This window comes from Macadamia integrifolia, chromosome 8 (genome assembly GCF_013358625.1).
Source record: "Macadamia integrifolia cultivar HAES 741 chromosome 8, SCU_Mint_v3, whole genome shotgun sequence".
Lineage (NCBI taxonomy): Eukaryota > Viridiplantae > Streptophyta > Magnoliopsida > Proteales > Proteaceae > Macadamia > Macadamia integrifolia.
In genome coordinates this window covers 29,496,448-29,638,720 of record NC_056564.1, presented here as the reverse complement: position 1 = coordinate 29,638,720, position 142,273 = coordinate 29,496,448, and the positions used below count along the sequence as shown (strand labels likewise).

Below are 142,273 nucleotides of genomic sequence, written 5' to 3'. Positions count from 1 at the left end.
CCCTTTTTTTTTTTTTTTTTTCCAGTAACGGATTAAATTTGTTAAATAACAACCTCACGAGAGAGGGGAATATTACAACTATCATCGTACAAAGTTCAGCAAATGGGGTAGGGGAAGATGCGATGAGAAAATGAGGAGTGGGTTGTAGGTTAAAAACATAACGAAATCATGGGTGAAAGAAAGTGGGTAGGATACAATGGAGGGGTGAAGAAAGCTTCACATGGAGGAGGCGAACAAAGTGATGGGATTATACGATGTGCCCTGAGGAAAGGAGCAACAAGTTAAAGAAGTAGATGAATTAGGAACAGGAATATTGAATTGAGTGGAGATGCCATTTAGTGGTAGAATTGAGAGGAGGGGAGAGGCGATACAGCGAAGAAAAGAGCCAGACCACCAGAGGATGAGTTGGCAGCAAGGGTAAAATTGCATTGATCAGAGAGGACGCTGAAAACGACCTAGTGAACACCAAAATTTTGGTGAATAGTGGAAGATCAACTGAACCGCCGAAGACCTGTAGAAATTCCTGAAATGCCACCGGAGCCCCAACTTTGGAAGTTCCGCCCAATCTTTTTCCTTTCTGTCTCGACTTTCTTCTCTTCGACCCGGCCTGCGGATTTCCCAAAAAAGGTCTGAAGACCATTAGGGAAGGTATGGTTTGCTACTACAAAGAGTGGGAGAGAGAGACCGCCTCCACCCCACTCCCAATTGTCTGGGATTCAAAATTCTGCTAGCGTCTTTTCAACCAACTCTTTAGCATCCAAGATTCCAAAAATTCAGAATTTTTGAACTCCATTCTGATGATGGCATGGTTTTATAAAAACAGGTTTTGGTCATTGGCAATAAAGAAAGCTGAATTTCAAAATCCAACTTTGATGAAGTGGGGAACAGAGAAGGAGTGGACAGGACACCAAGAGTTGCAAGGGGAGGGAGTCCAAGGTGCAATCGGAATGATTGGAGTGGACTGTGTTGTAGTGATAGGAAGAACCTTCTAGTTAATAAGGGAATGTGAGGGGCAGAGAGCCGGAGCTGGAGGTGGAGGAGGGCAAGGGAGTGGAGACGAAGAAGGGAAGGAGACGGAGGATGGGAGGGAAAGGAGTTGTAAGGAGTTGCAAGAGAGTGTCATAGATACGGACATGCTATACTTAATCAATGGCATAGATATAATTTATCTAATCAAAATGCCAATAAGCCGCTAGCATTCCTAATTCCATTACATCCCGCTAACATTCATAATCTTCTCTCTTTCTCTCTCTCTCTCTCTCTCTCTCTCTCTCTCTCTCTCTCTCTCTCTCTCTATATATTATATATATATATATATATGTATATACTAGTAAATACACACGTGCAAATGCACGTGTAGCGGAATATTTTTCTTAGAGTGTGTTTATTTGGATAAACTTTACTCGTAAATTTTTGAAACGATTTCCATTGGAATGTAATCTTTTTCCCCTAGAAAATATATATGACCACCTTTGCTTTCAAAAGTTGAGTAGATCTTACTTAGCATTGTTTTATCAATAGTTTCTTCCATAGGTACTGACTTCTCTAGCGAAAATCTTTAATAGTAACGTCTAGAAAGTATAGTAGATACTTTCATTATGGATAGTGGAATCAATGATATTAGAAAGTATAGAATTCATAATTTATAGCATTATAGAAAATAAATATAATGCTATCAATATTCTACCAAAAACCAACGAAATCAATGCATAAAATCATAAGAGCTAACACCGGTGATATGATAAAAAGTATATGATAAATGCACAAAATCATAAGATCCATCCAACAATATGGCATCGGCCAAGAATTGGGATCGGAGGGGGCCGATACCAATATGGTCTGAACCGATTCCTCAAACAAGGCATCTTACCCAAGCAAGCTACAACCAAGACTGACCCCAAAAACCTCACTTGATTATGTGAGAGAGAGAGAGAACATTTTGGTTCTCTATCTTATAAAAATGGATCAAAAGATTCAAAACCAATATTGGTTCTAATATTAATGCAAAATTCATAAGGTACCTTCGTCGGTTCATGCTTTGGTTTCACTTATTGTCACATCAAAACCAAACCAAACCGATTAAAACCCTAACAATATTAGGTTATTCTCTTCTATTCATATTTCGAGGCATGCATCTCCCATAGAAAGCATACTTATTGTTTTGTTTTTGTACCAAATTTCACAGGAACGGATAATCATACTGTCAAACTGTTCTATAATGATACTAACAGAATATAGATTACCAGATTTAAAGATTTAACTTCAGAATCAGCAAGCAACTTGTCATTTACCAAATTGATATAACCATAAACAGAGAATTCGGGGGAAACAGTAAATAAGAGAGAACAAGGAGAGAGGGGATTGTGGGGGTAGAGAAAATGAGGAAACAGAATTGTGGGGAAGGGAGAGGAGAGAAAGAAGAGATCACCAAAAAAAAAAAAAAAAACCTTTTCCATTATCAAATTGTGGGGGATTGTGAGCCATTACCTTATTTAAAACTGTAAGAAAGCAAAAACTGACTGAAAGACGAAAACTCCCCCTTGGATGGCTAAGATGGGGTTTCATGGACTAACAAGGAAACTTAAAAAAAAAAAAGGCTTAAATAAATCTGAAAATTATAATTCATATTCCACTCTATCTTGACAACTTAATCCCTTCAACAGGCTCCATTACCGATCTGGAAACCAAAAATCCTATAGATGCCCCATCAGGGAACCTATAAACAAAACTTCAAACGACCGGAAAAAATAAGAATATTCTCGCCACGGTGAGCTTAACAAACAATTAGAAAAAACAAAGACATGAGAAAATCGTACAACTTTTGTATGATTTTCTTTTGTTTTTCTTTTCTTTGCTTCTCCTGTCATCCAAACACAGCCTAAATAGGGAGGATTTGTTTTGTTTTTCTCTTATTAATCACAGAGAAGAACCTTCTGCGGCAACCAAAGAAAAAAATACGAACATTAACATGACATGTTGCTTTGTATATATAACAGTGATGGGTTGGTTCATATTACAATCTGATAAGTTTAGTTAGCCGTTTAGGTTCTTCAGATATATAAGGAAGCAGAAGAAGAAGAACCAAAACCCCACGTCTTTGCTTCTTGTCGTCTTAGTTTAGGTTCTACTACTACATGTTTATTTTTTTTCCTGGCTACATGTTAAGACCAATTTCAAACCGCTATCCTGCATTCAATAGCTCTAAAGATTTCTAAAGAATGTGTATAGGTAGAAATTTGAGAAAACCCAATAGCTTTTCAAAATAAAATTATTGATACCTTTCTGCTGTATTGAAGTCCCATTGGTTTTGAATTCAATTTGCTTTGGCAAGTCCTCATCTCACTTGTGTTCAATCCAGTTCCCCACTGTATCAGATTCAATAGATGAAAATCTCATAGGAAACCTTGAAGATGCCATTAATTTGCAGATAAATTCTAGGGGAGGGGGGGAGAAAGAAGAGAGTAGTAGTTTGCAGATAAATTCTAGGGGGGGGGAGAAAGAAGAGAGTATAGAGAGGAGGGGAGATCGTGCGTGGGAGAGTTTGGGAGAGTCTAGGAAATCAACTATCTCTCTGACTCTATTATTGGAAAGAGAGGGGAGTTTGAGAGATAGAAGGAGAGTAGAAAAAAATTATTGGAATATAAAAAATATAAGGACACCAATAATATTAAATTTATAAAAGAATATAAAATAAAAGAAAAGGGTAAAGTAGTCCAGTGAAAGATTTGCCACTTCGTGCTTTTATATAATAGTATGATATATATTTTCAGAGCATCTTGATTAATGTTTGGGTGGTAGTAGAATTTTAATGTAATTAAACAAAATTATCAGTTTATGATAGAACATGTTTAACTCATCTAAAAAAAATCAAGCACCTACTCACAAATTAGAGGGAATAAAATGCATTTGGTGAGCTGTGGTGAGTAAAAATCCCACATCACTAGAAGGTCTAAAGAAAAAAAAATAAAAAAATAGAGGTAATAACACAATATTCATATTATACCCCCCAAAAAGAAAAGTATTCAAAATCTACCCAAAAAAACATAGTATTCAAATCCAGTAGATAACCTAACGCCTCGCTGCATCCTAGACCTTTCCAAAAAATATACTCACTGCACTATTAGATTGGTGGAATTGCATAGGTTAGAAATTGAGTCTATAAACCAGGAATTTTTTTGAATTACTATAAGAATGAAAATTATTAAATAGATAAATGCACACCTAAAAAATAAGAAACACAAATAAGCAACCGTGTAGAAGGTTTGTGGATCAGAAAATGTTAGCAAAAAGGCTTTGTGCTTCAAGACCATCCTCCTTGCACCTTATGCGCCGCGACTCTTTGAACACCTTCTGTAGAAGACCCTATAAAAGAAGTTCCATCCATCCTGCATAAGGTATGCCTGGCATTTTAGAATGTATATAGACCTTTATGTCAATCCAAAAAGTACGTGAATTAAAATTTTCAGCACATAATGCAAAGTAAATCATTAGATAAGCGGTAGACTATTATGCAAATGCCCAAGACAAGCACACATCATGGATTAGTCTCAGCCAATACCAATCCAATCAATGATGTATTAGCCAAACTGGATTAGATTGGAAATTATTGGTAGCCTTTAAACAACAAAACTGAAATCATATTTTTGAGACTTTCTTTGGCCTTCAAGAATTCAGAACAATTTTAGATATTAGGGGAATCATATAGCTTAAATCAGCAATACAAATTCAGACAATGGATCCAATTATCCTAATCTCTGATCATCCACCATTGCTTTGGACGTTTAGGATTCATCTCATCAAGTGTAAATCACAAAATGGATCAAATTAATGACTATTTGAAACCCTAAACTCATCAAGTAATTACTTCTATCCATCATAAAGAAGAGGAAATTCTTCGTAAGGTATCAACATATCCACCAACAGATCTAAGTTGTAAAATAATCAGATCTTGGTAGATACTACACTTCATCAAGGAATCACATATCAGTCAATGATTTAGATTATTTGAGGCCAGATTACAGTATCAACATACTGCGGAAGTTTTGGACAAAAATCAACAATTTCTTCCAGCATTTCGTCAGTAACTTTTTGGAGGCATCTTGTGTTTTGATTCATTGCTACCCATTTTCCGGAGAAAAAATATTTATCACAACTTTGATCTAGATAACATAACATGTTGGACTTCTTTATAGGAAAATATATGTCTCCAGCTCCTACAATGAAGAAAGAAAACAATTTCTAATATAGAAAATAGCTGGTGGCTATCCCAATAAGCGTACCAGTTGCATCTTTGATAGTAAAGTCGCATCTTGTCCCAACTCTTCTAGCTTCTAATCATGTCTCAGTCTCAATCATGTTACCCCTATCCAGTATCAATCAAGTTTACAAAATAAGCTTTAATATTGAAGCCCAAAAATCTCAGCTCAACAGTGTGAAATAAAGGTGATAGATAACCTACCATGTTCTGAATTTGTAAACTTCAATGTGAATTCGAGAGGTCACCCATATTAGACCCAACTTTCTCATGGTGTTGGTGGTTCGCATCCCATTTGTGGAGTAACGTAAGCTCTGCACATGATTGCATGCAGTTTTCTACATTGGATAGATCAAAGCACAAATAAGAATCATTCTGAAAGAGGTAGAGGAAAGTCATATTTATATATATATATATATAGAGAGAGAGAGCTATAAGGATAATTGGGTGGTCCTCTGTAATACATTTAAACCAAATCTGACAAGACAAAGCGACACAAACCTCGTCATGGAGATCATTCATCCTTATGTAGAGAGAGAATAATGAGGAATAGAGATCGATGGAGAGAGAGACAATGAGGGGAAGGGTTCATGAACAAACAAAGAAAAATAAAAATAAACCCCGCCATGAATAGTGGTATACCTGACATCCATTGAAGAACATTGAAACAAACTTATAAACAAATAAATTCAAATAAAATAAAACCGAAGGGGAGGGGGACAACATTCACGTTACCTCAAACAAAACCCTACAACCTTGCCAAAGCCGAATAGAATAGATCTCTTTAGAGTAACTGTATCGTCTGGACTGTCATGCGTAGGAGGTTTCTCTGTTTCCTATTAGTAAGAGAAGGAGAGAAACATTGGAGATTGGGAATCTAATATAGAAAGAAGGTTTCCTATTGGAGAGAGATGAGAGAGATGTAAAGAACGGAAAGTGAGAATACGTTTCGAATTGGTAAGGGAGAGAGGTGTATTAGAGAGAGTGAATCTATTTTGAAAGAGAGAGGAGGTGGAGATAAGATAGAATGTAAGGAGTTTGATATTGGTAGGAGAGTAATGTGAGAGATGAGGGGGAGATAGGAATAATAAGATAGAATCTAAGGAGTTTTCTATTGGCAAAAGAGTTTTAATTATAAAAGAAAGAAAAGTGGAGAGAGAGAAGGGGACGTGAGAGAGTGAGAAATAACTTTTTAGAGAGTTTTAATTATTAAGAAAATTACAAGGATACCAACAATTATGGGAAAATAAAAAGGAATGAAGAGAAAAAAAAGGTAAAATAGTCAAGTGAAAGATTTGCCACTTCGTGCTTTTATATAATAGTATGATGTATATCCTCATATAAACTTTTGGCTATGAAGAATAATAGATGCTCATCCTAAGTTCCAATTTTCAGGTTCAAAGCTACCATGACATATCATGATAGGGTGATCCTACGATGATAGTTAAAGATAGTACTGACATAATAATGGAGAATCAGTGGATGGATATGTTCCAAAATATCAGAATGATACACAATATTGAGGTTAGTCATCCATCTATTAATGTTAGAGATAATGTGTAAAGGAATAGGTGGCTTCCTACTAAGTCTACAAAGGTTACGAGTATGTCATATAAAATAGAAAGTGATCATTAGAGGAAATAGAAAATTCGATGTATATTAGTACACAAAAAAAGTTGGGTCAGAAATAAAGGAACTGATCGAATAAACGTAGTAGAGAGGAATTATGGAGACCTTCGGTACTCAAACCTAGTGGCCAACAAATCATATATTTTTGGAGAATTTACAAGATAAGAATTAAGTGCCGATCCATCTCATCTGTCACATGACGAAGATCACAAGTGAGGTCAATTGGGGTAAAAAATATTAAAAAAATTTTTTTATTTATTTTTGTTCGGATTCCCCAAGACAAAAATTTTCAAAAAAATTATTTAAATTTTAGATAGGTTTTGAGTATCGAAAGAATCTTCCATACCTTACAAAATCCTAATCATATTTCTTTTCTTCTAATTTATTTAACATCGTAGAGTGTTATTACTTGTGTGGAGGCAAAGGTCACATAAGGAGTGTCACCTGGTGACACTATAAGTTTTTGCGTGATTCTTGGAAAAAATATTTAGATTTGTAGATATCAATTGAGATTCTCTCTGCCAATCTCCTCCTCAAATTATTAGGATTGATTGATAAGTTCATCGAGCCCAACATCGTCGCTTTCAATCTAGATTCTCTCTCCCTGTTTCCTTGCAAGTCAATCACACGTATTACATGTTATCCTACCTTCTTTGTTTTGTTTGTAAGTGATTTATTGCAATGGACATCCACCATAGCAGTCGATTCAATGCCATTACTGTCATCTTACCTTAACTTCCTTGTTAGGAAGTTATTGCAAGTGACATTTTGTTGAGATTATGTAATTGTATAATGTAACTTACCGATTCAAGCAGTGAAATCATAATTTTTTTCTGAGATGAAATCAAAAGTATTACATCATAACTTTTATAGTAGTGAACCGAGAAAAAAGTACTACAATTGTGTGTTGATGATAGCATGTCCATCAAGGTATCACAAGATGAGCCCACCATGTTGACTAGGTTTAAATGTGAAAGTTTAAATTTTCTCATGTCCAAAATTATAGGGACGATATCTTCTTTTTTTTTATTTAATAGTTTCCCTTTTCCTCTAGCTGTGAGTCAGCATTCCCTGACGCTGCTAGCTCTATAGGATCGGTCCTATTCCCACCCACTTTTAAGTGGTTATGTAAGACTAGTCACTAGAGAAATTGGAGCAGTTATGGTAATTGCCCACCCTTCCCTAGGGTAAGGATTTGATCTTTTTATTTTGGGGATTAAGTAGAAGTGGCTCTCGTATAAGAAGATAATACACCCTTTCTCCATCTTTGAGAAATAGCAAACCAAAAGTAGAAATCTTCTTTGGTAAGCTTGAAGAAGGGATTCTCACTCCGTAACTATGGAACTGAACGAGAGCCAATAAGTTGTTGTGGAAGGTGAGCTTTGCGCAACGAGCTTGTATTACTATGGGAACTGAACGGCAATCAATTCTTATGAATTCCCTATTCTGAAATTAATTAAAATCCTGCTCATAGGTTCTTATAGAAGAATTCCCTACTCTATCTATTCCAACTCGGGTTGTACAAAATTTCACTTGGGTAGTGAAAACCCTATGTTCCAAGTTTCACATGGATAAATCCCTAACAAATTGGGTCTTAGAGACCTTTCCAAAATTGGGGTTTTCCCTACTGGTTAGCTATACATTGCACAGGGATATCCTAACTACTTCCAAATTGGCATAACCCTAACCCTAACTACCAATTTCATGTAAAATTACCTAATTAACCCTACTACAGCAGTGAGTTCACTCACTTGGGTGTAGAGCCGATCCAGTAGCAGCCTCAGGTGAAGATCTCTTCTTACTTCTTCTTCTTCCTACTTTCTTCTCTTTTCTTCCTTCTTCTTCTTGCTGTTACATTATTCCCACGACTCATAAGGGTTGTTGTTACTGCCCTAGGCCTATTTATAACCGAACCAAATCAGACCTAAGGGTCAGTTTGGTTAAGATTCTACTACTTCATTCCTATAAGCCTACAATGTCATAAATACGTAACTTATAATCCTCTACACCATTTATTTAAATAAAATATGGGTTTTGATCCCCAAACATGGCCTTTTCTACGGGAGGAATGGAAGAAATTTTTACGGCAGGGAAATGGGCCCACAAACAAAACCTAAAAATCTGTATTCTGCCAGCCCAACCAGCTGGCCAGTTTGGACTGCCAGTTGGCAGCATTTCAGCCCCTTAGCCTGTCATCCTACCTTTCTACCTAGTCTCTTGTGAACTAGAAATTTAACTGTTTACCCATTCTTCCTGATGTATTCTCTAGTGGTACTGGCAGGTTGAACAGAAGCAGGTAGGGTCACTTCTACATTCCTGGCACTCCACAGTTGCCAACTATGCCAATATCGATTTTCATTGTTCTGTCCTCGTACATATTCACAAGTAAGAACATAAGTTAGATTAGGGTGTTACAACCTCTTCCACCAACCCCTCACTGTTCACCACCATCGAAAGGAAAAAAATCACCTCCAAAATCCTTTCCTAAAAAATAGAGCTAAGAAATTCCCTAGGGAATTCTCGTATCAGCCCTCCGTACAAGTCAATAAGGAAAATGTTCCTTTCAGACATAGAGTAACTTTATCCAAGTCTCAGTGCCCTCAAACTCTTGAGGATATTGAATTGAGGCCATGAAGAGAATTCCTTATGCTTCGATAGTAGGAAGTCCCATGTATGCCATGTTATGTATTAGACCAGATATTTGTCATGCGTTAGAAATTGTGAGTTTGTATCAGTCCAATCTAGGTCAAGAGCATTGGACTACAGTCAAATATATCCTCAAGTGCTTGAGGAGGACTAAGGATTGCTTTCTGGTCTATGGTTGTGACCAGTTGTCAGTCATGGATTATATTGACTCAGATTTTCAGACTGACAAGATGACAAAAAGTCCACCTCTGGTATGGTTTATAGTATGGGTGGTGGGGTTATAGTTTGGAAGAGCACTAAATAGAAGTCAACAGTCGACTACACAACTGAAGCTGAGTATTGGAAGCTAGTGAAGCAGCCAAAGAAGGGTTTTGGCTCAAGAAATTCTTGATTGACCTAGTGTTGGTACATGGCTCATCGAGCACCCTATTCCATTGTATTGTGACAACCAGGGAACCATAGCACAAGTAAAGGAACCAAGGGATCATCAGAAAAACATGTGGAACTGACGTATCATTTGATTAAAGACTATTCAACGTGGTGTAGCCATAGTGAAGGTTGACTTTGCTCAGATTATATTTGATCCCCTGACAAAGGGTTTGCCACCTTCCGTTTTAAAAAAAAAACATGTTGGGAACATGGTGTGAAGTTTATGGGGAATTGGCTATGATGTAAATGAGAGTTAGATATATATTTGTTAAACACTATTAACTGAATTAAATTTTTTAATTTATTATTTAACATGATATAATATTGAGCTCAAATTGTCCATGAGTTTTTCAAACCCAAAATTGTTCACAACTAGGAATAGGAATGGATATCCTACTTATGTGGTCGTCACACTATATGTACCTAGGAATGGTAATTTCAGGGCATAAGTGTGAGTGTACATATTGTGTGTATATTGAATTGAATCATACGAGAATTTCTCTTGTGGGTTACTGTTGGCTAATGGAAATGAAATTCTCGTCAGTAGCGTATGACCAGTCCTTTGACATAAAGTGTTCTTATCATTGTGATTGCGCATTGTGAGTTTCTGGTGCACCAACTGATGAGGCAAAATATGTCCCCTTCCTCAGCACGGCTGAAGCGTGTATGCAAACCTGAACAGAAGACTAACCTGCCACCTCGATCTCTCCTCAGGCCGACTTTCCATCTCGGCCTCTCCTCGTGCTGAGCAGCCACCTTGGCCTCTCCTCATGCTGAGCAGCCACCTCGGCCCCTTCTCATGCAACCAGTCACCTCGGCTCGGTACGGTCAAGTAAGGCACGTAGAAACGTGCATACATCTACTCCTACATTCAAGGGACGTGATTCCTGATCACGGGGGCAGGACTCTATCCACTACACGTCATCAGAGGCGTCCACCCCTCTCATAACTTGCACCTCCGAGATCAATGGGGAATATTCTCAGAATATTGCCTGAAACCTAGAATATTCCCAGAATCACAGTACCACTCCCCTCAAGGACTCTACGCCTAAACAAGATTCTCCATAAACGCCCTTCTTTTTCTCTCCATCAGCAGCCTTTAAATACCAAGGTAAGCCTCCTTCATGAGGGATCAATCACTTCTTTTACTGGAACAACTTTCTTGAGCATCTGCTGTGGAAAGATCTGACTTAGGCATTGGAGAGTCCCCTGTCGGGTTAGCCCGGCTCTCCCCTGTCATCTCTTCTGTGCAGGTTGGCTAAAGCACCAGGAACTGCAGGGAAGATCATCCGGTCAATTTTTACCGCATCACCAACAATTGATGTTTTCTTGATTATACATCGGTGCACTAGATTCACAGTGTTTAATGGTATACGATTAAAAGAGAGAACGTCAATAAGTGATTGGACAAATTTCGGATCCGGTGGCATTTTGATAAAATATTCAGAAAATTAATATATTTATTGTTTATTTAAAAAAAAAAAAGTAAAATAATTTCTTGGTTCAATCAAAATTATGGAATCTCTCTAATATGAGCTTTGGTGCATTGGGGACTTGACAGTAATTTTATACATGGCCTATATTGTGCCACGTGATATTGTTTAATGGAGGAGTGATGCATAATTTATCTACTTAAATTGGGAGGGTTACATTTACTTTTCATTTATGTATTGGTAAATATTACATTTAGACTATACTATTTGATACATTGCATGATGAGTTACATCCGGATGAAATCCGACCCCTTCACGCGTTAGATTCACCACATCTATGATAGTACATTCTAGTTGGTATGTATTTTTGAGAGGTTGTACGTTAGTTTGGGATCTCTACAATTAGATTTGATCTAATGTCATAAGGATATGAATCCTGATTCTATCGTCTTTGATGTACAAGTGGAAGAATGTTGGCAACGTGTCCATCAAGATATCAAGGTGGGTCCACTACATTGACTAGGTTTGAATGTGAAAGTTTAAATTTTGAATTTAAACTCCCATGTGCAAAATTGTAGAGATTTGATCCTCGCCCACTTTTAAGTGGTTATATAAACTTAGTCATTTGAGAGTTGCAATTATAGTAACTGTCCATTCCTCCCTAAGATAAGGATTTGATCTCCTTATTTTGGGATTGAGTGGCTCTCGTACAAGAAGAGAACACACACACACTCTCTCCCACTCTATGAGAAATACCACACCAAAAGTAGAAAACTTCATCTTCTCTAGTAAGCTTGAAGAAGGGATTCTCAACCAACAAGCTGTTGTAGAAGGTGAACTTCGCGCTTGATTGGCTAAGTCAACTTAGAGGTTTTGTGATAGCGAAACTAAGGTAACCATCTTCGCCCCCTTCATTAATGGTTTTTCGAATTGACCTACTGATAGGACGATCCAAATCATTTTGGCATCTACATTGTGAGGGTTTGATTGCTACCTTGGAATGCAACTGAAAGTAGTGAAAAGTCCAATTCTTGTGTAACTTTGGAAATAGATGTAGGAAAGGTTTCTTAAACCACACAAAAATCCTTACGTCTACTTTGTGTTTTCTTTTACCTCTCTCTTCACCCTAAGTGTGAGTTAAAAAACATCAACACTTTCCTATCAAGAATAAAAAGCATCAAAGCTTAAGCATATATTCTTAGTAAAGATTTCGACCTTGTTTTTCCCTTTCATTTTCAAAATCCTAATTCACCTCTCCTCTTGGGAGCTTTCTGATCCTCACACTTAGGTCATTTTGTTTATAGTTGTCATGAATCTAGAAATTTTTAAGTAATTCAAGACTTGATAGAGCGAACCATCTAACCTAGAACGTAGTATACAAATCAATAATTAGTGATGTAAATGGATAGGTGGAAATCCATATTCAATCTAGAATCTAGATTCATATCCCCATTCAAATATTTATTTGAGCAACTATTTTAATATCTATCATATATTTAGATTAATTTATAATTCCAATACTTTGAAGTAATTATGTATATTTACCCAAAAAAAATAAAAACGTAACTGTGTACTCTCTTTATTTTGTTATTTTTCTCATTACTATCTTTTATAACAATGTTAAAAGGGGGCATTGAAATTGGTGAGCAAACACCCAATAATGGATGTCTCTGGGATAACCCTTGCATGCTGTGTTATGGGATAAGAGAAAAATATCTGGTATATTTTGGTGAATTCGACCTGATTTATTGAGAATAAATAAGATTGACGAGGTTGATTGGTGGACCTAATGAACTATTTTTGTCATTTTTTTTTCTTTTTTATAAAGCTTAACAAAGCCTTAATCTTTCTCAAAAGAAAGAAAGAGGAAAAAAAAAGGATATCAATTGAAGATTTGATGTAACCTTGGGACATGACATTTCGGGCATGAAAACCATGATCTGTCTAGAGATTCTAATAGGAGTCGACGGTGAGGGTAGGATTTTACCATTTCTAATGATCATTATCACTTAACCATATTAAGGGAGTTTGGATAAAGGTTCTCCAACTATGAAGCCTATCCAAAGGCTCTAATTGCTGGTTGCAATTACCTGGGATAAGCCGTAGTTGAATTGAGGGTAAAACTTGATTGAGTTGAGTAGATGAATGGTGTACAATTGTGGTATTATTTTTCATATATATATATATATATGGAAAATAAACTCTGTCGGGGTCAATGCCTCAGTTAATGTGAGTATGTGTACGAACATCGATTAGGAGGGGCATAGTGCTCATTTTGCATCCTTTATGTTTGGACACATGAACTTGTTTCTGGACAAAAAACACATTTTCATTTATATATAATTTTTGGGAGAAGATTCCTTAAAAGATAGTGTGACCCCTGCACTAGCGCATGGGCCAATGATAACACTAATAGAAGTATCACAAATAATTTGCCCAAAAGGAAAAAAACGAAGCACCAACAAAGTTGAGATTTTGGCCTTTCATGAAGAGTGTGATAATCATTTCACCCACCCACTGCATTTAGGTGTAGAGGCATGCTGCCTTTTAGTCTTATTTTTTCTAATATATAAGAATATATGATCTTCATCTTATTCACTATCATGATTAATATTAAAAATTATTGAATAAGGTAAAAATCTTGCTGAGTAACAGGAGGGTGCAGGGCATGCCTATGATATTGCCAATAAGCCTAAATGGGAAAAATTACAGAAAGAGTTTGAAGAAGTCGAGAAACAGATAAGCCTTTATATTGACTAGGAGCCTCCTCTGATTGAGACTCAGAATAAAAGAAGCTTTCAATGAAGCATTGAGAAATAAGGACTTTCAAAAGCATGCAACGCTCTCATTTCGGCCTTACAAAAACATCCTTCTCTTGGACATATCTCCTTATCTTGGTTAATTTCATCAAGATGGGGTGGGGGTGGGAGGTAGATCCTTTAGTTCGGCTTCCAATTCCCTCCCTCCCTTCAAAATTTAGAAAAGAGAAACCTGCACCATCTAGATTATTTATTTCGAGACATCTCAGCGCCGGGGGGGGGGGAAGATCCGGATGGCGTTTTTTGTGTCTGAGTAAAAATATTTATCTTACCGTGTTAGTTACATCAGTTGTGTAGAGACCAAACCTTTGAATCTTAATATTTGTAGCTTAGATGCTTATTCCTATGATTCCACATCCTTGCAACATCACTCTCTGCATAGGTTTCAACTTCTAGGCTAGTGTGTGTCCATTGACCGTTTATAGCCCAAATTGGTCTGGCCCAATTAATAAACATGTTGGGCTATAGCTTGACATGTCTATTAATAGGATGTCCCAATGCGAAGGTGTTATCCAGGCGGGATTGATCAATTAATAACCCAAGTTGGCCTGATATGTTTAAAACCCATTTATGGTTTGTTTAGAGTTCTTTTCTAAGCTTGACACATCTAGAGATCGTTTACTACCCGTTTACCTTGATTGTTGGTAGCCCAATTAAAAACTGGTACTTGACCAACAATTTATACAACCATGCCTAGCATATGAAGACCCATTACTTTGACAAGTTGGTCACAAGGTCCTAAATGGGGAAGTACAATTAGGCCTAATCAAAACCAGCCCAGCTCAACCAATTGATGACACCACTATTCTATAGCCAATGCAGAAAGTGGAACTTATGGCTATTGTTATCGTTCTTCAAGCCACTACTCATGCAATAAGCTTATGCTCAAACTCAATTGCCAACCTAACAAGTAGAGCTTTACGAAAATATTCAAAAAAGTCAATAGTATTAGCAAACTTATCTTTATCTAAAGTCATTATTACTTTTACGTTACTAGATAAAGTTGAAACTATTTTCTTCCTAATGATGCATATCATGTTAGTGTAATGACTCATGGTCAAAGGGTTCCCCTTTGCTATGAATGAAGGAAAACTGGTTTCTAATTGATAACAATTGGACCATTGAAATTAGAATAAGAAAAGTTGATTGCATTGGAGAAGATCCCTTGGCGTGTTTGTACGCAACTTGGCCTTACATTTCTACTACAATAGACTTATAGACCCCTTACCATCTATGTACATAAACATCAAAACATGAACATGGCCTTATATTTCTTTACTACAATAACAGCCTGCTCCTTATTTGCAAGAGAAGTTTTTTTTTTTTTTTGGATGGGTGGGGTGTTGGGTTGGGGTGAAATTTGTCGGAGAAGGCTTACCCAATTGGTAAATGAAGTCATTCAAGGTCCCAAAGTTAGTACAAGATTATTCTCAACATTTTTTTTTTCAAGTTATTACTCGACCCAAAAAGATTAATTAAATTAGTGAAGTCATAAATGGTCTCAAAGTCATGGATTTGGGATTATTTCCAAAAGTGACTGAGTTGGCAAGAGACCTTCGCCTCAGGAAGCTTGTGATTCTGAGTACGATTCTTCTTACTTCCTCGGGACCACTCATACGGGGGTGTTTAGTGCTTTTCGCTGCTCGGTGAAAATTGATAGATTCTCATTCAACCCCAATATGACTCGGACCACCTGGTCCATGCATTTGAGGGGTTAGCAATAAAAAAAAAAAATATATATATATATATATATATATACTGATGAATGATGAGAACATTGATCCCGATAATAATAGGGATTGGGTTGTACCTTTCATTTTTGTAGGAAAAGAAAAGTATTTAAACATAATCTTTTTTTTCCCCAAAAAATAAAAAGAAAGTTATACATTAAATTTCTTTTAGCTTTTTTCTTTTTTTCAAATTGTTTTAACTAAAATCATGCAACTAAAAATTGAATCTAGATTAAAACTACCCGTCCAGGGGCCAGTGAAGCGCAAGGGTGGGGGGATCCAACACTGATAAGATTTTTCATTTCATGAGGGTGGGGCAGTCACTTTTCCCTTCTTGTTTTTGAAGACATCCGCCACCTAGCTTGACAACCTTCTTTTTCTCAAAAAATAAATATAAATTGGTATTATGATTTCAGGATTGTTAGGAATTGAGCAGAGAATTTGTTTCCCTGACATAACATAGAATATTGTTTAAGAATTATATAACATAGTGTGAAATAAACAAGTGATTTCAGATTCCCTCCCCTCCAAAAAAGAAAATTTAGAACTTGCATGATGTTGTATCCAATATAAAAAAGACAATGGTAGATACCATATTTCGAATACGAGTTCTATATTTATCAAAATTCTGAATTTTTTCTTGGCAAGTAAAACCAAAATAACCACCAATTGGAACAAATTTTACAATTAAGAATTGTTATATATCACTTTTTTTTTTTGATAAATATTATATATCAGTTATGAGTATGGAAATTAAGTCCTTTGTTACCATCATTACTCGTTAGTGTAGATTATATATATATATATATATATTTAAATTATATAACTTTTATGAACCTTTTGCATAAGCAAAAATGCATGGTGTTGCGGTTGCAAATCGTCTTGGGCCTCTTTCAAATCTTGGAAAAAAGAACAGGCACAAGAGAGTGAACGTCAGGCTGATCCGATGGGGAATTCTCCAATGCCTAAGACTTCTGTGCTAATAGATAGTTCCACTAAGAACGAAAAAGAATCGATCTTTTAGAAAGGGTTTCACCTGAGCTTTTATAATTGGAGATGGCAATTGCCATTGAAAAGTCCCAATTTGGAAGTTATCCATTGTAGGTAAGAATTTAAATCTAGTAAGAGTTATAGTGAGAGAGTGAACGTGGAGATCGTTTCCTTTGTGGAAGCATTTTCATATCAGCCATATCTCAGAGGATATGGCGAGATTCTCTTCCTTCGAGGGAATGGTTTGTTATCCAACAGATGTCCTTCCTGGATTCGCTTTGTGTCTTGTGATACACAGGTTAGGCTCGATTAACTTCCCTTCTTGGAGATGCTTCTTGATGGTGTTGACAAGGCCTTAGGCCGATTGACGGAGGGCATATGATGTGGTTACCTAGTTGTGCATATCAAGCGGCAGATGGTCTGCTACCCCACAGTTTGGTATTCCCTTCTTGTTATATGAGCCCTCTGCCCGTGGGGCCTCCCATGGTGGTGACCTAGCCGTTTGGCTCTTAGGGTTTGCTTGGTGCTGCTGACCGGTCAGCTCTTGTATGCCTTAGATTAGGGCGACTATGATCAATCTCACCGGGTCATTCAATTATTCCCACATCTCAGGGCCGGCCGATAGGCATTGGATCGTATTAGTTGTAGCCACTAGTTTTAGCCATTACACATGGTATGACAGTTACTTAGGTAGTACCCAACAAAAAAACAAAAGAAAAAGATAAGTTACATAGGTGGCTCAAGGCCCGGCAAGGGTTACAAAGTTGTAGATTACTTCACCAAACAAGCTCTTAAAATTGCATTCTAGTAACACCCAAACGTGTTTAAACCGTGTGATACCGAATCCAAGAACTACAAAGGAGAAATGAAGTTTTTTTTTTTTTTTTTTGGATAGTGGGGGGGAGCGTGAGGGAGTGAATTGTGAATAATTAATATATTCAACAAGTTCCCAAAATGCAAAAGCAAACCACCATTAAAGAAAGAGGAAAGGGACCCTTGGAAGAAAGGCCTGGGAAGGCCAAAAAAAAAAAGGGATTATACATGCAAAAGCAAACCACCCTTAAAGAAGAACTGATTTTTTTTGTCTCCTTTTCAAGCTTAGCCCATATTATCCTTGACATGTTCATATTCAAAAGCTGAAGATTTGTAGATCACTTTCAGTAAACAAGTTCCCAAAATGCATTCTAACAGCACCGAAACGCATTAAAACCGCGTTAAAAAACAGAATCCAATTACACCATAAAGAAGAACTGAATTATTTTCTTAATCCCCTTTTCAATCCCATATTTTCCTAAAAGGAATCCACTTAATTATTATTTTTGTCTCTATAAGTCCATTTACCAACCCATATACACATATATGGGTTGATACAGTCTTGACTCTTGGATACTCACACTCTCTTGTGTTTCATGAGTCATGAATTGATTGAACTTAGTGCCATGCATCTTTAGACTTTGAGAAATCATTGGAGGGGACAAACTTTGATTAATTATTGAAGGTGGCTAAGGTTCTCTTTTGGCTTTTTGGCTCTCTTTTGGAGCATTGGGAGTAACTTATGCCTTTTCCAGCTAACAAAATATTATCAATTCCAAGACTACTTTATATATGTCTCCAAAGAAGTCCAAATCCTAAAACAGTTTTCCCATCACCCTCACTGCACACGTGTGGAAAAGCAACTCAAAACCCTACCCCACCCCTTCCCTTCTCACTCATTTGAGTCCATTAATGTAGTTGGAAACTAGGAAATAAAGAATTCCACACTGTACTAAAACCATCAGATTAGAATCTTTCATCTTGATATTTGATGTAAAAGAATTTGATGGTATTTAGAATAGGGATTACAATCCTTAATGTTGAGCTGATATAAATGATTCTAATCCTATGGTAATCGCAATCGGGTTGCATTGTTGGATGTATTGGATGATCATACAATTATAAAAATTATTTTAAAGGGGAAAAGAATCCCATCAGTCTTGTGTAGACAACATCAGTGTGCAGGGCCAATGGAAGAGTATACAGGAGTATCTTTCGTGCATTGAATAGGGGTAGTATGATCTTTTCGTTTCTTCCTATGTCGAGGCGTACGCAACATAAGAGTGACATAATTCTTTCTCTCTTTTTTTAAATTACCCATACGTCAGTTTGAAGACCACACATGGGTATAAATAAAGATTATTTTTTGGATTTAACAGGGGTGAAATATCATTTCGCCTTCCTTTATTTCTGAGAGCAGAACCGCTTGACCAGAAGGCATCCATTTCCCCTTTAAATTATTTAGAATGAAAGGAGAGTTCCAATTATTACGGTCCGTTGGTTTGTGGGTGATGGATGAATCATACCATTGACAAATGGGCCGAAAGCATGAGGCCAACAGCGACAAGAGATAAGGAATGGTTTTCAATCCAATTTCCCCACAAGAACAGCTGTAAGCCCTACAAATTTTCCCACATTTTGAATCCAAATAGACCCATCTTTCCAAGTCTTTTCCTCAACTTCATTTCATAATCTATCTTAAGCCAATAAATCCTCCCAAAATAAATTAATACATAAAAATCTTAAGCTGTTAAACCGAATCCTAAAGTACTTTTTTTTTTTTTTTTAGTTTATTTAAATGTCAAGTCACCTTTACATCCTTTAACAGTTCACATTTCCAAAAATCCCTTTTTCTTCATTGGAAGTTGCTATTTTTAAATATTTATATAAAAAATTTAATTCTTGGCAGGGATTTTGCAATGGGATTTCTGTTCTAAATATGGGACCTTTCACATGAAGTGGTTGAACATGCTTCTTGCTAACCAGCTTGAACTTGTATAACTTTGTATCAAGCAATGGTCATTTGGTTGGAATGCCAAACTGGACCAACCAGAACCTGAGTTTTGATAACATATTAAGGCTTTGTTTGTTTAGACATTAAAAAAGAAAAAAAAAAAGAAAAAAAAGAAGAGAGGTATATATTGTTTCATCAATGCCTCTATAGTAAAAAACTATAATATAAATTATGGAAAAAGAAACCTAAAAGCGAGTGTGGCCCTATGTCTAGACACAATTGGTATTGAAAATGATTGTCCCACCCCTCATGAAAGACAGTAGGGCCTTTTAAGGAACCTTCTCCCCATAAATTATGGGGAAGTAGAAAAATTTTATTTATTTAATTTTTGAATCTATTATGTTCAAACAGACAAGCTTAAGGACCATTGTTTCAAGAATCAGAGATCACGGAAGATCCTTGCAACCATCTTTTGAATCGTCAATAATTCATATTTGATCTTCTTTTTTCCTAGTACTACTTTATTTTAGTTAGTAAAATTATAAAAAATCAATGAAACTTACCTCTTATAATAAGATCCTCAACCCTGTTAAAGAGAACTACAAGCCTAGATGAATTGAGAGAGTTGAATGAGCTGGTTCAGGCTCAGGCTGCAGTTAGCATGAATGAGAGCATCTCATTCACTTTGATTATGCAAACCCTGAGATTATTTATTTATTTATTTATTTTTTGATAGGTAAGCCCAAGGAGAATTGAGCTTGATCTCTTAATTTGAGAGTTAGTGGTGAGACCCTATAATCAAATACATAAACTAAACAGTGACAAGGGGAGGTGTGGTCTTATGGGTGGATGGGTAAATTGTTTTATCCATAATGAGGATTGTCTCTTATTCATGACCGATTACTTGATGTCAGGGAATCCTACTGAGGCAGGAATAAGGGGGTACCTTAACGGAGACAGCAAAGCACAGCTAAATGGATGGATAATTAAGGAGGTGTGATCCGATGAGGAACTATTACATAGACTTATTTTTGACCTAACAACCATCTCATGGCCTTTGAACACTATTCACCTATTATTTGATGCCTATAATATCATAATCAATATCTCCATTAAGCTCAGTCCTACAAATATGATCCGTTTTTTGACCAAAATTGCTCCTAGTGCAATGCCTAGGCGTAGTGTATTAATACTAGTCTATGTAACCCGGACAATGACACTTTAGCTCTTCTCTTTAGTATTCACTATTCTTGATAACTAATTCTCCACTTAATAAAGACAAAATATATCAATCCCCAAATGAGGATTGAATTCCCTGACCTTTTAATTGTGAGAGTAGCAAGTGAAATATATATCAAATACATAAATCAAACATGTCGACCAGAAGACTTTCGATCTATCAGTCTCTGTAATGTGGCTTACAAGATTATTTCTAAACTTACGGCTAAAAAATTACACCCATTCCTTTCATCATTTGTTTCTCCCAATAGTAAATTACATTTGTTAAAAGAGTGGAATCACTAGTCTTGATAATCTAATCCTCTTAAAGCTAATAAAGAAAATATTATCAATCCCGAAATTAGCACCAACAAGAATGTGTTAGATTTGATGAAGAAAATTGTATACTAAATAATTAGTTACAGTTAAGATCATTGACTAAAAGGGCACTGGTCATCAAAATAGGTTCAAAATCCTAAGCAATCCATTTTGTTCCTTTGAACAAATAAGAATGTCTTTTGAATGTTTCATGAAACACACCATATGGGTCCCATGAGCCAATGGCCAATGGCCAATGGAAATATGTAATTATCAAGCAATTAAAAAAAAAGTGTTTTTGTCCTACTCATGATGACGTGGGGGAGATGAACTTAATGTTAAATTTTAGAAATTGGCGGGAAGTGGGGACATAGTGTGAACTGGTTTGGGTTCAAACCACTCCTTGTGGAATTTTGGGTTCGCTCAAGAGTCAAGACAAGCAATCTCAAACTTTCGGTGTAGTTTTGGAATGCCGCGTCCCCCTCCACCTCTATTTATAACTGCCAAAACTTCCTCTGTTCTACTCTACTCCCCCTTCTTCTTCAATCTCTAAACAAAGGGTACTCCTGCCAAGACCTATCTTAAGGCCTCTACCATTCAGAATTTCACATTTCATGAGATTTTGTTTGTTTTTTGGCTTCTGGGTATTGCAAAAAACTGCAATATTTGAAGTTATAATTGGGTATCTGGGAGTGTTCTTCTCAGGTTCTCTGCTTCACAACTTCAAATTGAGGATTGTTTTAAAAAATCCTATAGGTTTTGGCTTTTGGGTCTTTTAAAGTTGGTACTAAGGTGGGGGAGATTCTATTACTAAGAACAAACTTGAATTCAGGGAGAATGGTTCTATTGCACAAGGGGTGCATCCCATGGAAGTTCCATTCAGTTATTGAGAAGAAATTCTGTGTCTGTGTTGACAAAAGCTATTATTTTTGGATCTTCCAAATCTTCAATAGGTACAACACTGGAACTTCTCTGCAAATCTCAAAATTATAGTTCTTCCAGCTGCTGCCACCTTGTTTCTACTTTTTTGGAGATTTTAATAACTTGAAGAGTTGGAAATGGGAGGAGCATCGCTTCCCCCTGGTTTTCGGTTCCACCCGACGGATGAAGAGTTAGTGGGGTATTATTTAAAGAGGAAGATTGAAGGGCTGGAGATTGAGCTTGAAGTTATTCCAGAGATTGATCTCTATAAATTTGATCCGTGGGAGTTACCAGGTACCCTACCCCTTAATACTTTTTAATAGTTCAGAAAGTAAAAAATTGTATATGGTTCTTTACAGTTTCATTTTTGGCTACCTGGTGTTAGTTTCCTTTTAAATATATAAGCATTAGGTTCTCCCACACTGGAATTTCTGTTCTATACACTATTTTTTTGATAGAAAAAGTACACAAGAATGAGTCTGTATATGCTGAATTACTCTGGGATCATCAACAATATATTAACTAGGAGCAGATTTAAAGGCTACAAGAAGCTTTACTCATGCAAGCTGGCTCTGAGATTCATCAATTCTAACACACACACACACACAGACACACATTAGACTTTCTTATAAGCTATGGCTTAAGCAATTCAGATCACAAATGTGCATGGCCAAATTGGCTGGCTTTTTGATTCATAGACCTGAGAAACAACTCCAAATAGTTGGATTCACTGAATTTCTGAAATCTTAGTGGCCTGAGTACTACTCTTTATTTAGATCCAGCATAGTCTCTCCACAAGATTCTGCACTATTTATATTCACAAGTTTCCATGACATGGGTCTGGCAAATATGTTACTGACTTAGAATATCATTCTGCTGTAATCAATAAGAGATCGAAACTGTTGGATTTCTTTGGGTGTGTTAGAAAAAGGTGCTTGTTGTGGCTTTTGTTCTTCTCTACAACTTCCACCACTCAGAATTATTTTTGTTGGGAATCATCTCACTTTTTCTTTTAAAATCCGGCTCAGTTGGGTTTCTTCTCCTTTTTACAAAAAAGAGTAGTTCCAGAGAAAGGGAAAAGAAATTACATCACATGTTCCTTTTTTGCTTTTGGTTAATTCTTGGGAAACTATTGAAATCTGCATTGTTTATTATGAATTGCAGACAAATCATTCCTCCCAAAACGGGATATGGAGTGGTTCTTCTTCTGTCCCAGGGATCGTAAATATCCAAATGGTTCACGTACAAATAGAGCCACTGGAGCTGGCTATTGGAAAGCCACTGGAAAAGACCGGAAAATAGTATGCCAGTCTGCTGTGGCCGGGTTTCGCAAGACCTTAGTGTTCTATCGTGGACGAGCACCTTCAGGAGATCGGACACACTGGGTGATGCATGAGTATCGTCTTTGTGATGATCTTTCTCAAACATCATCTGGTCTTCAGGTACATTTGAGTATGTCATATAGGGAATAGCTTCAATTGCTCAACTTTAAATTTGAGCTCTGACAGTATTTGACTATTGAAATTCTCCCCAGGGAGCTTTTGCTCTGTGTCGCGTAGTTAAGAAGAACGATCATGGACAGAAGATAGGAGATCACCAAGGAGGACACAAGGCCAAGAGGGCAGGGGTCACTTCTGCCAGAGGGAACATGATGACTTTGGAAGTCTCAACTGAGCCCTTAAGAAACCACAGAGAAAGTTCATCTCAAGCTGCTAACCTACAGAAGGGGAGCAACTATTCAAGCCCTGTTACTTCCCCATCTGAAATTGCAAGAGTGTCAGACTTTGAGCAGCCATCAAACAAGACTGATGAAGGAGGCCTCTGGGTCTCACCTAGTCTAATTCTGGACTCTTCAAAGGTACTATATTCACAGAAATTAATACTAGACTGAGAGATCTAAGTGAGATAGATTTGAGTTAGTTTATCACAAGATTTTTTATCTTTAAGATCGTTTGGGTACTGAAATAGTTTTCTTAAAACTTTTCGACAACTTGTCACAGGATTATCCACAGGGTCAAGATGTTGGATCTGAATGTTTTCACCCCCAAGAGTTTCCAAACTCGATAACTTCATGGGAATATTCTGGTTCTGTGGAAATCTCTCCTGCATCATCCTACTCTAATTTCATGGAAGAATTTGATCTAGCAGATGATCTTAGTCGAATAAGCTGTATCTCACCTTACTCAGGACCGATAAACTCCATGCTTTATGGAGATGAGGATAGATCATATCAAAGCTTCAATCCAACTGATTCACTAAGAAGCCAAGACCAGTTCATCAATGGTATAACACTATATACAACATTTTCTAATGGGTCTCCTATAAATATCATTTTCGCTCATAATTGCTTTGAATGCAGGCTTTGAAGCTTGGAACCCCCTTCCAATTTGCAGACAACGTAGTGAAGATGGGAGTCTGGGAGAGCTAAGCAGCCTATCGACAACTTGGTGATTTTGATGTAAAGGTAGCCCTGAGTATGATATGGCATAGATCATCCTAGTACCTTATTACGTGATTCCTACTGCAGTTGATCAACAGGAGTGGGATCTCTGAGACAATGCCTTTTAATGACTATTCCCTGATACTATCCTAAGTAGAAAGTAGGTGCCTATCACTTTTAACGATTGCACCTGGAGTTTGTTCAATGGCAAAGTGTGAACAGTTTGTTATCTATGCTCTAATGTAATAATGGGTTTGCCTCCTATGAATCTCGTTGGTAGGACTGATCAAGTTTGAACAATTGGAGAAGAAGTGAGATGTGATGAACTGATTTAGTGGAAGACAATGCTCAACTCTAGAAATGCGATAATGAGCAGATAAGGAAATGCTTAATATTACTGAACTTAGAGGAAAATAAACATAACCTAAAGAATGAAAATATCAATTATAAGATAAAAATACCATATAAGTTTTATATAGTTTGGGGAATTAAAATTAAAATAACATCATTTGTTATTTTAATATCCATAGGTCCAACAATATGCAGCTCTCAAAATAAAGGTTTAGCTGTGCAATGCTAGACACAGGAAATAGATTTACTCTTCATGCTGGATGAGCCTCATCCTGAATACAGCCATTATTCATTAAATTCTTGTCCATACAGAGTTCAGATGTTGGTCATTTATGTGAATCCATATTACTTCCTTGAAACTGAAAACAATGAACATTTCTTTAGTTAACTAGTTACTCAGCCTATGCCCCTAACCCCTCCCCTATCATAGTTCTCAAAAATTGTACTTTATCTGACCAGTGTTACAATGGGTCCCACACAAGCTCAATGTGAAATTTATACGTTTAACTTCAAAATAAGAGTATTAGCCGCCAGTTTGCACACACAGAAAGGCCTAGGCAAGAACTTCAATTTTCCTTCAAATATTCAAGTAAGAGGAATAAGCAAAGTGGAGCCCCTTGAAGTCACCAAAAAGGAGATGGGCCTAGAAATCAAAGACAAAAAAGCATACATTCATCTTTATTGAAGCTTCTCAGGAAAAGAAGGGCTGTCCTCTGCCTAATCACTTTTGATAATAATGTTTTTAAAGAAGCTTCACTAATGAATCCTTAAGCATTTTTCTTTAAGTTCTTCCTTACCCAAAAAGTGACACTTTGTATTGTCTAAATATATTCTCCCTCTAATATACTCATAGTACCTACAATGCTTAATTCCAAACAAATGCGCAACTGCCCTTCGCCACCCCCCCTCAATAAAGAGACGGTTCAAAAAGTGGATATGGACAATAGATTTATTTTATTTAACTAATTTTCTTTGCTAGTACTTGGTTTTAACATTTTTTCTAAAAGTGTGATGCATAAAACCATCCAACTATAATATCTTTATCCTTATCAAGAATAAAAATAAGACAAATTATCTATATCTCCTTTCATTTGAAATAGGAACATGGGAATTCCGGAAATAATTGTTTGATTGAAAAGTTATTATTTGTAATAACACGTTACTTTACCTTTACTATTACTGTTACTGGAAAATTCACAAATTTATAAACCATTCTCACATCATATGAAATTGGTTCAATAAATTTGACAAGAAATAGTAAACCCCCCAATGGAAAGGAAAAAAAAAAAAAAACCAGCAACAAAAACAAGTGATGGATTTCATTCACAGATACGTAATACATATTTAATCCATACACAGATGGTATTGTGGTTGCTAGGGTCACAAAGAGGAAAATGTATACAATTAGTTTAATAATAAGATGGTGGACAAAAAATTCTAAAGGCTCAAAGTCGGAAAATAGATATCCAATGCATAACCAATGATCTCAAGTGCACAAAAAAAAATGCTCAAACCTGCTAAGCTTTTCATTTGAGATTTGCATGTTATACATAGTGAAAATTACTCCTGGTTCATAGTTCAAGATTGAGGTTACAGAACTAAGAAAGGACAACCTTCAACGACTCCGTAACACTTGTAATTTGGACTACCATAAACATTGTGGATGGACTCAGTCAGGGCCTGGACTTGAATCGACTTCCACCAAGTCTCTAACCACCATCCCTGCCCTACTTCACCTCCTGAACACTCCCTTCTTGATTAACCTGCACCCAGAGGAAAGAGAAAAAATTGGGGCAATACAATCATAATAAAAGGTCAGATAATATCTCAAGGTTGGGAAGAAAACAAAGCCCAGTCAGAGGTATTTATGATGAATTATAAAATCATCCTCCAATTTCTAAGACAAGCTATTGTGGTTGAATTGTACGGATTTTGGAGAGACAACCTCTTAGCTTCTTTAGATATGATGTTGAACCATCTCCACTTTAAGCTCAATTGTTTACAATGGAAGAAATTAGTATCTGAAGCAAGACAAAAGAAAACGATACCTGAATAATCAATAGAGAAGAAGTGTGGAACTAGTCAAGCAATAGAGAGATACCAAGTGGGAGCTTGAGAGTAGAAATATGAATAGCATAGAGAATACCAAGTGGCTACAACCCAAGTGGATATTTAACTGTTGCAGAAATTACTTGGCTTTTTTTTTTTAATATATATATATATATATATTTCCAGGATGATTCTATTATATGCCTAAGATCCATCTTGCTTAATAGATTCTAGTTCTTTCATTATTTGTTCTGTTCTGGTCCCAATAATACAGTTTTCTAGTGAAAATTAGGAGCTACTGACCCCCTGTGGAAAAAGGAAAAAGAAGAGTTTGTGACTTTTGAGGCTTCTCCTTCCTATCAATGCTTAAACTCTCACCTAGGTCATGTTCATTTTGTTGGCTTACCAAAATATATATATATATATATATATTCACTGTGTTGACTTGAGTAGGTTTCAGAGATTGATGACATGAGTAACATAAGTGATTTAACTGTACAGTTTAAGCCCCTAACTTTTACATCTTTTGGAGTACTAAGTGTAACAGTACATATTTTTTTATCTTGTATATTTGACAAATATATAATACCTATATTGCAAACACTATGCAATTTTCCTAATAAAAGATTTATCTCTGTAATACTTGAATAAGGAAGTATTTAGGTCAGGATAGTGGACAAGTCATTCTAAATCCAGTCCTTGATAATTATTTCCTTCTACCCAAAGAATTTGAATTTGTGAGGGTACTGGATCACTGTTTGAGCTCTTGGGTGGGTTATACTCACTTGGTTCGATTGACTAGGTTTTGAGAGGGCTCTGAAATGAATTACTTAATTAACTCAATGCTCATTTTATGCCTATATACATTTTATATAGTTTGGGTATTAAAATGAAAATAACATTATTTGTTAGTAGCAATATTTTTAACATCCATAGTGCTAATTATATGCAGTTTCTGAAATAAGGCTTTAGCTGTGCAATGCTGGACACAGGAAATAGATTAAATCTTCATGTTAGATGATGCAGATTAGTTTCCTAAATAGGCTTGTTTTATTAGGAATAAGCCTAGGGTTGGGTTCTATACAAGTTGGGCCTTTGATCCCATGTGTTTTGAGTGTAATAGACCACTTTTATGGGTCTAAAAGGGGGGCTCTAAGATTGAGTACGGGATTACTAGTTAGTTTCATTTTTTCATTAGTTTCCTTTTTAGCTGGGTTTGATTTGAGTTATATTTGTTTTCCATAGGAGTCAAGTTATTAATTGAGTCAAGTCATTAGTAGTTAGTTTCATTTTTCAACTAGTTTCTAATTTCAGTTTTTAGTAATTATTGTATTAGGAGAATATTTGGTTTCCTTTTTGAGGAACCTTCTATTTTGTAATTCTCTCCCCTATTAACATTATAAATAAAGAAGAGGAGGCTCCTAAAAGCTTATAATGATTTTGATAAAAAAATAATGGCTATTGCTATTGTCTTCTTCATGAAGAGTTGTCTTGTGTTTGATCAAGGCTGAAGGAATTAGTGTATGATCCAATTGACTCCTTGCGGTGTGAAGTCCAGGAGGTCTACTTCAAGTTTTATTCTCTTAGGTTTTTATATCTCTTTCAAGACTTATTAGGGCTGCAAAACTAGGTATGTAAACTATCACTCTGCTGCCCCAGAAAATTCTGCAAAAGAGATCATCTGCCCCTGCTGGAAGGACCTGATCTGGTTATCCGATTGGGCCACTTCTTTGGTCGAAGGTTCCGCCTTATACCAGTGAGGATCGATCCAAATATTGGATGATTCTGCTCATCCATTGATGAGATATTAGAAATCTCTAGATTTTTGTCTTGTAGTGGGTTGAAATTTCTATTTTTTGGATTCTGGTTCTGCTGATCTGAATAGTATTTTCTGGACTGCTGAATAATCTTTTCTGATTATTGAAGACTGTTAGTGCTTCAACAGTTTCTGATTTAAATCTAAAACTGCTACTGGGTTGATTTATTCACCGTGTTACTGTCCTATCAGATCGATACTATTTCTGTGATTTGGGGTGACTGATTGTGACCTATTTTCTGTCCTAATTCTGTTGTTAATTGATTCTTCTTACCTGTATAATTTCTGCTAGCGATATTCCAGAATTTTGTGTTCGTTACTTCTGGTTTTCAAATTCTGTTTACTGGTTAAATTTTGGATTATTGCTGCAGTCTCCTTTTGGGTGAATTTTGGTTGTTCTTTGGTTTATAAGATCCTGCACTCTTGGGTCTGGTTTGGTTGTCAAATCCAGTCTTACATTAAGTGGTATCAGAGCATGGCTGAGAACAACACCCCACCCTTGCTTCTCTTATGGAGATGTTACGAAACATGAGGACTGAGATGAAGGCTGAACAACAATCCGTACAGACTGAATTGAAGGCTTAACTAAATACAAGGTTGTTGCTGTAGAGACCCAACCACAACAACCTACCGGTGATTCACATACAACACCCAAAGTGGAAGCCCCATTGAATGTAGCTGCTCAGTTGGCTAACAGGAGAGCTAACCCTAACATGAGAGCACCACAGAGGGTTCTTGTAGTGCAACCTACTTTTGAAGAACACATAAGGGGTTATTTTGAGACTAAACGTCCCACATATCAGAGATACTCTGGAGATTCACAGAAAGTCAAGCTTGATCTGAAGGAGTGATGGTAGACATGACCCCCAACTGTTCTATGATTGGGTAGTTGCATTGGATGACTACTTTAACTATTATGATCTGTCTGAGAAACGGAAAATTAAATTAGCTCATGGTAAGCTAATTGAGGCTGCTCGTGATTGGTGGAGGACCTATGAGCAAGAACTTGAGGACCGTGATAGAGAACTTACTACATGGGAGGAGATGAAGCAAGAATTGTTTGATAAGTACTTGCCATGTAATTTTAAAGCTCGCATACAAGACCAACTGAACCCTCTTCGTCAAGGAAATATGAATGTTGCGGAATACATGAACAAATTTGATGCACTTTATTCTCGCACAAGCATTAAGGAAAGTGAAAGGCAATTACTTTCTCAGTGAGAGATTGCTTTGACAAGACTCTTCGAGCGGAGGAACTCATAGCACAGGCTGGTAGAAGGTTTGATCATCAAGCTAGAGAGGTTAAGAAAAAATTTTCAGCCACTAAACCTAACACTTCAGCACCCCCAAGAGCTACAACTCCTCTAGGTGAAGTGAAAATACCTCTATTCAAACCAAAGAACTTGAAGTTAAGGTTCACATTGAAGAGATAGTTCTTGAAGCTTCAAATACAAAAAGTCAAGAGATAAAAGATTCCATAGAAGAGTTCTACATTGAAGAGGGCATAGTATACAAGACTGAAGTCGTGGACGATGATGTAGTGGTTGAAAGCACTCCACAACAAGTCTTTGAGACTCATGATGAGAAGATAGAGTATGTTCCTCCAATCCTTAATGAGAAGGTTACCAACGTTGATGACTCTATGCATACAACATTCATAATTGGTATCGATTCAAAGGTCGAATATAGAGAGTTTGTTATGCGATCCTAGTTCTTCGAAGAGAAAGCTCCACGCCTTGAAGACTACATTCCACAAGTTTACAAGCAACCAAAATTTTGTTTGGGAATGGTCAAAGCTACTACTCACATGTTGTTTCCCCCTCATCACTGCAAAATTCGGGGACGAATTTTTTCAAGATGGGGAGAGTTAATGTAGATTAGTTTCCTAAATAGGCTTGTTTTATTAGGAATATGCCTAGGGTTGAGTTCCATACATGTTGGGCCTTTGATCCCATGCGTTTTGAGTGTAATAGACCACTTTTATGGGTCTAAAAGGGGGGCTCTAAGATCGAGTACGGGATTACTAGTTAGTTTCCTTTTTAGTTGGGTTTGATTTGAGTTATATTTGTTTTACTTAGGAGTTAAGTTATTAATTGAGTCAAGTCATTAGTAGTTAGTTTCCTTTTTCAACTAGTTTCTAATTTCAGTTTTTAGTAACTCTTGTATTAGGAGAATATTTGGTTTCCTTTTGAGGAACCTTCTAGTTTGTAATTCTCTCCCCCATTAACATTATAAATAAAGAAGAGAAGGCTCCTAAAAGCCTAGAATGATTTTGATAAAAAAATAATGGCTGTTGCTATTGTCTTCTTCATGAAGAGTTGTCTTGTGTTTGATGAAGGCTGAAGGAATTGGTGTTTGATCCAATTGACTCCTTGCGGCGTGAAGTCTAGGAGGTCTACTTCAAGTATTATTCTCTTAGGTTTTTATATCTCTTTCAAGACTTATTAGGGCTGCAAAACCAGGTATGTAATCTATCACTCTGCTGCTCAGAAAATTCTGCAAAACAGAGCATCCGCCCCTGCTGGAAGGAGCTGATCTGGTTATCCGATTGGGCCACTTCTTTGGTTGAAAGTTCCTCCCTATACCAGTGAGGATCGATCCAAATATTGGCTGATTCTGCTCAGCCATTGATGAGATATTAGAAATCTCTAGATTTTTGTCTTGTAGTGGGTTGAAATTTCTATTTTCTGGATTCTGGTTCTGCTGATCTGAATAGTATTTTCTGGATTGCTGAATAATCTTTTCTGATTATTGAAGGCTGTTAGTGCTTCAACAGTTTCTGATTTAAATCTAAAACTGCTACTGGGTTGATTTATTCACCGTGTTATTGTCCTATCAGATCGATACTATTTTTGTGATTTAGGGTGACTGATTGTGACCTATTTTCTATCCTAATTCTGTTGTTAATTGATCCTGCTTACTGGTAGAATTTCTGCTAGTCGATATTCCAGGATTCTGTGTTCGTTACTTCTAGTTTTCAAATTCTGTTTATTGGTTAAATTCTGGATTATTGCTGCAGTCTCCCTTTGGGTGAATTTTGGTTGTTCTTTGGTTTATAAGATCCTGCAGTCTTGGGTCTGGTTTGGTTGTCAAATCTAGTCCTACATTACTAGATGAGCCTTATCCTGAATAAAGCCATACATAGTTGAAATGTTTGTCATTTTTATCTGAATTTATGTTATTTGAAACTGAAATAATGAACATTTATTTAATTATCTAGTTGCTGAGCCTAAGCCCGAAACCCCTCCGCTGTCATAGTTATTAAAATTTGTACTTTATCTGACCAGCCTGAATACAATGGGTCCCTGATGTAGATAAGTCACTTGGGCTTATTTTATTGCAAATAAGCCTTGGGTTGTGTTATGTATGTGTTGGGCCTTTGATCCTATGGGTTTTCTTTGAAATGAACCCCTTTAATGGGCCTAAAATATGGGTAGAAGGTAGGAAAACGGGATTTATATTAAGTGTTTTTATTTAAGTTGTTTTAATTCAATAAAGGCCCATGGGGCCCATCGAGTGTAAAGTCCTATATGGACTATTAGTTAGTTAATCCTACTCCATGTCGGAGTCATAAAGTCAAGTCCTAGTCCTATTTTGAATTCCTAGTTGTAGTAGGAGTGTCTAGTCCTCTTTGGAAACTAGCTCCTAGTCTTAGTATGATTGTAAACTTCCCCTCTGTAAATAGAGAGGCATATGTACCATTATTGAACAGATTTGAATGAAAATAAAGTTTGCAACTAAATGCTTAGAGCAGTTGAGATAGTTGTGGGTGAGAAGCCCAGGCTGAGATAGTCACCTCCTCTCCCACTTTCCCTTGTTTCTTCTTTGTTTAATCTATCTATTTTCATTCTTAATTGCTGCTGTTTATGTTTACTGTTGCTGTGATTATTAAAGAAGTTCATATCTGTCAAAATATTAAAAACCAGAATCGATCAGCATAGAGGTCCTATTCTTGAAGCCAATCGACCCTCATTGCTGCCCAAGTCTGAGATCTGGTTTGCAGATCCTTTTGGGGACTAGTTCTACACTTTTAGAAGATCAATTTATCCTCTCTTGAAGACCATTTGAAGTCGACCAGCTGCTGTTCTGCAGAATCCTGAAGTTTTCTTTCTCCTAGGTCAGAAAATCAAGAAAGTTTGTAACTTCACAACCAGCCGTCAGAAGCCTCTCAACTTTGGGGGTTTTTGTACCTTCCCTAGGGACTATCTATGCCCAAGAGTGCAGCTCAATCGGAATCCCACAGATCTGGCTGCACCTCTCTCTCTCCAGCTCTATGGGAGGTCTTTCTCTCTCCTATCGGGTTGGGTTTTGGGTTGGTTTTGCTCCTATATGAGTATTATATCCTTGGGGGTTTATTTGATGGTCTTATTTCTTTGTTTCCTGATTCTATTTGTATTATTTGGGGTTATAAACTGCTGGGGTAGTTTCTTATAATCTACTCCTGCATTAGTCCCACAAGCTCAATGTGAAATTTATATGTAACTTCAAAAGAAGAGTATTAGCCTGCCGGTTTGAACACAAAGAAAGGCATAGGCAAGAAGTTACAATTTGTCTTCAAATATTCAAGTAAGAGGAATAAACAATGTGGAGCCACCTTGAAGTCATTAGAAAGGTGGTGGGCCTAGAAATCAAAGAGGAAGAAGCATATATCCTTCTCTATTGAAACTTCTCAGGACAAAAAGGGTTGTCCTCTGCCTAATCACTTTCCATAAGAATATTTTTAAAGAAGTTTCACTAATGGATCCTTTAAGTTCTTACTTACCAAAAAGTGACATTTCGTATTGTCTAAATATATTCTATCTCTACTCTACTCATAGTACCTACAATGCTAAGATTCCTGCCATTCTCCACAATAAAGGGAAGGTTCATAAAGTGGATATGGATAAGATATATATATATATATATATTTAACTAATTTTCTTTGTAAGTACGGTTTTAACATTCTATCTAAAAGTGTGATGAATAAAAGCTCTAACTAAAATAGCTTTATCCTTGTCAAGAACACAAATAAGACAAATTATCCAGATCCCCTTTCCTTTCGAAATAGGAACACAGGAATTCTGGAAATAGTTGTTTCACTGAAAAGTATTTATTAGTAGTTATATATTACTTTACTTTTACTGTTACTGGAAAATTCACAAATTTATAAACCATTCTCACATCTTATGTAATTGGTTCACTAAATCTGACTAGATATAGTACCACCCCATACCCCCCCACACCCCCCCCCCCAAAAAAAAAGAAGAAAAACAGTGACAAAAAACACGTGATGGGTATTTTTATTTTTTTTTATTTTTTATTTTTTATTTTTTTTTGGGATAGGTAACAAGTCCTGGATTTTTTCATTCACAAACACGTAAAATATATGTCTTTAATCTATCTACGGAGATAATATTGTGGTAGCTAGGGTCAGAAACAGGAAAATGTATACAAGTAGTTAAATTGCATGACAGTGCATAAAAAATTCAAAAGGCTCAAAGTTGTAAAAAGATATCCAACACATAATTAATAATCTCAAGTGCACAAAAACATGCTCAAACTTGCTAAGTATTTCATTTGAGATTTGCAGATTATGTTTAGTGAAAATTACTCCTGGTTCATGCTTAAGAAATGAGGCTACAGAACTAAAAAAAAAGACAACCTTCAGACTCGGTATCACTTGTAATTTGGACTAGCACAAACATTAAGCATGGACCCAGTCATAGGCACCCAGTGATGGATTTGAATCAATTTCTACCAAGTCTCCTAATCACCATCTCTCTCCTACTACACCTCCTGAACACTCCCTTCTTGATTAACTCAACCTGCGCCCTGGGGAAAGAGAGTAAAATTGGGGCAATAAAATCATAATAGAAGGTCAGATAGCCATATCTCAAGATTAGGAAGAAAACGAAGCCCAGTTAGAGGTATATATGATAAGATTAAAAAAGCATCCTTCAATTTCTATGACACAAGCAATTGTGGTTAAATTGAACAAATTTTGGAGAGACAACCTCTTAGCTTCTTCAGCTATGGTATTGAACCAATCTCCATCTTTAGGTCAATTGTTTGCAACGGAAGAATTGAGTCTCTAAATCAAGAAAAAAGAAAACAATACTAGAATAATCAATAGAGAAGAAGTAATGAACTAGTCAAGCAATAGAGAAATAGAAGACATTAACTCTGTGAAAGCTTGAGTGGAAGATTGAGTAGCGTAGAGAATACCATGTGGCTACAACCCAAGTGGATATTTTAACTGTTGCAGAAATTACTTTTTTTTTTTTTTTTTTAATATTTCTGGATGATTCTCTTATATGCCCAAGATACATAATGCTCAATAGATTCTACTTTTCTCATTATTTGTTCTGTTCTGATCCCAATAATTCAATTTTCCGTGAAAAATAGGAGCTGCTGAATCCCCTGCGGAAAAAAGAAAAAGAATGGAGTTCATGAATTTTAAGGCTTCTTTTGTCTTCTACCAATGCTTAAACTCTCAACTGGGTCATATTCACTTTGTTGAGTTGATTAGGTTTCAGAGATTGATGACATGAGTTACATAAGGCACTAACTGCTCAGTTTAAGCCCATAACTTCCACATCTTTTGGAGTACTAAGAGTAACAGTGCACTTTTATTTTTTTTATCATGTATGCTGGACAAATATATAATACCTATAATTGCAAACACTGCAATTTTCCTAATAAAAGATTTATAACTGTAATACTGTTATAAGAAAGTATTCTGGTCGGGAGACTGGATGAGTCTCTTGCTGAATCCAGTCTTTGAATGTTTATAATTTATAAGAAAATGTTTTTCTGCTAGGCAGCATCGCCTACGGACGTCTCTGCCTCTCTTTGGGGGAGGAGAGATACCAGGTGGTGCTGGCGTAGGCCACACTCCCAGACAGAAAACTCCTCTCCATCATTTATATTACTTTCTTCAAACTGAATAGAAAGAACAGTTCTTTACTTACCTATACCTTCCCCATCACCTTTAGTAATTCTTAAAAATTGTATTTAGACAACCAATCTGAATGCAGTGGGGTCCCTCAAGCTCGACTCAAGATATAATTTATTTCTTTAAATTTAAATAAAGAGTATTAACGGCCGGTCTGAACACCCATGAAAGGTGTAACAAACACTTCAATTTTCCATCAAAGATTCTACTAAGAGGAATGTGAAGTGGAGCTGTCTGATGCCATAAAAAAGGCGTTGGAAAAGAAGAATTGAAGAGGAAGAAGGATATATCCTTCCCTAAAACTTCTCAGAAAATAAAAGTTTGTTTTGTTGTCTGCCCTCTTCCCTTTCCATAAAAACCTTCTTAAAGAAGCTGCATTTATGGATCTTTAAGCTTTTAGTTTCCCCAAAAATTTAAAAGCTTGTATTGGTTCATTTTTTGAAACAATACAAATCCAACATAGAAAATTCACATATTTAAATTACGACGCATACAAGATACATAATTGGCTTGATAAATCTTACTAGCAATATAAACATGTAGTGGATTACATTCACAAATATGAAATACATAATGTTGATATCGTCATACATAATAGATTTTGGTAGAGACAGAAGCAAGAAAACATACACAATTAGATCAGTAGCACAGTGGTACAAAAAATAGATAATAGCTCAAACTCACAAAAGCCACATCCATGAGTACTTGTTATTTCAAGTGCATAAATTCCATTCCAGATTTTCTTAAATTTTCGTTCAAGCTTCAAAGATAAGGGCAAAATACTGAGAAGGAAATACCTTCAACAAGCATAAGCATTTGTAACTCAAGGTAACACAAGCATCAAGCAAATTCTCATTCTTTGCGCATCAAGGCAACAGAGCTTGGACTCAAACCGTCTCTATCTTGAGTCTTGACTGACTCAACCTCAACCTTCGCTTATGCTCAGAGAAGAAAAATGAAAATTTGTGTATAAAATTAGAATAGAAGGTTAGAAACGCATCACTCTAATTATGATTAGATTCAAAATGGAATTAAAGCTAAGACTTATGAAGTATTAAATCCAGACCTCTGACTTTGGAAATGGGAAGGCAATTTCTGAGGCTTCTAATCCCTGTGGACTCCAACCATCTCCACCAGCAACTGTTATGCACCAGAAGAAATGGGCATCTGAAGCGAGACCCAAGAGAAGTGTATTAGTGCAAATCAAGAAAAAAAGAGAACCCAAAAGAAACTAATTACCAGAAAGCTTGAGATTGAAGATCAAAGGAGCATACCAAGTAGCTAGAAACTGAAATGGAAAAGCTCAACTGTTGGAGAATACAAGATTCTGCATAAGTAGGGGCATTTTCGTCTTTAAAAACAAAACCCTTTAGTTCTGAACGGTTGGTCCATTACTCATTCGTAATTTTGCCGCTTTAAGAGAGAAGGGAGGCAAGGTGGGAAGCTCCATTGAACTTTCATGGCGATGGACTTTGAATTTCTAGCCGTTACTCTACTCTGAACTTCTGGAGTTTTTGGAAATGGAGACTGCTGCATTGGCAAGGCGTTTGGGGGCTGCCGTCAAGAAGGCAGGAACGAACAAAAGGTCGGGGTGGTTCACTTCTCACATGGCTGCGGCCTCTCGTGCCATTATGGAGCGGGTTCCTTTGGTAGATTTTACTCTCGAAGTCAGAGATGCAAGGGTTCGCCATTCTCATTTACCTACTATTTCTCTCTGTGTTTGATTCCTAGCATGATAAGGACGAAAAAGTCCTCTTAAATATCCGTGTTAACTCACTAATGGATCAAGTATTCAATCTGCTCGGTGAAATTTCTGAGTGGTTCTTTCATAGCCCTTTGCAGTTCTGGAAGAAAATTAGTGTACAATGAGGTTGATTTGGAATTATTTGTTTCTAGTTAATTCTGCAGATGATGATACTAAGACTGTTATTTATGTTTTTAGTAACTAGGCATATTTGTCTGTTTGTTTGTTTTAAGATTCCAATTTCGTCAGCATATGAAGACCTGAGGCATTTTTCATCTTCCTCAATGCATATCATAGTGTTGAACAAGATGGACCTTGCTGATCGCTTGCAAACACAGGTATCTTCTTATTTATTTATTTATTATTTTTGATAATTAGTTCATTACTAGAGTGAATTAATTAGTTCCTTATTAAGAGTGAATTAATTGGCTTAAATGATGTTGGTTTGAGATTTATATGTAAAATACCTTAACTTAGCAAACAGTGGGAGAGCAAAATTTCGGATAAAAATGGAGAACAATTTTCTTTATCGATCTCCACTACAAATGATGTGCTAAGATGTTAGAGAATTGTTGGAATTTCTCGAGGAAAGGTGTGATGTTTATTGATTGTTTTGACTGTGAGAAGAAACAAACATGTACTACAGAGTACAGACAGATATCTTTTTGTTTGCTTAATTGCTTAATGATGTTCAACTCTTTTAATGATAAATATATTACTTCTAATACTGGTTTTTGAACCTTTATGTGAAGTTGAGTGATGCAGTTCAGAAGGACAAGAAGGCCAGCAACAAGGGTCAAACTGGGCCAAGAATGGACTAATAGGCATAATTTTGAATGCCCAATGGGTTATATGGGTCATTGACTAATTGTTTTTGGTTTTCTATTATAATATGCCAATTCTATAAGGCCAATTATTAGGTATTTAAGTCCAATATGGGATTATGTAGTTGTTTCTATTTTTCATATTAGGAAGTTTCTATCTCTAAGACTGCTTATGTAAAAAAGAAATCTCTCTCTCTCTCTCTCTCTCTCTCTCTCTCTCTAATGTAGGACTAGATTTGACAAGTCAAACTAGACCCAAACTGCAGGAACTTTCAAACCAAAGAACAACCATAATAACCAAGGTAGGACAACAATACCACAGATCAGAATAAAGGGAAAAAAAAACAGATCTGTAACTCAGAGTTTCGAATCCAGAAACTGGAAAGAATAACCCAGGTTAAAAGACTAAATCAGATATAGGAATAGGGTCATAACAGATCATAAATTGTGAGCAAACATCCACAAAAATCAGGAACAACCAGATGTATCTATCGATCTCAGAAAACAGAACGTATTAGGTCAAAATATCCAATAATACTTAGAACAGATCAGCAGTGACCAAATAGGAATGAATCAGCAGTAGTTTTAGGACGATAACAGACCCAAATCAATATTAGACCTAACAGAAAACAGAATAGGACTGTCCAAACAATCGAACCAGATTCTGTCCTGGTAAAATCACTACAGGACAAAATAGGGTGATTTTTAATAACTTGCAATTGACGGCTCAGATCTAGCCTAGGTTTGGATTGAGTTTCACTCCAGTAGGAAGGAAGACTCGATCAAAGTTTCAGCCTAATCTGAAGGCTGCAGGTAGTACAGAGATCAAGTAACCAATTGAGACTTTTAAAAGAATTTCTGGGCAGAAATTGAAAGCTAAATACCTGATCTGTGTGGCAGTAGTATAGCCTTTAAATCACCTTGAATTCTTTAGAGAAATTGAGGAAGATAGATAGAATAGTTGAAGAGACCTCTTGGACTTCAGGCCGCAAAGAGTCAATTGGATCAAACACCAATTCCTTCAGCCTTGATCAAACACAAGACCACCACTTTGATCACACACAAAGCAAACTCAGAAGAGCAACAACAACATAGCATTTTTTCATTCATCAAATCGTGGGGCTTAATGGGAGCCCTCTACTTTATTTATAACAATGATGGGCTTACAAGAAAATTGATACTAACTCTAGTTTCCAAAAACTGAAATAGGAAATTAAAGAAAATAGAAACTCTTCTAGTTACTAAAACTAGAAATAGAAACTAGGAATTACAAGTACTGAAATTAGAAGCTAACTAAGTACTGAATTTGGAAACAAAATAATGCTGAAATTAGAAACTAAATAAACCCCATCAAGCCAACCTAAAAGCATAGTTTTTAAGGCGGTAAGGCGACGGAGGTGTTTGAGGGTCTTTCGGAGCACCTTAACAACAAGGTGGGCATAAAGCGTCGCTTTATTGACTAAAGCTTTCCTGTGTAATTTTTTTTTTTTATAAAACCAATCTATTTGACTCAAATCCTAGTTGAATCCTATTACTCATATGCTAAATAAATATTAAAGGTTCATATTCATACCAATGTAAGATATTCATCAAGAAAACAAATCAATAAAGTGAATAAACTAAGTTCATCTTCATTGATCATCAATCATCAATCATCAATCTCAATCATCAATATTCAATCATCAATCATCATAACATATTAACATATAATATAAATACATAATTATGAAACAAAATTATAAATATAAAGAAAAGAAGACATAAAGATACAAGTATTTATTATACTTACCTCTATGATGCCATAATGAGTGCCTAAACCCTAAGGTCATCCACTATATTTCTACTCCTGTCAAAGAAGTAGTTAAGAACTTAGAATTAAAACACATCGAAAGTAAAAATTGAGATGCCAAATTAAATGGATGAGAAGTGACTAACCTGGGGATTCTTAATCATTCTAAAAAAATTTAAACTTCAATGAAGAAAAAACATAAAATAAACTAAAATGCTAAAAATTTAGTAAACAATGAAAGTCAAATACTTCAAAGTTCAAGGACTTAAAAAACTTTAAAGTTTAAAGACTCAAAATACTTCAAAGTTTAAAGACTCAAAGACTTTCAATCCAAATCAGTAATTAAATTAAAATCTTCTTCTTCATCTGCATTCTGTTGCTGGCTTGCATCATTTGGAGCTATACCATAATCATCCTCAATGTTTTCATCATCACGAATATCCTCTTCACTCATCTCATCCACTTCTTCATCTGAAGAATCCTCAAGCTCAACCCTCCTACCACGTCGGGTATAGCAAAAAGATTGGTTCCACTGGTAGATGCTGGAGCCCTCCTTGGTCTATTGTGACCTTGATATGATGAAGATGCTCCAAGTTCTCTATCAACATCTCTCCAAGTGAGATCATTCTCAGGATGAACGAATTCATCCTCTGATTCACCAATCATCCACTGACTACTCCAATTAAGCTCATCGAGCAACAATGGATTGTAGTTTCTGTATTGTTCTTTTCTTCCTTGGAACCTTGCTTGAAGTCGGCGATTATATTAAATGTAGGCAAGATCATTTAACCGCTGATGCTCTAACCTATTCCTCTTCTTAGTGTGAATCTAAAAAACATTAATAATGTGAGGTTATCTACTTATCTTCAATAAAACCATATTAAGTGAAGTACATGTACTCAGAACTCAATAGTCAATACTCACAAATTCAAATGTGCTCCAATTGCGCTCACAACCAAAAGATGAGCAACAAAGACCAAGTATGCGCAATGCAAGCTTTGAAAGGTCAGGAGCAGTACTTCCATGTTGAGACCACCAAGAGATTATAAATATATAATATAAAAAAATTAGGTTAAGTAAAATATCAACATATAAAGTTCTAAACTAATTAGAACTTTAAAAGGAAATATACTTACTAGGATTCAACTTGTCCCTTTGTCTAATCGCCATGTCCTTTGCAAAACTGTAAAATATCAACATATAAAGTTCTAAACTAATTAGAACTTTAAAAGGAAATATACTTACTAGGATTCAACTTGTCCCTTTGTCTAATCGCCATGTCCTTTGCAAAACTCCCTTGAACAGTGGTATACTTGTCAACCTGGACAATGATCTTATCTTGCAAGGTCTCATCAGGCACCATCCTTATAAGAACATCATTGAAGGCATCACCTACTTTTTGAGCTAAGTCCAACTCATTATCTGGATTAGCTGCTATTGCCTTAAAGAACTTGTTTGGATTGAGGAAAAATGCAGCTAAATATATTGATCCATTCATCATAGTCTCACAACGGTGATCAACAATCGCTATGATTTTCTTCCATTTCCTTTCATTGTCTCCAAATTTTTTTTTTATGTTCTTCTTTGCCACTTGTATTGCCATATATACTTCAGGCATAGCAGGCAACTCATCACCATCTACAATCCTCAAGAGTTGAAGATGAGGCTGTGATGCTCTTATACAATCCATCACACCATTCCAGAATGTTGTAGCAAACACAGTCTCAGAAGCTTTCTTCCCTGCCTCTGTAGATGCAAGCTTAGAACGAGACCATTCATCATCAACAAATAATTTTTTCAAAGATTCTTTGTGCTTATATGAGCTCTGGAGTGTCAAAAAGGAAGAGGCAAATCTAGTCACTTCAGCCCTCACTAAGTCTCCTTCTGTTTTTTGCCTCATAGCTTCAAGAAGACGAGTATGCTTGTAGATGAATGCAGTTAATTTCCTGCCCTTCGATATAACAGACATATAAGAGCATAATTTGCCTATTTCCTCCATCATAAGGTCTATGCAATAAGCTACATATGGACTCCAAAATAACCTTTTCCTTTTCTCCATTAGTAGTCGACCTGCTGCAACATAGTTAGCAGCATTATTAGAGACTACTTGAACCACATTATCTTCACCAATCTCTTCAACCTTACTATCAAGTAGCTTAAATAACTTTTCAGCCATTTGTGATTGGTTAGATGCATCCACAAAGTCCAAAAAAAAAGTCCCCTACGGACAGTTGACAAGAAAATTAATTAGGTGCCTTCCTCTCTTGTCTGTCCACCCATCAGACATGAGTGTGCACTCATATCCAATATCCTTGATACTTCACCTTTAGTTCATCAATTTTATCCTTTTCAGACTTCAATAGAGGCCCCCTATAGTCATGAATTGAAGGGGGCTTGAAACCTGGTCCATATTGACCAATAACTTCTACCAATTCCTCAAAACTCCTTAAATTTAAAGCATTAAATGGAACACCACTCTCATAAGCCCACCTTGCAAAGTAAGAACGAAGTTTATCTCTTTCTTCTTCTCCTTTTACTCGGTTCTCCATTGTTGTCTGATATGAACCATTACCCCGCCTATCTGCAACCACTTCTTCAGGAGTCCTCTTCACATGTTTATCCATGGGATCCCTTACTTGTTGTTTGGATTGTGTTTGAATGATAGCTTTATTTCTTCTGGAAGTTGTCCTGGAGCTAGGGATAGGAAATGAGACCCCCAAATTGGATACTATATTCTGTTGTGGTCCCGTTACTTTTGTAGGTCCATCACTAACATCGAAATCATCCAAACAATCAAGGTTCCTCTTCCTCTGGTTCTTCAAGATTGCATCTCTCATCTCGTTGGCAATTGCTTCCGTTGTTTTCACACACTTGGCTACATCTCCATAGCCACCAATAAGATGTTGCTTCAATCGTTTTATTCCTCCCTTGACATCCTTCCCACAAAGAGTACACTTAATCTAATTTCTGTCTAATACGTCAGGCCAATACCCATATTTCCATCCAGGATCATTTGATTTAGCTCTCCTTTTTGGATCCTTGCTTGAATCAATCATTGATTGTGCAGTAGCAGCAGTACTTGTATTTTCATCCCCACTGTTACTGCCAATTGTTTCCATAGATGAGTGGATTCAACTTGTCTCTTTGTTTAAGACTGTAATGTAAAAAGGTAATTAGAATAAGAAAAAGGTGATAAAAGGGAATATTACTACTATAAAGGGAATATTAGTCTATTAAGTAATACGGTAATAAAAGCAAATGCCTCCATTAAAGAGATATGGGAAAATAGAATAAGAAAAAGAAAAAGAAAAAGAAAAAGTACTCCAGGAAAAATAGCACAACTCCAGGAAAAATAGCACAATTAGCAATCCTAGTAGCAATAAAAATTAAGTGTGTCCTTTCACAGATTGTATTAACCCTCTAATTTAGTCATAATATTAGTAATATTTAACCAAGTGCAAAGATTAGCGCAATCTATACAAAATGGAGTCAAATGTAGAGTCAAAACTTGTGCTTCTCATTTATAAGCTCAAATTCAGATAGCCTTTCTATGAGATTTTCTTTACATAACTCAGTTTTTTCTTCTGATTTCTCCAAAATTATTTTAATAAATATGTTAAGCCCTAATGTTATTAAAAAAAAAAAAAAAAACCTACACTAGTCAACCAGCCAAACTAGACTGAACCTATCATTTACAGGTAAATTTCCAAATTGAGTTTGATAAGTTTGCACATCATTTATTCCAAATGTAATATTAGAATTAAATGCCAGTGATTTGTGAAACAAAATGATGAATTGAATAGGCAACCCAAAAAAGACCATTTACTCTTCTGAGACAGATCAGTAAACCCTTATTCCAATCAGATTACTACAGGGTTGCATACTTGCATGACAAACAACAGGTCATCTCAAGTCATTACAGTCATCATAGGAAGAAAAAAAAAATAATCACACGAAGTCTCAAGTTTCACCGACCGAGTCACCGACACACTGTATGGTGTCTGATGAAGATGAAAGAAGAAGAAAGAAGAAGAGAGAAGAAAGAAGAAGAGAGAAACAAAAACCGTATGGTGTATGATCAATATGAAAGAAGAAGAGAGAAACAAAAACTATATAGTGTATGATCAATATGAAAGAAGGGAGAAGAAAGAAGAAAAGAGAAAAAAAAGCTCACAAATCAGAAATTAGAAATATAAACTAAAACATACCTGAAGATGTGGAAGAACACTTCGCTGGAGGTCGCCGGAGGTCGTCGGATGTTGCCGAAGGCTGTCGGAGGAGAAGGAGAAGCCACCGGAGAAGAATCGAAGGAGTAGGCTCACCGTCGGTTAGTTTGGGGTTTTACGATTTGGAGCGGAGACTGAGAGAGAATGAGAGCACTTTGCCGGAGGTCGCCGGATGTCGCCGAAGGCTGTCGGAGGAGAAGGAGAAGTCGTCGGAGAAGAATCGAAGGAGGAGGCTCACCGTCGGAAGTTTGGGGTTTTGCGATTTAGAGCATAGACTGAGAGAATGAGAGAGGGCGATTTAATGATTTTGGTTTTATTTTCTTTTTTTTTTATGGTAAGGGTTAAGTTATATGGTTTTTCATCCAATGCATCACCTGTGCATCAAAACATATACACCTACCAATGAGAAAATGTAATTTGGAATCTTCATCAAGCAATTTTAAAATTTGTTTAAAAAAAAAAATTGATCCAATGCATCACATGTGCATCAGACCTTATACACCTCCCAGTGGGAAAATGTAATTTGGAATCTTCATCAAGTAATTTAATAATGTGTTTTAAAAAAAAAAAGCGATCCAATGCATCACATTTGCATCAAAACTTATACACCTGCCAATGAGATAATATAATTTGGAATCTTCATAAAGCAAGTTTAAAATATGTTTTTTTTAAAAAAAAATTTTGGTCCAATGCATCACATGTGCATCAAAACTTATACACCTGCCAATGAGAAAATGTAATTTGGATTCTTCATCAAAGCAATTTTAAATTGTACTTTAAAAAAAGTGAACACATAAGGCGACCGCCTCAGTCGTAAAGCGTCATAAGGTGTCGCCTTTTGCACCTTATAGCGCCTTAGCGTATAAGGCGGTCGCCATATTCACTTTCCATAACCCATGGACCGCATCATCGCCTAGTCGCCTTACCAGCACCTTAAAAATTATGCCTAAAAGGGAAACTAACTAGCAATCCCGTACTCAATCTTAGAGTCCCTCTTTTGAACTCATAAAAGTGGCCTAATACAATCAAAACACATGGGATCAAAAGCCCGACATGTATGGAACACAACCCTAGGCTTATTCCTAATAAAATAAGCCTATTTTGGTGACTAATCTGTGTCAACTCTCCCCATCTTAAAAAAATTCGCCCTCGAATTTTGCAGTGACAAGGGGGAAACAACATGTGAGTAGCAGCTTTAACCATTCTCAAACAAAATTCTGGTTGCTTGTGAACTTGTGGAATGTAGTCTTTAAGGCGTGGAGCATTCTCTTTGAAGAATCATGGTGGCATAACAAACTCTGTATGTTCGACCTCTGAATCGATACCAACTGTGAATGTTGTATGAATAGAGTCACCAACGTTGATAACCTTCTCATCAAGGATTGGAACAAACTCTTCCTTCTCATCATGAATCTTAAAGACTTGTTGTGGAGTGATCTCAACCACTACATCATCGTCCACGGATTTAATATTGTCTACTCTGATCTCTTCAATATAGAACTCTTTAGTGGAATCTTTTAACTCTCGACCTTCTGTTTTTGAAACTTCAAGTACTATCTCTTCTTTTGTAACCTTGACTTTGGGTTCTTTTGGTTTAAATAGAGGTATCTTCATTTCCCATAGAGGAGCTGTGGCTCTTGGGGGTGCTAAAGTGTTAGGTTTAGTGGTTGGAAATTTTTTTTGACCTCCCCAGCTTGGTAACCAAACCTTCTACTTGGCTGTGCTATAAGTTCCTTTGCTCGAAGAGCCTTGTCAAAGCAATCTCTCATTGTATACAACCGAGAAAGTAATTGCCTCTCATTCTCCCTAATGTCTATGCGAGAATAAAGTGCATCAAATTTGTTCATATACTCTACCACAGTCATATTCCCCTGAAGAAGAGAGTTTAGGTGGTCATGTATGCGAGCCTCAAAGTTACGTGGCAAGTACTTGTCAGACGGTTCTTGCTTCATCTCCTCCCATGTAGTAGGTTCTCTACCACAGTCTTCCACTTCACGCTCATAGGTTCTCCACCAATCACGAGCAGCCTCAACTAGCTTACCATGAGCTAGTTTAATTTTCCGTTCCTCAGATAGGTTATAGTAGTCAAAGTAGTTATCCAATGCAGCTATCCAATCATAAAGCAATTGGGGGTCATGTCTACCGTCAAACTCCTTCAGATCAAGTTTAACCTTCTGTGAATCTCTAGAGTACCTCTGATATGTGGGACGTTCAGTTCAAAGTAACTCCTTATGTGTTCTTCAAAAGTAGGTTTCACTACAGGAACCCTCTGTGGTGCTCTTAGATTAGGGTGTACTCTCTTGTTAGCCAGCTGAGCAGCTACATTCAATAGGGCTTCCACTTTGGGTGTTGTATGTGAATCACTGGTAGGTTGTTGTGGTGGGGTCTATATAGTCAACAACCTTGTATTCAGTTTAGCCTTCAACTCAGTCCGCAAGGCTTGCTATTCAGCCTTCATCTCAGTCCTCATATTCTGTAACATCTCCATAAGAGAAGCTAGGGTGGGGGTGTTGTTCTCAGCCATGCTCTGTTACCACTTAATGTAGGACTAGATTTGACAAGTCAAACTAGACCCAAACTGTAGGAACTTTCAAACCAAAGAACAACCATAATAACCAATGTAGGACAACAATACCACAGATCAGAATAAAGGGAAAAAAAAACAGATCTGTAACTCAGAGTTTCGAATCCAGAAACTGGAAAGAATAACCCAGGTTAAAAGACTAAATCAGATATAGGAATAGGGTCATAACAGATCATAAATTGTGAGCAAACATCCACAAAAATCAGGAACAACCAGATGTATCTATCGATCTCAGAAAACAGAACGTATTAGGTCAAAATATCCAATAATACTTAGAACAGATCAGCAGTGACCAAATAGGAATGAATCAGCAGTAGTATTTGGATGATAACAGACCCAAATCAATATTAGACCTAACAGAAAACAGAATAGGACTGTTTCGAACCAGATTCTGTCCTGGTAAAATCACTACAGGACAAAAATACGGTGATTTTTAATAACTTGCAATTGAAAGCTCAGATCTAGCCAAGGTTTGGATTGAGTTTCACACTAATAGGAAGGAAGACTCAGTCAAAGTTTCAGCCTAATCTGAAGGCTGCAGGTAGTACAGAGATCAAGTAACCAATTGAGACTTTTAGAAGAATTTCTGGGCAGAAATTGAAAGCTAAATACCTGATCTGTGTAGCAGTAGTATAGCCTTTAAATCACTTTGAATACTTTAGAGAAATTGAGGAAGATACATAGAATAGTTGAAGAGACCTCTTGGACTTCACGCCGCAAAAAGTCAATTGGATCAAACCGCAATTCCTTCAGCCTTGATCAAACACAAGACCACCACTTTGATCACACACAAAGAAAACTTAGAAGAGCAACAACAACATAGATTTTTTTCATTCATCAAATCGTGGGGCTTAATGGGAGCCCTCTCCTTTATTTATAACAATGATGGGGTTACAAGAAAATAGATACTAACTCTAGTTTCCAAAAACTGAAATAGGAAACTAAAGAAAATAGAAACTCTTCTAGTTACTAAAACTGGAAATAGAAACTAGGAATTACATGTACTGAAATTAGAAGCTAACTAAGTACTGAATTTGGAAAAAAAATAATGCTGAAATTAGAAACTTAGTAAACCCCATCAAGCCAACCTAAAAGGGAAACACTACCAATCCCGTACTCAATCTTAGAGCCCCTCTTTTGAACCCATAAAAGTAGCCCAATACAATCAAAACACATGGGATCAAAGGCCCAACATATATGGAACCCAACCCTAGGCTTATTCCTAATAAAATAAACCTATTTTGGTGATTAATCTGCATCACTCTCTCTCTCTCTCTCTCTCTCTCTCTACAATGGGAAGGTTCTTATTAGTTAGTTTCTATTTTAGTTTGTTTCTATTTTCTAGAAGTAGGCTACATTCATATATGCAAGTGTAAGGCTTCAAGCCACTAACAATTTATTGAATGAAGCTTGATGTTTGGCTATGGCCTGCAACTTCTGAGATGCAGTACAACTGGGTGAGATGCCTTTTTTCTGGTTGGTGAGATGCTGACTGAAACCTAAGGTAGGAATCCTTGGTCATATCCCCTTTCTTTCTTTCTTCTTCCACTTAACCCCTTGATCCCTATTACTCTATTCTGAATCTGTCCGAGCCTTACTTCTGAAGCTGTGTTGCTGATCTATTTGAGAACTTAATTCTTGTTACAACTAAGGTTGATTGAAGCCCAATCTCAGAGTTCCAACACCCTACGGCAGTACGGCTAGCTATTTTGGAGTTCTATTGCAGTGACTGTTTTCCCCTATTATTATTCAATCTGTCCAGCAGATCCTTTTGACATTTGAGGAGTTTCATCCACTGTTAGTACCCTTCATTTGACCAGAAGTTGAGCCTCATCCACTGTTAGAACTGTAGGAGTCAGCAAGTTCTAATTTTGATCCTATGTGCTAATTTCAGATCTGTGTCAATAATTTTTAATCTAACCATTAGATTTCAGCTACACTTTGAGGTGTTGTTCAGCTGTCCTAAAGGTTTTTTTTTTAATCTTGATTTCAACCCCATCTACTGTATTTTCAGATGACACTACGTCCAATTCTGGTTCTGCCCTAAGTACCTTGCAGTTCTACCTTGTGGCCTGTGGGTGGATTTTGTAGTTTGTTGTTTCAGAACCTAGAATCCCATTAGTGAAGCCAGACTTCTCGGAGGCTTAACATAATTGATAGAGTCACTTCTAGTGTGATAGTAGATCAAGAAAGCAGTGCCCAAAATACCAAGCATTCGAGGGTCAATAGTGTCCCGCCTGGCTGGTTAACGTCTGGCTATATCCGTTCTTGCTTAGAAGCTCACAATCCATTACGGCACAAGCTAGGTCTTATCAACAACACACTCTTATTATAGAGAAGTACGTAAGGAAAAGTTTCAGGTGAGAGGGCAGGCAAGAAGACATTCCACTCAGGGTGGTCGTAGACCAAAGCGGGGACCCTTGTTGCTTCCTGGGCCTGGTGGTGATATCCTTCGTTGTAAAAGCTTGAGATCAGTAAAAAGCTTCAGTTCTGTTGTTTATCATACCCATGTCCCACCCACAAGTTGGAGCCGATTGGCTTCCTTCCTTTCATTAAAATCATGCATGTCCTGTCGTAATGGTTAGAGGTAAAAGACTATAGCTCTTGCTAGCAAAAATGGATATATTTACTCAATTTTACATAATCAGAACAAACAGTGAACAAAGCTCTGCTTTTGTTGACAGGGGATGATTAATTTCCTCTGCTCAATGGAATTAAACTGAGGATATTTATCTAAAGAGATCCTTCCTTGGGAGTCCAAAATACATTGTACATCATCTTTTTTTATTTTTTGACCATTGCGGTCCAATTCACATCTTCACTTCAAAAAGAAAATAACGAATTATGAATAAATAAAATAAAGTGGTACAAGAAAAAGACAAAATGGTGTCACACACTGTTGTACAAGATGATATAACTTTAAAATGTGAATGGGACAATATAGTAAATGATAGCTTCTATGCCTGATAAAGTTTCATATCTCAATTCATACTGCATAATCAAAATATTTCAAAATCTTATATAGTAGACTGAAGGGAGGCATATGTAGTTGGCAGTATTTGACTATTTTATTCCTGAAAATTCATCAGTTTGTGCTTATATGCCTAATGGTGGAAAGTGAACCCTAGCAGTGTGGATAAAGATTTATTGATTGATTTGACTACTTGGATTCAAGTGTCTTTATGGTAGACACAAAACAAAAAATGATGTAGAAAAGAATGGAAATTGCAAACAAACAATCATACAATGCAACACAAAGATTTACTTGGTTCGAAAAGATTGCCTAAACAAACAATAACACAATGCAATACAAAGATTTACGTTGTTCGTTATGATTTCCTACATCCATGATGAGATGAGATTTTGCTTCACTATCAATGGCGAAGAGGGTTATAGCCACTCGTCCTCGCACCTCTCTCTTTAAAGAATTTCCTAAGAAACAAAAGTTACAAATAGACTTTATATAGGTACAATTTACTGGAAGTACTCATAACAATAACAACAAGAAACTCAACCTTATCCCAACTTAATGGGGTCGGCTACGTGCATCCTGGGAAAAGATAAAGGAGAAATGAAAGTAAAAGGAAATAAGCCCAACATTAGTCAGGAAAATCTTAGCTATCGGCTACATGGATCTTGTCCTCCAGTCAGCTCTATTTGAGGTCATACTTGGGACAAGACCTAGACTATGCATTTCATTCCAAAAGAGATTGGGTGATAGGTTCCCTTAAGCCTCCCTAGGGGCGAGTCTCAGTCGAGATTAAGAGAGATCTCTTCAGATTCTGAGGAACCAGAATCAGGAATTTCCTAAGCCACCTTGTCTGATTCTATCTGAATCAAATATTACTCAAAACATCTTCTATGGTCATTTTAGGCCAGCCCCTGGCTCTTTTAGCTCTTTTACTCGGGATCAGATCACTCCTCTATACTTGGGGCATCCTCAGGGTCTCCGTTGAACATGGTCAAATTACCTCAAACGACTCTCTTAGAGCTTTTCATTGATCTGGGAAACTTCCAAATCAGCTCTAATATGTTCATTCCTTACCTTTTACCCCCTAGTTTTTCTGCACATCCATCTTAACATCCTCCTCTCTTTGCTACACATAGTGTTAATAGCATGAATTGGGAGAAGGGTGATTTACATCAACCTCCCTTGGCGTTTGCCCAAGTTACATCATCTCCCCTAAAAATCCGTTTATTACATTTAAACCCACCCAAACTAACACAGTGAGAGAGGTGTTAGTTTTTGAAATAGAAAAGACGATTTTACCCTTCTTGTTCTTCTTCCCACTTCTTCGTTTTGGGTTTAACGACAATCAAAAACCAATCGTTTCTGCTAAGTTTCGATAATCTTGAATTTTTTAATTGCGATCGTAAATGGGTGTGATGCAGATTAATTACCAAAATAGGCTTGTTTTATTATGAATAAGCCTAGGGTTGGGTTCCATACATGTTAGGCCTTCGATCCCAGGTGTTTTGAGTGTAATAGACCACTTTTATGGGTCTAAAAGGGGGGCTCTAAGATTGAATACGGGATTACTAGTTAGTTTCCATTTTCATTAGTTTCCTTTTTAGTTGGGCTTGATTTGAGTTGTATTTGTTTCTTTAGGAGTCAAGTTATTAATTGAGTTAAGTCATTAGTAGTTAGTTTCCTTTTTCAACTAGTTTCTAATTTCAGTTAGTTTCTAATTTTAGTTTTTAGTAACTATTGTATTAGGAGAATATTTGGTTTCCTTTTTGAGGAACCTTCTATTTTGTAATTCCCTCCCCCATTAACATTATAAATAAAGAAGAGGAGGCTCCTAAAAGCCTAGAATGATTTTGATAAAAAAATAATGGCTGTTGCTATTGTCTTCTTCATGAAGAGTTGTCTTGTGTTTGATCAAGACTGAAGGAATTGGTGTTTGATCCAATTGACTCTTTGCGGCATGAAGTCCAAGAGGTCTCTTTAACTATTATTCCTTTTTTTTCAAAGTTAATTGCAAGGTTCTTCAAACCAGGTAAGGGATCTGAACTGCTTTTGATTTCTTGTTCTGGAAATCTCAAGTTTCTCTCCTGCTGCCTCTATACTGTTCTGAAGATCTAGCCATCCGATGGCTCTCTGTTTTTTATCGAGTGTTAAGATCATATAGAGGGGAACTCTACCTTAATTTGTGGCTCATCCAGTTATGGGATTTCTCCCTATTCTGGCCGATCCTAATTTTTGCCCAGATTTGCGAATCGATTTCTGTTGGGTGTTGCTAATTGGTTGCTGATACTATTCCTCACTGATTTGACTTCATTAGTTGATGATTTCAGTCCTATATTCCCTGCTGTTTATTCAGTTACAGAATTTCTGAAACTGAGATCGATTGGATTGGTTTGACTCTTGCTGTTGTGTTAGACTTTGGTTCATGGATTACAGTTGTTTGTGAATCCAATTGAACTACTTTCAGTCCCTGTTTTAGTTCTAAAAGGTTGCTGCTGGTTTGACCTCATTAGTACTGCCATATTGAAGTCGATAGCCTGCTAGACTATCTTATATTATTTTGATTTTCTGTTATATTGTTGGGTTGGTTATGGTTGTTCTTAGATTAAACGATCCTGAAGCTGAGACTTGGTTAGACCCCTATCCTAGTCTACATTAGGGTGATCGGTAGGTTCAATTCTGATTTCGTTACAAATAGGCTGTTCATGTTTACAAATTAGGGCACTCTTCAGAATCATGAGTTCTGGATGATTTCTGTGTCAATTTGGGGATTCTTGAGGTAGATTATTGGATTTTTAGACTTTTTGGTTTGGAGGCTTAGATTATATTCCATTAGGTTGATTCAAGGGGTCGTTTGTTTTAAAATTCTAATGTTTTTTTGCCTCTTGTTGGAGCGTTTGGATCTGTTTGACAATGGGGCTTACTTTGGCAAGCTGAGTCACATAAGCTGCAGCCACTGCTATCACCAAGAGCCCCAGTCCAAGTGTCAATAATTGACTGTTACCTCCAGGAAAGGATTAAAGTATCGGTATTGGTCACCGTATCGGTCAACCAAAATCGTATCGTATCAGAGATATGCTAAAGATACACACATAAATGGATAGGAAATATTTTTTTAAACACTTTTGCATAAAGAATATGTTAAAAAAGGCTATTAATAATATGTATTATGCATAAACACTAAATTGAGGATATCGCACTTAGAATTCAAGGTTTATAGTTGTCCAATAAATGTAAAATCCTTATTCCCAACCTTGATTTCCACTTTAGTTAGAGAGAAATATGGCTGGCAGCAACTTTGGAACAAAAACCCTTCAAAAAATCGTGTTTTTTTGAAAAATTACTCATCTTGGCCATTATATGATTGTAGCGCACTGTATCGGTACATACCGATACTCACCGTTACGTATTGATTGATACTTACCGATACGTATCGATACATACTGAAATGTATATTTCACCTCGATTTTATATTTTCCATAGAGTTGTATCGGTGCATATCGTATTGTATCGATGTGTATCAGTGGTGTATTGATGCATATCGGTATGTATCGTAGGATATATATCGATACGAAAGGATTTAAAAAATTTCATGTGTCGTATCGGTCGGATAAATTTAAGATACGTATTAGAGGGTATCATATCGGTATCGGAGATACTTTAAACCATGCCTCCAGGTAGTCTAACATCAGATTCTTCTTGCTGAGAAATAAAGAAAACAAGAATCTCAAGTAGGCAAAGTGAAATTTCTTTTACCCAAAGAAACAAAGAACTTAAAATGGTAAGACTGAACTAATCTCCAGATTCTCCACCAAATTTTGTTGAAGAAGCAATTAATGCATGACTACATATGAATTCCAACCAAACATAGATTCTTCACAAGGAGAGAGAGAAAGAGAGAGTCAGACGGGTCTTGGATTAAGCATGTATCAATTTACAACATAAGCTGAATTTTTTTTTCCTACTGGGGGCTTTTCTTCGCTTGGAAGAGGGTGTTAGGGTTTTGTTTTGCTCTTGCTATTGAGGTTCATGCCTCAATTCTCAGATCAGTTTGAAGGGGTAACATTTCAAACAGAAATTCTGTTTCAATTCATCACTTGATCTGCTTTTATGGTTTATTAGAGGTGTCTGAAGAGTTTGAGCTTGATTTTAGGTTTTTGTAGGATTGTTCCACGTATTTCAAATTTTTAATATGTTTCCCGATATTATATCAACCTAGCTGGTGCTTTTCGATTTTCGTCGAACTCATTCTGGATGATGGTATCTTCCGAAGTTAAACCCAAAACGAAGAAGGGTAAAATCATCTTTTCTATTTCAAAACTAACACCTCTCTCACGGTGTTAGTTTGGGTGGGTTTAAATGTAAGAAATGGATTTTTAGGGGGGATGATGTAATATGGGCAAACGCCAGGGGAGGTTGATGTAAATCACCATTGGGAGAATGCTTGAATATCTAATTGATCACATAAGCCCTTTATTTATAATAAGTAAAGAACATAAAAATTACAAGTGTACCTCTCCATCTAGAAAACCACACTAAATAGGGTTGATGGAGGGGGGAAAGGACCATTATACCCCTGCGACACTTCACATATTCTGACACTCCCCCTCAAGTTGGAGCATAGATATCACACATGCCCAACTTGACTAAAAAAGGGTGAAACACCTTCCCGACTAACTCTTTAGTGAACACACTAGCTAACTGATCACCAGACTTCACAAAGGGAATACAAATCAAACCCGCATCCAACTTTTCTTTGATGAAGTGTCTGTCAGTCTCCATATGTTTGATAGAATTATGTTGTACTAAATTATAAGCAATACTGATAGCAACCTTCTTATCACAACAGAACATCATAGGAAGACGAACATGTAAACCAATATCATTTAACAATGTGCGTAACCACAAGGACTCACAAATCCCCTATGCCATAGCACAAAAATCTGCTTTAGCACTGGACCTAGCCACCACATTTTGCTTCTTGCTGTGTCAAGTGACAAGATTCCCACCCATAAAGGTACAATAACCTAAGATGAACTTTCTGTCAAGTGAACTAGCACAATCAACATCTGTATAGGCTTCAACTCTGAAATGATCATGAGGAGATAAAAGGATCCCTTTTCTTGGAGTTGACATCAATACCTCAAGATACGTGTGACTGCATCCATGTGAGAGGAGTAGGGATTATGCATAAACTGAATTACCAAGCTAACAGCCACAACAATATCAGCCTATGTGTGGGAGAGATAGATCAACTTTCCAACTAACCGTTGATAATGGCATTTGTCCATTGGTTCACCCTCCTTTTTCTTGAGCCGAGTATTAGCCTCCACAGGAGTATAAGAAGGATGACAACCCAACAGTCCAATTTCAGATAACATATCAAGGATGTACTTCCTCGGAGAAGAAAGATGCCTTAAGAAGACTGAGCAACTTCAACCCCAAGAAAGTACCTTAGTTTTCCGAAATCTTTTATCTCAAATTCTTGACCAAGAAAGCTTTTGGGATGTCCAATCTCAAAACTGTCATTTTCTATTACGACAATGTCATCCTCATCGACAATAAGCATAGTAACTATCGTCGGACCTTTTTATGAACAATGTGTGGCCAGCATTGCTTTGCCTGTACCCCACAAAGATCGTTGCTCTGTGAAACCTTCCAAAACCATGCTCGAGGTAATTGTTTCTACCCGTAGAGAGCACGCTTCAATTTTTTAGATTTTGCCCTGAATTCCCTTACTAGAGAATCCTGGTGGAATATCCATGTACACTTTCTCATCGAGCTCTTCATAAAGGAAAGCATTCTTAACGTCAAGTTGTTGGAGATCCCTTTCAATAACACATGAGAGTAAAACTCCCACAAGAGTTAGCTTAGCAACCGGTGCAATTGTCTCTTTATAGTCGATTCCATATGTCTTGGTGAACCCTTTAGCCACAGCCTAGTTTTGTACTTGTCCACTGAGCCATCCAATTTTTGCATTTACCATAAACACCTATTTACACCCAATTGGTCTCTTTTTAGGAGGAAGAGACAAGTTTCCATGTATCATTCTTTTTTAAGGCTCCCATTTCTTCCATCTGCAAACACTTCCTACCAATTCTAGGGAACACGAATAGAAAAAAGAGATGACACAAATGCACGATAGGAGGGAGAAAGGGAATCATAGGAGACAACATGGGATATAGGGTGTTAGGTACAAGTCCTAATACCTTTCCTAAGAGCAATAGTTTAGTCAGAAGGAGTTGTACCTGATGACGTGTTAGGCCTAATAGGCTCTGGATCTAGAGCTAGCAAAGGGATGTGCAAAGGTGTTGTAGTAGTGATGGTGGTCTGAAGTTGCTTGTTTCTAGTGTGACCCCTACGATACACCTAAAGGGTGTAATTATTGATCTGCCTCTGAAATTCTCCAATAGTACGCTGGATATAAGCTATCTCCTCCTGAGCTGGAATAATGATCTCTGTCTCCCCTGAACTGGAACATCAATCTCTATCCCTTCGCTCTCTTCAAAGAAAGATGGTGAATACACTGGTGGAGCAAGTAGATTTGGCAGATCCGGAGTCACCTCTTCATTATTAATACCTGACTCCCCCTGAAGGTGATGACATTTGTATACTTTATGTGTAAGGGAATAACCCAGAAAGATACACTTAATGCTATGAGGTTCCAATTTCCTTGGTGAGTGATGATATCGAGCATAACAAGCACACCCATAAATATTTGAAGGAACCAAAAAAGATGAATCCCCTTTTAAAACATTAATAGGAGTCCGCGAATCAAGGACTTAAGTTGGCATGTGGTTGATCAAGTAGGCAGCAGTGAGGACATCACTCCTGTACAAAGATGGGACCTGTCTGGCAAACATCATTGCGCGAACAATGTCTAGTAAATGCCAGTTCTTGTGTTCAGCCACTTCATTCTGAGTTGGAGTACCAACGTAGCTAGTCTGATGTATAATCCCATGATCAACAAGGTATTTCTGAAACTGGCCCTCCATGTACTCTATTCCATTATCACTTCGAAGAATTTTCAGAGTAGCATTGAATTGTGTCTAAATCATCTTATGGAAGCGCTGAAAACAATTGAACACCTCACTCTTATGTTGCATCATATACATCCACGTTGTGTGTAATAATTAATGAAAGATATAAACCATCGTTTGCCAGAAATAGATGTTTGGCGAGATGGACCTCAAATTGTAACACCCTGCATTTTGAAGCAGTTGTTCCCTAGTATCAGGACCTAACTGGCACATGGAAATAGGTTGTTATCTTATGGATCACACATGTACAACAGTAGAAGGGAGAAATTGGCAGATTTAATAGTCAAGTAGGAGGGGTAAAATAGTTAAAATTTGTGGGAATGGCCCCCCCAAATGTTAGGTAATGTAAGACAGAGGATTAGTCAGCTGGAAGGCCAAATATAAGGCAACTGGCCAGCCAGGTTGGCTGGTAGAATACTGAAAAATTCGGTTTTCTTTGTGGGGCCCACTTCTCTACAGCATTGCTCCTTGCACTCCCACCATATGTAGGGGTCTATTTGAGGATTTTAACCCACCATTTACCTTAGTGGGTAGTGGGGCCTACATGGGGCCATGAGATGTTAAAGTTTTAGATTAATTTAAATCAAGTTATAGGGTCCAGCCAAACACCCCTAAGGTCTTATTTGGGCTGGCCTATAAATATTTTCTATCAGCCCTAATGCCTTATTTGTGCCATACAGTTACTGTTAGCTGCAAAGAAAAGAAGAAGGAAAATAGAAGAAGAAGAAAGGAGGAGAGAAGGGAAGAAGAAAGAAAGGAAGAGAGCTTTTGCACCTAGGACTGTTATTGAACAGTTCAGCCAATGGGTATGAAATTCTGCCATGTACAATTGCAAAATTTAAACTGGCTCATCTGAATTCATTATTAGGATTAGGGATTTCAGTCCAATAAGGACTTTAGTTAGATTCCTGTGCTCTAATCAGCTTCCCAGTAGAAGAATCCCCAAAATTTAATAAGGTTCTGAGACCCAATTGGCTTGAAACCATCTCTATAAATCCTAGAACAGAGGGATTTTAGCAATCGAGGTCAATTCCTGCAAATTGGTGGGGGAATTAGGTTGATTGTGGCTTGAATTCTGCAGTAGAACAAAATCAGAATTTCAATTGGATTAAAATTTGATTTTTGAAGGTGTTGATCAGAAATTCTTTTCAGAAAAATCAAGTATGGAGCTCAACTGGAGATAACATGGGACTTTGGTGACTGTAAACTGATCATTACAGTTCTAATTTGGTGTTTAAGAGGGGGAATTGATTCAATTGTGCCAAAACACCTAAATTTCCATCTAAATCCTGGAATTTCTGAAATTGGAATGTGTAGATACCCAGATTAGCTAATCTACTCCCAGAGGTGGGTCAGTATGCTTCCCACATAAGCATATAAGACTCTCTATACAAGGGCAGACTAATTAGGCTAGAAAGGGAATCAATTTCTAGGCTTACAGTGTACAACAGTAGCAGTGGCAGAATTGGATTCTGCGAAAAATGGGCTCTGGCATGCTCGATCGGCCAGCTGGTTGGGCCAGGCCATACCCGACAATTTGAGTTTTAGAACCCTATGTGGCTGTTGGTTGGGTCTGGGTACACGCTGTATAAGGGTGGGGGCCTATAGATATGTACTTAGTGAAACATAGCCCTGTAAAGAGGACCATGGTACAGATTTCAGAGCCTAAACCTGTCTCTAAATTGGCTTAGAGGACTCTGCCATAGTTAGGGAATGTACATATGGAGTGTAAGACCCTACCCCTTTACAGAAAGTAGTACAATGAGGAAGAAGACTACATTAGGAATCAGCCTAGTCAGCTAAGGTCTATGAAGTTGCCTCCGATGGGTGTCTGATGACCTCTGTACTATGTGGTTTGGTCTGTTTAGACAAATCAGAAACCCGAGATTGTGTGGATCAGGTCAGTGACCTATATAGAGAGCCAAGTTGGTTAAGTATGTAAGTTGTTGGGAGAAATGCTGGTCAGGAATCAGTGCCTCTGTCGGACTGTTGGTTTGGATTCCGGTAAGAGAATTTAAAAGGATTTTAGGAAGTTGGGTTATCCTTGGACAGTGAATACTAAAACTAACCTAAAATATTAATTGTTTAATTAGGCACCTAAGATACTCGGCAAAGATACGCGTGGACAGGAACTCAACGAAAAGGCATCAGATTCGGGTATCAAGGTTAGTGGGTGATTATTTTACTTTACAGAGTGTTTCTATTTACTTTTATGTTTTGAATGCTCATGTGTATGTGATGGAAACCATGTTTTGGGTTTATTTTATATAAAAATATATATAATGCACGTGTGGCATGATTTTACTGACTTTGATGTGATCGTGATTTTGTGGATGCGTAGTATTATAGTTGTGTGGTGATGGTTGTAACATTGACGGTTTGAGGGCCTCTTGAGGCATGGTGTGGCCGAGGTTCTTTTTGGTACTATGGGCTCAGAGGTCAGTATTGATGCTATGGATGTTATGGATGCATGTAGATGCATATGGTTAGGATCATATCCCAGTGCTATAACCCCTTGCCAATAAGGGGTATGGTATTGGCTAATCCGACTCGGTGGTAGGTCACGAAGGACTACTACTCTCGGATACGACGTACTATATCTTGAGAGGGCACAACATAGTATGACGTAGTGTACACATGACTGTTGGACAACATGGGAGACCGATGACGGTGTAAGATTCCAGGACCGTGGTTGTCAGGGGTTACTATCTAGGGGTTGGCCGGGGGACCGAGTTTTTTTCTGGGACTGGCTAACTCCTGGTTCCAACTAGCTTGTATCTCTGAGGCCCGACGTACTGCGAAGGGGATACCACCTACGTTGCTTAAACCACTTATACCCACATATTAAGGCTTAGTAACTAGAATGGATAGGCCATTTATTGGTAAGACTTGCAGAATGTCTTTTAAGAATATTACCCATATTTGGGTCATGTTTTGAAAAAGGATCTCCTCTCCCGTGACCTGAGTTATGGCCGGCGTGCCCCCTTGCCAGATTACTCCTCCCCCACCCACCCTGTCTCCCTCCTCCTCACCCCCTCCTCTTGGAGTGCCCTGGAACTCTCACTTTAAGTCCTCTCCCTCTGCACCTTCGAAATGTCTCCCTCTGTATTTTGTCCCTCCTGCTAACATTGATGGCTCCCGTGTGGCGGTATGCCCCAAGGGGATCCTTGACTTTAAGGCTTCCCGTTGGAATTGTTCTCTTCTGGGACAATTCCTGGGGAAATGACCCCCCTTCCATATAGTGAAGCTTTCCCTGTTGAAGCAATGGCATCCCATTGGAATGGTCGATGTCTTCCTTTTGGACCATGGGCTTTTCTTGTTCAGACTCTCGGATGAAAATGATCGTCTCAGATGTCTCGAAGGAGGGCCTTGGCTCGTCAGACGTTCTCCCATTTTCCTCAGACCTTGGCGCCGTCAACTTCTACTCAACCGAGTGGACTTCTCCACCATTCCAATTTGGGTCTCCCTTCCTAGGCTTCCTTTGCACTTTTGGTGTGAGGCTGGTCTGAGTGCGATAGGATCTGTCTTGGGTACTCCCATTTGTTCTGACGCTTAAACGAATAAAAAAGAAAGGCTAATTTATACCAGAATATGCATTGAGGTGGATGCAGCGGCAGAGCTTCCTCACTCCATCTCCATCCAGGATGGAGAAGATTTAGCCTTCCAGCAGCTGACCTCGTATGATTGGAAGCCCCCCCATGCACTGGTTCCAGAGTCTTTGGACATGATTCATTTTCTTGCCCTCGAATGCTGACCTTGGTGAGAGACGATGCCTTACATTCAGAGCTATTGGCATCTGCTAGCGATCGATTGATGATGTCCCAGAATCGATCTTGTCCTCCCCTTCGTCCTACGGTCAGAGGGAGAGGAAGGAGAGGGCGTGCTCGTATCCGCAGCCCCACTAGAACCACCGCCGCTACAGCTGCTTCCTCTGTCGACCATTGCCCTAATGTCCCTCCGGTGGTGGATAGGGCTTTACCCGATGGTTAAAATAGGTTTGCCATTTTGGCCGAAGTGTCGGGCTGCCTCGAAGAACCAACCCGGACTACTGAAGGCGATGTTGACGTGCGAGCTCCATCCCCTGTCGAATGAGATTTAGAGGATACCACCACCTCTTCTCAAACTTCTTCCTCCTCTGATGAAGACTCAGACCACTCTACTGGCTCGGAATTCGAAGAGGGATCCTTGGACACAGATGGAGACAACTCCAACTCTGCCTCTACTGCGTCTAAGCCTCCTTTCTTGAGGTCGCCATCACCGCCTTCCCCTTCAAGGAGGGATTTTCCCTCTTTTCTTGTGGCGAGAAAGGAGAGCTCAAATAGGCCTCTCGAGACACGTGCTACCCCCATTGATGCCTCGTCATCCTATGGCAAGGACTCCACTGGGCTGGCTCCTGTGGACCTTTATGAATTGGCTAGGCCCACTTCCCCCTTTGATGCGACCAGGCCCAACCCCCTCTATCACGATGAGGCCCTTATTCAGGCTAACCCCTTAATCTTACCCATATGCCTTCGGACTCTAGACCTTGATGAATCGGCTAGGCCCACTTCCCCCTTTGATGTGACCAGGCCCACCCCCCTCTATCACGATGAGGCCCTCATTCAAGCTAACCCCTTAATCTTACCCATATGCCTTCGTACTCTATGGCTCAGGCCCATATCCAACACCAGACCCAGAATTCTCATACTATTCTTACGATATTTTCAGACTCGGGCTTGGATCCTCCGACCCAATCTGGGCTATCTTCTTCGCCCAACTGCCTTATCGTCCACCCTAAACCAAAGAAAAAAGGTCACCGCCCTACTTCCTCCAAAGTTGGTGGCACTCAAGCTGATCCTTGCTGCATCATCCAGCAAGCTCGCCCCTCTGCTACTCCTCGTCCTTATCAGAGAAGTAAGTCCCGCCCAGTGCTGGAAGTTTGTGACACCCCTGTGGTGAAGTCGTTGCCCCCGCCCAACTGTTCCTAATGTCCCAAGGCCTAATCTGGAATACCAGGGCCTGAACTCCCCTTCTAAGCACTCTGCCGTGCGAGCCCTTATTAAAGAACTAAGATCCTCCTTTTGCTACCTACTTGAAACCCATGTCAAGGATTCGTCCATGGCCAAAATTGTCTCCTTTGTTGCCCCTGGTTGGCTTTTCCTTTCAAACCACTCCTCCCACCCCAATGGTCGTATTTGTTTCTTGTGGGACAATTCCAAGCTGAATGTCACTCTTCTCTCTTCCACCTCCCAATACCTCCATCTTTCTATTTCTGACCCTGTAAACAGGTCCTCCTTTTTCCTTACTGCCGTTTATGCTTCCAATAGGGCGACTGATCGGGAAATCCTCTGGAATGACATTAGACGCATTGCAAATCAATTAGGCCCCCTCTCTTGGGGGATATGTGGGGACTTCAATATAGTCAGGTACACCCATGGGAAGCAAGGAGGGGGAGAGATTGACATATCCAGTGTTGAAGCCCTAAATGCATGCATTGAAGACATTTCTGTAAATGACCTCAGATGGTCTGGAAATAAATTTACTTGGAATAACAAAAGATCGGGGCAGACCCGTATTGCCTGCAAGCTTGATAGAATCCCTGTCAATGAGGCCTGGCTTTCCAATTTCCCTTCCTCCCATGCAACCTTTGAGAACCCAAATATTTCCGACCATAGCCCCCATTTATCTTTCCATCCACCCCTACACCTCCTTTGGCCCAAAACCCTTCAAATTTTTTGACATGTGGACCTCCCATCCAGATTACCCCTCCATTGTGAAAGAGGCTTGGCAGAAACCAGTTAATGCATTCTCCACCCCTCTTTTAGCCTTGGCCAGAAAGCTGAAGAATGTCAAGCTTACCCTCAAAGCTTGGAATACTAACTCCTTCGGGAACATTTCTTCTCAAGTTAATGTTTGCAGGAACAATCTCTCATCCATTCAGATTCAGTTGCAGTTTGACCCTCTAAATCACTCTTTGGCTGAAGAAGAGAAAGCTGAATTTGCAAACCTCTCAACCCTCTTGGCCCAAGAAGAGAGCTTCCTTAAGCAGAAATCCAGAATTAATTGGGTGGGCTAGGTGATACAAATACAGATTATTTCCATAAGTCTGTGAAAGCTAGAAACAATTTCAACTCAATTCTCACGCTAACTACTTCTGAAGGAATTCAGGTTCACAAAGTTGATGAGATAAAAAGTGAGGCGGTTGGCTACTTCAAGAACTTATTAAACCCGGCTTCAACTTCTGGCTCTTATATTCCAAATGGCATGTTGGATAAATCCATCATTGGGGCTATGTCTGATATGGTTTTGACTATCCCTACTGATGAAGAGATTCAAGCTTCTATCCTTTCCCACAAGGCTAATAAAGCCTTAGGCCTAGACAGATTCAGTTTGAGATTTTTTTCCTCTTCTTGTGACCTTATCAAAGAGGACGTAATCAACGTAGTTAAAAGTTTCTTCTTCAATCCAAGTCAGATCAAAGGAATTAGCCATACTTTTCTCTACCTCATCCCTAAGAAAGAGGGGGCTGATACTATAATAGATTTCAGGCCTATATCTCTTTATTCAATCTTCTTTACAAGTTCATTGCCAAGATCCTTGCAAACAGACTTAAGCTGGTGGTTGACTCCTTGGTCAATAATAACCAATCGGCCTTTATTCTAGGGAGGAGCATAGGGGACAATATTATTCTGTGTCATCTGTCATGAAATTGTTAGAGGGTTTGAAAGGAAGTCGCACTCTTCAGCCACCCTTATGAAAATTGATACCCACAAGGCCTTTGACTCTCTTAGATGGGACTATATTATCTCGGTCCTTAACAGCATAGGATTCCCTCCTAACTTCTCCAACTGGATTCACCATTGCATTGCCTTCCCTCAGTTCTCGGTCCTGGTGAATGGTAGCCTGACGGGATTCTTCTCTTCAATAGGTATCAGACAGGGATGCCCCCTCTCTCCTTACATCTGCTTAGGTATGGAAGTCCTCTTTAGAAGTCTGCATGTGGCCACGGATCAGAAGCTTATTTCTGCCATTCCCAAGTGTAAAGATTTGAAGCTTACCCACCCCACCCTTGTAGATGATTTGATGATATTCTCCAAAGCGGATACTTCTTCCATTCAGAGCATTATGGGTTGCCTAAACCAGTTTGTTGCCTTGTCTGGCCTCAGAATAAATTTGGCCAAGTCCCTCCTATTCTTAGCAGGGGTTCTTGATGTGGACAAATCATCTTTGGTCCTTCAAATTGGATTCACCTTAGGGAGGCTCCCTGTGAAGTATCTTGGTCTCCCTCTCATCCCGGCCAGGCTAACTGCTCATCACTGTTCTCTTATGCTTGACCTCATCAGGAAGCGTCTCCAACTATAGAAAGGAAAACTATTGTCCTTTGTTGGAAGGCTTGTGCTAATCAGATCTATGCTACAGGCTTCCTACATTTGCTGGTCCGGTATATATGGCCTCCCGGAATCTATTATCTCTAAGATTGAATCCATTTTTGCTACCTTTCTTTGGAAAGGAGTGAGTGTACCAGATTCCTTCGCCCCTATAGCTAGGCTGCCACTTACCTCCCCAAGTCTAAAGGAGGCTTAGAGTTGAGGAGGATCAAAGATGTCAATCTTGTTGGCATCATCAAATTGGCTTGGAAGATTGTTTCTAAATAGAAGAGTATATGGGTTGACTGGGTCTATTCGAGCCTCCTCAAGTTAGACTCCTTTTGGATGGCCAAAATCCCTGTTAATGCTTCTTGGGTTTGGAAAAAGATCATGGGAATCAGGCATACTATCTCTCCTGCCATCTCATCCCAGATCAAAGATGGAACCAGCACTCTCCTATGGCTCAACTCTTGGCACCCCAAAGGCATTCTCTTCCATTCTATTAGTGCCAAAAGTATTTACAACTCGGGCTTATCTAAGTTTGCTCTAGTATCAGATATCATAACTTTGGGCAACTAGTCCCCTCCGAGTCAATCTATGTCCCAGCATGCGGACATATGAAACTCCCTGCCTCCTATTCAGCCATCTCTTAGGCAAGAGCAAGATTCCATTCTTTGGCTGTCGGCTGCCTCTAAGCTCTTCTCTTTTAAGGCTTCTTGGGAATTTGTCAGGATGCATAGGCCAGTCTCTCCTTGGCACAAACTCGTATGGTTCCCTCGTCACATCCCCCGCCAGAGCTTCACAGCCTGGAGAGTCTTCACCAACTCCTTGCCCACGAATACTATGCTCATCCTCAGAGGCATCCAGGTTGACCCTATGTGCATCTTTTGTGGTAATGAGCCGGAAGATATCGAGCATCTCTTCTTTGCCTGCCCCATCTCCAACTCCATATGGAAGTGGGTCCTCTCCAAATGCTAGCCAACAAACAGATCTATTCTTCCTTTCCATAGGGAATGGATCTGGATGGATATGACTTACCAGGGAAAAATAATTTGTGATCTTGTGGGAAAACTTGCCTTTTGCGCCACCATCAATCAGATCTGGATGGAGAGAAATCATAGGAAATGGACCTCCAATTCTCGCTCTTTGGATAAGATTTGGAGCTCCATCTCTTTTGATATCAAAGGAAAAATCTCTCGGATCTCTACCCTTTGTAACCCTACCCCTAGGAATTGTCATATTGTAAACTCCTGGGAGCTGCCCAGCTCCATCATCAGGGATGCCCCTCATCTTTAAGATATTATAATCTCCTCTCCCCCCTTTCCTTCTCGGGATTGTATGTTCCTTTCTCTTTGGTAATGAATTATTTATTCACCCAAAAAAAACTATAATGGATATTTATAAATAAAATGGATCATGTGGCTGTGCATCTTTGGATATTACTATAAGTGTGTTGGCATCATGATGTTGTGTGTGTGATTGCATGCTCACCCCTCACTGGGCTTGTGAAGCTCACCCCTCGTGGATTTATGTTTTTAGATGGTGGAACTTGAGCTAGAGAGGATCGAGACTCTGCAATGGTTGTGAGGTTGTGTCAATGAGACATGTGGTGGAGGATTGGGATTTCCTTTACTTTAAGGTTGAGTTATTATGCTTGTAAGATGTGATTATATTATGGTAATTGTGAGTTATAATTCAATTGTGTCTATAATTATCATTTATCATTTAGATTGGTCACCATAGGTTATGCAAAATATAAATTATCCCTTATATACGTACTCTGATTTGGTAAAAGATTTTGTACTGTGTAAGTTCATCTCTACATTAGATCCTGGTGGTTCATGCTGACTGGTACGGTAAGGTATCCAGTGCCGCATACCTTGGTCTAACGTGAGGCTGGATGTGACAAGATGATATCATAGCAATATAGTTATAAACTTCACAGGATACAATGTCTTAGGTTGGTGGTGATCAATTAGGGTTGGATTAAAACTCTCCAGATTGGTGCATAAATCTTAGAGACAATTGGGAGTAGTATAGGAGCAAAAGCTGGAAACATACATAATTTATAAAAATATCATAAGTCATTCACTTTGATTGTCTTACAGTACAACTAACACAAAGAAACATCAGATAGAAGAAGAGAGAAAAAAATAAATAACAATGATAATAATAATAATAAAATAATAAAAAAAACATTGGAAGTGAAACACAGGGAACATAAACACTTAAGAACTAAGCCTAATACTGATCTAGGTCAGTCAAAAAGTCAAAATTCAGAAAGAGAGTAGGTTATCCGTCATCGCTGGGGTTGTTAGCTGGTAGAGGCTGATGACTACTGCGGAGGCTGGTATAGTGGAGGTCTGAACTCTGGTGGAACGCATAGGAACTCCACCATACCTTACACAAAGGTCTTTAGAGTGGTGACCCTGGAACCAAAAGTGTCTAGCTTGTAGGTGAGTCGGGTGTCCATAGAGACGACATTATAATGCATTTGAGAGAATCCTCTCGAGATATAGTCCATCAGCTCTCGCATGTCAAGATCACTTATGGAAGTAGAAGGTGTAAAGGAACCCACAATGAAAAATGAGGGAGGAGTAAGAAAAGTAATAGGATCGAATTTCACGACAGATAGAGGTGGAGAAAATTTACCTCAAGGTAGTTAGAATGGATCCTGAGATATTTCCTATGGTATATCCCAGAGTGACTAGTATGAGGGATCTCCTCAGATGGTATATGCCTAGGAATATCTCCCACATTCCCATGTGGTAGGTTCCCATCTAACTCATCCCCCTCATCTCCATCTCCCCCATCAACTCCCATGCCCATATCTTCAATGTCTATGTCCATTTCCTGGTCACCTCCATCCATAGGCTCATGAGTTGGATCAGCAACTGGTGGATCAACAGTTGGTGCCTCATCATCATTATCTGCCTGCTGGTGTAAGTCCATCTCCTCCAGAATAGACCTATCAAATGGAGTAGGTGTAGTCTTCTTCACCTTGCTATCTAAGCAAATTCTGAACTGTCGGAATATTTTGGTCAAGGTCTTTCCATGAGTAAATGACCATCTCTTGGAGGAATGATGTGGTGTACCATATGTCTCATCATCAAATAAGGTAAGCTGATCCGCTCACCCACATATAGGCAAAAAGTTGTATATGCCTGCATCAAGTATACCTCACTGAAGTGACCACAAATAGGTAGTATAGTACACTATCCTGCACAACACTCTTAGTATAGGTCGCCAGTTCGCAATCAAGGTCCAGTTTGCCTCTCCCCCTGCTACTACCACTTTCCGCACAATGTCATGCTTAATGTTAGTGAAGTAGCTCTGGAAGCTCCTATGAGGACAGTAAGTTTTGTTGCCCTCATGAGACACCAATGGCCTGACCAAATTCTGTTGTGGTCAAGGTGATGTCTGTGCCACCCACCCTACTGTTGGTATGGTACTTTCCACCCCTAATATACTTTCCACTGAGGTTGTAATAGAAAGCTCTTACAAGTCTAGGATACACATCTTCCTCTACCTTGAGTATGGCTTCCCAACCTAAAGCGTCAAATTTTTCTGGACACTGAAAATTTGAAGATCCACTGTGATAATAGGTTTTTCAACAGCAATGGGACGGGAAGAGAAGCTGCCCTAATTTGCTTGGTCAGTTGGAGTGCAAAACCAAATGGGCCATTTAACCAATCAAGACGGTAGCAACCATGCTACGTGTAAATCTTGGTGAAGGCATATTAAACTACACATAAAAAACACCAAGAACATGTAAATGCAGCAAATTAATGAAAGGAATTGTAAGAAACTGTAAGAAATTGCAAGAAATGAAACCTAGATTACCATATTCCCTAAAAATGGAAATTTACCATGAAAGTGGTGAAAAAGGGAAGAATGCACTTACCAATGATGATGTATGGAGGTGGAAACACGAGAAAATAGCCGGGAAAGTGTTAGAATGAAGTATTGCGGTAGATCAGTGAAGAAGCTCGCTACAATTGGATTTCTGAAATGAAGATTGGAGCTCTCGGGTAGAATTTTTATGTCTACAGTTAGGTGAACCGGCCAGTTTGTCGTGGTCCTTAACCTGCCGGTTGTGCAAATTTTGCTCAGTAAGCTCTGAAATTTTTATGGTGTAATATGTGCAGTTTAAGTTTTGTTTTAAGATCATAAATTTGGAATTTTAAGGTGCATGAGTGAGATGTGTGATAGGCATGGAAGAGACGTACGGTTTCAGTTTGAGAACATAAATTCGAACGGGGAAATGTGTGTGGATGATAATTTGAATGCAATTGAGGATTTGTTGATTTAGCTGATCAAGATGGGCTTTTGGCAGATATGTGATTGCAGTCAAGATAAGTTTTGATTTATTTTAAGATAAAAATACTAAGTATGAAATGTTAAATTATCAAAATCTATCTTTAGTATTGTATGATGTCAGCATTGATTACGTTGAATTCAGTTGTGATATTGTACTTAAATAATTACTTAAAGCCCAAAACATGTTGTGCCTTCGGGTTTTTTCTCGACTGATTAAATGGTTAGGCTCTTTAAGGATTCAGATTTGGGTTCTTACTGTTCCTACATGATTAAATAATACGAACATTAGGATAGCCTAGTGGTGGTAGCTTCGGTTTGTGGAGCCGGCACCCAGGGGAGGAGGTCGTGGGATCGAACCCTGTCGTACGCATTGTGTGAGTGTGTATGTGTGTGTGTGTTTTCTTATTTATTCTATATGCACCCGTGGATTGCCTAGATGGTTAGGGTGAACTAGGGATTGTGTGGATTAGGCGCACGGTCTTAGGTTCGATTCCCCATCTGTGCATCTGCGATTTAAATATGTGGGGGAATAGGAATGTGATCTTAATGTAATTAACAGAGTAAGGTTTTAAAGGATTGGAGATACTTTTGGATTTGCATGTGTGAATTTGAGAATGAATTCTGTAGATGAGATGAAAATTTAAGGTATATAAATAAGAATGTTGAACAAAAACAAAGGGATGCTATGAGTTATTTCAAATTTTTGGAAGTTTAGGGTGGCAGCATATAATTGCATTGCCAAGAAAATTATTGGATCAAATTGCATAGAATTTTGAAAATGCATAATAAATAAAGAAAGGGATATGTATGACAGTGGATGGAAATTAACTGTCTGATTTGAGGATAGATGTATACGGATGTGAGGATATGATATGATCTAGATGATAAACTGATTTTGAATTTGTGGAGGAATAATAAACTGAGTTATGATATTTGAAGATATTTTCAAGTTTTCTCGCTTAGATCCGGGAATACTTTGGTGGATGACAGGGGATTAAGTATATTGACCAGACTTAGCAATATGGAGAAAGGAAGAAGAAATGTACAGAACCTTAGAAAATTCTGAGATTTATGACGGATAGTTTGAGCATCGCACTATAAAGAATTATTGGAATTCCAATGGTTCTAGTGAAAAATGAGGTGATTAATGGTCTAAAAGGAGACCGACGTAAATTGACTAGGATATTAAGCAGATATATGTAAGTGGTTCTCTTAGTTATGTATAAGGAAGTATGTTAGTAACCCTTGGAATTAAAGATCCCAATTCTGATATAGACAACCAAGAAGAGACTGGAATTTGGAAAGTTATTAAGAAGAAAAGAAAGTGGTATCCTTGGGGACTCTGTAATCCACACTGAGATTTGGTGTGGGTTTGGATAGTAACACAATATACCTGTAGAATGGAAACAAAAATGATACTGAATTATGCAGTAAAGAAGTAAAGAGTTAAGTTTGCGAAATATAGTATCCAAGTGATTTTCCTTACATCTGAAGTGCTAAGGGAGAACTGGAAGAAACTAGTATAGCTGGAAGAGAGGTTACAGTGCTCGGCTAAAATTTTCTGGTACTACCTAGTCATGTAGCCGTGTTATAAGTGAACCTAATAAAGATACAAATTAGAGGTTAAGAGTGGTATTGAAGTATTGGAATGGATCCTTGGTGACGAACAGTTTCGCAAATTTCGAGGACGAAATTTTTGTAAGGGGGGGGGAATTGTAACATCCTGAATTTTGTAGCAGTTGTTTCCGAGTGTCAGGACCTAACCGGCACATGGGAAATAGGCTGTTATCTTATGGATCACACATGTACAACAGTAGAAGGGAGAAATTGGCAAATTTAATAGTCAAGTAGGAGGGGTAAAATAGTCGAAATTTGTGGGAATGGCCCCACACATGCCAGGTAATGTAAGACAGAGGATTAGTGTGCTGGAAGGCCAAAAATAAGGCAACCAACCAGACAGTTTGGCTGGTAGAATACTGAAAAATTAGGTTTTTTTTGTGGGGCCCACTTCTCTGCAGCATTGCTCCTTGCACTCCTACCATGTGTAGGGGTCTATTTGAGGATTGCAACCCGCCATTTACCTTAGTGGGCAGTGGGGCCTACATGGGGTTATGAGATGTTAAAGTTTTAGATTAATTTAAATCAAGTTATAGGGTCCAGCCAAACACCCCTAAGGTCTCATTTGGGCTGGCCTATAAATATTTTCTATCAGCCCTAATGCCTCATTTGTGCCATACGGTTACTGTTAGCAGCAAAGAAAAGAAGAAGGAAAAGAGAAAAAGAAGAAAGGAGGAGAGAAGGGAAGAATAAAGAAAGGATGAGGGCTTCTGCACTTAGGGCTGTTATTGAACAGTTCGGCCAACAGGTATGAAATTCTGCCATGTACAATTGCAGAATTTAAACTGGTTCATCTGAATTCATAATTAGGATTAGGGATTTCAGTCCAATAAGGACTGTAATCAGATTCCTGTGCTCTAATAAGCTCCCCAGTAGAAGAATCCCTAAAATTTAATAGGTTCTGAGACCTAATTGCCTTGAAACCATCTCTGTAAACCCTAGAATTGGGGATTTTAGCAATCAGGGTCAATTCCTGCAAATTGATGAGGCAATTAGGCTGATTGTGGCTTGAATTTTGCAGTAGAATAAAATCAGAATTTAGATTGGATTAAAATTTGATTTTTGAAGGTGTTGATTAGAAATTCTTTTCAGAAAAATCAAGTATGGAGCTCAATTGGAGATAGGATGGGACTTTGGTGACTGTAACCTGACCATTACAGTTATAATTTGGTGTTTAAGAGGGGGAATTGATTCAATTGTGCTAAAACACCTAAATTCCCATCTAAATCCTGGAATTTCTGAAATTGGAATGTGTAGATACGTAGATTAGCTAATCTACTCCCAGAGGTGGGTCAATATGCTTCTCATATAAGCATATAAGACTCTCCATACAAGGGCATACCAATTAGGCTAGAAAGGGAATCAATTTCTGGGCTTACACTGTATAGTAGTAGCAGTGGTAGAATTGGATTCTTCAGAAAATGGGCTCTGGCATGCTCGATCGGCTAGCTGGTTGGGCCAGGTCATACCTGCCAATTTGAATTTTAGAGCCCTATATGGTTGTTGGTTGGGTTTGGGTGCACGCTGTACAAGGGTGGGGCCTACAGATATGTACTAAGTGAAACTTAGCCCTGTAAAGATGACTATGGTACGGATTCCAGAGCCTTAACCTTTCACTAAATTGGCTGAGAGGACTTTGCCATAGTCAGGGAATGTACATAAGGAGTGCAAGACCTTACCCCTTTACAGAAAGTAGTATATTGAGGAAGAAGACTGCATTGGGAATCAGCCTAGTAAGCTGAGGTCTATGATAACCCACAAGTTGCCTCCGATGGGCGTCTGATGACCTCTGTACTATGTGGTTTGGTCTGTTTAGAGAAATAGGAAACTCGAGATTGTGTGGATCAGGTCAGTGACCTATATAGGGGTTAGAGAGCCAAGTTAGTTAAGTATGTAAGTTGTTGGGAGAAATGCTGCTTAGGAATCATGGCCTTTGTCTGACTGTTGGTTTGGATTCCGGTAAGAGAATTTAATAGGATTTTAGGAAGTTGGGCTGTCCTTGGATAGTGAATACTAAAACTAACCTAAAATATTAATTTTTTAATTAGGCACCTAAGATACTAAGCAAAGATACCCGTGGACGGGAACTCAACAAAAAGGCATCAGATTTGGGTATCAAGGTGAGTGGGTGATTGTTTTACTTTACGGAGTGTTTCTATTTATTTTTATGTTCTGAATGCTCATATGTATGTGATGGAAACCATAATTTGGATTTATTTTGTATAAAAATATATATAATGCACATGTGGCATGATTTTACCGACTTTGATGTGATTGTGGTTTTCTGGATGTATAGAATTATAGTTGTGGTGATGGTTGTAACATTGACGGTCTGAGGCACAGTGTGGCCAAGGTTCTTTCCGATACCGTGGGCTCAGAGGTCAGTCTTACAGCTGTGGCCACAGATGTGTGTATGGATGCTATGAATGCTATGGATGCATGAGATGCATGTGGTTAGGATCACATCCTAATGTCATAACCCCTTGCCAATATGGGGTAAGGTATTGGTTAATCCCACTCGATGCTAAGTCACGGAGGACTATTACGCCGGGATATGACGTACTGTAGCCTAAGAGGGCACAGCATGGTACGACGTACTATACACATGACTGTCGGACAGCATGGGAGACCGATGATGGTGTGGGATTCCGGGACCATGGTTGTCAGGGGTTACTATCTAGGGGTTGGCTGGGGGACCAAGGTTCTTTTCGGGACTGGTTGACTCCTGTTTGCAACTAGCTTGTATCTCTAAGGCCCGACGTACTAGGAAGGGGATACCACCTACGTTCTTATAGCACCTATACCCATATATTGAGACTTAGGAACTAGAATGGATATTTATAAATAAAATGGATCATGTGGCTGTGCATCTGTGGATATTACTGTGATTGTGTTGGCATTATGATGTTATGTGTGTGTGATTGCATGCTCACCCGTCACTGGGCTTGTGAAGCTCACCCCTTGTGGATTTATGTTTTTAGATGTTGGAACTTGAACTAGGATTTCCTTTGCTTTAAGGTTTAATTATTATGCTTGTAAGATGTGATTATATTATAGTAATTGTGAGTTATAATTCAATTGTGTCTATAATTCTTATTTATCATGTAGATTGATCATCGTGGGTTATGTAAAATATAAATTATCCCTTATATGCGTACTCTGATTTGGTAGAAGATTTTGTTCTTGTGTAAGTTCATCTCTATGTTAGATCCTGGTGGTTCAGGCTAACTGGTATGGTAAGGTATATAGTGCCGCATACCTTAGTCTAATGTTAGGCAGGGTGTGACACAAATATTAGAGTGAACCAAATGGAAAATTAAAGAACTTCTATTTAATGGAAAATAATTGGAACCAGTTTGTTTAGCCAAAGTATAAGCTTTGCAAAAAAGAAATCCCTTATATTACTTAACTAATTGCGGAAATAAAAGAGATAATGTCCCAAGTGGAGGGTTTCCTAAAAAACAATTCCGTTGTTGCAGATTAGAGGAAACAGAGTGTAGCTGCTGAGGAGTAGTAGAAACCGTATCTGTTGGGAGACAATCATCATCAAGCAAATAGACCACCCTGCACCTTACCACATCCAATCATCTTCCCCGATACCAAATCCTGAAATATGTAGTGGGAAGGAAAAAGGTTACTTTATAGTTTAAATCCCTAGTAAGGCTACAAACAGATAGCTGGTTAGTAGTGAAATTAGGGATATGTAAAACTGAATTTAATGTGTGAGAAGAACACTGAATAGATTCCTTTCCAAAGATTGAAGATAGAGTACCATTTGCGACCCTAACTTTCTCTATGCCTGAGGTCGGTAGATACTGGTGAATAATGTTGGAAGAACCGGTCATATGATCATGATCAGTGGTGCCAGAATCAATGATCCAAGGATTGGAGACTACCCATACACAATGACCTGCAGACTACGGATGTATAGTGACCACTAAACAAGATACCTAAATGGGAAAAGTTGGAACCTCAAGGGATTGAATAGGCAGGAGCTGGTGAATTGGAAGCCTTAAGTATACGCCTGAAAGCCTAGAATTCCTCCTAGGAGAGACCAGTATCATAGATTGTGTGTCAACAGTTTCAGCCTAATGAGCCTTGTTCTTGGATTTACCAGAGCACGCTTGGCTTCAAAATCAGCTGGTTTCCCAAGAAGTTTCCAACATGCTGCTTCGGTATGGTATCGCTTGTTACAGTGTTCACAATTCACCACCTCCTTAGTAGTGTCACTAGTATCGACCACTCCCTCAGAAGTAGTGGAACCAGTCTGTAGGCCTGATTTCTTAGTAGTGGGAGGATGAAGTATAGAGTTACGATGGCACTCCTCCATGTGAACCATGGAAAAGGCTTGTTCCAGAGTAGGGAAGGGAGATCTGCTATGTACCTGGACACGAATCTGATCATACTCAACATTCAAACCGGCCAAAAAATCATACACCCTAATTTTGTCCACATGTTTTATTAGAAGCAATGTCTTCAGCACTGGAAGGATAATAGTCTGCGAAGTGATCAAGTTCATACCACAAAGTTCAAAGTTCAGTATAATACTTGGCCACAGAGAGGAACTGTTGAGTAGTGGTACGAACTTTCTTGTGAAGATCAAATACCTAAGCATTATTCCTTATTTTCCCGTAGGTTTCCTTGGCAGCAACACAGATCTGAGAAACAATTTCTAGCAACAAGAATTCTTTAGAAATAGACTGATGAACAGAGTTGATCATAAATGACAATACCGGAGAGTCATTGCTGATCCATTTGCATTGAGGGGTACTCTCTTCAGAGGGTTTCTTTAATTTTCCTGTGATACTTCTAATGAGACCTCTGCTAGCAATAGTGAGATAGGTAGTTCTGGGCCTAATGAGATAATTAGTTTCGTCCAATTTCATAGAGCAAGCACCAAAAGGTATATATTCATTGCGACCTTTCCCATCAAATTCTGAGGTTGTAGTAGTTACTTCAAACATGATGGTACTAGGGAGAAATCGACAATGGGGAGGAGAAATACCAGAACTTCAAAATCAGCCGTCAGAAACAGCCTAAACTTGGATTGAATTGCCTTGTAAAGGTAATAAAGGACTCCTCCAAAAATTGTCTGATTTTAAAGAAGAATTGGTGAGATAGGAAAATTAAGGTTTTGGGAGAAAACCTTAAATCTTCAAGAAGATGAGGATCACACACACAACCTTGGTAGATAGGGCCACATGGTTGGTCAAACTCCTTTGTAGGGGTGAGAAAGGTCTCTTCCAAATCTCAACTGATTCTAACGGAGGGAACCCAAAAATCAATGGGATTAGCGTTTTGGGAGAAACCCTAATTTTTGGGAAATCGCAAGTGAAGATGGGCTTCGATCTTGCAAGTACTAGTGAGTCCTTCTAGGTTGCTGTACTTAATCTTCAATATATGGAGATCTGTTTTTAGAATTAGAAAGAAACAAACTCCAAGAAGGGAAGAATAAAAAATCCCAGAGAGGGGAAGAACCCTAATCAATTCTTGCAAGGTTTTGGGGTTTAAAACATTGAGCTCTTGCTCATCTCACTCATTTTACATTCAAATATTAGTTTTGGGAATTACATATTCCTCCCTTAGGGAGGTGAAAAGAGAAATAAGGAAAATAAGAAAAATTACATGTAAGGACAACTTGAGATAAAACAGTTCCTAATGTACCCCTAATACACATGTTCTAACTCCCCCTCAAGCTGGAGAATAAACATCATGCATTCCCAGCTTGCATAAATTGGTACTGAACTGGTGGGAAATGAGTCCTTTAGTGAAGATATCCGCCAATTGATCACCTGTCCTCACAAAGGGTGTGCAAATATTACCATAATCAAATCTCCTTAATGAAATGCCAGTCTGCTTCAATGTGCTTTGTTCTATCATGTTGTACTGGGTTGTGAGCAATACTTATTGCTGTTTTGTTGTCACAGTAGAGTCTCATAGGTCCTTCAGTATCATACCCCAACTCGAGGACCAACCGATGCAACGAAGTGAGCTCACAAACAGTATGAGCCATTGCTCTGTACTCAGTCTCTGCATATGATCTGGCTACAATCGGCTTTTTCTTACTTCTCCATGTAACCAAGTTGCCACCCACGAATGTGCAATAACCAGATGTAGATCTCTTATCAGAAATGGATCCAGCCCAATCAACATCGGAATAGCCTTCAATCTTCATGTGATTGTTCTTGGCATACAAAAGTCCTTTTCCTGGAGAGGACTTCAAGTATCTGAGGATACAAAACACAGCATCCAAGTGTCCACTTTTGGGTGCATGCATAAACTGGCTCACAACTCCCACTGCATAAGAAATGTTTGGGTGAGTTAGAGACAAATAAATCAGCTTCCCCACTAGCCTCTGGTATTTCCCTACATCAACAAAGGAAGGGCCATAATCCTTTCCTAGCTTATGATTCTGGTCAATAGGAGAACTTGCTGGTTTGCATCCCAGCATTCCTGTTTCCTTCAACAGATCTAGAACAAATTTTCTTTGGCATACATTGGTTCCCTTCTTAGATCTTGACACTTCAATACCCAAGAAATATTTCAAGTGTCTTAGATCCTTGATCTCAAACTGTTTGGCCAAATATGCTTTCAGCCTAGTTATCTCCTCATCATCATCACCAGTCACTACAATATCATCAACATACACAATCAGGGCTGTGATGGTGCCATTACCTCTCCGGGTAAATAATTTATGATCTGCTTGACTCTGGGAGTATCCAATTTTTAGAATGGCCTGTCTGAACTTCTCAAACCAAGCCTTTGGTGACTGCTTCAAACCATAAAGTGTCTTTTTTAGGAGAAACACCTTCCCATCGGCTCCTGAAAACTTGAAGCCAGGAGGGGGCTGCATAGACACTTCCTCCTCTAAATCTCCATGGAGGAAGGCATTCTTCACATCTAACTGATATAGGGGCCAATCTCTATTTGCTATCACAGATAAAAGAACTCTTATAGAGTTATGTTTGGCCACAGGAGCAAAGGTCTCCTAATAGTCAATCCCATATACTTGACTATACCCTTTGGCACCAATTTTGCTTTGTACCTCTCAATAGCACCATCTGATCGGTACTTGACCGTGTAGACCCATCTGCATCTAACTAGGATTCTCCCCTTGGGAAGGATAACCAGTTTCCAGGTACAGTTCTTCTCAAGAGCCATTATTTCTTCTGACATGGCTTGTTTTCACCTAGGGTCTGACATGGCCTCAGTAATAGTTTTGGGGATGGAAGCAGAGGAAAGAGCAGCTGTAAAAGCAACCCCTGTAGGAGAGAGAGCATCATAGGAAACAAACTGGGCTATAGGATTAGTATAACCTCTCTTACCCTTATGAACAGCAATAGGAAGATCCAACTCCAAATGAGGGGAGGAGATGTTACCTGACTTAAGAGGAGAAAGATCAGGATGTGGAGACAAAGGGGACTCTTGGCAGGTCTTCTTCATCCTTCTTGTGTACACAATAACAGGAGCCTTCTCTGTACACAGTTCATCCGCAGTAGCAACATCATCCACCTCTTTATGCTTACCAATATCAAATGAAAAAAAAGTAAGAGGCAATGGGGTAAGAAATGGAATGGCATCAGCAGTCTCTTTATTTCCATTCTCCCCCTGAAGAGGATGCTGATGAGGTGCAAAGTAAGGGACAGACTCAAGAAAGGTGACATCTTTGGAAAGAAATCACCTGCGAGATGAAGCGTGATAACACTTGTAGCCTTTGGTGGTGGAAGAATACCTAAGGAAAAGACATTTTAGAGCCTTGGGATCGAGTTTAGTGCGGGAGGATTTGTTAACATGCACATAACAAACACAACCAAACACCTTTGGAGGAAGAGTTAAAGCAGGAGACTGAGGAGATAAGAGTGCAATTGGGTTTTGAGACCTAAGAATCTTTATAGGCATGCAATTAATAAGGAAAGCTGCAGCAAGAACAGCTTCAGACCAAAAATTTTTAGGCACATGCATACCAAATAAAAGACTTCTACTAACTTCTTACAAATAACGATTTTTCCTCTCAGCTACCCCATTCTGTTGGGGTGTATCAACATAAGCAAGCTGGTGGATAATACCCTTGTTAGTAAGAAAGTCTTGTAAACCACCATACATGTACTCCCCCCCTTTATCAGACCGGACAATTTTGATCCTAGTTTCAAACTGGGTATGGACCATTTGATAGAAGTTTTTGAAGGCATCATAAACATCACTCTTATGTTTCATAAGAATGGTCCAAGTACAACGAGAAAAATCATCCACAAAAGAAACAAAATAGCGATGGAAAAATAGGGAGGTAGTGGGGCAAGGTCCCCAAACATCAGTATGCATAATATGAATAGGAACAATACATGAGTAGAAGAAAAAGATGTAAACAAATAAAGTAATTGTTTCCTCATAACAATAAAAGATGGATGTCCCAAACGCTGATGCCAAAGCATCACAAAGTCTGTAAAGCTAGTATCACTACGACCACATGCATAGGACTGTGGTGTAGGCAAAAAAGGTAACCGCGGCCCAAGACGGTATAGGCCGCCCTCCTCACGTCCACTGCCAATAATCCTCTTCGTCCCCAAATCCTAAAAAAGATAATAAAAAGGAAAAAAATGTGACAATAATTCAGGGTTTTAGTTAAAGTGCTCACAGACAATAGGTTCAAGGTAAGGTTAGGGGCATAAAGAACAGAAGCAAGTGAAATGGAAGAAGTAATGGGGATACTGCCTTTACCAGAGATAGAGGAGAAAGTACCATCAGCTACTCGAACTTTGTCCTTACCAGAGCAAATGGAGTAGGAGTCATAGTAATGGGACGTACCGGTCATGTGGTCAGTGGCACTAGAGTCAATGACCCACGACGGAGTTGTGGAAGGTGCAAAGGTGGTGACATGCATAGCAGAAGCTGAGGCATCTTGTGAGGTAGATGGGCTATCAAGCTGAGACATGAACCGGCGAAGCACTACAATATCATCCCTAAAGAAGGGGCTGGTATCTGCCTGTGAGGAGTCTCTAGTATCAATCCTGTCATAGTAGCATGGGCTGTAGCCCCTCCTCTACGGCCACCACGTGTGCCAGTAGATCCACCATATGTACTAGGACGGCCATGAAGAACCCAACACCTATCTCGAGTATATCCAGGTTTCCCACAATGGTCACATTGGCGTCTGTCCCTGTCATCTCCACGGGAAGTCCCTTGACCTCAACCGCCTCCACGCCATTCTCTGTGAGAAGTGGAGAGCAGAGCGCTCAAGTGAAGATGTAGAATCCATGGCACCTCTCCTGGTTTCCTCACTCATAAGGTAGCTACACACCTCATCAAGTGTAGGTAGGGGTGACCGGCCCAAAATCTATATCCGGATCTGATCATATTCTGAATTCAACCCACCTAGACGCTCTTTTTCAAGAGATCTATAGACCTTGGCTTCGTCATCAGGATTGGTCAAATGAAGATCTCGATAATGGTCATACTCCTCCCAGAGTCCTATAATAGTGTTATAGTAGTCAGAAATGGACTTAGTCCCTTGCTTTATGGAGAGTGCCTGTTGAAGAAGCTTGTAGACCTTCACAGAGTCACCTACCCTGTCATAGGTCCTAGAGACACTATCCCAAATATCCTTGGCAGTTTCCTTCCGTATAAATCTCCTATCTATCTCAGGTTTCATGGAGAAAAGTAGCCAAGTCATAACAGTGGAGTTTGTCGTTTCCCATTTTTGAAACCCAGGGTCTACGACAGCAGGAGCCTTTATAGGCCCAATAATATATCCTAACTTCCCTCTACTCCGCAGGGATAGCTTCATAGAATGCAACCAATCCAAGTAGTTGGTACTATCCAACTTCACAAGAGAAATCTGGGTGTTAGGATTGTCAAAAACAATCGAACTGGGGTAGGTACTACTCGACCCACCCGATGTAGCTTCCAAAGGTTCCATGAGATCAGACATAATGTAAGGATGTCCCTAAACAACACTCCAAGGGGGAATCCTAAGCAAAGGGGAACACCAACCCCAAAAGGTCTTCTTCTCGGAACTCAAAAACAAAAACAGCAAGCTAGTAACCCATAGAGACTTGAGGCAAAGCCAATAAAAAAACACTTCAACTATGGAGCATCATCCAACAGCCACATACAAGCATCATACGAGAGGGAGCATCTAGCAAACGCAGCCAAAGCACAATCTACCATCCATTTCAGACCATAAAACCTGAAAAAAAAGAAACCAGGCGATGCCTGGCAGCACATAGAGAGTGGAGTAGAACTCCAACAGCACACAAAATCAGGGAGCGACGCTTGGGGAGTCAAATATAGACCCCTGGGCGATTCTAGTGAGCTATTCCACTCTCCCAACCCAGCATGGATGAGAGAGAAAAAAAGAATCGAACTAGGCAGGGGCGGTAATGCTATGGAGAGATTTTTCTCTCTTTGTGAGCTCCAAACTGTCTTTGTAGCCTTCAAATCTCCCTCCAAGTGTCTTCAACGCGTTTTAACAACTCCATTAGGCTTTTTTGTATACCTTTTTACATAGTATAGCCTCTAATCGACCCCTCTTTCTTTTAGGGTTCCAAGAGAGACTTAAAGAATGAAACTAGAAGGGATTGGTCGATATGCAAACCTTTGTACTGCTCTGATACCAAGTTAGAAATAAGAAGCATCAAGGTTAGAGATGAGGAAAGAAGATGGAGGAAATGAAGGAAAAAGAAGGAGAGAAGAAGAGAGAAGAGGAGTTACGGTGGGAGCAAAATTGTGAATGAGCTCTTGCTCATCTCACCCATATTACATTCAAATATTAGTTTTGGGAGAGAAATAAGGAAAATAAGGAAAATTACATGTAAGGACAACTTGAGATAAAACAGTTCCTAATGTACCCCTAATACACATGTTCTAACAAATAAGAGGAGAAAAGAAGGCTGAAAACCCTATGTCAGAGAATTAGGCTCTGATACCATGTTAACAGCATGAATAGGGAGACTGCTTGAATGATCTAATTGATCACACAAGCCCTTTATTTATAATAAGCAAAGAACATAAAAAATTACATGTATACCCCAGCCGCACCACACTAAATAGGGTCGGTGGAGGGGGAAAGGACCATTGCGTCTCTTTGGCACTTAAACACAAATTCTAATGAATAGCTTCTCTATATGACACCTTTTAAGTGCCCAACATTCTGCCCCATACATCATAGTCGGTCTTACAACAGTTTTATAGAATTTTCCTTTAAGCTTTAAGGGAATACGTTTGTCACACAGCACTCTAGTTGCACCCCTCACTTCATCCATGACATCGTCCTCTAAGTCATTGAAGTACTAAACAACCCTAAAAAAATTTCCTCAAGAGCTGCCACTCTTGAACCCCCGCCATGGACCCACCAATTTGTTGAGACCCTAGCAATCAAGATAACACAAAGTGGGACGATTCCTCCGGCCTCGGGCCCTGTGTACTCTTAACAGTCCTTCAAAATTAATCCACAAATCCATGTGACAGAATACAAGACATCGTACCCCCAACACTTAGTGTCCAAACTGGCACAAACCATAAGAAGTAAAAGATATACTTAAGAGCGTACTTATTAAGAAATAATAAATAACTGAACAAGAAATAAAAAAATGGAGTTCTTTTCTCAGAAATGATGGCAAAGGGAAAAGAAGATATGAAGTATCTCATGCAGCTTAACTCATTGCTGCCCATGGGGTGCATGCTAGTGAAAGAAAATTTATATGGCCAAAATTCCTTTCCCTGTTGTGTTGTTCAGAAGTTTACACATTTTGCAAGTATCCTTGGAGGAAGAATAAAGAACTAAAATGATAAGAAAAGAAAGTTCACATCTATGCAAATTGCATGCTGTCCTGTTTTTCTTTCTTTACTGATTTCGTACAAGTGCACATTCAATTTATGCACATAGGATTTGTTCTCTGTTCTTTTCATTGCTGATTTTTTTTTTTTTTTTTTTTTTTTTTTAACTTATAGAAGTGGCTGGAGTATTTTGGGGAACAAAACTGCATTTGCTATGGAATCAATTCACATAACAAGGATAATATAAAAGTGGTAAGCTGCTTCTTTTTCTACTTTTTAAGAACATGCTTTAAGTGAATAACTATTTTTCCTGCTGTTTTATAAAATATGTCACTTTTTTTTTTCTCCTTGTATTGGATTGTGAATGGTACATTCCATGTAGTTTGCCATTGCACTCAAATTAATATAAGGAAATCCAAGGTACCTTCTGTGAAGGCCAACATATGTCTGTTAACAGCATTGCCAACATATGCATGCATGATATACAACCTGAGTCCATGTGTTCAACCTCTAAGGTTTTCACCAGATTAAATTTGCCAGTTAACTATGGACATTTCTTTTGTTGGCCTTCTCCTGGACATTCATGGAAGGATCTGCCAGACAGTCTTGATAGTTGAAAGTTGAAAGTTGAAAGTATGGTTCTGATCATCATTAATTCATTATTAGATGGACATATGCGATATGTATTGTTGACCATCTTCTATGAATGCACATTCCACCTTGTCCATTGATGCCATCCTTGCAGGTTATCCATAAGGGCAGTCTTCATTCTTACATATTTATTTACTTTTTGTGGAATCTCATGTCTTACAGTTTCTGAACTTTCTACAAGCTCGAGTCAGAGAATTGAACAAGCTTGGTCAGCCTAAACATACCATAACTATGATGCTAGTTGGAATTCCCAATGTTGGTAAGTCAGCTCTTGCCAACTCTCTCCATCAAATTGGGCGGATCAGTGCTGCAGGTAAACAACTAATTTAAATTTTCTTTATTTAGCCATGATATAGTTAGTTGTGAAGTTAGGAATAGCTTCTTTCCTGAATATATTGTCCTAGGGCTAAATTATCTCCTTGGTTTATGACCATGTGAAAAACATTAATTTCAAGAGAAGGGAAGGCTGAAGCATGCAATAGTGAGTCCAGTGGCAGGTGAAACAAAAGACATCAGCAGTCTAAAGGTGAAAAAGTTTCTTCTTTAGCCTCCACTGTATAAAACCTTTTTTAGAACATGGCAAAGCTGTTTAATGTCCACAAATATACGGAAGAAATTCTTGATACCTTTCTCCAAGTATGCTCACACAGAAGGAAAAAAGGGGAAAAAGACAGACAAATAAATAAACTCTGGCCAGCTAACATCAGGTAAATCTGTAACCAATTTCATTTTTAAAGATTGGGATTTTTCAAAGACTCTTAGTGTGGGAGTGTTCCTAAATTTCATGCTTCCTTGGTTCTTTCGAGATGATGAATTGAGCCCTAGTTAGAAGTCAGAAAGAAACATGGGAAACATAGTTGTTATGCGGGCCTAGGCGCAACAGTCATGTTGCTCTCTTGTAACTTGGTGGTCATGGGTTGGAACAAGGAAACGGCCTCTCCAAAAAAGTGGGGGTTAAGGCTGAGTACATATGCCCCTCACCAGACCCTACAGTAGTGGGAGCCTCATGCAATGGGTACGCCCTTTTTTTATTTGTTTTGATTGCTAGGTTATAATTATTTTTTCTGATAATTTGGTGGTGGATCTTATTACTTTCGTAGGTACTTAATATATGTGTCAGGAAAATGTTTTACATGTGTTTTGGCAGCTGCTGAGGTGGAAGTTTTGGATAATATTGTATTTAAGTTGCTAATTGCCTATCTAGCATTATATAAAATGGACGGTAGTGTCATCTCTTGTATTTTAGGGATTCTACACTTCGAGAATAAGTGGTGCGTTCAGTTTTCGATAATATTGTAGTTGCCAATGTGCCTCCAATGGACTGATATCGTATTTCCCATGTTGTCTTCAACTTTTGGTAAGTTTCATTTAAGTGCAATTCTGTACATGTCAAAGTACATGCCTGGAGGGCTAAGATCTGGGTTGCCGATTGTTCATGAGTGGGATACCTCAGACCTTTTTTTTTTTTCATACGGATCCATGTAGCCGACCCCATTTAGTTGGATAAGGCTGAGATGTGTTATTTTCTGTACATGTCAAAGTCAAGCTTAGAAAAAATGCTTGAAATGTCAACATATTGAAAAAAGGGTTTGACACATAAATACAATGAAAAGGTCCAGTACAAGATGGGAAATATGGTTGAGGTGGATAGAGGGGGCCCTATAGGACTACCCATTTGTAAAACTTGATGCGCACTAGGAAATAGAACTTTCCCTTAATATATTCAGCAGGAAAACCATTTTCTAGGTAGCTGATTTTTTAGTCATTTTTCAAAGCTTTATGTTGTCACATGGAAACATGTATAGAGGCTGAAACTTCACATTTGTAGAGTGGTAAGGACAACATGTTTAGGGCCAACTATATTTCCATGTCGTAGATTCTTCCCTGCCAAAGATGATTGTCAAAGCAGCCAACCAAGAGAATATCTCAATCTTAGAGAAATCATTCTATTAAACAAATAAGATACTTTTTTAAAAGTATCTCAATGATGCAGATACGAATGCCCTTACCTGGTTGGACCAGTATGACCGGCTTTGGAAGCCAAGAGCCAAGAAGAACCGGTCCATCCTAGGGTTTTGGTCCAGCAAGGGTTAGAAATAAAATTAGTAGTTACTTAATATTTTATTTCATGCCTTTTATTTTCCAGATTTGAATGTAGGAGTTAGGGTTTATTTCCTTGCGTTGGTTTCTTTTTATGGTTATTTCCTAGTTTAGGCTAGATACTATGTTAGTAGAGTTTTATAATTTCATGTCTTTATTTTCTATATATTGGCTATAGTCGATGGACATGTAGAGAATGATTGGAATGATGAATTAATTATTTTGGGTGAACTTTGTGGTTATGCTTGGTCGTGTGAATCTCCTCCCCTTCTCTTTGTGTGATTCTTCCCTAAGGCCCCCCATTAACTTGGTATCAGAGCTGAAGGATCCCTTCACAACACCCTTTCACCTCCCATGGGACACCTTTTCTCTCCCAAAATCTCAGTCGAACCCTCCCCTTCCCTGTTTTAGGGTTATAGCGAGTAAAAAAAAAAAAATACAGGACAACAGAGAGAAAGGACAGAAGAAGCAAGGAGATAAAGAGATCGAAGGAGAATAAGCATACCCAGAACTTCTTCTCAGTCAACCCTTCTCTAGGGTTCCGCCAGCTAAAAAAAAAAGAGAAGAGAGAACAGAGACAGAAAAAAAAAAAAAAAAAAGAAGACAAAAGAAGAACAGAAGAAGACAAGAAGAGAGAGAAAGGACAGAGAACATACCTAGTTTTTAAAGTCTAGCCGTGAGTTGCCATCTCCATCGCCAATCACAACAGCATCTCTTTGTGGTTGCTGGTCCTGAAATCGACAGAGAAAACCCTGCTAGTTCCATCTCTAAGAAAGAGGCACGTTTCCCCTTTGTCGGTAACCCAAACTCCCACCCCCAAGCCTTTCTTCTTTATTTAACTATCTTTTAATCTTTTTATTTTCCACTTTGCCCCTCTCTTTATGCTTTATTTACTCTTGTTTCCAATATACCCTTGCCCATATGTAATATTTTATGTGCTTTCCATATATTATGTTACTGCCATCCACTTAGGAATTTCCTGCTAATTACCATTCTTCCATTCCTCTTTTAATTTGCATCTATTTACTGCTTTGCCATTACCTGTTAGTATTCTTTGTTTATCATCACCATTGTAGCCAATAGCGAAGTTATCCAGCAGCTGAACTCTTATAAAGGAGAAACTGATGAGAAAATTGATGCCCTCACTACCATTGTCGCCTCTCTTAAGATAATGATGGAATCTATGCAAATTTCTGTTGATCGATTGGTGGCTACACCGCTACAGATAGCGGAAAGAGTCCCATCCATCTGCGGATTCTTCCAACACCACTCCACGGGATGCATCACTACCACTGCCACCACCACCACCTCCATCACCATATGGAACTGGTCGATATGATGATGGAGCAAAATGAGCAAAAAAATTAGATGTTCTTGATTTTTATGGAGATAAAAATCCAGAATTGTACCTTGATTGGATTCACAGCTTAGAGACATTCTTCAGATGGTATGGGTTGACTGAAGCTCGAAAGATCCTATTTGCAGAGGCTAAATTGAAAGGCACGGCCCTAGTCTGATGGGTCAAGCAATAACAACAAAACCAAACCCGAGGCATTGGTTTAGTCACTACTTGGGTTGAAATGCATGAAGTCATGAACCGGAGATTCTTGCCTTCTGATTACAAGCAACGCATGCATCTCAGGTTTGTACAGTTGAAACAAGAGAATTTGACCGTTGAAGAATATGTTGCGAGATTTTATTATTTGGCCACTCGTTCTGATTTTGAATGGGATGAAAAAGTATTAGTAGCATAAAGATGAAATATATGAGGTGTAACTTTAGTAGATCGGTGATTGATAGCGAGGAAGTGAAAATTGAGGGGAGAGAGATCCCGCAAAGTGACTGTTTCAGGTATTTGGGCTTTACGTTAAACAAAGAAGGTGAGATTGATGATGATATTTCCCACAGAATTAAAGTAGGACGGATGAAATGTAGAGAGGTGTCTAGAGTGTTATGTGATCTACATATTCCTCTAAAGCTTAAAGGAAAATTCTACAGGACAATCATAAGACCAACTATGATGTATGGTGCAGAATGTTAGGCAGTCAAGAAGCGTAATATAGATAAGTTGAGTATGGCTGAGATGAGGATGTTGAGATGGATGTGCGGAAAAACCCTGAGAGATAGAATAAAAAATGACCAGGTTAGATCAGACTTGGGAGTTTCCCTAATTTAGGATAAGCTCAAAGAATGTCGGTTACGATGGTTTGGGCATGTCCAAAGGAGGCCCTTGGATGCCCCAGTACAAAGGGGTGACCAGATGTAGATGAATGGAGCTAAAAGGGCTAGGGGCAAGCCAAAATTAACCATTGATTAGTTAATTAGTAGAGACATGCAAAAGTTAAGTCTTCACCCAAGTATGACATCTAACAGAGCTGCCTGGAGGGCTAGGATTCGAGTTGCATACGGTTCGTGAGTGGGATGCCCCAAAGATTTTTTTTTTTTCCAAATACTTGCGGATCCATGTAGCCGACCCCATTAGTTGGGATAAGGCTAAGCTTTGTTGTTGTTGAAGAAGTATTAGTAACACAATTTCGCAATGGTTTGCACCCTCAACTTAGTTCTACCCTTGCATTTAGTCGACTGCCTACCTTGGAGGACGCCATGCAAGTAGCGTATCAAGTTGAGGAAAGTCTAAAACACCCATACAATTGGAGAAATTTTGCAGATACTTTTCCTCGAGGTACTAGTTCCATTCTGCAACAGCCTCCTACCCAAGAAAGGTCATATAGCAAACCACAGGCTAGTGCTACATCTATGGCCTCTTCACGACCTAGCCGGCCGTATTCTCCGCCTCGACATTTTTTGAAATGTCATCTTCACGGCTTACTCATCCATACTCACCCCCTCGGCGTGGTTCAGATAAACCTTTTGTTGCAACAAAATTTACAGTTCAGTGCTACTCATGCAATGGATTTGGACATATCATGCTCAATGTCCCAGCCGTTTGGTTGCTTTTATTGATAAGGATTCTCCTATACCATATATTTCCGAAGAGCAACTTGGTTCTGACACAGTTGATTTAAGAGAAGAGGGTGCGCCAGGTGAAATCAATGAAAATCTCAGTTATGAAGACCAACATCCTTTTTATGTCATTTGTCATGTGTTGAGCACTCAGAAAGCCACTGACAATGAAGACTGGTGCCGCAGTAATATTTTCAGACTCGTGTGAAGTGCAATGACCAGTTGTTAACCTTGGTCATTGATGGAGGTAGTTGCACTAATGTTGTCTCTGAAGACGCTGTTCCTAAGCTAGGATTGAAGACAGAGCCACATCCAAATCCTTACAAGGTTGCTTGGGTGAACAACACTAATCTCAAAATCACAAATAAGTGTTTGGTCACATATTCTATTGGTGGATTTAAGGATACAGTCCAATGTGACGTCCTCCCTCTGAAGGTGTGCCATATCCTTCTTGGTCGTAATGTAGACTAGGATAGGGAGTCTAACCAAGTCTCGACTGCAGAAACTTTTAATCAAAGAACAACCACACATTCGCCAAATAACTCATTAACAAAATACAAATATGATTGAAATCAATTAGCACAGATCAGCTCTATCGATCTTAGAGTTTCAGAAATTTTAAAAACTGAATAATCAGGAAAACAGAGGCTTAGTGGTCCAATAATAGAGGCTGAACCATGAACAACAACTACCAATTTAATGCATCAACAGCTGGAACAATAGAACCAGAATTCTGGACAGAAGTGGGTTAGAACAGAGATCGACCAGATTAGAGAGATTTAATATATCATACAATCCCCTGGCCTGATTACTCTAAAATTGGAATCGATTCTTCCTCTCAGCAGGGGTAACACTCGACCAGAAATTCAAAGCCATCAGATGGATGGTCTCTTATATCAGTACATGTCAGTGGAGAAAGTCTGGAACTCTTAAAACCCAGAAATTGCAGAAAGTTCAGATTACTTACCTGAGATGCTGAAAGAGATTAATAGCTACAAGAAGACCAAAAAATAATAAGGATCCACTCGAACTTCTTGCCACAGAGTGTCAACTGGATCAGACACCAGTCCCTAAACCTTGATCACACACAAGGGAGTCTTAACAAAGACCAGCGGCAGCAGCAAGCTTTTTTTTTTAATAATTCAAATCGTGGGCTATATTGCTGCCCTCCTCATTATTTATAATGATGGGGGGTGTTTACAAATAATAGCAACTCAAAAGTTACTAAATCTGAGTTATTAAAACTACTAATATGTAGTTACTAAAAAACTGAAATTGAAAACTAATGAAAAAGGAAACTAAATAAAACTGAAATTAGAAACTAACTTTTGACTGAATTTAGAAACTAACTAATGACTGAAATTAGAAACTAATTAACCCCATGAAAGCCCAACTAGAAGGGAAACTAACTAGTGATTTTGTACTCAATCTTAGAGCCCCCCTTTTAGACCTATAAAGTGGTCTATTACACTCAAAACACATGGGATCAAAGGCCCAACATGTATGAAACCCAACCCTAAGCTTATTTCTAATAAAATAAACCTTTTTTGGTGATTAATCTACATCAGGTCGACCTTGGTTGTTTGACAAGAAAGTATAGCATTGTGGCTATGCCAATACCTATGCTTTCAAGCATGCCAACAAGACTATGAAGTTTCATCCAGCCAAAGATCTCCCTGAAATGAAGCTCAAGATGGTGAGATCATTCCCTATTCAGCGTATTCCTTTAGACGGTCTCCTCGATCCTTTTCCTAACTCGACGGAGTCGAGTTCTTTTCAGAGGAGGAGAGTTGATGCAGATACGGCTGCCCTTACCTGGTTGGACCAGCATAACCGGCTTTGGAAGCTAAGAGCCAAGAAGAACTGGTCCAGCCAAGGGTTTTGGTCCAACAAAGGTTGGAAATAAAATTAGTAGTTACTAATATTTTATTTCATGCCATAGGAGTTAGGATTTATTTCCTTGCATTTGTTTCCTTTTATGGTTATTTCCTAGTTTAGGCTAGATGCTATGTTAGTAGAGTTTCTAATTTCATGTCTTTATTTTTTATATATTGGTTGTAGTCGATGGACATGTAGAAAATGATTGGAATGATGAATTAATTATTTTGGGTGAACTTTGTGGTTATGCTTGGTCGTGTGAATCTCATCCCCCTCTCTTTGTGTGATTCTTCCCTTCTTCCCTAAGGCCCCCTTCAACTTGGTATCAGAGTTAAGAAGAACCGGTCCAGCCTAGGGTTTTGGTCCAACAAGGGTTGGAAATAAAATTAGCAGTTACTTAATATTTTACTTCATGCCTTTTATTTTTCAGATTTGAATGTAGGAGTTAGGATTTATTTCCTTGCATTGGTTTCCTTTTATGGTTATTTCCTAGTTTAGGCTAGATACCATGTTAGTAGAGTTTCTAATTTCATGTCTTTATTTTCTATATATTGGCTGTAGTCGATGGACATGTAGAGAATGATTGGAATGATGAATTAATTATTTTGGGTGAACTTTGTGGTTATGCTTAGTCGTGTGAATCTCCTCCCCCTCTCTTTGTGTGATTCTTCCCTTCTTCTCTAAGGCCCCCCATCACTCAAATAATTAACTCATGCCAAAGACTGTTGATAAGCCATAACTCATCCTTTTTCCTGATAAAATTCAAATCTTTTAAATTAGATTGTTGATAACAAATAAAATTCAAGAAGCAAAATTAAGCCTTCTTATACTAATTCTTTTAGAAAAAGAGAAACTAGACATACTTTCCTCAACATCTTTAGTATTTTATTTGACACTCACTTCTTCAAGATTACTAAAACTTCGTTCCAACGTGAAAGTTACTGCCAAGAATGGAAATTCCATGTTAGATGTTCATATGTTCATATTTTTATGAAACCTCTCATAATATACAGATTTGCAAATGAATTGTGTAATATTGTCCTTCTTAAAAGAGCTGCTTAATAAGCATTTTGTCAGCATCAAAATAAAGGTGTTCAGACATTTCTGCTACCAAATAATGAGGCTGCAAGTGACAAGATAAGATTGGACAGCATTTATTTTCTCTTTTATTCTTGCGTGAAATTTTCTGCTGAGATATGCTGGATTCATTGAAAAGGTTTACTTAAATGGTCTAATTACTAACCTGTGTTGTCATTTTCTTATCTCTTTTCTTTTTCTTCCATGCTTTTAACCACAGAAGTAGAATTAAATAGTGATTTTCCTGCAGATTGCAAGTCATCCCAACATTTATGTCTTGGACACACCTGGTGTGTTGCCTACTGAGATTCTTGATGCTGAAGTGGGTGCTAAACTAGCTTTAACTGGTATGTTGCTCTCTCTCTCTCTCTCTCTCTCTCTATATATATATATATATATATATATCCTTTGTACTCTTTTGTGGGTAATCATAGTTATGTGGGTTAACTACAACTTGGCTGGGGAAGCACACTTTCCAGGCCTGCTAAGTCAAATTTTAGTTACTCACGGCTATGAAAAGATTTTGCTTTGTCCGAGTTTTTCAAATTATATGCTTGCTCCTTAGGGACATGATTCCTCATGAATGGCACTGGGTAGACTCACCCAAAAGAGGTTCTGTACTTGGGTGAGCCAATTCTGAGTTCTAAGTTTCTCGTTAGGTGTGAGTTTACATCCATATGTTGAATAATTTTTTCTCTATTTAAAATGCAGGAGCTATTAAGGATTGTTTAGTTGAGGAACAAGAACTTGCTCGGTATTTTCTAGCTATCTTGAACTCAAGTGATGCGTACAAGGACTGGAAGAACTTGCCTAGCGAGGAGGTTGAAAGATCATCTGAAGACCACAAAGCGAAGCTCTTAGGAATCCATGAGGCAGACATAAGGAGACGCAAGCAATATCCCACAGATCACACACAGGTACCAAAGACTTGTGTTTCAGTTATATTGCCAGATGGGAACCATATGCCCCAGATGCTCATTGATCTCAAATGAGACTGGGAATTTATTGACCTCCACATTATCCTTTTCATGAGTAATGAAGTTTGCCCATCTCTCAGGATGCAAATTGTCCACAAACCATCTCATAATGGATCTTTTCGTCTGGATTCTTGCTTCTGGCCATTTTAATTGGCACTTGATCAGATGGTTAAGATCACATCTTTTTCAGCTTTTAATGTGCAATTCCCTTGGTTGATATCCAGTCATTTGTTTATGATATGACATATAGCACTTAGCACTAAATTATGTCCCATGCCACTCCACTTTTCTGTCTCCCCAGACTGAAGAAAGAATTTTTGTCATTGATCTATAGGATTTTGTTGTACGGTCTGTTCGAAGAACCCTTTTTGAGACAGTTTCTTCATTCAAGGAAAATCTGGAAAATGAAGAGAAGATGGGCAAGCTGATTGAAGCTCAGTTTGTGGCCTTGCGGGAAGTTTTTCATGTGCCTTTGGGATCAGATGAGGATGGAATATATAAAGTTGCAAAGAAGCTACTCAATCTATATCGAACTGGTAGACTTGGTCATTATACTTTGGATGATATTCTGAGGAATGGTCACTAGCCCATTTTCCATGTAGTTATAATGGTCCCTGCACAGAAAGAAGGAATAAATTTTACCCTAAAAATATGAGCAATAAAATTTATACGAGTTTGTGAAAAATCAGTTTGAAAAATAATACAAGTTTATGTTTTGATAAGTTAGCTAACCTACACTTTCAAAAAATGTGGATTATTTAGTACGATGCATTGATATATAAGACCAGAATCCTATAAAATTTGAGACAAGAAGATTGATGCACTTAAATTACATTATCTTTGTTATTAAAGGGAATTTTACAATTCTATGCTTTTGACTTTCGATTCAATTCCTGCAACCAAGCTTGAAGCACGCAAACTGTTGACCCATGCCAAAGAACCCAAGTTGGTACTTTATACTGCCTGACTAACAATTGTACTAGTGTGTGTGAATTGATTGTTATTCAAAGATAAGTTTTGATAAATTTGTTTATCACCAGGGATTGACACGTGATGATATAGTTGATACTATTTTTTTTTTTTCTGGTAAGCCGATGATATGGTTGATACACATTGGTAAAACCTTTTCACTTGGATAATTCTGTAATTCATCTTCAGTAAGATGTCAGTAAGTGTTTTAATTTGAAAATAAAGATAATTGTATCAAGGGATTTAAATGCTCATAATTAAACCCATAATCCATTTCTTATTTTCTTTGATGTTAATAGCTGAAAATACTCTCCCTAAAGTGGAGTCCTAAATGATAATTATTAACATATATAGGATTCCGTTTTCCAAGTCAAATTAAACTTGGTCCACATGTTGGCCATTTATATTTCAAAAATGGACAGGGAAAGGAAGACTGAAGTGTCAAAAAATTGTTTATTCCACTCATGCAACACTAATCTATAGATAGGGTATCTAGCTTCTTATGCAGTTGGGCTTGGGAAGATTTGGGGTAAATTTATGGTCCATTTGATAATGTTTTTGCCGTTTTTGTTTCAAGAAACGGCAGAAACATAAATTTCCGTTTCTAGAAACAGAAACAGAATTGAAGGTGTTTGATAAGTCATGTTTTTGGAAGTCGATAGTAACCAGCAAAAGAATGGTCATGAGTCGTTTCTTGAACCATAAATAGGTAGAAATTTCATTTTCTATTTCTGAAAACAATTGAAACGAAATAGTTTTATCAAACGCTTTTTGTTCCGTTTCTGCCATTTCTGGACACAGAAACGGCAGAAATGTGTTTCTTGAAACGTTATCAAACGGGCCCTTTGATTATTTATTTTTTTTCTTTATTGTTAGTGTAGGGTGTGGGTCAAGTTAGTAAGGAGATTCAATTTTAGATCGTAGTTTCTAATTTAGGTTAATTGTCATTCCAATGAGTTTCCGTTAATTGATGTTTTCTTTCTTTATATATGTAACACAGTAGAGGACAGATTTGAAGTTGAATTGATTGAAATTGAATGATAATTTTTGGTGAAACCATGGCTGCCTTGCATGCTTCTCTCCCTGCCTCTCTGTCTCTTTATGTCATCTTCTTCTTCTCCTTTCTTATTCTTCCTTATTTTCCTATTGTACTTCCTCTTTTCTGGAACTACTATGTTTCTGGGGATATTTGCAGCCCTAATCAAACTCTCAGATCTCCTTAGTGTTTGATCTGTTTGGGCTGAGATCTTGAGCGAAGGTAGCCCTCTCCTAGATGATCGATACCCCTGCAGATCAGACCTGGATGTGCCATCAGTTGCTCTAACCGAAACCTACAACTGAAGAGTTGCAAGTCTACCGCCAGTTCTTGAATCATAACTTCCCTGTTAACTTTTGGGTAGCTTTTCCAAGTCATTGGCTATGAGAAACAAGGTATCCTTGTGCTGGGACTCTCTTCTAGAAATTTCAGTCCATTTGAGGTTGAACCAGTGCGTTTTGTCTCTCGAAGCCTTGCTGGTCTTTCGCTTGGAACTCTGGCGAGAGGAAGAAGAAGGGTTCTTTTCCAATTGCTTTATGCTTTTAACTTTTGATTATTACTAATAACCACATACCCCTTAAGTTCTTTTATCAAAATTCTACATTCTTTTATTAGTTTTTTCTTTTCAGAAGTACCCCTAGTTAACACTTAATCCACATTGTCCCAAGTGTTTTTTCTCTTCCTAAGGAAACTTATACTATTCACATTATTTTCAAATTTTCCATTATGCCTTGCAATTGAACCATTTAATATTTATGTGGACTATACGCGATCCGATTCCAGTTTTGGAATGCAGAACAACATCAAGTGGTATTAGAGCGAATTTCTTACAATCGCCTGACCATGAGAAGTCACAACACCAATGTTGAGTTGCACAAATTGTATCGTGAGGTACTTGAGAATCATCAGAAGACTAATGTTAGGCTTGAGAAAAATGAGGCAAAATATGACATGTTCATAAACGAGACTGAAGGTGCCCTTACTACAATTCTTGGCTTTATGCAAAGGTTCAAAACGTGAGCTGACGAAAGACCGTCTACACTACCTCCTTAGTTTCATGCCCTACAGATCGAAGATACACCTCACAAACAGCAACGTGATCTAGTTATACTCCAAGATGTTACTCGAAAATTTTTTGATAGAGATTATGGCATCAAAGTTGAAGTTCCAGAGTTCAGTGGTAAGAAGGGAGCTGAAGAATTTTTTGACTGACTTACCAAAGTTGATAGGATTTTCTCTTATAAATCTCTTCTGAATGAGAAGAAATATGAACTCATCCTCACTAAGTTTATTGGATACAAATGTTTATGGTGGGACGAGGTATTGCATGCAAGGTTTTTCAGAAGACTTTGGACCCGTTATCAATTGGGAGGTCATGACGCAGATTTTAACTGAGAAATTTTTTCCTCCTAATTATGAGAAAGTGATGTTTTATAAATCGTTCAATTTCCAATAAGGCTATAAGGATGTGGATACCTACACCATCGAGTTTCACAAACTATCTTTAAGATGCCAACTTCAGGAAACAGATCAACAATGGGTGATTAGGTTTATCAGCAGGCTAAGTACTAAGTTTCGACTCACATTGGCTAATACCAATTTCAGGTCCGTTGATGTGGCATCAGCATATGCAAGACAGCTGAAGAGAAGTCCATTTATTGAAAGAGTATGATCAAGACTCCTTCAATTTATTGACCTCCACCATGTATGGAGGAAAAGAAGTCTGAGTCTCATAGAGAGGAAGAAATAGGCCAAAATTCAACAAAATAGTGATTGGGTGAAGAACATCAATGTCATAATTGTGGTGAGAAGGGTCATTACTCCAACAAATGCCCCAATAAGACTCGTTTTGTGAATGTAGCAGAGAAGCAATCGACAGAGAAGAATATTGATCCTAAATTATATCCTTATTCTGTCGATAAAGATGCTGATGTTCTTAATTACATTGATGAAGTTAAAGCTCATTCCACTAGTCTTACATCCTTCTCAAGCATACTAGTTGATAAGGATCCTCTCTCTAGACAAAAGGGTACTCTCCTACACGGTTCTAATCCTACTGATGTTCATACAGTGTTGATATCGGGGCAGAAGCAAACTTCATTTCTGCTAAATTTGTTTGAGCTCAAACTTTCTATAGAAGTGACTTTTTAAGAAGATTAATGTGCATCGTTTTGGACCCACAGTTTGAGAAGAGGACACTGCAGTTGTTCGAGTATATCCAAAGTTTGGACCGCTACAATACCATGTGCCTTGCTTAGTCACCCCATTGGCGCAGTGCGACATTCTTTTAGGGCAACCTTCGCAACAACATGTTGGTATTCTCTACGATGGTGCATGGAACACCATCAAAGTATAGCAAGGAAGTCGTATTTACTTAATGACGCCACACACATTATCCGGCATGCCACATCGAAAGTAGTCTACACTCAAGTGACACGTCTACCTATTGGCCCTCATCTTCTGCTTCGAGATACGTGCCACTTCATTGACGAGAAATTTACAAGGGTGTCTTGCGGGCACGTCCGTCGAGTTTTTTTAAGACCAAGAGAGTCGTTGTGGCTTGGGAAGATTTGGGGTTAATTTATTACCTTGGTTATTTATTTGTTTCCTTTACTATTAGTGTAGGGTGTGTGTCAAGCTAGTAGGGAGATTCAATTTTAGATTTTAGTTTTTAATTTAGGTTAGTTTCTATTCCAATTAGTTTCCATTAATTGATTTTTTTTTCTTTATATAGCCATGTAACGCAATAGAGGATAAATTTAAAGAGCTGAATTGATTGAAATTGAATGAGTATTTTGGGTGAAGCCCTGGCTATCGTGCTTGCTCCCCTCTTTCTCTCTCTCTCTCTCTCTCTCTCTCTCTCTCTCTCTCTCTCTCTCTCTCTCTCTCTTTCTCCGTTATACCCGTGCCCTAAATTCTCTTGTGTGACTAGTTGTAGGTGAATCACAAGTGAGTGCCAACACTAATGACTACCGGTTGGCATCCATGTTTTTCCACGAGGGAAGGACTATTCCCACTTGCAAGTGTTACTTGTGCCGAGATAAATGGAAGGACTTTAAACCATTGAAGAAGAAGTCACTGTAAGTCCTTTGTCATTAATGGGAAATACCCAAACCCTAGTAGTGAGATGCACCAAGAAAGGGCCCACACACTTGCAAACACCTAAGGCAACCTCCACATAGCTAACAGTCTTTGTTCCAATCAAATTGGACCAAAATAATCCACATTGATTGGTGGCCACTGGAGGATGGATACCAGCAAGTGAGCACCCTCCGGTGGGGGACTAGCCAAAATTGGGTTATTTGGCCATGGGGCCCAGGGCCTCGTACCCGTGCACCTCAAACCACTTCCAATAGATAGTACAACTTACCAGAGAGTGGATAAATGTGTTGGATCACTCCGAGGTGGGCCCACTAGTGCCAAATGAGGAATGAACTCAGTAATGAGTGAAAACTCATTAATTACCTAAATGGCCCTTGCATAATTTAAATTGCTATAAATATAGGTCATTGCTCATTTATTTCGTTCCTAACAAACCATGAGCAAGGGAAGGGAGAAAGGAGAAGAAGAGGAAGAAGAACAAGAAGAAGAATAAGAACAAGCAGAAGAGGAAGAGCAAGGGAGAAGGAAGAGGACGAGAGTAAGGGAGATCTCCTCCATTCCCATGCCCCATAGGTGAGTTTGTCTCTCTACCTCTCATGAATGCCATGCTCTCTCTTACCTTATTTCTTCACCTAAGCTAAGTTAAGGAAACCCTAACTGAAATCCCTTTACCCACCTACTTGATCTACCAATTGAATGGGGGATTTTGGTGTAGGGTACCTAGTATAGCTATTTAACCACTCTTATTTAGTGTGGAATACCTCCCATATGAAAAGCCTCAAATTAAGCAACCCAAAACCCTAGAAATTGGGCAATTGCCTAAATCCTCTATGACCTACCACCCTAACCTAACTATATGTCGAGGAAATGGTGCAATTGTAGAGCCTTGCTCCCTAAACCCGGTTTATTGACCAGTTGGTTTGGTTTGATTATGTAGGGTCCAAACCGAAAAGGGTTGATGTAGGTGCCCTATGGTGTATGATAGCAAGGGTGACGTCAAATACAGGGTGGTCAGACAAGATTGAGCCAATATCCGACATGATTTGCACGTCTAAGCTATGCCCTTGCTCGTATCATAAAGCCATGTACGAATAGGAAAGATATGATATCTTATTGGATGATGAGAACTTGGTCCATGACAGGTGGCAGGAGTGAGATACGCGTTAAGAACCCATTTCTCACCAAAATACAGCAAGATTGGTCTTGTTTTAGCCAACTAGTGGGTGCGAGACCTACCAGTGTGACCCACATCTAGGGAAACGTGGGTCCCAGCAAGCCCAACTTGGTGAGCACATGTATTTCCGGTTTCCCATCGTAATGAAGTTGCGTGTGCCCGATAATGCTGGCTATCTCACTTGGTATCGCAATATAATGTGTTTTGGTCCATAGAAGGACAAAACCAAACAAGCCTTAATAGTTATTTATAACCCAAGGTATAAATAGCATTTACTCCTCTCTCTCTCTCCCATTTATGATTTTAGCAAGAGTTTGGTGGAGAGAAGTAAAGAAGAGGGAGAAAAAATGAAGGAGAAGAGAAGGAAGAGGGAAGAAGTGTTCCCCCTTGGTTTCTGAGGCCTTGTCTTACCTTTTCGTCGCCGGAATAGTGATCGACGCCTTGAGATCTATGTATTGAGGTAAGTAACAACATAAACCCTTGGAATATGATGAAACCCTCTTATGTGTGGTCACATCAAAGGGTTAATAGAAACCTTATGTGGTTTCTTTGAAGGTTTAAGGAAGAAAACCAAGATTTGAAAGTATTGTGGTGGCATTTCACTAGGAAAGAGGATCCTATGTTTTTGGGATTTCTTGAGCTAAGGTACGATTTTGTTCCCAAAAACCTTGATTTAACTTAGATTATAATCGGGTGGATGAAGCCTAAAATGAGTGAAAAATGAGGTTAACAACCCCATTGGATTCCCAAGAGGTGGAATGCAGAACCTGCTGAACATTGGTGGGTAGCACCGACGGGTAGCCAAACCCACCAGTATGACCCCCCAATCTTACTTGGGCTTTTGAGCCTACAGGCGGGTAAGACCAACGGGTACCTAGACCAGTTAGTATAACCCATCAATCTTGCTTGGGCTTCGGGTCCTACCGACGGGTAGGACCGATGAGTACCAAGACTCATCGATAGCACCCACTGGTTTTGGGTTAGCCCTGGGGTCCCTACTGGTGGGTACGTCCTACCCGCCGGTAGCACCTGTTGGTGTGTGCTTGAGAGTTGTATGCCTGGACAATTTTCATGGATGGGTCCTCCTACCCACCTGTGTGACCATAGTCCAAATGAGCTTCGTTTGAACTCAAATTCATCGATAGCTTTTTCGCATTATTAGATGCATCGTGATCATGTCTTATGTCTTTTTATAATCTCAAAATGGAGGTATTCTAAGTTTCTTATCTGTGATAGGTTTCGAGACATTCGTCTTCACACTTCAGATCTTACCCGTAGTGTGTGCATATTCTTGTATAAGAATAGGTAAATGGAGAGAAGACGTTGATTTTATTTGGGAGTGTTTATGGCATCATCTTCATTTCACATATATTATCTTGACATTATGAATGTCATTCATATGCATATGCTTGACTACTGCTGGATGCATATATGAATTGTTATGTTGAATCATTACATTTCCAAATACTTGTTTCTTGCTTTGAATCATGAGCATGGATTTATCGATTGTTGGATTATGATGATGACTAGCCAGACATGTATGGGATTGCTAAATTAGATGTCATAGTCGGATTAAAAACGAATGCATTAGTAAACCATGGAATGGGGTACGAAAGTACTATGCAGTTGTACTATCTTATATAGGAGCATGTGGTTAGGATTTGACATTCCCTCGTGTTACGACCCTTCCCAACATGGGTTTAAGTATTGGGTTATCACTAGGGGAAATCATCGGTCAGGGACCACTGTGGTGGTTAAAAGTACGCCTGGCTGATTATTAGGACAGTTGGAAACCTTGGTGATACATTCAGAGGGTCAATCATACTGCATTTATTTTCTACTGTGGTTCAACCATGGTTTATTTTTTTGCTATGGTTCGGCCATGATTTACTTTTCTACTATGGTTCGGCCATGATTTACTTTTTCAAACGCTCACGGCTAGCCTTCTCTGAAAACCCTATGGGCGTATCGTGGGATATAGATCGCTTCTCGAATCCAGGGCATACGTGCACTGTGGTTGTGAGTAGCACGTAACCTATGACTTGATAATGTTGCTTAGGTGGATAGGACTAAAATGAATCTCATGCATATAGTATCATTTGAATTGCAATTGCTTGTGTGAGTCTTTCTTTCCATTTACTGAGCTAGTGAGCTCACCCCTCGTATACACACATTTTTAGATGATTTTGTAGGATTCCCAATAGAGGAACAAGTGCTGGGGTCCACTGACGAACCCCCAGTGGGGTATTGGTGGGTCCCAGAAGGATTTGATCACGGAGTTGGATGCCGGTGTGAGAGTTGTGTTACTGGACAACAGTAGTTATCACCAAACACAATTCTTCTTTTTGATTCTTTTGGTATATTCCCCTTTTTGTGCTCTCGATAGTTAAATTATTATTTCTTATGTCAATATCATGCCTACAAGCCCACATGTAAATATGCTATGTATAACAATTTGAGTATCAAGAGTATATGGGGATTTACAGGTATTTATATATGACAAGACTTCCACTGAATTACATAATTATATTTCCATGATTATATGTGCCATATTGTGCTGTGGTTACTACATTAGATGATCCTGATGAGTCTTGGGCTACCCGAAGGGAACCTAATCACCGATCCGATTCTATATGAATGGGGCCTGGAATTGTGGCATCAAAGCATGTGGCGGGAGTGAGATATGCATTAAGAACCCATTTCCCACCAAAATACAGCAAGATTAACCTTGTTTTGGCCAACTGGTGGGTGCTAGACCCACTTGTAGGGAAACGTGGGTCCCAGCAAGCCCAACTTGGGTGAGCATGTGTATTTCAGGTTCCCCGTCGTTATAAAGTCACGTGTGCCTGATAATGCTTGCTATTTCGCCCAGTATCATGATTTAATGTGTTTTGGTCCATAGATGGACAAACGCAAACAGGCCTTAGTAGATATTTATAACATAAAGTATAAATAGAATTTACTCCTCTCTCTCTCCCATTTATGATTTCAGCAAGAGTTTGGTAGAGAGGAGTAAAGAAGAGGGAGAAAAGAGGAAGAAGAAGAGAAGGAAGAGGGAAGAAGTGTTCCCCCTTGGTTTTTGAGGCCGTGTCTTGCCTTTTCGTCGTCAGAATAGTGATTGGCGCCTTGAGATCTACGTATTGAGGTAAGTAACGCCATAAACCCTTGGAATATGATGAAACCCTCTTATGTGTGGTCAAATTAGAGGGTTAATAGAAACCTTATATGATTTCTTTGAAAGTTTAAGGAAAGAAACCAAGATTTGAAAGTATTATGGTGATATTTCGAGTTGGGAAAGAGGATCCTAAGTTTTTAGGGTTTCTTGAGCTAAGATACGATTTTGTTCCTAGAAAGCTTGATTTTGACTTAGATCTATGGTATAATCAGGTGGATGAAGCCTAAAATGAGTGAAAATTGAAGTTAGAACAACCCCCTTAGATTCCCAAGAGGTGGAATGAAGAAGAGAAGAAGTACAGCAGAACCTGCTGAACACTGGTGGGTAGCACCGACGGGTAGCTAGACCCACTAGTATGACCCCTCGATCTTACCTAGGCTTCTAGGTCTACAGGCAGGTAAGTTCGGCAGGTACCTAGACCCACTGGTCTTGCCTAGACTTTGGGTCCCCGCCAGTAGCACCCACCAGTTTTGGATTAGCCCCGAGGTCCCTACCAGTAGGTAGGACCAACGGGTACCAGATCTACCAGTAGCACCCATTGGTGTGTGCCTGAGTGCTATCTTCCTGGGCAGTTTGCACAGGTGGGTCCTCCTACCCACCTGAATGACCCACCTATAGTCCAAATGAGTTCCGTTTGAACTCAAACTCATCGACAACCTTCTTCGCGTTATTAGACACGTCGTGATCATGTCTTACGTCTTTTTATAATCCTGAAATGGACATATTCTAAGTTTCTTATTTGTGATAGGTTTCGAGACATTCGTCTTCACATGTTGGATCTTACCCATACCATGTGTGCATATTCTTGTACAAGAATAGGTAAGTAGGGAGAGGACGTTGACTTTATTTTGGGAGTATTTATGGCATCATCTTCATTTCACATATATTATCTTGACATTATGAATGCCATTCTCATACATATGCTTGACTACTACTGGATGTATATATGAATTGTTATATTGAATTATTACATTTCCAAATACTTGTTTCTTGCTTTGAATCATTAGCATAGATTTATTGATTGTTGGATTATGATGATGACTAGTCGGACATGTATAGGATTGCTAGATTAGATGTTGTAGTCAGCTTGGAAACGAATGTATTGGCACACCATGGAATGGGGTATGGAAGTACTATATAGTTGTACTATCTCATATAGGAGCATGTGGTTAGGATTTAACATTCCCTCGTGTTACAACCCTTCCCAATAGGGGTTTAGTTGTTGGGTTATCACTAGAGGGAAGCATCGGTTAGGGACCACCATGGTGTTAGAAGTACGCCTGACCGATCATTAGAATATTTGGAAACCTTGGTGATACATTCAGAAGGCCAATCGTACTGCATTTATTTTTTATTGTGGTTCAGCCATGATTTACTTTTCTACTATGGTTCGACCACGATTTACTTTTCTACTATGGTTTGGCCTCAATTTATTTTTTCAAGTGCTCACGGCTGGCCTTCTCCGAGAACCCTATGGGTGTATTGCGGGATATAGATCGCTTCTCGAACCCGGGGCATACGTGCACTGTGGTTGTGAGTAGTATGTAACCTATGACATAATAATGTTGCTTAGGTGGATAGGACTAAAATGAATCTCATGCATATAGTATCATTTGATATGCAATTGCTTATGTGAGTCTTTCTTTTCATTTACTGAGCTAGTGATCTCACCCCTCGTGTACACACCTTTTTAGATGATTTTGTAGGATTCCCAGTAAAGGAACAAGTGCTAGGGTCCACCGATGAACCTTCAGTGAGGGATTGGTAGGTCCTAGAAGGATTTGATCACAAAGTTGGATGCCATGCGAGAGTTGTGTTACGAGAGAACAGTAGTTATCATCAAACATAGCTTTTCTTTTTTATTCTTTTGGTATATTCCCCCTTTTGTGCTTTTGATAATTAAATTGTTATTTCTTGTGGAAATATCATGTCTATGGGCCCACATGTAAATATACTATGTATAACTATTTGGGTATCAAGAGTATATGGGGATTTATAGGTATTTATATATGACAAGACTTCCGCTGAATTACATAATTATATTTCTATGATTATATGTGGCATATTGTGCTGTGGTTACTGTATCAGATGATCCTGGTGAGTTTTGGGTTATCCGGAGGGAACTTGGTCACCTGTTTGGTTCTATGTGAATGGGGCGTGACAACAATACACATAGAATAAGGGATTAGGATAATCCTAGGTAAAATAAAAGACCATTACATGAACCCCCAACCAAAAATCCCAATTTTTTGGTAAGCTAGACTTTAAAATCGGGGAATATGATCAAACCCCTAGAACTTAAGTGATCTAAGTCACTAACAATATGATTCCTAAAATAAGTAGTGTGTGTGGGTGCTACCTAGATGGAAACTAGCCCTAGAATCCCAAACCTTAACTTGCAAGCTAATCAAAAGAGGGTAAAATAGGAAGTGTGGATGGCATCACCACCCTTTAAGGACTTACACACACGGTCACTTTAAAGGACCTAGATGGATCGTGGAGCAAAACTGGCAGAGAATTCTCAGATTTATCTCCACCGGCTGATGGCTAATGGTGGATCACCATCAACCGGTGAGCATCCATCGGTGGACACCCTGTGGGTTTTATGAACCCCTCAAATTCATCCTCCAGTGAGATCATCGATGGATCACCATCACCCGGTGAGCATCCATCGGTGAAACCCGGTAGATATTTTGACTCTTTGTAACTTTTAGATTCATCTACCGATGAATTCACTGGTGGGTCATGTCACACCCCATTCACATCGAACCAGACCGGTGATCGGGTTCCCTCTGGGTAAGCCAAAAACCAACAGGATCATCTGATACAGTCACCACAACAATACAAGCCACATGTACATAGAATATAATAGAATGTAATTTCAGCGGAAGTCTTGTCATGTATAAGTTCCTATAAATCCCCATGTATTCTAGATACCCAAATTGTTATATATAGTGTATTTACATGTGGGCCCGTAGGCATGATATATACACAAGAAGTAATGATTTAATTATCGAGAGCATAAAAGGGGAATATACCAAAAGAATAAAAAAGAAGAACAGTAACTAGAGTCTGCTATTGTTGCCCCACAACATAGTTCTTGGACAAAAAACCGTCACCATGGTTGAATCCTTCTGGGACCCACCAATTCCCCACTGGGGTTTTATCGATGGGACTCATCATGGGTTCCTCTATCGAGTAGCCTACACAATCATCTAAAAAAATGTGTACATGAGGGGTGAACTCACTAGCTCAGTAAATGGAAAGAAAGACGCATATAAGCAATTGCACTTTAAATGATATTATATGAATGAGATTCATTTTAATCCTATTTCACCTAAGCAATCATTACTAGGTCATAGGTTACATGCGACTCACAACTATAGTGCGTGTACGCCCAGGGTATGAGATGTGTTCTCCATCCCGTGATACGACCATAGGGTTGTCAAAGAAGGCCATCGGTGAGTACTCAAAAAAGTAGATCGTGGCCAAACCACAAAAAAAAGTAAAATCGTGGTCCAACCATAGAAGAAAGTAAAAACAATACAATTGGCCCTCTGAATGTATCACCAAGGTTTCCAACTATCCTAATGATCATCCAAGCATACTTCTAACCACCACGGCGGTCTACAATTGACGCTTCCCCCAGTGATAACCCAACATGTAAACCCCTGTTGGGAAGGGTTGTAGCATGAGGGAATGTGAAATCCTAACCGTATGCTCCTATATAAAATAATACGACTGCATAGTACTTCTGCGTCCTATACCATGGTGTACCAATGCATTAATTTCTAAGCCGACTACGTCATCTATTATAGGAATCCCACACATATCCTGCAATTATCATTATAATCCAACATTTGATAAATTCATACTTATAATTCCAAGCGAGTAACAAGTATTTAGAAATTTCAGATACAACATATTCAGTTCCAAATGCATCAAATAGTATTCAAGCATATGCATGAGAATGGCATTCTTGATGTTAATATATTATGTGAATGAATGCAAATGATGCAAAAAACACTCCAAAAATAACATCAAAGTCCTCTCCCCACTTACCTATTCTTGTATGAGAATATGCACTCGTGGTATAAGTAAGATCTAGAGTAAAGATGAGTGTCTGAAAACCTAACATAGATAGAAATTTAGAATACGTCCATTTCAAAATTATAAATGATGTAAGGTATAGTAACGATGCATATAATTGCGTGTAGAAGGTTGTCAGTGAGTTTGAGTTCCATCGGAGCTCATTTGGCTACAGGTGGGTCATATAGGTGGGTAAGAGAACCTACTAGTGTAAACTACCCAGGCAAACGGCACACAGACACAGACTGACGGGTCATACTAGGGGGTCTAGTGCCCACTGATAGGCTCAGAAGCACTAGCGAGACTGGAGGGTTATATTGTTGGGTCTGGTACCCACTGGTTCTACCCTCTGATAGGCCCAGCAGAGACTGGTGGGTTATGGTACCCATTGGTCCTACCCATCGGTTGGATCAAAAGCCTAGGTGAGAAGGGGGTTACACTGGTAGGTTTGACGACCCACCGATGCTACTCACCAATGTTCTGTGAGTTTTGCTATTCTTCTTTCCTTCTCCATTCCACCTCTTGGGAACCCAAGGGGGTTGCTTCCACTTCATTTTCCACACATTCTAAGCTTCATTTACTTGATTATTCCATAGATCTAAGTTATCATCAAAGCATAGGGGATGAAATCATACCTTAGCTCGAAAAACCCCAAAACTCAAGATCCTCCTCCCAAACTCAAAATGTCACTTCAATAACTCTAAATCTTTGTTTTCCTTTCTCAAACCTTCAAGGAAATCACACAAGGGTTCCATTATCCCTTTAATTTGACCACACACAAAAAGGGTTTCATCACATCTCAAGGGTTTAGGGCGTTACTTACCTCCAAACGTAGATCTCAAGACACCAGACACTAATCTGATGACGAGAAGGTAAGACGTGGCTCCGAAAACCAAGGGTGAACCTTCTTCCCTCTTCCTTCTCTTCTTCTTCCTCTTTTCTCCCTCTTCTTTAATCCTCTCACCAACCTTTGCTGAAAATCATAAATAGGAGAGAGAGAAGGACATAAATGCTATTTATACCTTGGCTCATAAATATCTTCTAAGGCCTATTTGGTTTTGCCTCTTTATGGACCAAAACTGATTAAATCGCGATACTAGCCAAAATAGATGACATTATTGGGCATACAAGACCTCACTATGAAGAGGAGTCTAAAATACACGTGCTCACCTAAGTTTGGATTTCGAGGGTCCACATTACCCATACAGGTGGGTCACACTGGTGGGTCTCGCACCTACTAGTGACACCAACCAGTTGGCTAAAACAAGCCAACTTTGCTGTATTTTGGAGGAAAATAGAATATTAACATGTATCTCGCTCCGGCCACATGTTGTGGACTAAGTTCTCATCATTCAACATGATGACATACCTTTCCTATTCATACATGGCTTTGTGATACGTACAAGGCATAGCTCAGGCATGCAAATCACATTGAGTATTTGCTCAACCTTGTCTGACCCCCCCGCATTGGACATCACCCTTGCTGTCATATACCATAGGGCACTTGCATCGACCCTTTCTATTTCAGACCTTGCAAGACCAAACCGAACCAATCAGTCAATAAACCAAGTTTAAAGAGAAGGCCTCTACAGGTCACCTCCATCTTGTGAACATCCACCGGTGAACCACTTGAAACCCCATTTTGACCTCTTTTTGAATGGTCATCTGACCTATAGGGAGACCTTCCCCATGCTTAACCTTTAACCTAAAAACCTTATGTTTTTTAATGAATACTGTCATGAAGCAGTGAGGTTACATGGTGCAAAGTCATCGACTATATGCCACAATTAGGAATACAAAGTGAGTGGGTGTTATGAACATTTTAAGGAGTGTTTATAACATGTTAGTTTTGTGTGTGTGATCATAAACATGTGCATTATGAACTTGTTACTATTGAGAATTTGAATGTGCATAATAATGTTGATGTTGATATTGGTGTTGGTGTTGGTCTGTATACGTGTGTTGGTGTTGATGGATGGGATGCAAGGTGGCCGAAGGTTGGATTCTGGCATTGCATGCCTATAGAGTGAGAGCGTGTTGGTGTATATATGTTGATGTTGATGGATGGGATATAGGGCGGCTGAAGGTTGGATTCCAGCACTGTATGGTCATAGAATGTGTAAGTATAATTGTGATGTGATATGAATTCATGTTGGATTAAATCAGGCTTGAAAAAAAGCCTAGCAGCTACAACCCTTGCTAAAAGGGGGATATGCATTGGCCAATCCTACCATCTGATGGACCGAGGTTGGGGGAATCTTGTGACCGAGGTGGGGGTACCAACGTCGTGACAAACCTTCACGCGATATTGGATTCGGTGTTCTGTTATACCCTTCACACAATCCCTTTGATTTGACCACACACAAAAGGGTTTCATCACACCTTAAGGGTTTAGGGCGTTACTTACCTCCAAATGCAGATCTCAAGACACCAGACACTAATCCGACGATGAGAAGGTAAGACGCGGCTCTGAAAACCAAGGGGGAACCTTCTTCCCACTTCCTTCTTTTCTTCTTCCTCTTTTCTCCCTCTTCTTTACCCCTCTCACCAACCTTTGCTAAAAATCATAAATGGGAGAGAGAGAAGGACATAAATTCTATTTATACCTTGGCTCAGAAATATCTTCTATGGCCTGTTTGGTTTTGCCTCTTTATGGACCAAAACACATTAAATTTTGATACCGGCCAAAATAACAGACATTATTGGGCATACAAGACCTCACTACGACGAAGAGTCCGAAATACACATGCTCACCTAAGTTTGGCTTGCTGGGGTCCACATTACCCATACAGGTGGGTCACACTCATGGGACTCGTACCTACCAGTGACACCCACCAGTTGGCCAAAACAAGCCAAACTTGCTATATTTTAGAGGGAAATAGAATCTTAACATATCTCGCTCCCACCACATATTGTGGATTAAGCTCTCATCATTCAGCATGACGACACACCTTTCCTAGTACAAGGCTTTATGATATGTGCAAGGGCATGACTTAGGAGTGCGAGTCACATCGGGTATTGGTTCAACCTTGTTTGGCCACTCCATATTTGTCATCATCCTTGCTATCATGTACCATAGGGCACCAGCATCGACCCTTTCTGTTTCGGACCCTGTAAGACCAAACAGAACCAATCAATCAATAATCGGGTTTAAAGAGTAGGGTTCTACATCTACCCCCCCTCTTTAAAAATTTTTCCCTTGAAATTGAACTTACTTGGTTGTCCGAAAAGATGGGGGTATTTAGCCTAGATTTCATCTTCTTTCTCCCAGGACGCTTCCTCGAGTGAATGGTTGGCCCATCGCACCTTTATAAACGCAATGGATTAGTTGCGAAGAGTCTTTATTTTCTGGTCCAGGATTTCAGTAGGCTATTCTTCATAAGTCATATCAACCTCTAAGTACTTTGGTTCCATAGCTATCACATGCAATGGATCACGGACATACCGCTTCAACATTGAAACGTGGAATACATTGTGCACTTGTTGAATGAAGGCAGAAGGGACAACATATATGCTACTAAGCCAACCTATTTCAAGATCTCAAACAGGCCAACATATCTTGGACTCAACTTGCCCTTCCTATGAAACCTGTGTAAGCCCTTGGTAGGAGAGATTTTAAGAAATACCTTCTCCCCTTCTTGGAATTCTATCTTTTCTGTGGTTGTCTGCATAACTCTTTTGACGTGATTGAGCCACCTCGATCTTCTCACGGATGACATCAACCTTATCACACGTCATCTATATCATTTCTGACTTAAGCATTCATTGTTCTCCCACATCATCCCAATATAAGGGAGTTCTGCACCTTCTGCCATACAATACCTCATATGGAGCTATTCCAATTGTGGCCTGATATCTATTATTATAAGTAAATTCCATAAGAGGTATGTTTTCTTCCCAACTGCCACTCATTTCCATAGCATAGACCCTGAACATATCTTCTAGTATTTGTACGGTCCATTCAGATTGTCCGTCAGTCTATAGATGGAAGGCAGTGCTTAGGTTCATCTGTGTTCCTATGGCAGGCTGGAGGCTCTTTCAGAATTTAGATGTGAACCTTGGGTCTCTGTGCGACACAATACTCACCGGCACTCCATGCAAGCGAACGACATCTTTCATGTAAAATTGTGCTAGTTTGCCAATGGAGTAGGTATTCTTGATTGGAATGAATTGAGCAGTCTTAGTGAGTCTGTCAACAATTACCCAGATTGCATCTATTGCCTTAGGTGTACGGGGTAGACCGGTGACAAAATCCATAGTAATCATGTCCCATTTCCACTCCGGCACTGAGAGTGGCTAGAGAGTGCCATATGGTTGATGTCGTTCTACCTTGACCTTCTGACACATGAGACACTGCGCCACATATAGAGTTACTGTAATCTTCATCCCTGGCCACCAATAACTTTGCTTAAGATCCTTGTACATCTTGGTGCTTCTGGGGTAAAGCGTGTACTCAGAACTATATGGTTCCTTCACTATCTTGTCTTGTATCCCCATGTCATTGGGTACACACAACCTGCCTTAAAATAGTAGTGCTCCGTCATTGGCTATTGTGAAATTAGAATCATCTATCCTTTGCTCTTGGATTTTGAATCAGATTTCTTGTAACTCAGGATCCAAACGCTGCTTCATGATCACCTCATGCCTGATAGATGGCTGCACTTGTAGGGCCATCAGAGATAAGGTCAACTACTTAATATCATCTGGCTGCTGCTCAAGCTCTAAGGTTGATCCTTCATTCAAAATGACTTCATCCATCAATATGGCTTCTTGCTTAAGTTGTGGACTGATGGCCAAATAAGCAAGTGATACAGTCTGAGCTTTTCGGATCAATGCATCCACCACCACATTGGCTTTACCTGGATGGTACTATATACCATAGTCATAATCTTTTATAAGCTCCAACCATCTCCTCTATCTCATGTTCAGATCCCTTTGGGTGAAGAAGTACTTGAGACTTTTGTGATCACTGAATATTTCGCATTTCTCCTTATACAAATAATGGCACAAAATCTTCAAGGCCAAGATAATTGCCGCTAGCTCTAAATCATGAGTGGGATAGTTCTTCTTATACTCTTTCAACTGTCTAAATACATATGCCACTAGCTTTCCATGTTGTATAAGAATGCAACCTAGCCCAACTCTAGAAGCATTAGTGTAGACTGTCATACCACCAGTGCCATTTGGAATTGTTAACACTGGGGCTGACACCAATCAGCTTTTTAATTCTTGGAATCTATCATTGCACTCCTTAGACCATTCAAACTTCACACCCTTTCTAGTCAAACTGGTCATTGGAGCTGCGATTCGAGAAAAATTCTCGATGAACCACCGGTAGTAGCCTGCTAATCCTCAGAAACTCCTAATCTTTGTAACATTCTTGACTGCTTCCCACTCTACTACTACTTTTACTTTTTTGGGTCAACTTCTATTCCATTCTCAGACACTATGTGCTATAGGAATCCAATATGCTTCAACCAAAATTCACACTTGCTAAGTTTTGCATATAACTATTGTTCTCTCAACTTTGGAGCACCATCCTCAAGTGTAATGCATCCTCCTCTTCAGGCTTCAAGCATATCAAAATGTTGTCGATGAAAATGATAACCCACTTATCGAAGACATTGTAAAATACTCGGTTTATTAGATCCATGAAAGCTACCGGTGCATTGGTTAACCCGAAAGACAGCATTAGGAATTCATAATGATCATATCGGGTCCTAAAGCCCGTATTGGGTATGTCACTACTTTTTATCTTGAGCTGATAGTAACCTGACCTAAGATCAATCTTTGAGAATACTTTGGAACCTTGCAACTGATCAAAAAGGTCCTTTATGCGTGGCAACGAATACCGGTTCTTGATGGTCAATTTTTTCAATTTCGGGTAGTCGATGCATATACGCAAACTCCGATCCTTCTTAAAAAATAAAATTGGGGCACCCCAAGGAGAAAAATTTGGGCATATGAATCTCTTTACTAACATTTTTTCTAACCGAGTTCGTAACTCCTTTAATTCAGGTGGTGCCATTCTATATGGAGCTTTGGACATTGGGGCTGCTCCGTGAACTAAATCAATAGCAAACTCTAACTCCCTGTCCGACAGGATCCAAGTTAGATCATCTGGGAAGACATCAAAAAACTCCCTAACTACATTTAATTCTTCTAATGGTGAGACCTTGGCTTCCACATCTTGTACTGAAGCTAGGTAGCCCTGACATCCGTTTTCCAATAATTTTACCGCTTGTAAGGCAGAGAGGAGAAACTCTCTGGGTCACTTTGTTTTTTTGCATGATACACCAGCACTTCACCTTCATCACTCACCACTTTAATTTGTTTCTTGGTGCATATCAAATTTTCTTGGTGAGCAGATAACCAATCTATGCCTAATATGACATCAAAATTTTGCATGTTAAATTTGATAAGTTGGTATCCAGATTCTTTCCACCTATTTCAATGGGATATGGTCCATACACCTCATTTAGCTAAGCTACTTTTCTTGTAGGTGTGCTAACAATCAATTTACTCTCTAGAGCCCTGGGTGTCAGGTCAATCTTTCTAGCAAATCATTTAGATATAAAAGAATGTGATGCTCTAGAATCAAATAACACAAAAGCTGGTATACCCGAGATAGATAGGATACCTGCTATACATCGGGGCTTGCTTCAACCTCTTCAGTTGACAATGCATACATTCTCCCTTGAGGCAGGCCACCTTGAGTCAATATGGGCCTATAAATAGGAGGCTGACTTTGTACAATAGCCGGCTTGTATGGGTAATCCTTTGTAAATTCTCCAAATGATTGGAAAACATAGCACCTGTTTTGGGAGGCTTGCACTAGTACTGGTCCTCTTTGTTTTTGACCTGGTGCAGTGGAAGGACGAGGTGACCGCAGGGCCATAGACACTATACTAGTGTTCGAGCGAAAAGAGGTAGTACCCGATCTACCGACTGATTGGGGCATATAACCTGATGATCTTTAAAGCTGCTAATATAATGGACTACAGTTATATGGCGCACGATAACTCTTGTTCGGGTTGTCCGAATCCATATAGGGGTTGGACCTCTTCCAAAGCTCAGGTGTGGTGGAAGGCTCTCCCTTTTGCTTGTCTTCTATAGTCTCGGCCTTTTGTACAATTTGTATATAGTCAGTCAAATCCATAGCCCCCAAAATTGTACCAATAGACACATTTAGCCCCTTCAAAAATTTCTTTGCCTTTACCTCCACTGTCTTCATGTGTGGAGGAGCAAAGTAGAATAAGTCCTCGAACTACTTCTAGTACTCAAGGATGGACTTATTTCCCTGAGTTAAGGTTAAAAATTCTGCTTCCTTCCTGTCTCTGAAGCTGGTGGGGTAATAATTTGACAAGAACAATTCAAGATTGTTCCCATGTCGATTCCGAATGAGTTACTACCAAGATAGGCTTAGAAGCCTTCCACCATAAATCAACTTCATTTTTTTAATTTAACCCAGCACATATGAGTTTCTGGGCTTCTATACATTCCACCACCTCAAATATCTTTTCCATCCTTAGATCCATCGATCTGGCTCTAAAGGATCATTCTCCACCTTAGTGAACATAGGTAGCAAGTGCCTCTTGAAGGATTCCACCACCTTTGTAGTAGTGGCTGCCAGTGGGTAGTATGGGGGATAAGCTGGGTAATATTGATACGGAGGTGGCATTATGTATGGAGAGGTGCCATAAGGAGGGAACCATGGAGTAGCCATAGGTGGATTACCCTCTGGTTGGTCTTGTGGTGGTACTGTAGGTGGTGCACTCCATTGGGAATCCACAAGTGGTGCTTGAGGAGATGCACCCCTCGGTTGAACTCTGGTACCTGGCACAGCAGGAGGATCTTGTGGGAAAGGTACCCCATGAGGGTGTTTACCCATTTAGATAGGGTTCAACTGTTGATGCACAACATTCAAGGTCTGTTGTTGTTGGAGTAACTACTATTGGAATACCTATTGCAACTGCTGAGTAAGCATCACAACATCATTGGGAGTAACAGGATCCGGGATCTCATGTGTAAGTGAGTCCTGAACTATGTCATTTTTTCTAGACTCACCCAGGGTTGAGGTCCCTGAGGATTTGGTGGTCGACAGGATAGGGACCACGTGGGGCTCCTCATGCACTACTACCAGATCTAGTACTTACCATGATGCCTTGTACCTGAATTGCATCAAAATTAGATACAATTAAGTGCCATATTTATCACATGTAAGCATATATTAAATGCACATTAAGTTTTTGATCATGTAATCATAGTGCATTTCATCACCATAGCACGTATCTGTAGCATCATCACTTTTCACATAAGGTATAATCAATCCCTCATGAGTATGTATGCAATTTTTCGCTCAATAGCTTATATTTCATGTAAAACTAGGGTCCACACAGCTTGAGGAACAAATCCCCAAAATTTGGGACAAGATGGCCCAAAAACCCACACTGGTGGGTTATACTGGTGGGTGGGTTGGGTTCAGGACCCACCGGTGGTGACCCACTAGTCGCTCACGCAACAATGTTATGAAGGGCAAAAGCCCTTCTTTTTTCAAAACACTTACTTATCTCTTTTCCCTCTCTTCTCCAAATCACCCAAGGCAACAAGAGAGAAGGCTTAAAATGTCTTTGAAGCATCCCTCTTCCTACATTTGGATTCAAAGTCTTCCAACACCAACTCCAAACTCAAGTAAGTGATTTTCTCTTCCTTCTCTTTGAAATTTCGGTTATTCTTATTCAATATCCTTAAAGATTCATTTTATTTTGATTCTTTCCAACCATAAATGAATGTGGTATGTGGGTATGATGTTTACTCTATGATTTTACTTCTCTAATCATCACATTTGTCATTTCTATGGATTTCTTAACCCTATTTTCCCCAATTTTTGCTGTTTTAGGGTTTTCTTCACTTTCTATCCTTTTCTTGTACAATGCGTGATTCAATGAGTCTATCGACTCTCATTTGATTGCATAATAGTAGTAGAAGTGTCACATTGCACTTATATATCACTTTTTTCACCTTGGCATGAATTTTCGCCATTTCTAGGTTAGGTTTTGTGAGAAATTTTGGGGTTTTCTCTTGTTTGACATCAATATGCTAAGATATGTGTACTTGCGTGAAATTAATTCCCCCTTTTACATATTATTGCCCAAATTTCCTTAATTCTAAGAACATTCATGGTTTATGCTCCTCTCTATGGAATTTTCCCTTTTCCTCTTCATTTGAAAAAAAAAAAAAAATCTGTCAAATGTCTCAGATTGATGCCAATTTGGCATTTTCATAAATCTATGCCTTAGGTAAATACTTTCATTTCTAATCTTTCATTTGTACAATGTATTAGGGTATAATGACTCCATGATGCTCATTTATCAATACATGGCTCTTGTTACTTACCTCTCATATGTAATCACATTATGACAATAGTATTGTACTATAGGGCTTTTCTCTTTTAACTGTTATCCAATATACACTGCTCATATAATATGCTTAATAAGGGTGTGTCATTCTCACTAATCATCTCCTTGTGATCTTATTGTCTTGTTCTTCCTTTTATCCCTTGCTATTCAAATTCCTCTTGGATTCTTATTGATTTCTCATATTTTTCTCATGGATTTTGCAGAATGTCTCCTCGCAACAGTAAGGTAGTTGCTTCTTCGTCCAGGAGTGGATATACCCGCAATAGAAAAAGAAGGGGTACAACCAACAGTTCCTATAGTCACCATACCAGGGCCAGGAGGAGTATTCCCGAGGATATGGAGGACTATAATGACAGCACCTTCTGCAGTCTTGAGGTTGCCCTCTCTTGGTCCACATTCTCCAAAATGCCAGCCCTCATGGAGAAAATTATGGTGCTAGGGGACTTCACTTGGGTGTAGATGTTCGAGAAATTTATTGCCTTGGACTAGGAGGCCATGCTTTCCATCGACACTCTCTGTTACCCCAACCTCGAGGTTTCGTACAATGACAGAGTGTATACCCTCACTAGCCGAGCAAAGGGTTGAGACATCTGGCTCACCATTGATCTGCTAGTGGGGATCTTAGGCATCTCCTTGGAGGGTACTTGGTACTACTATCCTTCTAGGGGTAAGGCTTTGGGCCCCAACATAAGTGAGACCCTCCAGAGGCATGTCTATGAGACCATCAGTGGCCACACCGTCCATCCTGAGTCCGAGACAGCCCTCCTTCCAGAGGTTTGGGTTTTTAATCATTTAGTGTAGTTCAACCTGCTTCCCCAGGCCAGACATCGGAATCAGGTGAACTTAATGGCAGCATACATGGTATACACCGTTTACATAGCCCTAGGGAATGCCTCCCGCCTATGCCTACCATAAGTGATCATGAAGACAATGGAGTACTATACGGTGCACCATTTGACGACAACTACCCGTACGCCGATCACTTACCAAGGTGTTTGAGTACTTCCAGGTGGATCTTGAGGGTGAGGTGGGGAGTCCCCATCGGATAGATTTTCTTGGGGCATCTTGCGTAAGATGAAGCTATATAATCTGATGGAGCCTGTAATGGGGGAGGCAATTTAGGAAGAGAAGGATGAGGAGGAGGATGATGACTATGACCCCGAGATAGGGGAGGAGGATGAGGTCCCCATCAATGTGGCTCCACCATCTCTAGGTGGGGCCTTTGACTTTCAGGGCATGTTGGATAGGCTGAAGGCACTCCAGAAAGGTCAGGAGAGGCTCATAAAGAATCAGGAGGAGTACGCTGCCTGAGAGAAGGCTATTGAGGAGTCCTTGGGGTGTGTGGCCATAGAGGTGGATGACTTAGACAATACAGTGTACTTAGCCTCCAAAGACATAGCAACAAACTTGAAACACCTCTAAGAGGGGGTGGATTTGGTGAACTGTCGGTTCGACTATTATGACCACTGCCTCAACATCAACTCCAAATTTTTGGTGGAAGAGGTGATTGATCTAGATGATGATTGATGAAGCAGCAAATTTGGGATAATGTTCTCGGGACTATTTTCTTCTCTTGTGGTTATTTTGTGAATTCTACCTTATGTAAGAATTTTCTCTGTGGTTATGAAATTTTCTCTTCTGTGTGAATCTTTTGGATACTCTCAGTTTATGGATGCATTATGGCAAAATTTATAAGTTTTACATACTTTCAGGTTTTATGTGGAGTCTTTTAAGCTTTTCCCAACCTCTTGTCTTTTATGGATTCTATAGGGTTAAATTTTTGCATATTGTGCTTGATTTAGAGCATTGTGCTCTGATACCACAGTTGTCATGCCCCGTTTACAGAGAATCGAACTGGTGACTGGGTTCCCTCCGGGTAACCCAAAAACCACCAGGATCATCTAATACAGTAATCATAGCACAATAAGCCACATGTACAAAGAGTGCAATAGAATGTAATTTCAGTGAAAGTCTTGTCATGTATAAGTACATGTAAATCCCCATGTACTCTACATACCCAAATTGTTATACATAGTATATTTACATGTGGGCCTATAGGCATAAAAAGTACAGAAGAAGTAACAATTTAATTATCGAGAGCACAAAAGGGGAATATACCAAAAGAATAAAAAAGGAGAACTATAACTAGAGTTTACTACTATTGCTCCGCAACATAGTTCTTGTATAGGCAACCATCACTGTGGTTGAATCCTTCTGGGACCCACCAATCCCCCACTGGGGTTTCGTCGATGGGACCCGACAGGGGTTTCTCTACCGAGTAGCTTGCACAATCATCTAAAAAAACGTATACTCGAGGGGTGAGCTCACTAGCTCAGTAAATTGAAAGAAAGACACACATAAGCCATTATAATTGAAATGATACTATATGCGTGAGATTTATTTTAATCTTATTTCACCTAAGCAATCATTATTAGGGCATAGGTTACATGCTACTCACAACCACAATGCGTGTATGCCCCGGTACGAGATGCATCCTCCATCCTGTGATAAGCCCATAGGATTGTCAGAAAAGGCCAGATGTGAGCACTTGGAAAAGTAAATCGTGACCTAACAACAACAGAAAAGTAAATCGTGGCCAAACCACAGTAGGAAATAAAAGCAGTACGATTGGCTCATTGAATGTATCAGCAAGGTTTTCAACTATCCTAATGATTAGCCAGGTGTACTTCTAACCACCATGGCGGTTTACGATCGACGCTTCCCCCTAGTGATAACCCAACACGTAAACCCCTGTTGGAAAGGCTCGTAGGATGAGGGAATGTGAAATCCTAACCACATGCTCCTATATGAGATAGTATGACTACATAGTACTTTTGTGTCCCATACCACGGTGCACCAATGCATTTGTTTCCAAGCCTACAGTATCTATTCTAGAAATCCCACACATATCTGGCAATCATCATCATAATCCAACATGTGACAAATTCATACTCATAATTCCAAGCAAGTAACAAGCATTTAGAAATTTAAGATATAACATACAATATTTAAGAATGTGCATAAGAACGGCATTCATGATGTCAATATGTTATGTGATTGAATAACGATGCCAAAAATACTCAAAAAATAAAGTCAAAGTCCTCTATCCACTTACCTATTCTTGTTGGAGAATATGCACTCGTGGTACAGGTAAGATCCGGAGTGAAGACGAGTGTCTCGAAACCTAACACAAATAGGAATTTAGAATACATCCATTTTGAAATTATAAATAACGTAAGATATGGTCACGATGTGTATAATAGCATGAAAAAGGTCGTCGGTGAGGTTGAGTTCCATCAGAGCTCATTTGGGCTATAGGTGGGTATGAGAACCCACCTATGTAAACTGCCCAGGAAGACAGCACACAGAAACAGACCGACGGGTTATATTGGAGGTCTAGTACCCATGGTAGGTCCAAGGGGAACCGGTGGGTGTTACTGGTGGGTCCTACCAGCCAATAGGCTCAGAAGGACTGGCGAGACTGGTGGGTTATATCGGTGGGCTTGGTACCCACCGGTTCCACTCGCTGTTAGGCCCAGGAGAGATTGGTGGGTCATACCAGTAGGTCATAGTACCTGCCAGTCCTACTCGCCAGTTGGACAAGAAGCCCAGGTGAGACTGGGGGGTCACACTGGTAGGTCTGATGACCTTTCAGTGCTACCCACTAGTGTTCTGCAGGTTTTACTATTCTTCTTTCCTTCTCCATTTCACCTTTTGGGAACCCAAGGGGGTTGCTTCCACTTCATTTTTCACACATTCTGAGCTTCATTTACTTGATTATTCCATGGATCTAAGTTATCGTCAAGGTTTGGGGGATGAAATCATACCTTAGCTCGAAAACCCCAAAACTCGAGATCCTCCTTCCAAACTCAAAATGCCACTTCAATAACTCTAAATCTTTGTTTCCCTTCCTTAAACCTGTAAGGAAATCACACAAGGGTTCCATTATTCCTTTTATTTGACCACACATAAAAAGCGTTTCATCACATCTCAAGGGTTTAGGGCGCTACTTACCTCCAAAAGCAGATCTCATGACATCGGACACTAATCTGATGACGAGAAGGTAAGAGGCTGCTCCGAAAACCAAGGGGGAACCTTCTTCCCTCTTCCTCCTCTTCTTCTTCCTCTTTTCTCCCTCGTCTTTACCACTCTCACCAACCTTTTTTGAAAATCATAAATGGGAGAGAGAGAACATAAAGCTATTTATACCTTGGCTCATAAATTCTTCTAAGGCCTGTTTGGTTTTACCTATTTATGGACTAAAACACATTAAATCGTAATACTAGCCAAAAGAACTGACATTATTGGGCATACAAGACCTCACTGCGATGAGGAGTCTGAAATACACGTGCTCACCCAAGTTGGGCTTGCTGGGGTCCACATTACTCATATAGGTGGGTCACACTGGTCTTGCACCTACCACTGACACCCACCAGTTGGCCAAAACAAGCCAACCTTGCTGTATTTTGGAGGGAAATGGAATCTTAACACGTATCTCACTCCCACCACGTGTTGTGGACTAAGTTCTCATCATTCAACATGACAACATATCTTTCTTATTCATACATGGCTTTGTGATATGTGCAAGGGCATGGCTTAGGCATGTGAGTCACATTGCATACTGGCTCAACCTTGTCCGGCCACCCCGCATTTGACGTCACCATTACTATTATGTACCATAGGGCACCAGCATCGACTCTTTTCATTTTGACCCCTACAAGACCAAACCAAACCAATCGGTCAATAAATCGGGTTTAAAGAGCAAGTCTCTATATGTCACCTCCAGCCTGTAAACATCCATTGGTGAACTACTTGAAACCCTATTTTGACCTTCTTTTTGAATGGTCATCTGACCTATAGGGAGACCTTCCCCATGCTTAACCTTTAACCTAAAAACCTTATGTTTTTTAATGAATACCGTCGTGAAGCAGCGAGGCTCTATGGTGTAGAGTCATCAACTATACGCCACAAGTAGGAATACAAAGTGAGTGGGTGTTATGAATATTTTAAGGAGTGTTTATAACATGTTATTTTTGTGTGTGATCATAAAAATGTGCATTATGAACCTATTACTATTGAGAATTTAAATATACATAATGATGTTGATGTTGATGTTGATGTTGGTGTTGGTGTTGGTGTTGGTGTTGGCTTGTATGCATGTATTGGTGTTGATGGATGGGATGCAGGGTGGCCGAAGGTTGGATTCTGGCATTGTATGCCCATAGAGTGAGAGAGTGTGTTGGTGTATGTGTGTTGATGTTGATGGATGGGATACAGGTGGCTGAAGGTTGGATTCAAACATTGCATGCTCACAGGATGTGTGAGTATGATTGTGATGTGATATGAGTTCACGTTAGATTGCATCGGGCTAGAAGAATAGCCTAAGTGCTACAACCCTTGCCAATAGGGGGATTTGCATTGGCTAATCCAACCGTCTGATGGATCGAGGTTGGAGGAATTTCTAGTGAACGAGGTGGGGGTACTAGCATCGTGATAAACCTTCATGCGATGTTGGATTTGGTGTTGTGTTATACCCTTCACATGATTTGGATTCGGTGATGAGGTATATATGGGAAATTACTAATAGGGGCTTACTGGGTACTGATATAGCCATATAGCGACCAGTATGCTCTTGACTCGCAACTAGCTTGTATTGTCGGAAGATCGATAACAGACCTTTTTAACCAGGGATACCACCTATGTTGTAGTAGCACTAAAATCCAATATAGACTTAGAATCTATTGACTAGGCTTGTGTGATAATAAACTGGATAATGATATTGCATTCATCTAATGCATACTCATTTAATATTGTTGAGCATTGTTGTTATCATTGCATTCATGTATGGTTGTGCTTACTTGCATGTCCACCCCTCATTGGGCTTCGTGGAAGCTCACTGCATTTTGTTACAATGTTTTTAGATGATGATCCAAGGAACCCTTTAGAGGCTACTGTTAAGGACCTAGCTCTATAAAGAGATGAGCTATGGGTTGAGGAACTGGTTGCACACGAGACAGGTTGTGTGTGTTGATGACTGTGCTTCCAGGGCACCCTGAAGATGATAGTAGTCATCTTCCTCTTAGATTCTTTTGTGTACATACTTGATGTAACCCTAAGGGTAATGTTGTAATTATGTTTTCATAAAAGTACACAATCTTTTGTGTAAATGGTACATATCAATAGAATTCACTAGTTGTGCTTATCATGTTGATTAATATTATATATTGTGGATTTTAGATTTATTTCATAACTTTGTGACCTTAAAGTACTGTATTGGAGATCTTGGATGGATTGTGGATATAGCTATGTGTCCAAGTCACCATCCTTAAAGTAAGTGAAGGTGGGGTGTGACAATTTCATCTTCTTCTTCTCCTCCTTTTTTATTCTTCCTTATTTTCCTGTTGTACTTCCCATTTTCTGGAACTACTTTGTTTTGGCAATATTTGCAGCCCTAACCAAGCTCTCAAATCTCCTTTGTGTGTGATATGTTTGAGTTGAGATCTTGAGTGAAGGTATCCCTCCCCTAGACGAACAAAGCCCTTGAAGATCAGACCTTAATGTGCCATCAGTTGTGCTAATCGAAACCTACAATTGAAAAGCTACTAGTTTACCGCCAGTTCTTGAATCAAAACTTCCCTATTGACTTCTGGTTTGCTTTTTCAAGGTGTTGGCTATGAGAAACTAGGTATCCTTGTGCTGTGACTCTCGTCCATAAATTTTAGGTCCATCCGAGGTTGAATCGGTGAGTTTTGTATTTCAAAGCCTTGCTAGTCTTTTGCTTGGAGCTCTGACGAGAGGAAGAAGAAGGGTTCTTCTCCAATTGCTTTATGGATTTAACTTTTATTTATTACTAATAAGCCCCTGCCCCTTAAGTTCTTTTATCAAAATTCTCCCTTCTTTTATTAATTTTTTTTTTTTAGAATTACCCCTAGTTAACACTTTAAATCCACATTGAGCTCAAGTGTTTTGTCTCTTCCTAAGGAACCTTATACTGTTCAAATTATTTACAAATTTGCCTTTATGCCTTGCAATTGAGCCATCTAATATTTGTGTGGACTATAAGCAATCCGATTACGATTTTGGGATCCGTACCAAGTGTTGACCATATCGATCGGTACAGGTGGTATGGTTTTGTATAATGATGCATCCAAGTTGGGTTTGGGTGTCTGCTTATGCAGAAAGGAAAGGTTATTTCTCATGCTTCCCGACAACTGAAGGACTACGAGAAGAATTACCCTACCTGTGATTTGGAGTTAGTAGCCACAATCTTTGCCTTGAAGATTTGGCGGCACTATCTGTATGGTGAGAAGAGTGAGATATAGTGAATAAAGCTCTCCTTTGTAAGAAAGTATTGTATGTTAAGCACTCAAACTCTACCCTAAGCAACATTATGAAGGCTAGATTTTTTAGAAAAAATGGTGCACCAAAGAAGGGATTCAGAGCTTCCATGGTTTGGTCTGGCCTTAGAAGAATGTGGAGCTTCATATCTTCAAAAGAAAGGTGGATTTTGGGCAATGGTGAGCCCATAAATTGTTGGAGTGACAGATGGGTTGGCTCGGATACTATCCAAGAGATGGCCGGCTTGGACGAGGCTTTGTTCTCTTCCTCCAACATGAAGGTAGCCAATTTCATTATCAATAATGAATGGGTCTTCCCTGAGGTTTCCTCCCTTTTCCTTTTGAACGTCTTTGCCGCCGCTTCTACAATCAATATTCCAAAATAAGGAAATACATACAAATACATTTGGTCTTTATCCACTTTAGGGGAATTTTGTTCTTCTTCGGCCTAGAATGAAATTCTGCACAAGAATCCTAAGGTCCCTTGGCACGACTTGGTCTAGATGAAAGGCCTTTCTCCTCGGCAATCAGCTCTTGGGTGGAGATGGTGTCATGAGAAACTACCCACCGATGACATCCTTTCCAAAAAAGGCATCCCACTGGTCTCTAAGTGTTCTCTCTGCAAGTCAACCTCTAAAACCATGACTCACCTATTTCTGGAGTGTAGCATTTCTTGGCATATCTGGAATAACTTCCTTTCTTGCTTTGATCTGACTTGGAAGGGCTTTACCTCCATCACTAAGCTGATATCTTGGTGGAAGAGAAAGCGAAGAATTCTCTTTGTTAAGGATCCTTGGGCAGCTGGTTTAATCATTATTGCTGATGTTATTTGGGAAGAAAGGAATAGTAGAAGACATGGTAAGAAGGGTTCAAATGCCTCCTTGATGTTTAGAAGGGTTCTCAGGGTGATCAAAGAAGCAAATCTTAATATGAAGGGCATTGTTCGATCTGTTTCTGACCTTCTTTGCTAAGGAAGTTGAAATTGCATCCATCCCCAAGGGACATTCCTCTTACCCTTGCAATCAATTGGTGCAAGTCCCCTCGTTCTTGGACAAAATTAAATATCGATGGCAGCTCTATAGGAAATCTAGGAAGAGCTGAAGCGGGAGGAGTGATGTGTGACTCTCAGGGAAATGTTTCTTTCTCCTTCAAAAGCTACCTGAGCATCTATACCAATAATTATACGGAATTGAAGAGCTTGCTGGGGAATCCGCCACGTTATGAATCAGGGAGTATCTTGTCTGTGGATAGAGTCTGACTCTGCGGTTGTAGTCACTGCAATTCATAGATGGTCCATTCCATGGTTTGTCCTTCAAGATTGGATTTCCCTTCAACATATCCTCAACTCAGTATCTTGAGCCATTGTTTACAGGGAAGCCAACCGTGTCACTGATTATCTTGCTAAGTCTGCTGCCAAAACAAAAATTTTGGGAACTATTGAGATTTTCCCTTCTCACATCCTTGAGGAAATCAGAAATGATGTTCTTTCATAGCCCAGATTTAGATTTTTCAGATAGCTTTGGAGGACCTTGCTGATGGAAATGCCGAAGGTGGGGTCCCTCTTTAGCTAAGGTTCCTTCCAATGTACTCTATATTTTTTTTAATTTTCTCTTTAATACAAATTTTGATTTCCAGCAAAAAAAAAAAAAAAAAAAAAAAAAAAAAGGAAGAAGAGTGAGATATACAGTAACCCAAGAACCTAAAATATTTCTTCACCCAGAAGGAACTCAATATGACGTAGAGGCGGTGGTTAGAGTTGATTATGATTGCACTATTCACTATTACCCAAGGAAGGCCAATGTAGTAGCCGATACACTTAGTAGAAAATCACAAACCCTGACTCTTGCATCATTGAAAACCAATGAGCATCTGATTGAAAAGGAGATATTAGTTAAAGGTGTTACCTTGTCACTATTAGCATTGGTGGTGCAACCAACCCTTATGGAGAGAATCATAGTAGCCCAGGCCATTGCTACAGACTTGCAGAAGTTGGAAACTGACATTAAGGAAGAAAAGCAAAAGGAATTTGATTTCACCCTAACTGATGAGGGAATCTTCAAGTTTAGAGGAAGGTTGTGCATGCCAGATGATGGTGATTAGAGACACTATTTTGAGAGAAGCACACAACTCTTTCTACTTAAAACACTCAGGCAACGCCAAGATGTATAAGGACCTTAGAGGTTACTACTGGTGGAAGGGAATGCAGAATGATGTTGCCACTTTTGTATCCAGAAGCCTCTCTTGTCAGCAAGTTAAGGCAGAGAGACAGAGACCCCATAGGTTGTTATAGTCACTACCCATCCCAGACTGGAAATGGGAGAATATCACTGTGGATATTGTGACAGGATTGCCCCGCTCTGCTAGGGACATGGATGCCATTTGGGTGATTATAGACTATTTGACCAAGGCATCTCACTTCATCCCTATGAAAGTTACCTTCTCCATGAACAAGTTGGCCAAGTTGTATTCTGACAACATAGTTCATCTTCATATGGTACCAGTTAGCATTATATTCGATTTGGATCCAGATCTACTTTTAAAATCTAAGGGTGTGTCTAGAAAGCTGTCGGTACACAACTGACCTTTAGTTGGACATTTCATCCACCGACCGATAGGCAATCAGAGAGGACCATTCAAACCTTAGAGGATATGACTAGGGCTTGTGTCCTTGATTTGAGGTATAGTTGGGATTATCACATCTCACTCATTGAGTTTTCCTATAATAACAATTACCAAGCTACCATCGGTATGGCCTCCTTTGAAGCTTAGTATGGCAAGAAGTGCTAGACACCTCTTTATTGGGATAAGATCGGTTAGTGATGTATCTTAGATTTGATACATGAAACTAGTGAGAAGTGCTAGACACCTCTTCTCTCTTCATTTTTGGATTTGGAACAGGTAATGAGCTAGAGTTTTGTCAAGTTGGAGGTGTATGCCTCGACCCCGGTAACTTTCGATGATCGAGTTAGTGCGCATAGCACTCCCCCGTATGATTCTCGATCTCAAAATGAGCTATCTAAACTCTGAGATCATTTTGGCCCAAAAGGGAAGTTAGGGTTTCGATCATATGTTCGCATAACTCCTAAATGGATCGGTGAAAGTACAATCAGCCGAGTTTGAATGAAAGGTGGGAAGACCCTCTACGGACCCCACGAAACAAATCTTGGCCATTGGACCTAAGATGGCAAAACCCCATGAAGTTGCTAAAATTTTGGATTTTCCACTGGTAAGAACCCACTAGGAGGTCCATTACAACCAGTGGCTAGCTACCAGTGGGTTTGCTAATCCAAATCAGCTTTTGTTTCCTTATAGGTAGGACCCCACTAGTAGGAATAGTCACCTACCTATGGACATCTACTTGTGGGTTTACAGAATTGTCAAATTGACAGTTTTGGGTGATTTTGAGGGACCCTTTTAGACACTTTTTGACACGTCTTAACTCTCTCTCTCTCTCTCTCTCTCTCTCTCTCGTGTGAGAGAGTTTATAATTTATTTTCTTTATTTAATGAAATATATATATATATATTGAATGTTTGATTTCGGTTTAAGGTTTTTTTTGGGGAAATCTACATCCACCACCCCTTGCATTTGCCCCAATTTCATCATCCCCCCTCTCGTTTTGCTTTTTACATTTAAACCCAAAAAACTAACACCATGATAGAGGTGTTAGTTTTTCAAATAGAAAAGATGATTTTACCCTTCTTCTTCTTTTTTATATTGGCACATTTTAACATTTTGCCACATCGTTGCCGGCTGGAAAACAATCGCCACAAAAACAAGATGCTGAAAAATTTTGAACAAGAACAAAAATTTGATTTGATTTGAAAGATCAATAAGAAAGAAACCAAATCTGAAATGTGAAAACCATATTTCATTCTAGAAACTGGAAATCATGTGAGGAAAAGAGAAGAAAAAAAGTTGGTATATGAGTAACTGACCTTGGAAGATTTGACACTCAAGCTATTCGCTCTTGAAAGCCTTAGACCAAAAGAAGATGAAGTCGACACCGAAGCTTGGAAATGTCAGAAGAACAAGCAACTTCAAGCGACATCGAAGAAGATTGAGAAGAAAACTTCAGAGACGGGGATTTTTTTTAGCTGGTTCCATGTGTTTGATATAGCTAAACCACCTATGAAAGGGGAAAAAATTGAAGTTTGTGTAGTATTAGGGCTTTGGGAGATTTGCAGAGAGGGTGATGGTGTTAGGGTTTGATTCCCACATGGCGATATGGATTAAAATGGATTTGAAGAGATAAATGGGAGATCTGATCTTTCAAAACCCTAATCAAACCTTGAAAGAAATCTGGTCTTAACCTCTCCAATTGACTCTTACTTGCAGCTTGAATGAAGGATTTCGAGACTATAACTGCATTTGTCTTCAGTGTGTCTTAGTGACTTGTCTGGTTTTGTTATTTGTATTATTATTATTACTGCTTTATTTTTTAATATTCTAGTGAACCGATTATGAACCAGAACCCGCCCACCTAATAGATAATGGTCCTGGAACTCAGATTTGGAACTGTTTAGTTTATTGGTCCAGTTCTAATTTTGACCCTTAAAGATCGGAACCATTAAAGAATCAGGCCAATTGCCCAGAACCGGACCAATTTATACCCCTAGTTTGAAGAAACTACTTGGATGCAGAAATTAAGTTATGTTGAATCTTTGGTTTCCTTCCTTGCAGAAAAAATGGAGGGGATTTTACAGAGTTGTTACATTTAGCTAATGATGAGGAGGCTAACCTTATGCAAACTAGATATCACAGATTTAGCTGACCTTATAAGAACCAGATTCCAAATTTACAGAGGACACTAACCTAGAGAGACTTGGTGGTGGTACAAAGAGGTCCAGGCCACCATTAAGACTAAGAATGAGTGTTTTTAATACTTGGCAAAGAACTCATGAGACAAGATAAAGTAAGATATTCCATAGCTAGAAAAGAAGCTATGAAGATTGTGGAGAAAGCAAGTACAAAGAAATATGATGACCTTTATGAAAACCTTAATACAAGGGAATGAGAAAAAGTGATATATTGGTTAGCTAAGCTAAGAGAAATGAAGAGCATAGATTTGCACCATGTTCGATGCATTTAAGATGAGGATGGTAGAGTATTAGTTCAGGATGCGAACATTATGAAGAGATGGGGGGACTTATTTTTAGAACCTACTAAATGGAGATACCTTGACTAATAGGACAAACTCGAAAGTGGAGTGGAATAGACATCAAGCTAACACACCTCATGGACAACTACAACAAAGAGGTCACTAAAACCAAAGTTAAAAGAGGCCTAATGAAAGATGAAGGTAAGTAAAACACAAGGATTGGATGAGATCCCAATTGAAATGTGGTAGAGCCTAGAAATATAGGGCATATCTTTGCTAACCATAACCAAACTGTTTAATAAGATTTTGTGTACTATGAAAATGCAAGATGTTTGGAGGAGAAGTTTTGTAGTTCCAATTTATAAAAACAAAGGTGATATCCAAAACTGCAATAACTATGGCGGCATAAATCGAATGAGTCATACCATCAAACTATGGGAAAAGGTTATTGAAGCCCACCTAAGAGAGGAGTTTGAAATAATGGAGAACCAATATGGTTTTATGCTAGAGTGATCCACAAATAAAACTATTTACCTCCTAAAAAAGCTAATGGAAGTATTTAGAACCCACAAAAGTACCTCCATATGGTCTTTGTTGACCTAGAGAAAGCCTATAACAAAGTGCCTAGAGAACTCATTTGGCATGTGCTTGGGAAAGGAAGGGGCTGAAGTAATTATTTGGATACAATTAAAGATACGTATGAGGGAATGCTAACGAGTGTCAAAACGACAGAGGGACAAAGTAGTGAATTCCTAATTAAAACTGGGTTACACCAGGGATTAACTCTGAGCCCTTATTTATTTGCACTCATTATGGATGATTTAACTAGGTACATCCAAGATTAGGTCCCATGGTGTATGTTGTTCGATGATGATATAATTTTGGTAGGTGAAACAGTAGAAGGGATTAATACTAAACTAGAGCTACAAAGATCAAGGTTGGAATTAAGAGGTTTTATGAAAAGCAGAAGACTGTGTCCCTTCAATCAAATTAGGAGATGTCATGAGGTGGTGAAATTTGAGTTATGGGAGCAACCACATAATGAATATTTTAAATACTTGGGGTCAATCATTAGCAGAGGGAATGATATAGAGGACCATGTCTACCTCTCTTAGTTACGCTATGCCCCGACCCGAGTCCCCATGTCCGCTTTTCTTCTCCCGCAACTGGGCTTCGTGTCGCTTATAAGGACGTTTTGCAACTAGGAAATTGAGAACTTTAGACACCAAGTATTTGGCACATCAAGGGCCTAAAAGTCATGATTTTACAGCTAACAGGCCATCGAAAAAATAAACATAGATTTCGTAGGACCGCTCCGTGGGTTTCGACCAACCCCAAAATACTCAGTTTATACTTAGCAATCAACGAATGGATGAAGTGGAGAGGTGCATCCACAGTGTTAAAACACATACCTGTTAAACTCGAGGGAAAATTCTATAGAATAGTTATACGACCAGCTATAACATATGGAGCAGAGTGTTGCGTAGTTAAAAAGAGTAATTTGAATAAACTAGATATATCAAATATGAAGATGTTGAGAGGGAGGTGGGGCAAGGCTAGTTGAGATAGAATAAGGAATAATTGTGTTAGAAATGGGGTTGCACCGATCTAGAACAAGCTTCGCGAGAATTACTTCAGTCGACACTCATGATGTCTCAATAAGGGTGAGAGACCAGATTCAATTAGATAGAGCCAGAAGAGGTAGGTAAAATGGCTATTGGCGAAGTGGAAAAAAAATATATGCATTTGGTAGTGCTCAATGCTAGTATGATTGCGGATAAAGTTATGTGGAGGACAAGGGCTTGTGTAGCTGACCCCGTGTAGGAAATGTTCCATGTGATGCTGCTTTGACTACTGCTTATGACTTCTTTTTCTACCCCTTTTACCTCATCTTACTACGTTCTTATTACTTCATATTACTATAATTTTTATTACTATCTTAGACCTTACTAGATCCATGTAGCCAACCCCATTTAATTTGGAGGATGTTATGGTTATTATTGTTGCGGACCATTAATATCACTTCAAAAATTGTTGTTAATCAAGCTGAACCTACCATTGAACTCCACTTAGAATATTTTGTAACATTTTCTTTTGGGGGGTGGGGGGTGAATGAATAATGTATATCATCAAGGGGATAGAAAGAAAAGTTAAGAATGGTGTAACAATCCATATATCTCGTTAATCAATTCTAGATTTGACTCATTTTTTATACATTTTTTCATTGTTTCATTCATCTTAGCATAGGAGAATAGAACATTGGTTATTAAAAGTGAACCCTCTACTGTTGACCTCTTAAATTTGTTTAGCCTCTAGTTACAGCGTTGTGATGCATTTTTTCTTACCACTGTCTTATAATTGTAAAGAATTGATGCAAATACCAGTAAAATGTTAAGAACATTATAATTAGGGTTTCTAGGGCCTCTGTCCTCTGAGAAAATAATTACAATTCTTTGTCCAATTTAAGGGTTGTGACATGGTTCACAGATTTAATGTCCTTCACTTTGTGAACTTGATTGAGCCCCTATATATTCCTCATCTGGCATAGAAACTAGAAAGGGTTATTGAAGGAGTTTTCGTACTCGCAGAAGATACTTGTGATTGCACATTGCTGCTCCCTGTAAGGAATGCAGGTTGTCTTGGTTGAGGGAGGGCATCTAGTTTCTTCTTCAACATTGTAACCACAGTTGACATGGTGGGTCTGTAGATGGCATCTTCTTGAACACACAAAAGCCCTATAAGGAGGCATTTCAGAACTTCTGTTGTTGGGCATGATTCCTTTAACAAAGGATCTATGAACTCTATACCCTTACCATCATGCCATAGTCTCCAGGCCTATAATAATTGACACTGATATTAGACATGAGATAAAAGGTGAGCTAGCTTGTCTAATAAAAGGATTTAAGTACTGTTAATAGGTTTTGAGACATACATATTCAAGGAGGGTTAGCTCATCATGTGTGAGGCAGAAACTGCTATTCCTTTCCCCACTCACAATCTCAAGCAAGATCACACCAAAGCTAAAGGCATCAGACTTCACTGAAAATAAACCCCTTACAGCATATTCTGGGGGCATGTATCCACTGCACCACAAAATACCATCAATTTTATTTGAAGGTTAGTACTTATAGCTTTCACTTTAAGGTAGATGTACACCTACAGCATAGTGAAAGATATCCACAATCAGAACTCAATAAGGATAAGAATTATAGATGTGCATTTAAAATTATGTGGTAGCCACATCGAACTTTGCTATGAGGATGAATGCAGGACTCAAGAACTTACAATGTGCCAACAATTTTGCTGGTGTTGTGTCGTGTCTGATCCATCAAAACAAGCCTTGCCATGCCAAAATCCGAAATTTTTGGGTTCATGTCTCCATCAAGCAAAATATTGCTTGGTTTAAGATCTCGATGAATAATCCTAAATTGAGAATCTTCGTGAAGATAAAGAAGTCCTCGGGCCATCCCTTCTACAATTTTATAACGTTTTTCCCACTTCAAATCTGCACGTTTCATAGGATCTATGCATACATCGAAAGAAAACATCAAGTTAGAGCCATGGTTAACCAATCCAATGATAGAGCTCACATTGAATGATTGATTAATGCACTAATACAGTGTAAGATGTCAAAGAGAGAGGGAAACAAACCAAAAAGGAAGTAATCAAGACTTCAGTTGGGGACGAATTCATAGATTAATTGCTTTTCTTCTCCTTCCAAGCAGAAACCTAAGAGTCTAACAAGGTTCCTGTGCTGAAGCTTTGCTACTAATCTCACCTCATTCTTAAATTCTACTTCACCTTGGCCGGAGTCTCTTGATAGTCTCTTAACAGCTATTTCTTGTCCGTCTAGTAGTGTACCCTAGTGAGATATTAGAAGTCACTAAATTTAATTTCTGTGAAAAAAATGATCAAGAAACCTAAAAAGAAACTGCATACAACACAAATTGCCATATAAAATGTTTTCACATGATGAAATTTTCATTACCTTGTAAACAACACCAAATCCCCCTACTCCAAGCTTATTAGCATCGGAGAAGTTATTTGTGGCAGTTTTTATTTCAGCAAAGCCGAATTGCAAGGAGTCAATCGTTGTAATCTCATCCGTTACTTGATAAACATAACAATGTTAGAAATATGAATCAAACTCTAAATACATCCACAAATGAATAATTTATGATAATCTATGGCATATAGTATTATTATTATTATTATTATTATTATTATTATTATTATTATTATTATTATTATTATTATTATTATTATTATTATTAATTTTTTATTTTTTTATTTTAAGCCATAGTTATCTCGGCCTTCGGCTTGACTAGTCCTGCGGACCTATACTGACCCCCACAATCGCATGGATCAGATCATACCGGGGTTGATATTATTGTTAATGTTATATCCGCTCACACATTTGTGGTCTCATTTCTTACTTCACAAAGATAACCATTACTAGAGATACAATTTTTTTTTTTTTTTTTTTTTTTTTTGTAAAATTAGAGATACAATGATAATATTTATTTAGTTAGAGATCACATGCGGAAGGAACACAATATAGCTTCCAGTATTTCTAATATTAATAAAATATTGAGTCAAAACCTTGATTAGCATTAAGAGGTGGGATGTTACTTTCCTTTTGCAGTTTGGTTTGAAGACATGTCAATTCATTATTAAAAATTTTGGGAGAGAGATCACTACCTAGTCACGTGGCCCCTGCGTCATTGTGTGGACCAACGGGAATATGTGTCGAGGCATCCAATATGGGGAAGTGTGGTCATTTTGCTGCCTTTGTCTGACACAGGAGCTCATAACAGGGTAGCATTCTTTTCTCCTAAAATTTTCATCATGTGTATAATATATTAATGATAGTTTATATGTCTAACTAATCCAAGGGATAACATATAACAACGGTCTAGTGCAGTTGTGAGTTGTGGTGCCCAAAAAAACTCATACTTTTCAGGAGGTCTAAAATTCGAGCCTTTTGAGTGTAACCTACTTCCCCTCCCCAAGGGAGAACACACTCCATACCGATTTATCTTAACCGTTTGCTTTACTCATGAACAATGAGTTAGACAACGGTAGAGGATCAAGCATGACATGTACTGAGGGTTACAAAGTAAAAGATAGATCATATTGGGGAAGGGAAGAGATATGGTGACAAAATTAGAGTAAAAAGGAGGGTATTTTGAGGATGTTCCTCTATGGGTTTAGTCTCCTAAGGGAGAACTTTGAACTGAACCCAAGTATCAAGGATAAAGGAAGACAGACGAGGGAGATTGACGGTCAACACTGCAGGACCGTCAATCTTGATTCTCGGTGGCAGAACAAGGAATATAGAAAGGGTAGAAGGAGAATTCCAGAAGATAATCATTGGATTCTAAAGTAGTATTCTATTTTAATTGTTAATAATTTGAGATATCTGGTCCACAACTTACTAAATTCATTCACTGACTTATATGTCCAATGATATGGTATCATCTTCTAACTTTATTCTAGATTGCATGTGAACTTTACCATTAAAAAAGCTCTGGATTCCCTCCCTTAATTATGTTTATTGAAATCTGTAAAATGGAAAGGTAATGGGTACCTAGGATTATCTCGATGGAGTTTTCTTTGCAGTAGAATCGATTGGGTACGTGTTGATCTGTATGAACAGTTGCGATCCAAAGCTTGGCGACTGCGGCAATCTTGCTAGGTTGTAGAAAGAGGTGCCCTCATACAATCCATCCTCCAATTCTTAGGATGGTGATGACAGTCCTCAAATTCTCACAGTTGAGAGAGACAGAAGAAAATATGGAGAGAGAGAGAGCTTTTGAAACTAGGTCATAAGCTCCATAGAAATATAGAGGTCTGGACAACTAGGGTTTATAACCCTAGTGGGTCGGTCTTCCCCACATGGGCGAACCAGGTCTATGACCCGATTTCTATTAACAAAATCTAAGATATATAGCTGCAAAAGGTTCCCTGTCTCTCTCAATGCCACAAGTAAGTTTCAACACTCGCAATAATCTATGGAAAAGATTAACTAAGACGGTCATGAAACACAAGTTACTTACAAGTGACTTTTCGCTTGCGGTTTTTCCTCTGTACATAGAAGAAGCTGAGGATAAAGAGAAGTATCACTATCACAACTGCTGGCACAGTGATGATAACCACAATATGAAGTGATGAATTGTTCCTCTTTCCTACATAAATCAAAATCATTTTCATTTGATAAGAGATTCATGGAACTGCTCTTAGTTGCAACTTTAAATAATTCACAACCAAACTCTGAATTTTTAATCTGTTAAGAGAGAGAGAGAGAGAGAGAGAGAGAGATAGAAGAAGTCTTACTGTCTCTGCTGGAATTTGTATCTGTTGATGAAGGTGGGGGAGCTGACCCATTTGATTCCAATTGAAAGAAGGCATCGATGCTGTACATCAAAGAACAACTGGGTCGAAAAAGGTCTACAGCTTTACTCCCACTGCAACAATATGGGATCTCAGAAAGAGCTCCTGTAAGGCATCTATTACAATCACTATGAGAAATATCAGGAGTGCACTGCACTAGCCCATATATAATTTTAGTCGTCGTAAAGTTATCTTTTCCGGTAGCAAACATGTCGGTCGAAGAAGGTGATGAAGCTTGTGACACAAGATTGTTCATCAGAACCCCTAATATCTGATTGAACTGATCCGAATCAGTAACATTTTCATTATCCCAGTGATTAACTCCAGGAGATTCCGCGAGATTGGAGAAAATGTCACCGGTGGAGTACCGTAACATGCATTTGTCATACCATATGATGGCTTCCTCCTCGACTGGGCAAGTTTTCTTAATCTCTTTAGATGCTGTGGTGATGCAACTGTGACACACGCCGGGTGTAACATCGCCTCTGCAAAGAACGATGCCGTAAACTGTATATGGATTCTTCCCAGCAGTGGTATTATAGAATCCATTCCTCAATGAAACAGAAGATGCAGAGGATAAAAAAGAGAGGAGAGAGTTGATATTGGAGTAAAAGGGGCTATTAGTAGTGTAATTATTGCCTGAACAGATGTTGTAAACAAAGGTGGGTTGGGCTGTGCTGAGATTGAGATCCAAGTATATGAGGATTGAAGAATATACATAGAAGAGTAACTTGAAGTTGAAAGAAAGCATGATCGATCGATCCTCCCATTTCGTTTTCATTCCCACCTGCATCTTTTCTACTTTATGGCATCGGTCTGGTTGCCTATGACATACAAGATTCGCAAGTGGATTTGAAAAGTCAATAAAATCATAAACTATTGTGGCGGAAAGAGAAAGAGATAACGACTATTGCAGGGGCCGGCCTTCCAAAGTTGCAAATATTTAATATATAACATGTTGACAATAATATATGAAAAATCTTTCACAATCCTTTTTTTATTGTTTTCTTTCAATAAAAAAAGAGAAACCTGTGCATGCTAGTTTTTCCTCCAGCTACCAGTTCAAACAATGGGCGTAGTCTTTACCCAAAAAAACAAAATTGGCGTACTGAGATGGAAAGGGCACTGGGGATATTTTCAGAAGAGAGAAGCTAGGCGTAGCCTTTTCCCATACAAAAATAATAAAAAAATTGCAACCAAATTCCGGAGTCCGGATCGGCTCCATATACAATGAATTTTGCTACCACGTTTATTCACTTCTCCTCTTATTATCATTGTTTTATTTTTACGGAGAAATGTTTTTTTTTTTTTTTTTTTAAAGTGTGGCCTTGGCCAGGGTTCCTATGTTTCTATTTCTCTCTTCCTGATACAAATTTGGAAGAACTCAACCCCATAATCGGTTTACAAGGTGAGGAATTCAAGACCATATCAAACCACATCAAATTTCTTTTGAAACTGATGTGGGGTCAGTCCCCTCATACGTTTGATATGGTATCGTAACATACTGTAGACACTCAATTTTGTCACCCTCCTCTGGCTATGATGACTTACGGATCATGAACGCGACCTCTCGGTTCTAATCAACGGATATGACAGTTGACTGAGGTAACCCAACCCAAAAACATTCCATACTTACCAAAAATCCAAGAAGACCCATGCGAGAGAAAAGAAGGGTCTAATTATGACTTTTTATATACGAAGGAATCCGGTCCAAGACCATCCAGATACATAGTACTCGAAATCATGATTCCAACGATATATGATACGTCAAAATCGAACCATCGGATCTCCTACAATCATTCCCAGAAGTTACTCCATGAGCGCCCAAACCCCACCCATGAAAACCCCACACCTTGCCATGAGCGCCCAAACCCCGCCCATAGATGCACCAACCTTGCCCAACATTGCATGTCCTCAAGAACACCATTTGGCTTTGCGAGCCCCATGAGCCCCGACACCCCTATTGGAACCCCGTGTGCATTGGCATAGAACCCCCGAGGCCCCGGCACCCCTATCGAAGCCTCAACACCGCCGTCGAAGCCCCAAAGCCCCTGCCAAGCCTCGGCACCCCCGCACGAGCCCTGGCACCCCCACCGGTGATCAAAATCCTCATTCCAGTGTCTGGATTTGTGAGGGGATTCCTTCTTCATCCGCTTGTGTACTCTGCACCACCTCGCTAGCATACCCTACACCGCAACCTTCCATTGGCCCAAAAAAACATCTTTTCATCTCATTGGCCCGAGAAAGTATCTCTACACCTTATTAGCCAAAGAAGATCACCCTTCACCTCATTGGTCCAAAAGTTCACTTTGTTGTCCCATTGGTTTAGAAAAATCACTTTTAACTCCATTGGCCAAGGAAATCCCCCTGTTCTCCCCACCGGTCCAAAAACTCTATAAATTTCCCCCCTCTGGTTTTCTACACTCAAGCCTCCTAGTGATCATCCCTTGTAGAAAAGCTCTACCTTCTCTCCTCCCCTCCACCTTGAGGTTCTTCAAGTCTTTGGAGAGATCTTCATAAGATTCGAAGTGTTCTTTGGGCCTTCGAAGTTCTTCAATCATCTGAATTTTTGAATGAGCATTTTGTATAGAAGAAACTTTGCCTTAGTCTCCCACCTCTTTGAGGTTCTTCAAGTCTTCAAAGCGATTTCATAAGATTGTTCTTTGGATCTTCGAAGTGTTCTTCGGGCCTTCGAAGTTCCTCAACCATATGAGTTTCATCAAGCCCTCCTGAAATCTAGGGTAGTAAAACATGCATTTTACATAATTAGAATGGAGCTACTTTGGGTTTTACTCTCTTTTTGCAGGTTTTATATTTCAAGGCCTTAAGGACTATCGGACGCTATATCTTCAATTTTACACGTAAAGAGGTCCTATTTCTTTTCATGGTTACGAAGAGGACGAAATTCTGAGCAAGATGGACGTGTTCAATTAAAAGTACACATTCGTTTGGTCACCCGTACAAATGATTATTCTTTTCGGGCCAGAACAAGAATAATGGATTAGAACTAAACCGAGATGCAGAACCAGCCCATTTGCACTTGTCCCAGAGGTACAAGGAATATTCTAAATGCCAACAAGGATCGATGGACCACATCCTTAAGTGATTGAAGATTCGTTTTTGGTGACAACAACTACCTAGTGTAGTTGGTGAGCTATGGTATGCAAAATTTCCTTGCTCACCAAGAGGTCACAAGTTCGAATCTCATGGTTGTTTTTTTTTTTAGAGAATATTGTTGAAGATTTCCTACTTTTCACTCACTTAAAGAACTAAGGGCATGGAGGGGATTTCCACATCAAATTAGAAGCAAGGAAAATCGTGGAAGGGTTCTCGCGCAAGAAGAGAAGAAAAAAAAAAGGAGAAATAAAGATTGTCCAAATCTTCTCTCTCCTCCACATCATCACCAAAAGATTGTCTAAATCACACAAAGCAAGAAGGAAAATCATCCCTTGGAGGGAGAAAAAGAAGAGAAATAAATTAGAAAAAAAAAGGAAAGAAAATAAGCAAACAAATTATAGGAAATTTCTCAAAGTTTATTTCTCTCTTCTCTCTCCTCCACCTTAGCACTTTTGGTCTCAAAAGATCTCACAACCAATTGTGAGTTTTTTCCTTTGAGGAAAGAGAAATTTGTTACCCTACCTCCCCATTTCCTATAAATACAACTCATGTAAGAGGAGGGGAGACAATTCATTCTTCTTCTAATTTTTTTTAGTTGCTCTTTCTTTAGTTTTAGTTCTTATTTATCTTTTCTTTAATCACTTTTATAATAGATTTTTTTATTTCAATTAATGCAAGCACTCTTTTATTTTTATTCAGCCATTTTATGTTTATGATTTATGCAATTGAGTTGTAATTTTTTAAGTTATAGTTCTATGCTTAGATTTAGGTGACAAGATCACGAGCCGTGGAGCAATTTTTTTTTTCAAGATTTGTTTTCTCTAGTACTAGAAATTTCAGATTTGGTTTATTTAGATCTGTTTTTTAGTACTGGTAGTATCTCAAATAGATCAAGTTTTCAGTTCGAGGGTTGAAGTTCAAGTAAGTAGGCTCCTTCAGTAGTCTTCTCTCTCCCCTCTCATTCCCTCTTCTGATTACCCTTTCTTTCTTAATTTAGGATTTTAATTTCAGTCGTTATATTATTGCTATCCCTTTCCCCCAAGGTTCATGGCTGGTGTATGTGTTGGCTTTGCCCCTCCTAGCCGTAGAATCATCATTTTATTATTTTTATTTTAATTGCTTCCCTTTCCCTAAAGCCAAGTAGAGTAACCCTTGTAAGAGTGACTCTCTGATCAAGTAGGGAAGCTCCTATTATGATGCATCCCTCGGGCTAAGTAGAGAAACCTACTTGTGAGTCTCTCTTTAGCTTTATCCCCTTTCTTTTACTTTATTTTTATTTCAGTATTTTTTGTTCTTTATTGTTTTTTTTAATTGCGTGGGTTGTTTATTTTTAGTTATTTATTTATTTAATTTTAATTGCGTGGCTTGCGTCTTTAAATTCTTAGATGACAAATGGTTAGGACGTTATTTTAGATACATATGTTTAGAACGGTAATTAGAATTAGATCACAACCATTAATTGGTTCACTTTCGCATTATTAAAAGAAATAAAAAAATAAAGTGGTTGCTCTCCCTATGTTCGACCCATAGCTACACTAATCCATATGCTTGCGGTTACATTTTAAATCTCAAACAAGTTTTTGGCGGCGTTGCCAGGTATATAGTTCCATGTTATTTTTCGCTTTCTTTTGGTAAATCAGAGTGTTTTGTTTGTCTTGTTTTGTTTTTCCTTTTCTTTTATTGAATTCCTGAGAAGAACAACTTGCAATAATAGTTGTATTGGTGGAGGTCGCCATACCTCACAGTATGATAAAGACAGGTTTCGCCTTGTAGTAGTACCTTAGGAATTGACCTGAGCAACCCCGGATCCCTGTCGGTAAGCTCCTAAAAAGCCAAAAAAAAAAAAAAAAAAAAAATCAAAAAAGAAAATCAAAAAATCATTAAAAAAAAAGTTTTGCTATCCATTTTTTTGTGCTTGTCTTACTTTAGTTGTGGGTAGTTTTCTATTGCATGAGTGTTAAGTGAGTACGTAATACTAAGAATCGATTAGAAAGAAGAGATCCAACAAGTAGTGACCCTATACGTTTGCTCTCTTTAAAACCCTTCAATATGGGAGACCAATAGTAAAACCCTTCACCTAAATCTTTGAAAGATAGGTTCTACTTTGCTAGAACAGCCCAACCTTCCTGCATAGTTCTACCACAAGCCTAGGGCAATAATTTTGAACTCAAATCTCAACACATCACTATGTTGCCCCACTTCCATGGGTTAACCTCTGAGGATGCATACCTATTTCTAAGGGAATTTGAAGAGGTATGTGTTCTAATTAAGATCCAACAGCTTTCTGATGATGCTGTTAAGCTTAGGTTTATCACTTTTGCATTGAAGGACCAAGCTAAGAAGTGGTTGTATGGATTACCCACAAATTCCATAACCTCATGGGAACAGTTCACAGTTGTCTTCCTTAAGAAGTTTTTCCCAACTCACAAGACCAATAAGCTTAGAAGTGATATCCTTCAGTTTAGGCAAAAACCTAGTGAGTCATTTTCCAAACTTATGGAGAGATTCAAGGATCTACTCCAAGAATGCCCTCACCATGGCCTAGACTTATGGCATTTATGTCAAATAATTTATAAGGGTATTGATTACCCAACTAAACAAATGATAGAGTCTATGTGCTCTGAGGGATTCACATCCTTTACAGATGAAGGAAAGGCATGGGAATTCTTACTTGACTTAGCTGACAAAACCCGTGAATGGGAATCAACCCAAGAGAGTGAACGAATCATAGGAGGAAAAGGATATTTTGTGGATGGGATGGTAGTGAAGGAAGCCCATTTGGATAGCCTAATCAAGAGGATTGAGGCTATTGTTCCTAGAGAGCCATCATCAGTCAATTTGGTTAAGATTTGTGCTTGGTGCCAATCCCCTGGACATGTCATAGAAGAATGCCCCAACACCTCTGGGGGCACTTCTAATGATAGTGTTAATGCCTTATACCAGAATAATCCATATAGTAACACCTACAATCCAGGATGGAGAAATCACCCAAATTTCTCTTGGAATCAGAGCAACCAAGCAGTGCCTTCCAATTTTCATAATCAAGGTCAACCTGGACCCTAAAGGCCTCCCTTTGCACAACAATCTTTTTTCCAAAATACTTTTCCTAGGTCAAATGCAGGACCTCAGGCTAGTTTTCCTAGGGCCCCTCTCCTATCATCTTATCAGCAACCCCCTGGGTTTACCAACACTGGAGAGGCAAGTAGAATAAGTGACTTGGAAAAAAATATGGCCCTCCTCATGACAAGCCATCAAAATCTTACGAGAGAACTTACCCAAGTTGTCTCAATTATGCGTGAGAGGAAGAAGGGAACTTTACCCAGTCAACCAGAGCCTAACCCTAGGCATCATCAGCCTGTTAGTTCACAAACATCAACTAATGTACCATTGAATATAGTATAAGGTCAGACCCAACAAGGGCCCTCTAACCAATGTAATGTTGTTTATGCCCTTAGGAGTGGTAGAGAGTACCAACAGAGTGTTCCTAAATCTTCCTCATCTATTACTCTTGTTAACTCTCCTTCAGTTAAGGAGACATGAGTGCCTCTTGTTCCAGGTTCGTCTGATGAACCCAAAGATTTTTCTGAAACTAAAGATGATTTGGTTGAGGAAACCAAAAATGATTCTTCTGAACAGGGGCAAATCCCTAACAGTCCTTATGTTTATCTTGTCCCATTTCCTAATCGTTTGGTAAACAAAAGGAAGACTGCTTCCATGGACAAAATTTTAGAAGTCTTCAAAAAGGTAGAAGTGAACATTCCTCTTTTGGATGCCATATCCCAGATCCCTGCCTATGCAAAGGTACTGAAAGATTTTTGTACTCACAAACGTATCACTAGTGTGCCCAAAAAGGCGTTCTTGGTAGGTAACATTAGTTCCATAATTACTCAGCCTATAGCAGCCAAGTATAAGGATCCAAGGAGCTCTACCATAGCTTGTGTCATAGGCAACACCTACATTGAGTATGCCTTACTTGACTTTGGCGCAAGTGTGAATCTCTTACCTTACCATGTGTACAAGCAACTTGGATTGGGAGAATTGAAAGCCACTGAAACTACTCTTCATTTGGCAGATAGGTCTGTTAAAATTCCTAAAGAGATGGTTGAGGATGTCTTACTAAAGGTGGGGGAATTTATTTTCCCTATTGATTTCATTGTGTTAGATACTAAGCCTTTCTCAACCAAGGATGAGATCCCAATAATTCTAGGAAGACCATTATTGGCTACCAGTAATGCATTAATCAATTGCCGGAATGGTTTCCTAAGATTATCTTTTGGTAACCAAACTGTTGAGTTTAACATGTTTAGGATTGGGAAGCAACCACATATGGAAGAAGAGATTTATATGCTTGAGGATTTTCTGTATTTTTCTGATGATTTAGTTACCAACTTTGATATTGATTTTGATTCAGAATTCCAAGAGTGTATGGATAAGTTGGATGATGACAGTGAAAATTTCTTTTCTAAAGTCTTGAGTCTTCACACACTTATGGAGCCCTTAGAACCCCTTTCCAATTCCATTCGCAAACCTTCCATAGTTGAGGCCCTTAAGCTAGATCTTAAGGAGTTGCCATCTAATTTGAGGTATGGTTTCCTAGGGCCTGACCAGACTCTTCCTGTAATAATTTCTTCAAATTTGACTTCTAGTCAGGAAGAGGAGTTACTTAAAGTGTTAAAAGATAATAAGGAAGCCCTAGGTTGGACCATGGCTGATATCAAGGGTATAAGCCCTTCCATTGTGCAACATCATATATATCTTATGGAGGATTCCAAACCATCCACGGAATCCCAAAGAAGAGCTAACCCAGTGATGATGGAAGCCATTAAGAAAGAGATTCTAAAGTATTTGGATCATGGAATAATTTATCCTATTTCTAACAGCCAATGGGAAAGCCCAGTTCACGTAGTGCCTAAGAAGTCTGGTGTGACTGTAGTTCCTAATGCCAATAATGAGTTGATACCTACCCGTGTCCAAACAGGATGGCGTGTGTGCATTGATTAACGAAAACTTAATGTGGCAACCTGGAAGGACCACTTCCCATTGCCATTCATTGATCAGATGTTAGAGAGGTTAGCTGGACATGAATACTATTATTTTCTTGATGGATATTCTGGCTATAACCAAATCCCAATTGCTTTAGAGGATCAACATAAGACCACTTTTACATGCCCATATGGAACATTTGCTTACAGGCGTATGCCCTTTGGGCTTTGCAATGCCCTTGCTATGTTCCAACGATGCATGATGAGCATTTTTTCTGACATGGTCGAAAAATTCTTATAAGTATTTATGGATGCCTTTTCAATTCATGGGAATTCCTATTCTGAATGTCTTCATCATCTTTCCCTAGTTTTGAAAATGTGCATATCTAAGAATTTGGTTTTGAATTGGGAGAAATGCCATTTTATGGTTAAATCTGGTATTGTTTTAGGCCATGTAATATCCAAGGAGGGAATTAAGGTAGATAGAGCCAAAGTTGATTTAATTGATAATTTACCACCTCCTCAATCTGTTAAGGATGTCCGATCTTTTCTAGGGCATGTAGGCTTCTATAGAAGGTTTATTAAGAACTTTAGTCAGTTAGCCCGACCTCTCACTTCATTACTTGCCAAAGATCAAACTTTTGAGTTTTCTAAAGAGTGCCTAGAATCCTTTAAACAACTTAAGAAGGAGTTGACCAATGCACCCATTGTTCAACCACCTGTTTGGACTGAACCTCTTGAACTGATGTGTGATGCTT

General features: G+C 38.8%; 2 protein-coding genes, 1 long non-coding RNA gene, 1 other non-coding gene and 1 pseudogene across 12 annotated transcripts; 2 read left to right on the top strand and 3 right to left on the bottom strand.

The window, feature by feature from the left end:
* The first annotated feature begins 21,767 nt into the window (after positions 1-21,767).
* On the top strand, positions 21,768-24,856 carry LOC122087450 (NAC domain-containing protein 71-like). The gene is made up of 5 exons (XM_042656596.1): positions 21,768-22,448; positions 23,319-23,596; positions 23,689-24,012; positions 24,155-24,437; positions 24,514-24,856. Exons 1-5 carry the CDS (start codon positions 22,292-22,294, stop codon positions 24,603-24,605), a joined length of 1,134 nt encoding a protein of 377 aa, XP_042512530.1. The 5' UTR covers positions 21,768-22,291; the 3' UTR covers positions 24,606-24,856.
* Positions 24,857-26,450: 1,594 nt separating this feature from the next.
* Positions 26,451-37,157, bottom strand: LOC122086486. 4 transcript variants are annotated; one of them, XR_006142440.1, is made up of 7 exons: positions 37,019-37,157; positions 36,811-36,911; positions 36,542-36,674; positions 34,804-34,880; positions 34,452-34,621; positions 26,891-26,966; positions 26,451-26,708 (listed from the first exon to the last, which is right to left on the bottom strand). It is a non-coding gene; the product is annotated as an uncharacterized LOC122086486 (long non-coding RNA). The 4 variants fall into 4 exon arrangements; XR_006142442.1 differs by having other exon boundaries at positions 36,984-37,019; XR_006142439.1 differs by having other exon boundaries at positions 36,542-36,911.
* A 107-nt stretch (positions 37,158-37,264) lies between these two features.
* On the top strand, positions 37,265-92,453 carry LOC122086484 (DAR GTPase 2, mitochondrial). 6 transcript variants are annotated; one of them, XM_042655296.1, is made up of 10 exons: positions 37,265-37,426; positions 37,722-37,826; positions 59,013-59,084; positions 72,251-72,322; positions 82,149-82,226; positions 82,788-82,938; positions 83,081-83,151; positions 90,895-90,991; positions 91,356-91,561; positions 91,956-92,453. In XM_042655296.1, exons 1-10 carry the CDS (start codon positions 37,265-37,267, stop codon positions 92,205-92,207), a joined length of 1,266 nt encoding a protein of 421 aa, XP_042511230.1. In that variant the 3' UTR covers positions 92,208-92,453. The 6 variants fall into 6 exon arrangements, with proteins under 6 accessions (XP_042511230.1, XP_042511232.1, XP_042511231.1 ...); XM_042655300.1 differs by lacking the exon at positions 37,265-37,426 and adding an exon at positions 37,450-37,614; XM_042655298.1 differs by lacking the exon at positions 59,013-59,084.
* A 36,994-nt stretch (positions 92,454-129,447) lies between these two features.
* On the bottom strand, positions 129,448-134,187 carry LOC122085483 (annotated as a pseudogene).
* Positions 134,188-138,969: 4,782 nt separating this feature from the next.
* Positions 138,970-139,076, bottom strand: LOC122087824. The gene has a single exon (XR_006142888.1). It is a non-coding gene; the product is annotated as a small nucleolar RNA R71 (small nucleolar RNA).
* Positions 139,077-142,273: the final 3,197 nt, after the last annotated feature.

What these genes read in the sequence shown, in the direction of transcription:
- LOC122087450 (XM_042656596.1), top strand. Translation starts at nt 22,292, where the DNA reads ATGGGAGGAGCATCGCTTCCCCCTGGTTTTCGGTTCCACCCGACGGAT. An exon ending in AAACATCATCTGGTCTTCAG is followed by an intron (nt 23,597 to 23,688) that starts GTACATTTGAGT and finishes AATTCTCCCCAG; the next exon opens with GGAGCTTTTGCTCTGTGTCG. An exon ending in CCAAGACCAGTTCATCAATG is followed by an intron (nt 24,438 to 24,513) that starts GTATAACACTAT and finishes CTTTGAATGCAG; the next exon opens with GCTTTGAAGCTTGGAACCCC.
- LOC122086484 (XM_042655296.1), top strand. Translation starts at nt 37,265, where the DNA reads ATGGAGACTGCTGCATTGGCAAGGCGTTTGGGGGCTGCCGTCAAGAAG. An exon ending in ACAAGGATAATATAAAAGTG is followed by an intron (nt 82,227 to 82,787) that starts GTAAGCTGCTTC and finishes CATGTCTTACAG; the next exon opens with TTTCTGAACTTTCTACAAGC. An exon ending in AAGACATCAGCAGTCTAAAG is followed by an intron (nt 83,152 to 90,894) that starts GTGAAAAAGTTT and finishes ATTTTCCTGCAG; the next exon opens with ATTGCAAGTCATCCCAACAT.